This window comes from Patella vulgata, chromosome 5 (genome assembly GCF_932274485.2).
Source record: "Patella vulgata chromosome 5, xgPatVulg1.2, whole genome shotgun sequence".
In the NCBI taxonomy this organism is placed as follows: Eukaryota; Metazoa; Mollusca; class Gastropoda; family Patellidae; genus Patella; species Patella vulgata.
In genome coordinates, this window is record NC_065883.2 from 73578238 (window position 1) to 73722416 (window position 144179).

At 36.3% G+C, this 144179-nt stretch overlaps 2 protein-coding genes across 3 annotated transcripts; both read left to right on the forward strand.

The window, feature by feature from the left end:
• The first annotated feature begins 545 nt into the window (after nucleotides 1-545).
• On the forward strand, nucleotides 546-69014 carry LOC126822340 (myb-like protein D). 2 transcript variants are annotated; one of them, XR_007680770.2, is made up of 7 exons: nucleotides 546-822; nucleotides 41554-41817; nucleotides 44063-44235; nucleotides 48374-48545; nucleotides 57834-58748; nucleotides 60984-67774; nucleotides 68240-69014. XR_007680770.2 is itself a non-coding variant. In XM_050551181.2 (6 exons), exons 1-6 carry the CDS (start codon nucleotides 642-644, stop codon nucleotides 61877-61879), a joined length of 2601 nt encoding a protein of 866 aa, XP_050407138.1. In that variant the 5' UTR covers nucleotides 546-641; the 3' UTR covers nucleotides 61880-69014. The 2 variants fall into 2 exon arrangements, 1 of the variants encoding a protein (XP_050407138.1); XM_050551181.2 differs by having other exon boundaries at nucleotides 60984-69014.
• Nucleotides 69015-70755: 1741 nt separating this feature from the next.
• On the forward strand, nucleotides 70756-118476 carry LOC126822347 (calcium permeable stress-gated cation channel 1). Its single transcript, XM_056101065.1, has 13 exons — nucleotides 70756-70800; nucleotides 92395-92627; nucleotides 95179-95261; nucleotides 97017-97052; nucleotides 104956-105084; nucleotides 105778-105917; nucleotides 111677-111728; nucleotides 112849-112957; nucleotides 114627-114700; nucleotides 115869-115949; nucleotides 116332-116455; nucleotides 118126-118259; nucleotides 118401-118476. Exons 2-13 carry the CDS (start codon nucleotides 92478-92480, stop codon nucleotides 118474-118476), a joined length of 1188 nt encoding a protein of 395 aa, XP_055957040.1. The 5' UTR covers nucleotides 70756-70800; nucleotides 92395-92477.
• Nucleotides 118477-144179: the final 25703 nt, after the last annotated feature.

A 144179-nucleotide genomic window follows, 5' to 3' on the forward strand; every position in this document is an offset into this window, starting at 1 on the left:
CCTCATTTCATTTCATTTCATTTAATTTACCACATGATATAATAATTTGTATTCGTAGTCAAACATGACTTACGCCCAATTGAAAAGATGTTTATTTCAAGACATGGGTTTAACAATAAAATCTCCACACAGCTATACGTCTCATATTTGTGGCGTAAAATAAGATGTAAACAAGAAACGAATTCGTGTGAAAAGTTTCATAATTCGCGATATTATCTTGATGCCGAATAGAACAAACAAAAGAAAGTCTATAAAAATAGGTAAATAAACTAAACCGAGACCGTTGCTATTATTTCAGAATACAAAAGCCTGAAAACACTTTCTACCTACATTTTTAGGCCCATTATTATTATTTTTATGTAGGTAGGTAGGCTTATGGTCTGATAATAACCCCAAAACAAATGAAAGATAATTAGATGGATATTAACTCATAGTAAATAACTAGTCATCCACGTCATGCAACGTCGATAAAACTTGCCAACATTGCTCGTTTTGTTCGTTTAAATACAGCTATATACAGCCCACAACTGAAAAGGATTTATGACGAACGAAGAAGCCACGATAGCAGACGAACTTTCAGCTAAAATCGTTCAGAGCGACATCTAACGGTACACAGGGCAATCAGCGGTCGCCTGCTGAAAATGGCGGCGACCAAAGTTCTGCTATTTCTGTCTTTGTTTATGCTGCCGCTTTTACAATGTGAAAATAGTAACTCACCCCTAAAAAGGGTGATTTATTCTCTGGAGACATTAATAGGTTTTTACCGAGAGAATTACAGGGATTTAAATTTGGATGGACTTTTTGGCCTGCGAGCCCTAGAAGGTGAGTGAATTGCTTAAGATGTTGGGTTATGATGGGTTATACTCATAATGCACGAGAAGCGTAAAGCTGTTGCTGTGTTGCTAGTATAAATTTACACCCAAAAGCAATTTGGCAACCCATTCTAAATGGCAGTCGATCACAGAGGTTGCTTTTAACGCATAAATTGAGACATGGAGTGTCTAGATTTTAACTGTTATACGTACGCAATCGCCTTCGTTATTCACGTGCAGTAACAAGATCGAAAGGGAGAGAATCTTTCCAGACCCAAATAATTTTGGAGTTAGGATTTGGTATCTGATTTATATATATGTAAACAAATGTCAACATTGTTGTGGTTCTGTACTTGATATTAACATTGACCCGTGTTATACTGTTAGTGTGTTTTCTGTTGGTTACAGTCTAGTAACGTTAGTAACTGTGATATATCTAATATACCACAGTTGTATATGGTGCAGGAATATATAGAGGATATTTGTCGTTTTAGAGTGAATAACATATTTTATTTCATCGAGAAGCGAGAAGACTTATATTTTCACGAATGCATAGCATGAGTGAAAATATAAACGTTTTCTTGCTTAGAGATGAAATAAAATATGTTATTCACGACAAAACGACAAATGTTCTATTTATTTTATGATTTTACAATCATTTTAGGTAAAAACAACTAGCCAGTGGAATAACACTTTTATTTCACTGATAAAACGCGGTATTCTACGACTGATCATAAAATAAACATTTATACAAACTGAATATACAATACAATGTCATTGGTTTCAAATATCATACACCATGCTATCATACACCATGCATCCAAATGTAATTAATTGTTAGCTGAATTAGGGCTTTATCGGGTGGAAGGGTATTTTTTAAGGGAGAGGTGGGGGCGAGAGGCACTAGTCCCCTTGAAAAAATGTTGAAATTTGGATCCATTAAGTTAACTCCAATGAATTTAATACCAATATTGTGAGGATCATCTTGACACTGTCAGTGACCCCCCCCCCCCCCCCCCGACTCTTAAAACCTTTAGCCAAATCAAAATTTTATTAGCCAATTCAGAAACTTGTAGCCAAATATTATATTTCTATTCATGTGTTTGTTAATTAAAAATACATATTTAATATGTACTTATTTAATGCACAAGAGTTTATTTTATTCCTTGAACTGTCCGAAAGTTCTCATTTGCGTGATCCTGTGTTCGATCAGGTTTTGGGGTGAGAAAGTTTACCAGCATGGTTCCACCTTGTCAGTGGTGCACGACGAAGTGTCCAGCAAGGGACAATGTGTAGTCATTTGGATGGGACAAACAAAAAGGTCCTGTGTACACATAGATGTGTCCGTAATAGATCCCTTCACAGTTGGAATTTGAAATTAGAGTAGGGCCGCCCAGGGCGTAGCACTCTGCAAGGCATATGCTCGTCTTTATTTGCCCGGTTATTGCAGATAAATAGGGCATTAAACCCTGAATATCGGGCTGTTTACAATCTAAATTTGATGTGTAACTAACGAACAGTACAAAATATATGTTAGCTGTGTATACAATGTACGCAAAGGTAAGTCTGGACTGAAGACCCCTGTCACAGAAAGTAGTAATAGTAGTAGTATAACCTAGAAACCGGAAGCAGTAGTCTAACACCACCAAGCCTATATAACTCCCTGGCCCGAGCTACCCCTATTCACCAAATTTCAGCCCTGGGACAGCCCTAGTGTAGCCATCAACCCTGAACAGACAGACAGACAGACAGACAAACAAACAACCACCAGTCACAAATATTGAAATGAAATGAAATGGGGTTTAATGTCCTACTATTCTGCTCCCACTGATCTACTGAACCCGGGTATACAGTGTGATATGAGGGAAATTTTGCCCGGACAGCGGCACTACGGCCTACTCTTATATCGAATTAAGGACCTCAGTTTTTCGTACCATCCAAACATCTAGACAGCTGTTCTTGTCAGGCCCTCTGTCCTGCATCACTGACAAGGGGAAACCACGCGGGAAAATCACAAATAGATAAGAAATGTGATGCATGATTTGTACTGGACAAAGTATAGACAAAGTACAAAGTGACAATAGGTAACAGATGGATTTAATGTTTCACACAAATAAAATTATACAATAGATAAGAAGTGTGGTGCATGATTAGTACTGGACAAAGAAAAGATGAAGTACAAAGTGAGAATATGTAACAGATGGATTTACTGTTTCACACAAGTAAAAGTATACAACACTTGATAACAAAGATATTAATTATATATTCAATTAAATTATCAACATGAATATCTATATATTAGTGTGGTATACACATAAGTTGTGAAAATAATTAAATATCTGAAAAATGCCTAATTGAGATTGGCACCTATAAAAAGGATCTGTTTTAGTGTAAATCAAGCTGTGGACAAAATCAGTTAGTGTCTGATAAATGGCTGATTGGGATTGACACCTGATAAAGTGAGTCACTCAGATCTGAATTAAACATACATTATACAAGAGTTAAATCTGCCTATTGCAGGTCTTTCTTTGGGCCTGAAATGTTTTCTAAATTATTAATTAGACATTAATTAACCTATCCAGACCATAATCAACTCTCGATGTCATCGCTAGCCTGCGATATTTACTGGATTAGGATCCGATCTGTTTCTCAATGCTCATTCATGATTAAATAAAAAAATGTTTTTTATCGTACTTACTACTGACTTTAGTAATGATGATAGAGGCTGGGTCCAAAATTCAATCACTAAATTCTCGGTTCAGAGTTGATCAATTTGACTGAAATTTTGAGCAAATTCCCCTTTACATTATCTAGTTTCTAACTATTGTAGTAAGAACTACCAGCTCTTTATCTCATCTCACATAATCAGTCGTTAATCAAGAAATTGAAAAAATCGCTCCCCTAAAAAAACTCTCCCAGTTTCGATAAGAAGAATGACTTAGAAATGAAGGAGAGTGATCTGATATTAAGGAGAGTGATTAGTTGTGTGTATGGGAAATGGTTCTGAAGATCAATAACTGCATGTTAGGGTGGTGATTGCTGGTTTCATAAATGATAATACCCCCCCCCCCCCCCAATGACTTTGTAAAGGAGAGCGATTTTCAATTTTAAGGGGAGGGAGAAAAACCTCCCCACGATTGACATTCAGGTGAGTGGCAGGTGCTCGCCTTAAAAAACAATGACTGCATAATGTATCTTTAAATGTTTAATTAGATTATCTTAAAGTTGCAATTTCATATTTTTACGTTATATTTTTAAAATTTATTAAAATAAAGCCTTAAAATAGATGGTGGTCCTACCTTGTTAAAGAATAATCCTATTAATCCTATAATTCACTATTGCCAGTTGAGAAATTGGCAAAAAAATATCATTTTCCTCTTCAAATTCAAACGTTTGAAGACCGCTACTCCATGGTTGAGAATAGAAAACAAGGGAGGTAATTGTGTTATTATTTCCGGTGTAAATGAGTTTTAAATGTGAGAATGACACCTATGATCGTGAGTTGACAACCTACATGTATTGAGCAAAAGACATAGAAATAATTATGTTTTGACTTTCTTAGAAAATATGAAATTGTAACTTTAATTACATGTACATGTACTAATGTTTAATTAGATTATCAATATGGATCTATTTTAGTGTAGATAAAGGTGTGAACAAAATTAGATACAGGTATTATCTGAAAAATGCCTGATTAGAATTGACACCGAAGTCTGTCACCCAAAATACAGATTTGAATTAAATGTTAAAATAAGTTATCAATAACTGAATAATTTAGTGTGGATTGAGCTGGGAAAAAAATGAAATATTATCTGAGAAATGTACGATTTGGTTTGGCACCTCTGGTAAAAGTGGATCTTAATTACATAATCAACACAAGTACAGAGAGAGAGAGAAATGGGGTTTAACGTCCACTCGACACAAACTAGGTCATTTCGGGACTAACGTACAACCGGGGAATCGAAGCCACGTCGGTCTTCTGGACAGAGCAAACCTGGTTGAAATAAAATTGAACCATATGTTAGTCACGAAATGACCTAGTTTGTGTCAAGTGGACGTTAAATCACATCTCTCTCTCCTTCCCCTCAATAAACAAGTTTGTATGGAATTGGACATTAAACCCCATTTCACTCTCTATGAATCCAAACAACAACAACAATATGTCCTGCACATATTTTCTATCATTAACATGTACCCAATGACTTGTCTGACATCACTGACATTACTTTTCATATTTCACATTTTCCCTCGCATGTTATGGTGTAGTATTGGTATTTTGTGCCAAGTCTATGACATTTAGTTTAATGTTCATGTAGTGCATATGATTAGTAACCTACAAATGTAGGTGTCAATCACATCGTCAGACGAAAACAAAATCATGTCATTCACATTAACCATATAGGACCCGGACCCCCCACCACCAGTCGTTGTTGTTTGTATGTAAGAGGAGAGCCGAAAAAAGCTCGCCTTTATTTGCAAATTAAAAAAATTGCTCCTCTAAAAAAGCTCTCCCAGTTTCGGTAAGAAGAATGATTTAGAAATTAAGGAGAGTGAATTGATATTAAGGAGAGTGATTAGTTGTATATGTGGGAAATTGTTCTGAAGTTCAATAACTGTATGTAAGAGGGTCATTTCTAGTTTCATAAAAGATAATAACCCCCCCCCCCCCCCCCATGACTTTGTAAAGAAGAGTGATTTTCAGTAGTATAGCTAGGGAGAAAATCCTCCCCACGGTCGAAATTCTGGTGCTCGGCAGGCACTTGAGGGCAATCGCTCACTGTAAAAAAACAATGACTGTCACCAGAGAGAGAGAGTTGGGGTTTAACATCCACTCGACACAAACTAGGTCATTCTGGACTAAGAAATGGGTTAATTTTATTTCAATAATTTGCTTGCGTGTAGGGATCTTTAGCAGTGGGAGGAAACCGGAGAACCTGGAGAAAACCCACGAGGTTGGACAGGCGACCCTACTCCTTGTCACGTACAACCCGGGTCATCTTGTCCCTATGAAGTCCACGATCTGGTACGTGCAGATACGTTCCGATATATTTCGATACTATCAACACGATTGTTACAACTGACCTCAATATATGATAAGACCTGATAGGATCACCACGATTAAAACCATGATTTTAATTGTAGCACGAATCATGATAGTCGGAACGTAGCATTAGCAGTTGAAATTTGAAGAAAACTTGGCTAAAACTGCGGTCTTTTTTTTTTTTCCCACAATTAATAGTAAGAGAGATTCATGTTATTTTTTCTGGAAATATGATACAGCACTCAGCCGTTTCTGTTCTATAATGCCAGCTAAAGATGACCTGGCCCAAATTGCTTCTGTATGCTTTAAATTCACATGTACGTGAAACTGTATCGTCCGTTAGGGGATTGGGGGAGTGAAAGTATATATTATATATACATTTGGCCAATTACCTACTTTTATAGAAAACAGATAGAAATTGGTCGAAAGTGCAACTACCTTTTCTGTTCTAATGCCAGCTAAAGTTCGAATGGCAAATGGCAAAAGTGACCTGGCCTAGATTACTTCTGTATACTACTCCTACGGAGAAGTAATTGTTTATTTATATTTACCTGATACTGTATGATTAGTCCCCTGAGGAAGTATATAGAGCCAATTACCCTATATGTACAGACAATAGATAATGATTGATCGAGTTACATGTATGTATAAATATAAATTGTATCCATTTACTCGTTTTATTGGGATATAAATAGCGATTACCTTAAAGCTATGTGTACATGTAATAATGACATTATTGATCACGGAACACTTTCAGTGAAAAATCAAATGAAATGAAATGGGGTTTAACGTCCTACTGTTCTTCTCCGAACTGGGCTAACGAAGACAGGCATACGCCATACAGTGTGCTATGAGAGAAATTTTGCCTGGGCACGGCACTATTGCCTACTCTTATATCGAATTCCAACTGCCAAGGGATCTTTTATGTGCACACCAATGTATACATGGGACCTCGGTTTTTCGTCCCATCCAAACGACTAGACGGCTGTCCTTGTCAGGTCCTCTGTTCTGCACCACTGACAATCATTGTCGGAAAATCACGATGAACTTCCTCGGCCAATGCATGTATTGAACACACAGCATCTTACCAACTTAGCCACCGTGGCTCCCCTCTTTCGTTCACTTCATGGTCAAGTATAAACATTAAATATCCCAGGCCAGTTTGGAACAGGGGCTAAGTGAGAGGGACGCAATGACCAGCTTTGCGTCATGGTTTAGAGTTCGTGCGCCCCCTTGCAAATGGCAAAAAATCACGTGGTTTCAATGTGGTTTTCAACATTATAATCATAATGGTCAGTCAGTTTCAAACATATACTGTGGGTCAGATATGCTACAGAACGACTCAAGCATGTTCCACACAGTCCAATATTACCCGGTGGCACTGGGAGGGACTGCCACCCCACCTCCTCCCCTGCACACACATAAAAATATTGTTTTTTGGGGGTCCGGACGGGATCTTGTTCCTCGTGCAAAAGCATGGGTCACCACGCCCCTGGTTTGGAATCTCGGGTAAAATGTCACTATAGTTCACTTATGGCATTTGTCCATCTTGATTCAGAAAATTAGGACGTTGACATCCATTTCATTTCATATATTTGAAGATTATTACTTGACGTTTGAAAACAGTAGGAATTTTCGGATTACAGTTTTATTGCCTTGATTCTTCTTTAGGCTGGTGCAGAAAAGTCAGACTTTAAACCCCATTTCATTTTGACGTTTGAAAACATCAGGAATTTGCGGATTACAGCAGGCTCACTTACAAAGTAAATAAAGAGAAATTGCTAGAAAAATGTGGTAATACGTCTGATCTTATGACAGATATTAGAGAGTCGGTAAAAGTATGCCCCGAGGCGTTTCTCTGTGTATACTGACCTGACATTTAGGGAAATATGTGGAGTTGTGAATTCAAACTGAGAAATGGGCTTTCAGAGCTTACAGATTATATATATCTGTATTTCTGTCTTCATTAGATGGATTATATATCACAATTTATCTTCCAATATAAATCATTATCTTTAGTTATTTATTTATTGTACGTACAGGTACAGTATAGGGTGGGTGGGTGGGGGAGGCATTATCTTTTTTTATTTATTGTATTTCCAGGTATAGGGTGGGGTTGGTGGGGGGGGGGGGGCATTATCTTTTTTTATTTATAGTACTTCCAGGTATAGGGTTGGGGGGGGGGGGGCATTATCCTTATTTAATTATTGTACTTCCAGGTATGGTGGGGGGGGCATTATCTTTAGTTATTTATTGTACTTCCAGGTATAGGGTGTGGGGACGGGAATTATCTTTATTTATTGTACTTCAAGGTATAGGGTGGGATGGGAATTATCTTTAGTTCTTTATTGTACACCCAGGTATAGGGTGGGGGGGAGGGCATTACCTTTAGTTATTTATTGTACCTACCTACAGGTATAGGGGATTACATGTAGGGGGAGTGGTCTAAGACATTCACTTCAGATCATATTACATAAGGTCTGTCATTGAGTCAATTGGCATGACAAGGAGGAGGGTCGCAGGCTCAACCTCAGGGATTTTCTCCAAGACCTCAGGTTTCCTCCTACTGCTAAAGCAAATAATTACGATAAAATTGAACCATATGTTAGTCCCGATATGACCTTGTTTGTGTCAAGTGGATTCTAAAACCTGTTTCTCATTATCTTTTTATTTTTATTCACTTCCCAGTCTTTATTTTATACATTAGTTGTTTTATTTTAAAATTCATTTCCTGGTCTACATGAAAATATATGTAATTATTGTAATACATGTACTATTAGAAGCATGGATTGGCTTGGTTGGGTTTTACCAGATACACACAAATATCAGCTGGCACACAGGGGGGTTGGATGGCCGAATGGTTAGCATGTGTGTGCTGTATCAAAAAGTCTGTCATTGAGTCAACTGACATGGTCTTGAATCCTTGGTTGCACTGACAAGGAGTAGGGTTGCCTGTCCAACCCCGTGGATTTTCTCAGGGTTCTCTGGTTCCTTCCCACCGCTAAAGACCCCTATGCGCAAGCAAATTATTCAAATAAAATTAACCATATGTTAGTCCCGAAATTACCTAGTTTGTGTCTAGTGGATCTTAAACTCTCAGCCTGCACACTGCCCTGTACTTGAGAGAATGTTTAAGGGTATTATTTAAATAAAAGCGAATTATTGAAATAAAATTAACCATGTTAGTCTCGAAATGACCTAGTTTGTGTCGAAGTGGATCTTAAACTCTCTCTCTCTCTCTCTCTCTCTCTCTCTCTCAGCTGGCACACTGCCCTGTACTTGAGAGAATGTTTAAGGGTATTGGGATGGTATTGGTTGATATTTAGTACATGTACATGTATGTTGGATATAAACAAAGACATATTGTATAACTCCAGGTTTTGATAAATCAATACCATTAAGATTTACTGTTAAGATAAATTTTGTAATCCTTGTGGTCCAAACAGCATGTACGTGTTTATCGTGTTTATCGGTATTATTAATTGTTAAAGCAGCTGAGCGTCACATGAGGGATTTTGATATTTTGATTCTTTTGCAAACTCCCCGCATTTTAACACTAGAAATACTAACTGTAACTTTGACATGTAAGCATCCGATGATAAATAACATTTTTTTCGTTAATGCAGCGAAATAAATACAGTAAATGCATAGGGAATAGAGAGAGAGAGAGAGGAATGGGGTTTATTGTCCACTCGACACATACTAGGTCATTTTGGGATTAACACATGGTTCAATTTTATTTCAATATCAGTGGGAGTAAACCAGAGGACCCAGAGAAAACGCACAAGGTTGTACAGGCGACCCTACTCCTTGTCATGTACAACTGGGGAATCTAAATCACGCCAGTTGACTCAATGACAGACCTTATGATACAGCGCAAACGCGTGCTAACCATTCGGCGATCCAACCACCCATTTGTCAAAGTTACACCACTTTACCTTATATACAGGGAATAAATGAAAATGAAATGAAATGGGGTTTAACGTCCTACTGTTCTGCTCCTAAACTGGGCTTTATGAAGATGGGCATACGCCATACAGTGTGCTATGAGCGAAATTTTGCCCGGGCAGCGGCACTACGGGCTACTCTTATATCGAATTCCAACTGCCAAGGGATCTTTTACGTGCACGCCAATGTGTACACAGGTCCTCGGTTTTTCGTCCCATCCGAACGACTAGACAGCTGTCCTTGTGAGGCCCTCCGTCCTGCATCACTGACAAGGGGAAACCATGCTGGCAAATCTGAATGAACTTTCTCGGCCAATGCAGGGATCGAACACCCGACCTCCAGACTAGCGAGCCAGCGTCTTACCCATTTAGCCACGTGGGAATAGAGTATGACACGTGACATTATGACAAATCTACACAATAGTGAGTGCATTTGCTCTGACATAAAATAGATTCCCATAGAATTTGATCTTAACGATAAGTATTATGGGCAAATTTATCATAAATATTTATTGGTTTTAACATAAATAATCAAAAAACACAGATTTAAACTGGTTGATTAGACACCTGGATGTAATAACCTCGAGGCTTGTTATGATGAAGTGAAATTGACTTTATGTCAGGTGTGGGATAATATAACATTTTTCTACCTGTACATGTACATGGTTCACTGATCACACTACATGTATATACCTAGATACATAATACACAGGTAGGTATCATATCAAGTTGATATATACTATTCAAAAAAAGTAGGGGATATTTGATTTTGGGGGCATAATACTAAAATATGCAAATGACTACGAAAAAAGTCACTATAGAACCTAACAGAAGAAACATTTCCAGTTACATGTGACGCCCAAACGCACCAATAGCTACCGCATGGAATGCAGGTGATGCTTGGGATCATCATGGGGGTCCAACCCAAGATTTGCACGACTCTGACTTTGAATGTTACAGTCATTGTGGCATTGAATTCCAGGGTGGAAACATAAGTTTAATTGTTTTAGTGACCAGAAAACAAATTTTGATATGCGTCGGCTTACCCAAAATGAAAGGTTACGTGCCCTTGGCATGCTACAGATCGGCACAACACAGGCGGTTGTGGCGCGGACGATGAATGTTTCTCAGTCTGTCATAAGCAGGCTATGGTCCAGATACCGTGATACACAATCTGTACAGGACAGACCACGCTCAGGTCGACCAAGGGCGACAACTCAAGCCCAGGATCGATTTATCCGTACCTTGGCCTTGAGAAATCGTGTCATCACAGCAAATCAGATCAGCGCTCGTCTTCAAACAGACACTGGTGTGAGAGTGAGTGGCCAGACGATTCGGAATCGACTGCATAGGGGTCACCTTCGCGCCCGACGTCCTCGCGTGATCCCTTGTTTGAGAGATCATCACATTCAGGCAAGACGTCGTTGGTGTAGGGATCGTCAACACTGGGATAATCGACTCTGGAGCAATGTGATGTTTTCAGATGAGTCAAGGTTCACTGTTGATTTTTTGGACAGACGTAGGAGGGTGTGGCGTCGTCAAAACGAGCGCTTCCAAGACGTTAACGTCATCAGACATGATCGATTTGGGGGTGGTTCTGTTATGGTGTGGGGAGGCATCACTGTTGCTGGAAGAACGGCTTTACACGTTGTTGCAGGGCGTGTTACAGGCCAGTACTACCGGGACAACATCTTGGCAGTCCATGTTGTGCCGTTCGCACGACGTCATGGCCGCCGTTTCATCTTCCAGGATGACAACGCAAGATGTCACAGGGCCAGGATCGTTACAGGTTACCTCCAACAACAGAACATCACCACATTACCTTGGCCAGCACTGAGTCCCGACCTCTCCCTCATCGAGCATGTCTGGGACATGCTTGGACAGAGGTTACGTCAACGTCAACAACGTCCTGCCAATGTCCAAGAACTTGCTGCTGCGTTGCAACAGGAATGGGACAATCTGGACCAAAATGACCTTAGATGTCTCATTAGGAGTATGCCACGTCGGATCAATGCTTATTTGGCAAACAGAGGAGGATTTACCCGTTACTGACTTGGTTGTGATGCTGTGGTAACTTTGCTGTTTGACCCCGGGTATCATTTTACCCTTATAATGGTCAGTCTGTGCCTTACCTAGTCTAACGATCATTTGGAATAAATCGATGAATGTGAACTTCATTTCATTTTGTCATTTGTTTCTTCGTCAGTTTCATTAGGTGACTTTAATAACACTTAAAAATCAAATATCCCCTACTTTTTTTGAATAGTATACTATCAACACAATGGACAGTTGTCATGTTCATTTATTGTCACTCAGGTAAAGTTAACTGTATCTTAATGATACAAAAAGCCCACTGTCACTCAGGTAAAGTTACATGTGAGATAATGATACAAAAAGCCCATTCATGCACCATTTATTGTCGCTCAGGTAAAGTTAAATGTATCTTAATGATATAAAATGCCCACTGATGCACCATTTATTGTTGCTCAGGTAAAGTTAAATATGTTTTAATGCTACAAAAAGCCCACTCAAATTCCTGATGCACCAGGAGAAAGCCCTGACATCATATGTGGGTTAGGGTTAGGGAAAGGGTTATTAGGACCTGCAGATTTCGTCAAAGTCTTGAGATGTAAACAGAGCTAGCCCTAACCCGAACCTGAACCCTGGACCAAGCATAACCCTTGCCCTTACCCTTACCCTAACCATAACACACAATGCACATACATGTATGACATATGTACAGGACCGTCTCCAATCTATCGGAATATCAATTCAAAAATGGTTCAATTCTGTTAAGTATTTACAAAGTATTTTGAACTGAAATTTCATCTATCTTCTGCTGTTCACTGTGCAATACATGTAAGCACGACGCCATCTGGTTGTCCACGAAAATTTAATGGTATACCTTATTAAAAATAGTGGGGCATTGACCTCCCAGTGGAGTATGTTACAAGGAGTAGGGTCGCCTGTCCAACCTCGTGGTGTTTTTTCCGGGTCCTCCAGTTTCCTCCCACTACTAAAGACCCCTACATGTATGGGTAATCGAATTATTGAAATAAAATTGAACCATATGTTAGTCCGGAAAAGACCTAGTTTGTGTCATAAAATGCCATTTCTCTGTCCCACTCGCTTGCCATATGCCTGTCTTCAATAACCTAGTTCATGCAGGTACAGAAAAGTAGGACGTTAATTCCCATGTCGTTGTGTAACACAGGAGTTGAACTGTTTACTGCTTCTAGTTTTGTTTTTAACGCGAACAGTAGACAGATAAAAAAAATAGTTGTTTTTTAAACGTAAACATTAAGTAAATCTACAAACATCTCTTCAGTTAAAAGGGTATTACGCATTCCAATTCTTCAACCTAATCCAACAGATTCTGTCTATCTTAGTTTCAAAGTACACGTTAGTATTGATGTTACAGAGAATACACATTTACATTGAGAGTCAATCAGTGATTACATCACAACACTTAGGCAGGTGTATATATATATATACACTGCTAGATCAATACATATTTATAACATGCTAGTTTTTACCAGACCAGGGTCTGGTTTCACAAAACATTCTTCGACTTAAAGGAGCTAAATCAATAATATTTGGAACCTAGAAATTGACATAAATGGGTCGTAACACATATAATAATATAATATGAATGTATATAAACTGATTTACATTCAATCGTTTCTGTTTTTACTGTCATTTCTCATCTGTTATGTTCGGCGAAATACGTCTGAAGTCTTAATCGAATGGCAATCTCTGGCGTCTGGTTATTCCAATGTACACCGATAATATTTATTGCGCATGCTCTCCAGATAAGAATATGGCGTCTCTGTTTAACATGACTTGTGAAATACATGTATGTCTAGCCTTGTTATTCGAGTCCCTTGTTACAAATGACGCTGAATCGCATTATGGTACACGATTCAAGGTACCAATGGTAAAATGTTTATTTTGTCTTAAATATTGGATATCAGAAGCCCATTTTTTCCCGGTTCATAGTGGATCAATTTGAATGAAATTTTCAACAAATTGCATTTACATTATCTAGTTTTTAACTATTATAGTGAGAAATGCCAACTCGTTATCGAATCTCCCATAATGTATCTTTAAGAATTTACTCAACTTCAAGCACTGTTTATGAGAAAATTGTTCGCAAATTTTAACTAAAATATAGCTCTTCATAAAATTTTGTTGTTTTAATGCATCAAATACATTCTTAGATTTAAGTTAAGTTTCAAGCAATGTTTATGAAAAAATTGTCGCCTTATTCTAACTAAAATATAGCCCTTTATAAAACTTTTGTTGTTTTAATGTATCAAATACATCAATTAGAAACCATGTGGAAAGTTTTGTGTTTCTGGATCAAAGACGTTTCTCATAAACAACACTTGAAAGTTTAATAAATTTTTAACTGAAGTCTGACACGGTTACATATACGTACATGCATAACATGCTAGACCAGATCTGCATTTAAAGATACATTGTTCGTGAGCTAAATCTGCTCGAGTTGAATGAGATTAGTTTTCCGCAACGAGAGATGGTTGTAGTTTTGTGATATTTAGTTTTGAACACAAAATCATTTTAATGGATTTAAAGAGCTAAATCTTTCGATTGCAGGTCTTTTTTTCTAGATTCAAATCTTATACAGTATTTATGAATTCGAATCCCCTGTTGTACCTGACAAGGAGTAAGGTCGTCTGTCCAACCTTGTGGGTTTTCTCCGGGTCCTCCGGTTTCCTCCCACTGCTAAAGACCCCTACGCGCAAGCAAATTATAGAAATAAAATTGAACCATGTGTTAGTCCCAAAATGACCGGGTTTATTTATTCACATGGTTTGCCCATATTCAACTCTCTAGATCATTGGTCGGCTTAGATATTGAACAGATTAGTTCAGAGTTAATATGAACGTCACTCAATTAAGGACTGACATTCAGACTTTGTTTATATCATGGCATTCGTACCTACTTGACAATTAGCTATTTCTTGTCATAACTTCATGCACTTCTATTTAATATTTTGTATATATTGTATGTTGTCCTCAAGGGAGGTCCTGATACAATACTGTTGTTTCATGTTGTAATAATTGTCATATTGTTATAATTTTATGTACACGTTTATATTGTATGCTGTCCTAAATGGATGCAATAAAATCTTACTTACTTACTTAAACACTCAGAATAAATTAATTTGACTGAAATTTTTATTATCTTATTTTAACTATTAAAGCAACAACAGCTATCTGTTTATCTAAGGTGGTTGGGTTAACGTGTGCATGTTGCATCATAAAGGCTGTCATTGAGTCAAGTGGCATGGTTTCGATTCCCCGGTTGTACGTGACAAGGAGTACCTTTAGGGTGGCCTGTCCAACCTCGTGGGTTTTCTCCAGGTCCTCCGGATTCCTCCCACCGCTAAAAGACCACTAAGAGCAAGGGAATTAATGAAATAAAATTGAACCATATTATGTTAATCCCAAAATGACCTAGTTTGTGGTTAAACCCCATCTCTCTCTCTCTCTCTCTCTAAATCTTACTACAGGTAATGCATTTTTAAACAGGTGTACATACATGTATGTATATGTATGTTAGACCAGACCTGTGTTTAATACACCCACATTAAACCAGGTGTGTAAAACTGTAAATATAGACTGTCAAAACATTCAGGTTTCAGGTTACAAGTATTACATATCCTTGTCTGCGATCTATAGGTTACATTCATGATATATCCTTGTTTGATGTCATTTTTATTGCGGGCGCCACAGTGGCCCATTGTCTGGGGTCTTTGCATTACATTTATTGTATATCCTTGTCTGTAGTCCTTATTACGCAAGCCAGCTCGTTTCTGGTGTTTGTCGAAAAAGTTCATTGTTTGATGTCTTTAGGTTACATTCGTTACATATCCTTGTAGGGTATCTATAGGTTACATTCATTACGTCTGTGTTTGATGTCATCTTTATTACGAGAGCCACAGTGGCTCAGTGAGTATGGCACTCGCTTGATAATCAGATCGTCTTGGGTTCGCTCATGGTGTTGGTCAAGAAAGTTCCTCTCAGGACTTTCCGACTTTGTTTGTTTCCCCGTGTCAGTTATGCAGGATGGAGGGCCTGACAAGAAATAGTTTCTAATAATTCGGATTGGGCAAAAAAACAGGTCCTGTGCACACATTGACAGCTAAAATTCGAAATAAGAGAAGACTGTTGCTCCGCTATCTGGACAAAATTTCCCTCATAGCACTTGAATCCCCGGTTGTACGTGACAAGGAGTAGGGTCGCCTGTCCAGCCTCGTGGGTTTTCTCCGGGTCCTCTGGTTTCCTCCCACTGCTAAAGACTCCAATGCGCAAGCGAATTATTGAAATAAAATCCATGTGTTAGTCTCGAAATGACCTCTCTCTCTCTCTCTTTCTCATAGCACATTGTATGGTGTATTATGTATGTTGGTCTTCATTAGCCCAGTTGGAGCAAAAAGGTAGGCCAATAAACCCTTTTTCATTTCATTACATCTAATATACAATGTAGGTGAGTATTTCTCTGCTTGAAGTTTTAATGTTGAAATATGTTTTTGTTGTCAGTTTCTAGGCTGATGGGGGGTTGATGGCCGAATGGTTAGCATGTGTGCGCTGTATCATAATGCCTGTCATTGACTCAACTGCCATGGTTTCGAATCCCCGGTTGTACGTGACAAGGATTAGGGTCGTCTGTCCAATCTCGTGGATTTTCTCTGGGTCCTCCAGTTTCCTCCCACTGCTAAAGACCCCTACAAGCGAATTATTGAAATACAATTAAACCATATGTTAGTCCCGAAATGATCTAGTTTGTTTCGAGTGGATGTTAAAACCCCGATTTCTCACCCTCTCTAAGCTGATCTTGTCATGAAGCTATTTGAGGACATATAAATTGAGAAATTATTATTATTATTATTATTCATCTTCTATAGCGCTTCATTATATCTGGTGATATTTCTGAGCGTTTAACAAATGTCACATCACAGTTTGTAATAATATTTAAACAAGTGTGTTTTTAACTCTGATTTAAATTTAAGAAAAGTTGAACTTTCTCTAATTGTTCTTGGTCTGCAAACTGTAGATCTGACATTATCATTTTGAGTTTAATCATAATAAAAAATTGTTTTAATGTCAAGTCAAGCTAAGTAGATCATTTTGGAACTGATTGAAATTGAAAAAAAAAAAAATCACTTATCAGAGTTATATTTTAAGTGTTTTTCAAATACATTTAGTTTATTTAGCTTAATGGGCCCTGCTGTAAAACAAATCTAGGACATACCCTGACACTCGAACAATCCAGAACATACCCTGACATACCTAAGAACATGTTATTATTCTAAGTAAACGTGAGTCTTGCATTTTAAGTTATTATGATGATGAGTCAATTGTTATTTTAAGTTATTACCGTGAGTCAATAACAAATTGTTATTTTAGGTTATTACAATGAGTCAATTGTGATTTTAAGTTATTACGATGAGTCAATTGATATTTTAGGTTATTGCAGTGAGTCATTTGTTATTTTAGGTTATTACTATGAGTAAATTCTTGGGTCAATTGTTACATGTATTTTAGGTTATTACAATGAGTCAGTTGTTATTTAAGGTAATTAGGATATTGTAGGTACTTAGAGTACAGTAGTCTATGATTATTTCCAATGATATTATTTAAAATATTAACGACAAATGTTTTGGCGAGAGTGATAATTGAGTGATAATTAAGTGATATTTAAACCTGTGAAACCAATTAAGACTGTTATATAGTCTACTGTTATATGCATGTATCACTTTATTAGAATTCCATCCATTTATTGTCTAATTACTTATACAGATAACTTGGTGAATCATCTCTCTTACTCTCTCTCTCTCTTCTGCGAAACATCCCTATACTCTAGCAAATTATTGAAATAAAATTGAACCATATGTTAGTCCCGAAACAGTGTAACACTTAATTTATTGTCTAATTACCTATACAGTTAGGCCCTACTTTGGTGAATCATCTCTCTCTCTCTCTCTCTCTCTCTCTCTCTCTCATATTCCTATGTCTTTATTATCGCTCTCACTACTATATATCCCTACACCCTAGCAAATAAAATTGAAATATAATTGAACCATATGTTAATCCTGAATCAGCATAACACTTAATTAAAAAGTTATAAAAAGTTATGAAAATGTTGACACTTTCATTGATTTAGATTTTATGTAATCTTTGACTTCCTGTGTCCATTAATGGCACACTTAATTAAAAAGTCATAAAACATTATGAAAACATTGACACTTGTCATAAAGGGTAATGTATAGGACTTGAATCTCAATGATAGAGATAAATACATAATGACTGTTTAATGATAGATTCTGTACATAAAGTTGATGACAATATGGAATCGTCAATACTTGTTAATGAGTAATCTAAATATGAGACAATGACACAATTTCACATAGCATATAGATATATAGATAATGGCAATGGAATTAATATATGAAGTTGTTCTAGTGCTTATTGGGTTGGGGGTGGGGGTGGGGGGATAGCTAAATTGTCAGCACGTGCGCGCTGTATCATAAAGTCTGTCATTGAGTCAGCTGGCGTGGTTTCGATTTCCCGGTTGTATGTGACAAGGAGTAGGGTCGCCTGCCAAACCTCGTGGGATTTCTCTGGGTCCTCCGGTTTCCTCCCACTGCTAAAGACCCTGACGCGCAAGCGAATTATGGAAATAGAATTGAACCATATGTTAGCCCCGAAATGACCTAGTTTGTGTCAAGTTGACGTTAAACCCCATTTCTCTCTCTGGTGCTTATTGTATGCCATGGTTTCTGTTTGTCAGTGGTGCAGGATGGAGGGTCTGACAGCTGTCTAGTCATTCGGATGGGACGGAAAACCGAGGTCCTGTGTACAAATTGGTGTGCACGTAAAAGATCCCATGATAGATGGAATTCGATATAAGAGTAAGCCGTAGTGCTGCTGTTCCTCATAGCACACTGTATGGCGTATGTCCGTCTTCATTAGCCAAGTTCGGAGCAGAACGGTAGGATGTTAAACCCCATTTCATTTCATTTATTGTATGTATTTTTATGGGCTCATCATTTGGTTTTCCTTAGGAGCTCATTTGGACAGTTTATATGTTAAGTACTGCCAGTTCCAACTGAATGTACATGTATTTTATCAATTGTTATGTTAATTGCTAGTTTAATTGTCATTTTACTAATTCACCTTCCAGACACAAATGATTGTATTATTTATTTACCTGTACAGATTAGATGTTTCATTGAGGTGTATTTACCTGAGATAAAACTGTCGGATCTTATCTTATATGTAGGTAAATTGATGTGTTTTTACCTGTGTCGGATCTTATCTTCGTTAATTTATTGTACAGTAAAGATGTTTATTAATAAATTACTTTGAATTTACATTTATGAATTTAAAGAGGCTTATTAATAGCTTTTAAACCTTTGCGGGTTGGGTGGGGTGATGGCCGAATGGTTTAACATGTGTGCGCTGTATCGTAAGGTCTGTCATTAAGTCAACTGACAGGGTTTCGATTCGCCCGCTGTACGTGACAAGGAGTAGGGTTGCCTGTCCAACCTCAAGGGTTTTTTTCCGGGTCCTCTGGTTTCCTCCCACTGATAAAAGACTCTTACTTGCAAGCGATTTAATGAAATAAGATTGAACCATATGTTAATCCCAAAATGACCTAGTTTGTGTTGAGTGGCTGTTAAACCCCATTTCTCTCTCTCTCTATTCAAGATTTAACCTTGCTTCTCCATTTTTGAAATAATTCATTAAATGCCTGAAGCGTTTTAATCTACTGACCCAGAGAGTTGATTATGGGCTTATCATGTTAATAAATGTTCAAATAATAGTTTATAGAACATCTGAAATCAAAATAAATATCTATGTAGGCAGATTTAGCTCTTGCATTATCTTTGATAAAATAAAAAAATGTTTCAGTGAGAGCCTGTAGTAATTGATGTCAGGGTTCGTTGTGATTCAAACCACTTGTAAATTAAAGAGTCAGATCTCAGTGGTTTCTGGTTTCAGGTTGATATCAAACACATCTAATCCACTTGAGGTAATTGAGATTAATATTTCATGATCAAATTTGATCCACAGTATTTCATTTTTCGTTCAGAGATTGTGATCTTGTTTAAGTATCCGAGTATGTGTAGGTGGGTGAAGGATGTGGCTGTCATTTTTTTTTCAAAGATTGTGATAAGGTTTATAATAAATCTTTACGCACTACACTACACTGAATGATTTGAGGGTGGGAGTGGCCGAATTGTTAGCGCGTGCGTATTATATTATAAGGTCATTGAGTCAACTGGCATGGTTTCGATTCCCCGGTTGTACGTGACAAGGAGTAGGGTCGCCTGTCCAATCTCGTGGGTTTTCTCTGGGTGCTCCAGTTTCCATCCATGGCTAAAAACCCCTACCCGCCAGCGAATTATGGAAATAAAAATTGAACCAAAGGTTAGTCCCGAAATGACCTAGGTTGTGTCGAGTGGACGTTAAACACAATTTCTAAAAAAAAACAACCCCGCAAATCACTGAACGATTCACTTACACTAGTATTAGTTTTAGGTTTTATTTTGTCCTATTAAATGGGCATTGTTTCATAAGCTGTTTCAATGGCATTTAGTAATTGAACTAGAGTATACAGGTCACAATTCTATGGAATACAATTACTGCTTTTTACTGAGCGACGTTTCGACTAGGCTTCTCTAGTCATTATCAAGCTATGATAAAAAATGAAAATATGACAGGACAATATATACATGTACACCACAATGCTAAGTTAATGATGACAAACCAGGGATGTAACTTAATTACGTGTACCTAATGGTAATCTGATTTAATTGTACGCTAATAAGTAATAATACCAATTAACCTAAAAAATTGACTAATTGATTAATGGATAAGTTGTTGTGGAGTATACACAATGATTAGTGGGTTTTAATAATACAAACGTTGCAAGAAAATGAAAATTGATGAAATGTTATCAACGACCCCTTTCACTGAAATAAATACAAATGGTAAAAGGATAGATTGTTGTGGAGTATTTACAACGATTTGATGAGGTTTTGATAATGACAACATCCCACGAAGATGAGATTTGATTTGTGTTATGACCAAAATAATTGATATGTGGATGTTGATGCGAGTGATTACACTGATATACGAAAAACCCTTAGAACAATGACTGCACAAATGATCAATAGTCCCCTGAAGGCTGACAATTTAAAATATTGAGTGGTACTTCACTGGATGTTATGGTGATGTAGAAAAGCAGGGTTAGAAATATTGAGTGCATTAAATTACAATAACCGCAGGCCTGAAAAGCAGAAATGCCTGAAAAGCAAAAATAAAAATAGTTGGGAATTATTAGTTGTCATTTTTGCATATTATGATGGTTATTACAAACTTAAAGTTGTTACTGGAATATTTTAAATTGTCAGCCTTCAGGGGACTATTGATCATTTGTGCAGTCATTGTTCTAAGGGTTTTTCGTATATCAGTGTAATCACTCGCATCAACATCCACATATCAATTATTTTGGTCATAACACAAATCAAATCTCATCTTCGTGGGATGTTGTCATTATCAAAACCTCATCAAATCGTTGTAAATACTCCACAACAATCTATCCTTTTACCATTTGTATTTATTTCAGTGAAAGGGGTCGTTGATAACATTTCATCAATTTTCATTTTCTTGCAACGTTTGTATTATTAAAACCCACTAATCATTGTGTATACTCCACAACAACTTATCCATTAATCAATTAGTCAATTTTTTAGGTTAATTGGTATTATTACTTATTAGCGTACAATTAAATCAGATTACCATTAGGTACACGTAATTAAGTTACATCCCTGGTTTGTCATCATTAACTTAGCATTGTGGTGTACATGTATATATTGTCCTGTCATATTTTCATTTTTTATCATAGCTTGATAATGACTAGAGAAGCCTAGTCGAAATGTCGCTCAGTAAAAAGCAGTAATTGTATTCCATAGAATTGTGACCTGTATATTGTTTCATAAGGTCTGTCAAGTGGTGTGGTTTCGATCCAACCCTTGTACATGACATACAGGTCGCATTTCTGTATTTTCTCCGGATCCTCCGATTTCCTCATACTGCTTAACACCTGTAATTGAAACAGACTTGTACCATATGTTAGTCTCAATAAGACCCAGTTTATGTTGGATGAATGTTACAGTCCTCTCTCTCTCTCACTTTAAGTATTGGAGGAGTTTGTTGATGGGTGTGGCTGTTTGTAAAGTGAATAGAATGTCAAATTGTTTGTTGCTAGGTTTTTACTGTATGAGAGATTATTGTATATTGAGAGTGAATTGTCACCATTCAAAAATTGAAATTGAGTTTAGTGTCATACTGTTCCTTTCTTCATTGTTTACTCCGTGTTGACTGAGAAAGTGTATCGGGATATTCTCCGTCATGCTTCCCCCTTGTCAATAGTGCAGCTGTGTAGGACGGAGGGCCTGGCCAGTGATGATGTATAGTCTTTCGGATGGAATGAAAACCGAGGTCCCATGTACACATGACTTCCATGTAAAAGAACCCTTGACAGTTGGAATGCAATATAAGAGTAGGCCGTACAAAATTTCCCTCATACATGTAGCAGGGGGGTTGGATGGCCGAATGGTTTGCACGGGCACGTTATATCATAAGGTCTGTCATTGAGTCAACCAGCGTGGTTTCGATTCCCGTGTACGCGACAAGGAGTAGGGTCGTCTATCCAACTTTGTGGGTTTTGTCCGGGTCTTCTGGTTTCCTCCCACTGCTAAAGACCACTACACGCAATTTTGAAAGAAAAGAACCATATGTTAGTCCCGAAATGACCTTGTTTTTGTATAGTGGGTGTTAAACCCCATCTCTCTCTCTCTCTCTCTCTCTCTCTCTCTCATACATGTACATGTAGCACTAGCTAGAGGTGACCGACCAGCTAAGGCTAGTAACACGACACTCTAGAACACTAGGCTATCCAAACGGCCCTAGTATTTTATTTAAAACTTTACTAGTCACAACACTCTAGACGAATATGTCATCTGAAATACTAGGTGTATTTAACTAAATCGCTCTCTCATGGATTTGTTGAGGAGACTTAATCCCCCACTAACTTACCAAATAAAGTACCTTCATGGTTAATTACCCCAGGAGAATGGTATACGGGTATGTGTAATGTTCCCTGATGTTCTGGTTTTTATGCGTACATGTAGAAATATACATTAACTGGTAATAAATTAAAAGATATAATGATAGTTTCATATTTGATGTTTTTTGTACCTGGTAATATATATTACCTGGTAATATACAACACAATTATAAATTCATATTTCATGTTTCATGGTTGATATGGTCATTGAGTATGCACAACATGATACACTGCAGGGGAATGACTTACGAAATCTGAACAGGCCTTTTCGACGGAATGCTTGTCTATGATATCACCCTAGCTGGAAGGGGACATTAACCTTAATGCCACCCGCATAGAATGATGGATATTTGGTTCCTTAGAAAAGTCTCCAAAAGGAACCAAATGCGAAAAAATATGGGTTGTCAAAGGGAAATCGAATCTAAGACGGTGCGAGAGCAATAAATAGAACTCAAAATGGCAAAGTACATGTAATTCATATAAAATGAAATGAAATGGGGTTTAACATCCTACTGGGCTAATGAATACATTGATGTTTTTGTCTGTTTTGACCAAATTATGGCCGTTATGACCAACTCATGGTCATTATGACCAAAGTTAATTCTGGCCTTTATTGTTAAAGGAAGTTATGAAGGAAATGGCTTTTAACGTCCTACTGTTCTGCTCTAACGAAGAGGAGCATACCCCATACTGTTTGCAATGACAAGAAATCTACCACAAGGGAATGCTTTCATTAGTACATGATCAACAAGAGTGTCACCTTAAAGACAGGGCAAAAAAAAAAGAATGATGGAATGACTTGACGAAACTCTGCTAGCGTCATTTTGGGACTTAAAAAAGATTGATGACTCAACGGAACTCTACTAGCGTCCTTTTGAGACTAAAAAAAGATTGATGACTCGCCGAAACACTACTGCGGTCATTTTGTATTTCTATGGCTGAGGATTTCGCTCAGACAGTGGCTTCTCCACAATTCAAATTATAATCCTAAAATGTAATAGAACAAGCCAAGAGTGAGGCTGATGTCCCCCCACCAAAATCCCAAAATAAATAGATGACACATATTAATTTATCAAAAATGTATTTTTTTCAATGTATCAAGCAATCAAACTGATTATCAACTATACACTAAGTTTCATCACTCTCTATCAGATAGAATCAAATTTAATCTTGTCCTAAAGCATTGACCAATGTAATTGCTTAGCTTTAGTTCGAAATGTTTATCATTGAACTCAGTCAAGTCATTCATCTAATGAACATCTACATCAAGTTTAAACATTCTACCTCAATTAAAAGCAGTCTAGTTATGTTCCAAAGTCTTGTTCAGTTTTTTCGTCAATTAATTGATACAAAGAAATTGAACATGTATGGAGGACATTGACGGCGAATTAATTGAAACAATTTAATTGAATCAACTAATTGACGTATCAAAATTCCTTTGATATTTATTGACGGCTCGTCAATTAAATATACCGTGTGTGCTAGTGGCAGAGATGTTTTCATCTCGAAGTTTTCGATCAGAATGAAAATTGTCGCTAAAACATTGATCGTGTGTGGGCAAGGTCAATTTCGCCAATTAATTTATATCAGTTAATTGCCACCAATTAATTGACGAAAAAATTGAACATGTATTGGCCGCTTCAGCCTAAGCAGAAAATTCTCATCATGGTAATGATGTAATGAATCTATACTCGGAGTTTCATCACTCTGTGGGGGGTTGGATGGTCGAATGGTTAGCATGCGCTCACTGTATCATACGGTAAGTCATTGAGTCAACTGGCGGGGTTTCGATTCCCCAGTTGTACGTGACAAGGAGTAGGGTCGCCTGTCCAACCTCATGGGTTTTCTCTGGGTCCTCCGGTTTCCTCCCACTGCTAAAAGACCCCTACGCGCAAGCGAATTATTGAAATAAAATTGAACCATGTGTTAGTCCCGAAATGACCTAGTTTGTGTGGAGTGGGCATTAAACCCCATTTCTCTCTCTCTCTCTCTCATCACTCTGTCTTCATTAGCCCGCTAGGTGCAGAAAAAATCCATTCCATTTCATTTCACTTCTTTTATTTCATGTGTAAATATTTAATATTGTGTACCAAATATAAAGTTTAGGTCTTTTTTAATCATTGAATTTATCAGAGCCATCGGTAAAACTATTGATGTCGGGTACAGTAAACATGGATGGTCGTTAATAATTAATTATATCCTTGTCACATTAATGCACTCATCTTATTGTATTTATATTTAGATACCGCTATATAAAAGGGTTTGGACGTGGTTCCCCCTTGTCAGTGGTGCAGGATGGAGGGCCTGACAAGAACAGCTGTCTAGTAGTTCGGAAGGTACGGAAAACTGAGGTCCTGTGTACATATTGGCGTGCACGTAAAAGATCCATTGACAGTTGGAATTCGATATAAGAGTAGGCCATAGTGCCGCTGTCAAGGCAAAATTTCACTCCTAGCACACTGTATGGCGTATGCCCGTCTTCATTAGCCCAGTCGGAGCAGAACAGTAGGACATTAAACCTCATTTCATTTCATTTCATCTTATAAAAGGGTTTGAAAGATATAAGGGAGAAGGAGATAGAGACAGAAATGGGGTTTAACGTCTACACGACACAAATTCATGACGTACATGGTATAATTTTGTGGGGCTGACAGTTGCACTTTTGTATAACTCAAAATGTCCATTGTGAACCTCGTACATGCTTTTGAGCAAGCCGCCGCTACCTGTTAATCCTACGGTTCAACTCAACAAATAAAAACCCAAATGAGGAAATATAATACGAGTGGACGAGTGGACGTTAAACCCCAAGTTAAACCCCACCTCCCTCTCTCTCTCTCTCTCTTTCTCTCTCTCTCTCTCTCTCTCTCTCTATCTCTCTCATTTTCTCTTTCAATATGTGAAATCTGTAATCTTCAGTGAGGAAAATGATACGAATTCTCTTTCAATATGTGAAATCTGTTATCTTCAGTGAGGAAAATGATACAAATTCTCTTTTATATTTAGACAACTAGAAGGAATGTTTTTACTACAAATCTGTTCAATAATCTTTATTGATTAGTGTCAGGAATGTTTATGAACTTGCGATTCCCTCGGAGCGAAAACATCGCTCATTTACACTTCATTGTTTAATAATTCATGTGGATGTGATAGAATCTTGGGAAAATTGAATATACTATGTGTGTTATTAAAGATTAAGTGGAAATTATTTCCTCCAGCAAAGTAAATGAAACCCATGCTGTACGTTCTGCGTGGATTTGAATAATTGAATATCATTTAGAAAAAAAAACAGATTTCTTTTTTTTTATGTTGTAAAATATGAAAAGATTTTTTTCTATAAGAATGTTTCATGCAGGATTTTATTTGCTTGGTAAATATTAGGGTTATGGCTTTGAGCTATGTGTATTCAATGATAGAAACTTCATGAAACATAATCATGAATTGAGTTTATTTATAAAATTTGAATGAAACAGATATCACGCAAATATGTTTGAAGTAAAATTGAAGTTAAGTTAAACAAACAAACAATGGTCCATACAGCAGTACAAGGACCTGTGTACCGTGTATGTAGGTTATTGCTAGTATAGTAGCTACATGTAGGTACCTATGTACACAATAATTGTGACTGACAGTTTCAGCCTATTCATGAAAATGAAAATGAAATGAAATGGGGTTTAACGCCCTACTGTTCTGTTCCTATGCTGGGCTAATGAAGACGGGCATAGGCTACACCATACAGTGTGCTATGAGGGAAATTTTGCCCGGGCAGCGGCACTATTGCCTACTCTTATATCTAATTCCAACTGCCAAGGGATCTTTTACGTGCATTCTAATGTATACACAGGACCTCAGTTTTTTGTTTCATCCAAAGGACTAGACAGCTGTCCTTGTCAGGCCCTCCGTCCTGCATCACTGACAAGGGGGAACCACGCCGGAAAATCTGGATGAACTTTCTCGGCCAAAGCAGGGATCGAACACCCGACCTCAAGGCTAGCGAGCCAGCGTCTTACCCACTTAGCTACGTGATCCCCTGCCTATTCAGGCTGAATGAATAGGACATTATGCCGCTGATTAAGTTCTGCACAGCCCCGGGCGTGTGCCATTGTTTCCATTCCCTGGTTGTACGTGATAAGGAATAGGGTCGCCTGTCCAATCTTGGTGTGTTTTCTCCGTGTCCTCCGGTTTCCTCCCACTGCTAAAGACCCAAGCGAATTATTGAAATAAAATTGAACCATGTGTTAGTCCCGAAATGACCTAGTTTGTGTCGAGTGAACGTTAAACCCCATTTCTCTCTCTCTCCCACCGGGCCTGTGAAGATACAGGCTTCACTCAAAATGAAAAAAAAATATCAGAGTAAAACAGAGAATAACTTAGCAATGGATACCAGAGAGAGAGAGAGAGAGAGTGTGAGAGAAATGGTGTTTAATGTCCACTCGACACAAACTAGGTCATTTCAGGACCAACATATGGTTCAATTTTATTTTAATAATTTGCTTGCGTGCAGTGGAAGGAAATCCACGAGGTTGAACAGGCGACCCAACTCTTTGTCAGTACAACCGGAAATCGAAACCACGCCAGTTGACTCAATGACAGACCTTATGATACAAGGCGCACACAATAACCATTCGGGCAGCCTTTCCCCCAGGTCCATAATGATACAGGCTTCAAACAAAATGATAAGCAATTTCACAGTGAAAAACTTAGCAATGAAAACAAGAAAGACGCAAGATTTGTCTCAAGCCCATAATGATACAATTTCACTACAAGATATTAAGATGCAAGGCTTGTCCCAGGCCCATAATGATATAGTTTTCACTCAAAATGAGAAAAACTTAGTAATGGATACAACAAGACCCAAGCCTTGTCCCAAGCCCATAATGATACAATTTCACTACAAGAAATTAAGATGCAAGGCTTGTCCCAGGCCCATAATGATATAGTTTTCACTCAAAATGAGAAAAACTTAGCAATAGATACAACAAGACCCAAGACTTGTCTTAAGACCATAATTATACGAGAAAGACGCAAGCTCATAATGATACAATCTCACTATAACAGTGGCTACAAGAAAGGCGGCAGAATTGTCGAGCTTGTGTAGAAGATTAAGTTGGCCTTAAGCATGTAATCAAATAATGATTGATAGCAGACGGCTTATCTTCGTCCAGTAATTATCAGTGCTATACTATATAAAGATGTTACAACTATAACCTAGTAACACCTTCAGATGCTTGTCTTTTTTGCTGTCGAGAGATCGGCAACCTCATTTATTATAAGTAAATGAGAAATGAACAAAAATTAAGATGTTAGGACCATAACCTGTTAACACCTTCAGATGATTGTCTCTTTTCTGTCGAGAGATCGGCAACCTCATTATTATTCATTACATAAGAAATGAATAAGAAAATTAGTGTGAATCTAAGAATATTTGAAGGGAGGGTGAGTTAATCAGTAAAAGGAGCACTTAAATTTAGGGGAATGGGGGAACTCAGAATTGGCACTTCTCTGTAGATTATAATTAATATTAACTTGAATTTATTTTATGGGGGGGGGGAGAACTTTACACCCTGTACCCCAACCCTTGCTGTCCGGGTAAAGTTTCCGTCATAGCACACTGTATGGCGTACAGCTGTATGCCTATCTTCATTAGCCGAGTTGGAGCAGAACAGTAGGACGTTTTAAACCTCATTTCATTTCGTTTTTGTTTCATTTCTATTTCATTTCTACCATACAGAGATCAACAATTGATTGTATCCAAAACAAACATGTGCAGACAAAATATCAGCCGTCATAGCACACTGTATGGCGTATGCCCATCTTCATAAACCCAGTCGGAGCAGAACCGTAGGACGTTAAACCCCATTTCATTTCATTTCACGTCAACCATACAGAGATCAACAACTCATAATATCCAAAGTAAACATGTCCCCGTCATAGCACACTGTACAGTATGTCTTTGTTAACCCAGTCATTTCATATCAACCATACAGAGATCAACAACTGATTATATCAAAATAATCGTTACAATTATATCTTATAAATTACCTTGAAAATTTCTCTTATACTATCACAACACTTACACCATTCAGCTTCTCGTATTCCTCATGAATAAATCTACACACCATTTACAGCCATTGTAGGCCATTTAGATGAAGAACTGATATATGAAGATGTTTCAAAAGCTTGTTCTGATAAACTTTTTCGTTTAAATTACATTATTATTTGATAAAAAAAATACATTATAATCGCTTGTTTTCTGTTCATGTGAGACATAAAAAAATGTTGAATAAAGACTTGAAAGAAAATTTTGAAATCAGAAAAAATGGAAATAAATAGTTGAAAAATAATTTGAAACAAGGTCCGCGTTGTTATTTTGTAATATTGATATCTGTAAAATCAGAAATAAAGTAAGAAAAATGTGGAATAAGAAAACAAAATGTTTTATGTCATTATTTTGTTAGGTTTGATATCTGTTATATCAGGAATGAATGACATCATGAAATATATGTACCGGTATGTGTAGCCTACATTAAAGATACATTATGGAAGATTAGATAAAGAGCTGACAGTTCTCACTATAATAGTTAAAGATACATTATGGGAGATTAGATAAAGAGTTGACTGTTCCTACAATAATAGTTAAAGATACATTATGGGAGATTAGATAAAGAGCTGGCAGTTCTCACTATAATAGTTAAAGATACATTATGGAAGATTAGATAAAGAGCTGACAGTTCTCACTATAATAGTTAAAGATACATTATGGGAGATTAGATAAAGAGCTGACAGTTCTCACTATAATAGTTAAAGATACATTATGGGAGATTAGATAAAGAGCTGACAGTTCTCACTATAATAGTTAAAGATACATTATGGGAGATTAGATAAAGAGCTGGCAGTTCTCACTCTAATAGTTAAAAACTAAATAATGTAAAGGGAATTTGCTGAAAATTTCAGTCAAATTGCTCCACTCTGAACTAAGATATTAGCGTTTGAATTTTGGGCCTAGTGTTGATCATCATTACTAAAGTCGGTACGATGATGAAAAATATAGTTTTGATTATCCAATTTTGGATTTAATCATCAATGAGCGGGGAACAGCAGATCGAATTCAAATGCAGTGAAAATCTGACATATAATTAAGATGGCATCGAGAGTTGATAAAGGTCTTTTCGTGTTAATAAATGTCAAATTAATAGTTTATATAACATTTCTGACTTAAAGATAGAGAGAGATAAATGAGGTTTAACGTCAACTCGACACAAACTAGGTCATTTTGGGACTAACATATGGTTCAGTTTTATTTCATTAATTCATTGGAGTGGAAGGAAACCAGAGGAACCGCAGAAAATCCACCAGGTTGGACAGGCCAGTTCACTCAATGACAGACCTTATGATACAGCGCGCACATGCTAGCCATTCGACCATCAACCCCCCTGGCCTAAAGGAAGAATTGCAATAGGCAGATTTAGCTCTGGCATAATGTATGTTTAAAGGCACAAGTTTTTGGTCATTATGAGATTCACATAGCTTGATTTGTTTCCTCTATATAAAGGTTAGGTGAATTATATTCAAACTGCACGCACAATGGATAATTCCCAAGATGTTGGAAGAATACTCTTTGAAACATCTGGAAAATCAATTATTAATTGTTCTTCCATAAATATGTGTTATAGTTTATCACAGCAGCACTAAAACTCGGGTATCATTTAGTTGTGTTGTTTTAGCAGGAGTTTTTGTATTTAATGTTTAGTTTCAAACCATTGTTGGAAAACTCTTCAATTCTGTTGAGAATCATGTTGTTTTACATGTAGCAGGAGTTTCTGTATTTAAAGGAGCTAAATCGCCAATATTTGGGACCTAGAAATTGACCCAAATGGGTCGAACTGCATATAATAATGTAATCTGATTGTATATAAACTGATTTACTTTCAATTTTTTCCGTTTTGACTCTAATTTCAAATCAGTTATGTCCAGCGAAATACGGCATGTGTCTCAACCCTATAGCAATTTCTAGCGTCTGGTTATTCCAGTCTATTAAGCAGGCTCTCCAGTTGAATATGTCTAGCCTCGTTCTTTCTGGTCACGCATGATTCGTGTACCAATGGTAAAATGTTTATTTTGTCTTAAAATATTGGATATCAGAAGCCTGCCTTTTCCTGGTAAGATCACAACATCAATGTTGATTTGAATTGACAAATAATTCGTATTTTCAATGTGTGAGACTTTGGATGATATTGAGTTAGAAACGTAGCTACTTTAATGTTTAGTTTCAAACCATTGTTGGAAAACTGTTCAAATCTGTTGAGAATCATAGAGAACCATTGGATTTCAACTATCACATACTTGTAGTATAAAATGGTATGTCCAGATTAGATAATGAGTGTTGGGTTTTCTATAATTCTCAATGAATTTCAACAGTTTCCCAAAAGAGGTTTGAAACTAAACATTAAAGATACATTATGTAAGATTTAGATAAAGAACTAGCCATTCTTGGCATAATAGTTCGAAAGAAGATGATGTAAAATGAATAATTTGAAAATTTCATTCAAATTACCCTATTGCAAGTCAAGATATTAGCCTTTGAAGGTTTGACAGACATGTGCAATAATTTCAACCACCGTACTGGTTGATCGAAGCTAAGTCTCGGTCCTCCATATTTGATTAAATCAAAGTATCGCTGAACCATTCTAATCTATTTAATATCAGAGAAATCTGATGCCATCGAGAGTTGATTAAGGCCTGGATCAGTTGATTAATGTCTAATTAATACTTTAGAAAACATTTCAGGCCTAAAGAAAGACCTGCAATAGGCAGATTTAGCTCTTGCATAATGTATGTTTAAGTACAGCACTACCTGGGGTTTAGGGTTTCTACTGTTGTGTAGTTTAAAGGATTTTGATAAAGAGTGAACAAACGGGCAATATTTTCATCATAGCAAATTTCATGGTGTATGGCGCTTTTTATCAGTTCAGAAAAGTAGGACATTAAAAATTTGTTAAAAAGTCAAGCACGATTGAACTTGTTTATTATCGTGATCAATCTGTTTAAAATACAGGGCCCTAATTCACGAAAACTTAAATTAAGATACAATCGAAATTTTAAGAAATACTGCAATTTGATTGGGAGGAAACTGGAGGACCCGGAGAAAACCCACGAGGTTGTATAATAAATGTACATGTATATCTAACTTCTATGACCAGGTACATTTAGTATTTAATACTCAATATTAATTAATGGATAGACATGTATATACACGTTAACTTGGCATCAAAGATGGATTATCTTTAATAAGTAAACAATGTAGAGACCCCTACACGCAACCGAATTATTGAAATAAAATAGAACCATGTGTTAGTCCCAAAATGACCTAGTTTGTGTCGAGTGGACATTAAAGCCTATGCCTCTCTCTCTCTCTCTCTCTCTCTCTCTCTAAATGTTGACTTGACATTCTTCATTAGTTCAGTAAGGTACATGTAGGGCATTGAAGAAATGAAATTAAAAGTCAAGCACGACTGATTGTTGTAATTTATCGTGATGGGTGGATGTGTTACATGTATAATAGATAATACATGTTTTCTATCAGACTGTATATCACGCTCGATTTGATGATAATATAGAATTATATATCACGCTTGGTTCCAATATAGAATTATTTTACTATTATGCTCCGCGTATATATATCTGTATAGGGAGCGGTCCCGATTTTGACTGAGAAAGTTTTGCGTGGTGTCCCCTTGTTCGTAGTGCAGGAGGGAATGCCCGGCAAGGACATTGTCTAGCCATTCCAATAGGACAAAAATCCAAAGTCCTGTGCTCACGTTGGCGTGCATGTAAAAGAACTCTTGCAGTTGGAATTTGAAATAACAGGCTGTAGCATTGCTGCCAGGGCAAAATCTCACCCTCATAGCACACACTATTAAACTCTGTTGGTGCAAAACACTAGAATTATCAGATAATTGTAACATTATGGACTCTTTGTGGTTATATAAATTATTAGGAGCTTAAGAATATTAAAAAAAAATGTTTTCGGTCTAGCTATAGAAATGTCATGGATTTCACTCAAAACATTCTTGTTTCAAAACCCTGCTCTGTAAATAATCAGTGAATATAACAACCAACAGTGCCTTAGAAACTGTTCTTCAGTATTAAGATGACGATAAATGACGATATTATTATACATATAGAAGTCAGTGTCAAGATAAGTACTAGACTGAGTTGGTATAATATACGACTTGTTTACTGGCCATGGTGATGGTTTTTTTTTTATGAATTGAATGAAAACAGAGATTAAATGTACCATACAACCTGTGTTACACATTTTGTATGAAGTTGACCTTTGACCCTTGTATTATATAGCAAATAACCTAGTGCAAGAAACGACTTGTAATCTAAACCACCTGTTCTTAGTAGGGTGTAGTACTTATATAGTAATAAACACAAAAACCAAATATGGAACACAATTACTACAGTATTTCACTTTAAAGTGATGTTTTATTAAGGAGAGAGAGAGAGAGAAATGGGGTTTAACGTCCACTCGACACAAACTAGGTCATTTCGGGACTAACATATGGTTTAATTTTATTTACTTAATTCGCTTGCGCGTAGGGGTCTTTAGCAGTGGGAGGAAACCGGAGGACCCGGAGAAAACCCACGAGGTTGTTTTATTAAGGAATCTCTCAACGTTGTCAAGGTGGGAGGATTGTAAGCTTTGGGAGGATGGTAAAACATGTCGGAGGATAGTGACCTTGGGAGGATGGTTAAACATTTGGGAGGATGGTTTAACATTTGGGAGGCTGGTATAACCTTTGGGAGGATGGCAAAACATATTGGAGGATGGTGACCTTGAGAGGATGGTTAAACATTTGGGATAATGGTTTAACATTTGTGAGGCTGGTATAACCTTTGGGAGGATGGCAAAACATATTGGAGGATGGTGACCTTGAGAGGATGGTTAAACATTTGGGAGAATGGTTTAACCTTTGGGATGATGGTTAAACATTGTAACATCCACTCGACACAAACTAGGTCATTTCGGGACTAACATATGGTTTAATTTTATTTCAATAATTCGCTTGCGCGTAGGGGTCTTTAGCAGTGGGAGGAAACCGGAGGACCCGGAGAAAACCCACGAGGTTGGACAGGCGACCCTACTCCTTGTCACGTACAACCAGGGATTTGAAACCACGCCAGTCGACTCAATGACAGACTTTATGATACAGCGCACGCACGCTAACCATTCAGCCATCCAAACCCCCGAGGATGGTATAACCCTTGGGTGACCTTGGGGGGATGGTTAAACATTTGGGAGGATGGTGACCTTTGGGAGAATGGTAACCTTTGGGAGGATGGTAACATTTGGGAGGATAGTAATTTTGGGAGGATGGTAACATTTGGAAGGATAGTAATGATGGTAACATTTGGGAGGATAGTAATTTTGGGAGGGTGGTAAAATTTGGGAGGATGGTAACCATTAAGGGTATGGTAACCTTTGGGAGGATGGTAGCCTTTCGGTGGTGGACAGTGGTAACCTTTTGACAGGATAGTAACCATTGGGAAGATGGTAACCAGGTAATCTTTGTGGAAGGGGAAAATATTATTTGATTCTGCGTTTTACGTGATAACAGAGGATGGTAACATTCTGGAGGATAGTAATTTTGGGAGGATAGTAATTTTGGGAGGGTGGTAACATTTGGGAGGATGGTAAACTGTCTCTTTGTTTGGATGGGAAGAAAAACTGAGGTCTCGTGTACACATTGGCTTGCACGTAAATGATCCCTTGACATTTGGAATTCTATAAAAGAGTAGGCCGTAGTGCCACTGTCCGGCCAAAATTTTCTTTATAGCACACTGTATGGCGTATGCTTGTCTTCATTAGCCCAGGTTAGGAGCAGAACAGTAGGACGTTAAACCCCACCCCCTCTAGTGGTGTGGTTTAGATTGCAAGTCTACTAGATAAAGAATATGGTCAACTGCCTTTCCTCTGGTTTACTTCCACTTATAATTAAAGGCCCATTTAGTTTATTTAATCAGTGTGAAATAATGTTTGGTTACATGTTAAAACAATAGGTCTGTCAAAAAATATTGCTATATCGACTGATACACAGGCCTATAAATAACGGATTTAGATGTTCCTGACAAAATGTCAGGCACTAATGAAATAGTACCCGACATTTTCAACTTAGTGCCTGACATGTATTAATAATATCAATAAAAATGATAAATCAGTGTCGGACAAAATGACAGGCACCAGAGGTTTTGTGTCTGACAAAGTCTCAATGGGTGTCTGACATTGTCTGTGACAGGTGCCTTATTTCCACTCTTGCCGATATACTGTATCGATACATTGCAGTTAGTTGAGGCCGAAGCTGTTGCTGCCAGTGCTAAATTTCCCTCATTGTACACGACGTGACATACATGTATATTCGTCTTCATACTTAGCCTGGTTTTTTCAGAAAAGATAGACGTTATATTTCATTTTTGCGTTACCGGTAGTTGTCGTATTAAGTTATTTATGAAACCTTCTCCCTAATCCCCTCTTTTTTATTAAAAGTTATTTATGGATAAAAGTTAGAGATTATAAAAATTTTTATGTGTGAATTTCTTTAGTGTTGATTTTATCTTTAGTGTTATATTTCATTTTTGCGTTACCGGTAGTTGTCGTATTAAGTTATTTATGAAACCTTCTCCCTAATCCCCTCTTTTTTATTAAAACTTATTTATGGATAAAAGTTAGAGATTATAAAAATTTCTATGCGTGAATTTCTTTAGTGTTGATTTTATCTTGAAAAATAACATACCACTTTTGAACCGCATAGTATAGAAACACCGACTTATTCAATTAATGGATTTGGTATTTGCAACGCTCCAATGCCTTTAAAAGTATTAATGGATGAGACAAATGCCTTTGATAGTGAGGATAGGTAAATAGTTTCATTCCATACATCAAACACTAGCATATAAATGCCCCTTGTAATTACGTCGATTACTGGTAATTTTATAATGTATTGATGTTAAATTAAAGTTACACATATAGTTAATGTGTTAACTAAACATTTTGCATTGGCCACGAAATTTCATCAGGATTTTTTGACATGGTTTCCCTTTGTCAGCTGTCTAGTCTTTCTGATGGGATAAAAAAACTTAGGTCCCATGTATACATTGGCATGCACGTAAAAGATTTCTTGGCAGTTGGAATTCGATATAAGAGTAGGCCGTAAGCATACTGTATTTCGTATGCCCGTCTTCATTAGCCCAGTCCAGTAGGACGTTAAATCTCATTTCATTTCATTGAACTAAAAATTATTTTCAATAATACAAATTATCTTAGATTTAGTTGTGTAAAAGTGAGATATTGCTAGATTTCACATGTACAGGGGGGTTGGATGGCCGAATGGTTTGCACGCGTGCTGTATCATTGAGTTAACTGGCAGGGTATCGATTCCCCGGTTGTACGTGACAAGGAGTAGGGTCGCCTGTCCAACCTTGTGGGTTTTCTCTGGGTCCTTCCACTGCTAGTTTGTGTCGAGTGGACGTTAAACCCCATTTCTCTCTCTTTTTTTTGCATGTGCAGCTATAAGAACAAATTAAATGGTTCTTTTTTTTTTACCAACTGGGTGCTATGATGGAAATCTTGCTTAGGCAGTAGCATTTCTGCTGACTCTTAGTTCAATAACAACTGTCACAGTTTCTTTTTCATCCCATCCACACAACTATGCACTGTTCCACTTCAACAGGCGTTCTGTCCTGCTCTTTTGACACTGTAAAACCATGCAGGTTAAAGTTGCAATTTCATATTTTTAAGTTATATTTTTAAAATTTATTAAAATAAAGCCTTAAAATAGATGATATCTATAAACAGTCCTAGCTTGTTAAAGAATAATCCTATTAATCCTATAATTCCCTATTGCCAGTTGAGAAATTGGCAAAAATATCATTTTCATCTTCAAATTCCAACGTTTGAAGATAACTACTCCATGGTGGAGAATAGAAAACAAGGGAAGTAATTGGGAGGTAATTGTGTTATTATTTCCGGTGTAAATGAGTTTTAAGTGTGAGAATGACACCTATGATCGTATAATAGTGAGTTGACAACCTATTGAGCAAAAGACATAGAAATAATTATGTTTTGACTTTCTTAGAAAATATGAAATTGTAACTTTAATGCGGGGTAATTTTCTCGGCCAACACCTGGATTAAACCCAACAGACCTCCAGGTTCGAGAGCCAGTGTCTCTATTATGAAATATGGGGTTAGATGGCCGAATGGTTAGCACGTGTGCGCTGTATCATAAGGTCTGCCATTGAGTTAACCCTTAACCGGTCATTGTCGACTATAGTCACCACAACATTATACAGCTAAGTGGTCACGGCCACAGCAAGAACCTTTTTTATAAGCCACGTTTGAGTATTTAGTTTCGTATTTAATTGATAATGGCCATGCATGCGTGTCAGACAGGAACATGTCTTGTCAAGGGCATTGAGAAAAACATGTCTTTGGTCAACATTTTTTGACGAAAAACGTAATTTAACGATGTCGGGAACGTTAAAGACGCTCAAAGTGGTTGAAATACTTATGAATTATTCCGAATTGGATTATATCGATGACACCGATTCTGAAGACGATATTTCTGATGAAAAGGATTTAGAATGATTTGCAAATTCTAGATCAACTTATCCCTAGAAACTTTTTTATTGGTGTCAAGAGTCTATCACTTAAAATTATTCGGCAGTAGTCGATTGAAATAGGCATACAAAATATTTCACGTCACCCTTTATTTAGCCTGACCACTTGATGTCATAACGTCAAAATGACGTCAACCGGTTAAGGGTTAACTGGCATGGTTTTGATTTCCCGGTTGTACGTGACAAGGAGTAGGGTCGCCTGTCCAACCTCGTGGATTTTCTCAGGGTATTCCGGTTTCCTCCCACTGCTAAAGACCCCTACGCTCAAGCGAATTATTGAAATAAAATTGAACCATGTGTTAGTCCCAAAATGACCTAGTTTGTGTCGAGTGGACGTTAAACCCCATTTCTCTCTCTCTCTCTCTCTATTATGAAATTGGGTTTAATATCCTACTCAGTACTGTTCTGCTCCGACTGGGCAGTTGGAATTTGATACAAGAGTATGCTAAAGCGCCACTGTCCAGGCAAAACTTCTCTATAACCCACTGTATGGCTATGTCTTCATTAGTCCAGTTGGAGCAGAACAGTTGGTAGCTAAACCCCATTTTATTTTATTTCTAATCTGCTTCACAGCGTCATCAAATGTTGAAAATACCTTGGGTGTGTACGTAACATCTGGATACATTACAAACATGTAATTAAATATTAAAAAATTTCTTTTATAACATCTTTCAATAGACAGGGTTAAAATTTGGGTCTCAAGGGGTTAATGTTATCCAATAAGAGGGATATAGATAACAAAACATTGAAAGAGTCCATTCATTGGAAAGTTTGTGAGAGTTTGATAATATTTCTGATGTAAACAAAACATAATACTATCGCTTCACTTCTAATTCATAGCAAAGTTTTTTTATAAGTTTAATTAATTTGATGGAATGTGTTGTGTCAGGCTGACCTTAAAAATATCTTTGTTTCACCAAACCCGACCCACAATCGAGGAGAAGGGTCGGTAGGTCGTTTTTTTTTTTCAGATTTTTTTTTAAGAGCTAATTTGACAGCTTGATAATTTTCCGGGTGCAAACATTCATCTTCTTTTATTGGCAAACAAATCAATCACATCGGGATTTTTCGTGATGCACGACTCGCACACGAATTGCCACAAACTGACGTTTGAAACTCCCTCAACACGTTTTATAACGATCGTGCGGGTTGTGCTTTCATTTTTCTCGAAAACGGATATTTTCAATATCATTTCGTGGGAATGGACGTGCTTTCGTCTGCAACCATTTTGTTGAGAAGCGACACCTATGATGCTTTCGTCTTGATCAACCAGTTTTAATAATGAATCAAACCATAGCCATAGTAAAGGGAAATAACTCTCGTGATATATTTCAGGTTGACACACAAAATAAAATAAAAAGGTCACGGAAAAGTGCAATAAAATAATTTAAGTCGGGGGTGGTTTTAGTTAGTCGGTCGCGTTAGGCGAAACAAAGATATTTTTAAGGTCAGCCTCATACTTTGAGAGAGAGAGAGAGAGAGAGAGAGAGAGAGAGAGAGCGCATAGGGGGTGTTTAGTAGTGGGAGGAAATCAAAGGACCCAGAGAAAACCCACGAGGTTGGACAGACGACCCTACTCCTTGTCATGTACAACCGGGAAATCAAAACAACACCACTTGACTCAATGACAGACCTTATGATCTAATGTACATGCGTTGAACCATTCAGGCACCCAACTCCCTGGTATAGGTAGGCCTATGCATGTTGTCCATCTGTAGTGCCTGGATTCTGTTATTCTTCATACCTGTACATCAATCTGGTTAAAACACAGATTCTATTTCGTTTCGTTTTTTTATAGTTCAAAATTTCGTATTGCTTGTCTTTACTACACTCGGATCTGGAAGAGTTGTTATCATTGACGTGTTCTGAATGGTGTGAGGTATTAGCCAATAAAACGATCTGTTACAGCGAGCTTTAGACGTGTTTTGCACGGAACTATGGGTAATCCACTAGTAACACTAGTGCTGATTGGTTAATCAAATGTCTGACGCAATAGGGTCAAAAGCTGCTCATATGACCTCTGATGTGACCTATCGCATCAACCGGTCAGATCTTCATGTAGTGTAGGCCATCGAAAGTATAAAAAAACGAAACGAAATATAGATCTGTATTTTGATCAGATTGGCCTGTACATGTAGCTAATTGATTGTATTGGTTTCGGGGAGCCTCAGTGGCTCAGTGGGTAAGACATCGGCTCGCTAGTCTGGAGGTCCGGAATTCGTTCCCCCTTTGGCTGAGAAAGTTCATTTGAATTTGCCGACGTGGTTCCTCCATGTCAGTGGTACAGGACTGAGGGCCTGACAAGAGACAACGTATAGTCGTTTGGATGCTACGAAAACGGAGGTCCCGTGTATACATTGGTGTGCAGGTAAAAGTTCCGTTGGCAGTTGGAATTCGATATAACAGTAGGCCATAATGCTGCTGTCCAGGCCAAACTTTCTTCATAGCACACTGTATGACATATGTCGTCTTCATTAACCCGGGGGGTTGGATGGCCGCATGGTTAGCACGCGTGTGCTGTATCATAAGGCCTGTCATTGTGTCAACTGGCGTGGTTAAGAATCCCCGGTTGTACGTGACAAGGAGTAAGGTTGCCTGTCCAACCTCGTGTGTTTTCTTCGGGTCCTCCAGTTTCCTCCCACTGCTAAAGACCCCTACGCGCAAGCGAATTATTGAAATAAAATTAAACCATATGTTAGTCCCGAAATGACCTAGTTTGTGTCGAGTGGACGTTAAACCCCATTTCTCTCTCTTCATTAACCCAGTCGGATCAGAACAGTAGGATTTTAAACCCCATTTCATGTCATTTTGTAGCTACACTGTAGTTACAATAATTGATGGCATTTGTTCCAGTTCTGAGTTGAATAATTGATAACAGTAATCACAGTAACTATAACAGACAATTAGTTTATTACACGGTATATAAGTAATAAACTATAACATATTCTTCGAATCTCATGGGAGAACAATTACTATTGATTTTGGCGATGCTTCAAAGAGAATTCTTTAAAAAAGTTGAAAGAATACTCTTTGAATCCAAAGAATATTTTCTCAATGTCATGCTTGAAAACGTTGAAAGAATACTCTTCGAAGCATGGCCAAAATAAATTAGCAATAATGCAGCACTGAACCATTAGACTACAATATGGGGACCATACCAAAAAATGATCCGATACTAAACTATTACATTGCAAAATGTGGGTCACACCAAGAAATGATCCGATACTAAACCATTACACCACAGTATGTGGGCCTACCTAAGAAATGATCCGATACTAAACCATTACACTATATGGGGGTCATACCAAGAAATGATCCAACAATATGCGGTCCATACCAAGAAATGATCAGATACTAAACCATTACACTACAATATGCGGGCCATACCAAGAAATGATCCAACAATATGCGGGATAAACCAAGAAATGATACGATAAAGAACCATTACACTGCAATATGCGGGCCATGCCAAGAGATGATCTGATACTGAATCTTTACTATAATAAAATATGTGGGTCGCAACAAGAAATGATCCGATAATAAATCCTTTAAAAAAGCTCTTTATATCCTGGACTAATATTGCAGCACACCCGGTGGTCCCCCCTTGTCAGTGATGCAGGACGGAGGGCCTGACAAGGACAGCTGTCTAGTCCTTCGGATGAGACGGAAAACCGAGGTCCCGTGTATATATTGGAATGCACGTAAAAGATCCCCTGGCAGTTGGAATTCGATATAAGAGTAGGCGATAGTGCCGCTGCCCTGGCAAAATTTCCCTCATAGCACACTGTATGGCGTATGCCCGTCTTCATTAGCCCAGTATAGGAGCAGAACAGTAGTACGTTAAACCCCATTTCATTTCATTTCATTTCATTTCATTGCAGCATACCTATCTTTTATCTTTTATTTTCCAGGTCATTTACAGTTAATACTTGCCGAACATCAGAATGGGAGTCACACTCATTTATCATCGGACATTCTGTCACGCCTGCGGACCATGGCATCTGTCAGTACTCTCATCAGTAATCAAGCGATCGAGTTTGTTAGGAAAGATGATGAGGGCTATTACAATAGTATGAGCTATGTGATTGGCCAGCCATGGAATATTTTACACAAACATCGAAAACTAGATCAAGCATTACGTTGGACGCCTAAAATTTACAAGTCAACTAAACAATGTAAGTAAAGATGAGAAATTTGATAAATGAAATAGGGTTGAACTTTTCTCCACACACCAGCCCCCGAGTTCACAAAGCATTTTCAGACTTTAAGTTAAGAATTTACTCAACTTTCAATCACTGTTTATGAGAAAAAATCTTTGACCCAGAAGCACAAAAATTAAGTTTCTTATTGATGTATTTTATACATTAAAACAACGAAGGTTTTATAAAGGGCTATATACTTTAGTTAAAATAAGGCGAACAATTTTGAGTAAATTCTTAACTTAAAGGGGAAGACCAACGATTTTCAATAAGGTTTCCATAAATAATAAATATATATTTAGAAATAATCCCTCCTATAACATATGCAAAAAATAATTTGCAAGCGAGAAATTAATTTTTATTAATACCGGAAGTGACGTAGTTGGTTCGACACGCTCACTGGTCACTATAGTAAACATACAAATTTGGAGCAAGTTTAGCGCTGTATTTTGTGATCGTCTCGCCGTTTGGCAGAAAATCTGATGAAAGGTAATCTTTATTAGGATATTAAGAACAAGAACTTACGGTGTTTTGAAGGTATAATATACAACGCGTTTGTGTAAATTAAGTTTCTAAACTGGACACTGTGACACAATTTAAGCCACATGGCTAATTGTTTACATCAGGTGATAGCTGAAACGTGACAGATATTAACCGAACACAAATTGGCGACCTATTCGGCTAGCGACCTATTCGACCGATCCAGCTGGCAACCTGTTCGTTTTTTGAACTCGGTGCCAGGCTTATATATAGATCCTGTTCCTTTCAGCCGTGCAGGAAGCCACTGTGGCTCAGTGAGTAGGATGTTGGCTTGCTAACCTGGAGGTCTTGTCTTCGATCCCTGCATTGGCCGAAAAAGTTCATCAGGATTTTCCGGCATGGTTCCAGTGGTGTAGGACGGAGGGCCTGACATGGACAGATGTCTAGTCGTTCGGATGGCACAAAAAACCAAGCTCCCATGTACACATTGGTATGCATGTAAAAGATCCCTTGGAATTTGATATAGGAGTTGGCTGAAGCGGCACTCTCGTGGCAAATTTCCCTCATAGCTCACTGTATGGCATATGCTTGTCTTCATTAGCCCAGTTTGAGCAGAACAGTAGGACTTTAAACCCCATTTCATTTAGTTATTTCCGTTCTGTGCCACAGACTAGGGGAAACCAGAAGAAAAGTGAACTTTCTTAGCCAATCTCAAGACCAAACCTGGGCCATCCTGGTGAGTGAGCTAGCACCATAATCACTGAGCCACCACGACTCAGTCATTTGATAGAGGATTAAAAGTGTAAGGACCAACAAGTGACAGAAACCTCTGTCTAGGCAAAATTCTCTTTCCATCGTCTTCTGGTTTATCCTGCAATGAAAAAAGTAAAGGAAAGGATATGAGCTCCGTTTTCCTGTGTTTGCGTCTGGAGAATATCTCGTAAACTGTTCAACCTTGTACACCTACAGTTCCTCCCAAATTTTGGGGAACGAAATCGCGGGGACGCAGTGAAAAAAAACCACTCTGAATTCTCTTACGATTCCGCGATGAAATTTCGCTTGATTCCACGGCGATTTTTCTCTAAGATTCCACCGTGTTTCGCTAGGAATTCACCGTGTTTCTCTAGGAATTCATCTTGTTTTGCTAAGCATACATCGTGATATTTGGCTAGCTGGCATTCCGCTAGCGATTCTCCCAGATTCCGCCGCGGAACAGGGAGTTTTTCCGCCGTGTTCTGCGATTCTAGTCCCAAACTCCAGCAGCGTAGTGTATTATACATGTATATTAAATAATTTTTTCTCTTTCCATGGAACCAAAAGTTCACTGTATTTTTGGTACAGAAGGGTACACAACCATGATGACAATAGTCTTCTTTGCCATTGTTCTGTAGCCATGATTTTCTTTATCAAAATAAAAAATGGCTGTTATGGTATAATTTTGATATTACTGCCGGCAGATTATTTTTAGAGCTGATTAACAGATTCCTACGGAAGATATATAAGATGACTATCCGTCTCCCGGAAAGTGAATAAATATTTGACCAAGCTTCTAGAAATTAGTAGCTCTTGTATGTTGTTTGTAGTCGGATTGAAAGTAGCATATTTTCCCTGGTGATCAATACAAAATGTCAGATCTATTGAGTTTACCAATATGTCAAATTGTCGCTGATTGATTGCAGATATTTCAAACTCCCGTTTTATTAGCGATTCCACTTAAACCTGACATGTCTTTTGTTCACAGTTAAAATTGATGAAGCGACGAGTGATAAATGTATGGCCGAGCTAACAGGGAGTAATCGCAGTGATAAAAAGACTTGTTATATTGGCAAGGAATGTCTGGATACGATGACAATGAAGGGTTTAACAGAATACGGAATCACTCATCAGATATTGTGGACCATGCTGGCAGAAAAGGTAATATTTGATCAACCAGTATTGATATTTGCTAATTGCGGAAGCAGTTGCTATTGAAAGCGTAGATGCCTTTTATATGCTCGCATGGAAGGGTGAGAAACATCCAATAAATAGAGGGGTGGTGGATGGCTGAAAAGTTAACACGTGCGCGCTGTATCATAAGGTCTGTCATTGAGTCAACTGGCGGGGTTTTGATTCCCCGGTTGTACGTGACAAGGAGTAGGGTCGCCTGTCCAACCTCGTGGGTTTTCTCTGGGTCCTCCGGTTTCCTCCCACTGCTAAAGACCCCTACGCGCAAGCGAATTATGGAAATAAAATTGAACCATATGTTAGTCCCGAAATGATCTAGTTTGTGTCGAGTGGAAGTTAAACTCCATTTTTCTCTCTCTCTCTCTCTCTCTCTCTCTCTCTCTCCCACATAGACTATGTGAAAATGATGCATTTGATATTAGAATAAATTGATAATAATAAATAGCATACAATATCCAAAAAATCATCGTTTTATCCAACGTTTTCAGGGATGATGAATTAAATTCATTTTGTATTCTATTTATTATTGTATATCACATGGAAATATGGTCGAATACTGTCGTCACATCATCTGTCAGTCCGTTGTCCACATTTATCATCCAAACTTTTTCAAAATGCCTGATATTATTATTGTATATCACATGGAAATATGGTTGTATATTGTTGTCACCTTCACTGTCTGTCCGTCGTCCACATCTATCATCCAAGCTTTTTCAAAATGATACATGTTGTTAACACGAGAAAGTGATTAGATTACACTGTCTAAATATTTGGCCTTATGGGCTGCTGGACAATGGTGAGAGAGAGAGAGAGAGTTCAACACCCACTCGACACAAACTAGGTCATTTCGGGACTAACATATGATTCAATTTCAATAATTTGCTTGGAAGGAAACCGGAGGACCCGGAGAACATGCGACCCTACACCTTGTCACATACAACCGGGGAATCAAAACCACGCCAGTTGACTCAATGACAGACCTTATGATACTGAGTGTGGGTGCTAACCATTCGACCATCCATCCCCCCACAATGGTGTTCAACCTATTTATATCTTCTGTCTTATTATAAATCAGATGTGAATTATGTTTCGTTATATTTTATAAGTTGTTTTATATGGATCGAAAGTCTCTGATCGCCATTCGGAGCCACGGTGGCTCAGTGAGTAAGATGACCCGAAAAATACGGTAATTGGGGGGAATTTGAAACAGGTATCGATTGACAGTAGTCGTCACACTTTCATTCTATGGTATTACGATGTCATGTAATTTTGTAAGAATATTATTGACATAAATTTTAATACCGTACGGGAATTAAGCATGAAAAATAACGAGGTGAAGATATTTTTTTATTACGTATAAATTTGAATATTTTGTTGACACGTGATTCTTAATTGTGGTTTGAAAACGTCTGCTTAAAAAAGAGTTATGCCCCTTTATTTTTGGGAAAAAAATGTCCGACAAGAAAAATTTTGAAATCCCATCACTGGTTTCCTCCCACTGCTAAAGACCCCTATGCGCAAGCGAATTATTGAAATAAAATTAAACCATATGTTGGTCCCAAAATGACCTAGTTTGTGTCGAGTGGATGTTAAACCCCATTTCTCTCTCTCTCTCTCTCTCATTGGCAATTTCCGGCGTGGTTCCCCCTTGTCGGTGCTGTAGGACGGAGGACCTGGCAAAGTATAGCATATAGTCGTTTGGATGGGACGAAAAAAACCCAGGTTCTGTGTACCCTTAACATGGACCTACTATTCACGACCATAGGCTACATTTTATTTGAAGAAAACATTTTCACAGGAATCTTCAAGAATAAATATTTAGTTTTTTCCTGTCATAATTTAGAGACATACTACATTTTAAACAAAAAATTCTCGTTTTAAACAAAAAATTCTCGTTTTAAACAAAAAATTCTCGAAAATATCTTCACAAATAGATATATATTTGTTCTTGTGATATTTTTGAGACTGTTTAAGACATAAACTGTCTATCAATACATACAGGAAGTCATATAATATGTAGTTAATCCCTTTGGGTAGCTTAAACAACATTTAAACATTTTTATTACTGCTAGAAGTAAAAGAAAAGCTTTATTTTATCTTTCACACCTTTGCATCTTAAACAGGCAATTACCAACCATTAATTTCTTGCAAAATAGGCACTTCACTAGATATTAATTTCTCCCAGAACAGCATGTCTCCAGTATGAATGTTGTTTTTATCACAACCAGCACGAAATGTACATCTTCAAAGCATTTGCTTTAAAACATTAGTTTATTGACAATACCTAGAGAAAGGTGTGAAAGAGAAGAGAATTTATATGATGCCACTTTGATAAAAAAATATCCATAATGATGATTTCTTTCATATACCAGCAATAAATAGGAAAACACAAGACCATGGCTGCTATGTATGTGCAACAACTGAAGTCACTGCATGTAGGCTTTTGGTACATCAATTCTCCTAGACGACCAGGGGGGGTTGGATGGCTGAATGGTTAGCGTGCGCGCGCTGTATCATAAAGTCTGTCATTGAGTCGACTGGCGTGGTTTCGAATCCCCGGTTGTAAGTGACAAGGAGTAGGGTCGCCTGTCCAACCTCATGGATTTTCTCCATTTTCCTCCCCCTGCTAAAGACCCCTACACGCAAGCGAATTATGTAAATAAAATAAAACCATATGCTAGTCCCGAAATGACCTAGTTTGTGTCGAGTGGACGTTAAACCCCATTTCTCTCTTTCTCTCTCTCCTAGACGACCAGGTCCAACTGTACAGTGGAACACAAAACAAAACACATTATATAGAAGAAATATTGTAAATGAAATGAATTGGGGTTTAACATCCTACTGTTCTGCTCCTATACTGGGCTAATGAAGACGGGCATATGTCATACAGTGTGCTATGAGGGAAATTTTGCCCGGACAGCGACACAAGACTGAAGTAATTAATTGGTAAGAGCACTGGAATCTCGAGCAGAGAAGAACTTTCAGGTTATTTTAAGTCTAGTGTGTTGCTTGTCAGATGTGATAAAAAAAAACCCCAATGTACAGCATGACAAGAGGAAGCCTCAATGGAAAATTCCAGGGAAATTCTCAGCCAACACCGGGATAAAACTCCATACATCTGGTTTAGAGAGCTAGAGTCTTACCTACTGATATTTCAAACCCAGTGTGGTACTAGTTGTTTGGTTTGGATAAAAAAAACAACAAAGTATGTCAATGTACAGGTGACAAGAGGGGAAATTTCTCGTCTCGGAAAACACCGAGATCAAACCTTAAATCTCCTGGTTAGTGTGTCAGCGTCTTACTCACTACGTGCGCGCGCTGTATCATAAAGTTTGTCATTGGGTCGACTGGCGTGGTTTCGAATCCCCGGTTGTACGTGACAAGGAGTAGAGTCGCCTGTCCAACCTCGTGGGTTTTCTCTGGGTCCTCCGGTTTCCTCCCACTGCTAAAGACCCCTACGCGCAAGCGAATAATTGAAATAAAATTAAACCATATGTTAGTCCCGAAATGACCTAGTTTGTGTCGAGTGGACGTTAAACCCCATTTCTCTCTCTCTCTTACTCACTGAGTTACTGTATCTCCTGGCTGGGCCATGTATGAATTAAACAATGGTATATACCATCTTGTACTATAATCTGAAATGTGCATTGATTAGAATTCCAGACATCACATATGGAAATGTTATAACTGCACTTCGTCTCATAATAACATGTGTTTTATCTTTCAGCCATCTTATCAACCCAGTTGGTTCAGAACAGTTAGGATGTTGAACCCCATGTCCTTTTATTTTCTTTTCTTTTCATTTCATTTCATTTCATTTCATTTCATTTCATTTTCATTTCATTTTCATTTTCATTTCCAATCTCAGTCCATTTCCAATTCCATTCTCATTTCCATTCCATTCTCATTTCCATTCCATTCCATTCTCATTTCCATTCCATTTCCAATCTCAGTCCATTTCCAATTCCATTCTCATTTCCATTCCATTCTCATTTCCATTCCATTCCATTCTCATTTCCATTCCATTCCATTCCATTCCATTCCATCCCATTCCATTCCATTATATCATTTTCATGTATGTCTCATTACATGTGTTTTCTCGTTTCAGACAAATTGTTTACAGGAATTGAATAGTCTGCTTGGATCGTCAAAAGGAACGAGTACCAGCGCTATGCAACAGGAATTCTGTACCAATAATTTTTTTGAAATGGCTGCAGTGGTTCATGTTTACATGAAAGGAAAAATCAAACAGGATTATCAGGATTTATTTCTCGAACAGCGTAAGTTTTAATATATATACATAAAGAAAAAAAGTTGTTGCCAGGGTAACCCTTTTTTTTTGCAAAAAAGTATGAAAAACGTAGGTACACCTTATCTCTGGCACTAATAAAGATAAATGTCTCATTTTAGGACTGCATTCAAATTGCTTTGTCTGATTTCTGTGGTAGATATAGGTAATCTCCTACCAGTTTTTTTTGATATCAAAAAATATCAACACAAGTTGATAAAGTAACAAAAAACGTTTTTCATAATTTTTTCCCAAAAAATGTGTTACCCTGGCAACAACTTGTTTTCCTTGTTCATTACATTTCCTAACTACCTGTACTATTTTCAATTCAATAGCTTTAACATTTCAGAATAAAAAATCTCGGATAGACTCACACCTTAAGTATACGAACAATTATTTATATATTTATGTATTTATTTATTTAACCTCAGGGTCACGGTGGCTAAGTGGGTAAGACGCTGGCTCGCTAGCCTGGGGGTCCGGTGTTCGATCCCTACATTGATATAGTTTGACAATTGTACAATTTATATACATGTGTATGTATACCTTGTTAAAGATACATTATGGGAGATAAGATAAAGAGCTGACCGTTCTCACTATAATAGTTAAAAACTAGATAATGTAAAGGCAATTGCTGAAACTTTCAGTCAAATTGATCCACTATGAACCAAGAATTAAGCAATTGAAATTTTGGCCTAGCCTCGATCATCATTACTAAATTATGTACGATAAAAAACATAGTCCTGATCATCCATTTCATGATTAAATTATGAATTGAAGTCATGCAGCAAATGGGATCATAATCCAGTAAATATCGCAGGCTAGTGATGCCATCGAGAGTTGATTATGATCTGGATAAGTTAATTAATAATTTAGATAACATTTCAGGCCCAAAGAAAGACCTGAAATTGGCAGATTTAGCTCTTGCATAATGTATGTTTAATCTAAAAAAGCATGAAGAAATAAATGGGTCAAATTTTGAACATGTGTGCCTTAGATCATAAAGTCTGTCATTGAGTCTAGTAGCCTGGTTATGATCCAACACTTGTACATGAAATGATATAAGGTCACCTGCCTAACCTTGTGGGTTTTCTCCGGGTACTCAGGTTTCCTCCCACTGCTAAAGACCCCTATGTGCAAGCACATTATTTAAATATAAATTGTACTGTATGTTAGTCCCAAAATGACCTAGTTTGTATTGAGTGGACCTTAAACCTCTCTCTCTCTCTCTCTCTCTCTCTCTCTCTGACTAGCAATAAGCAAATTATTCAAATGTAAATTGTCCCATATGTTAGTCCCGAAAGTAGCTAGTTTGTATTGAGTGGATGTTAAACCCTCACTCTTTCTCTCTTTCTCTCTCTCTCTCTCTCTCTCTCTCACTTGGTGGCCGAGTTTTCTGGTTTCCACCCACTGCTAAAGACCCCTACGGGCAAGTGAATTATTGAAATAAAATTGAACCATATGTTAGTCCCAAAATGACCTAGTTAGTGTGGAGTGGAGTGGAGTGGATGATAATCTCTCTATCTCTGTCTCTGTGATATTGCTACAAGTTAAAAACAAGCCAGTAACCAACTGATGTATATGTTATATAATGCTGTATTAAAATAACCACACCCTGTCTTGTTAAAGTATTTAATTGAGTGTCATGGCTTGGGTTTCAAGTTCTTCACCTACATGTTTTATCTGTTATCTGCATTACATCTATAAGGATCAGATATCGTTTTAAAAAGCCAGTCAATAGTAATAAAATATGGCATTGTCGACTCAAGGCTCACATTGGATTTAAATTTTTTTATTATGCTAAGATAGATCACAATTGTCATATGAATAATTGTCTGCAAAAAGTTTTTATTAATATCAGGTTTTGGTTTTTTTTTTTAAAAGAATTAATTAACTTTAAATTTAGAAAATAGAAATAGCGAAAATAATAGATCTAGAAATTCAATGAAAATTGTTTTAATACGATGTAGCACAAGTGTTGGAAACAAATTTCATATTGCGGGAGTGGGGAGGGGGTGCACTGGAGCTGAGCATAGCATGTCAAACTGGGGTGCTGAGGACTTGTCCACAGGGTTTCCACCCTCTACCCTAGATATAGAGGTCCACCCCTTCTCTCTCTCCAGTAGTATATCACACTTGGAACAGTTCTAGAGGACCCCCACCCCACCCCCTCTCTCCTCCCTAATATATTACACTTGGTACTGTTCTAGAGGACCCCACCCTCCTCTCCTCCCTAATATATCACACTTGGTACTGTTCTAGAGGACCCCACCCCCCTCTCCCCCCTAATATATTACACTTGGTACTGTTCTAGAGGCCCCCCCTCTCTACCCTAATATATTACACTTGGTACTGTTCTAGAGGACCCCACCCCCTCTCCCCCCTAATATATTACACTTGGTACTGTTCTAGAGTACCCCCTCCCCCCTCTCTACCCTACCCTAATATATTACATACACTTGGTACTGTTCTCGACGACCCCTCCCCTCTCTCTACCCTACCCTAATATATTACATACACTTGGTACTGTTCTAGATATAAAGGTCCTCCCTCTATCCCCTAATATATTACACTTGGTATTGTTCTAGACATAGAGCCCCCCCCCTCCACACACACACACACACACACACACACACACACCGCCCTTTACACTTGATATTGTTCTAGCTATAGAGGTCCCCCCCCCCCCCTCGGATAGACTCACACCTTAAGTATACGAACAATTATTTATATATTTATGTATTTATTTATTTAACCTCAGGGTCACGGTGGCTATGTGGGTAAGATGCTGGCTCGCTAGCCTGGGGGTCCGGTGTTCGACCCCTGCATTGACCGAGAAAGTTCATCCAGATTTTTCGCGTTTTTGCCCCTTGTCAGTGACGCAGGACGAAAAACCAAGGTCCCGTTTACACATTGCCGTGCGCGTAACAGATCCCTTGAAGTTGGAATTCGATATAAGAATAGGTTGTAGTGCAGTTGTCCGGGCAAAATTGCCCTCATAGCACACTGTATGGCATATGCCCGTCTTCATTAGCCCAGTTCGGAGTAGGACATTAAACCCCATTTCATTTCATTTCATTTATTTAACCAGAGAGAGAGAGAAATTTGTTTTAATTGCCTCTTGACACAAACTAAGTCAATTTGGGACTAGCACATTGTTCAATATTGTTAAAAAAAACCAATCTTTAAGTGGCATTTAGTGATTGGGGTACACAATAACAGAACACAATTTTTATGGGAAACAATCACTGGTTTTATTCTAATAGCACGACGTTTCGACAAGTATCCTCTTATCGTTGTGCTTGATAACGATAAGAGGATACTTGTCGAAACGTCGTGCTATTAGAATAAAACCAGTGATTGTTTCCCATAAAAATTGTGTTCTGTTAAAAAAACCCAACCCAAAACATATCTTTAGATTATTTATTCTCTTAAAGGCTCAATACCACTTGTTGTAACTGAATAGTATGTCACCTTAAAGGCTCAATACCACTTGTTGTAACTGAATAGTATGTCACCTTAAAGGCTCAATACCACTTGTTGTAACTGAATAGTATGTCACAATCTTTATTCTGGTCAACAAATTATACTATTTTACAATAATCCAATTTATTGATGATACAAATTTCATTTAAAAAAATGGAAAAATTCAACTAAATGATTTGAAAAGCCTAACGTAAACCTTTTCAAATGTGACTTGGATTTAAAAATATTTTTGAACCCTCTGGACAAGTAAAATAGGATTTAATGGATAATTTACACAACAGGTAGGACACTAACACATCTAGTACTTAGAATAAGGCTATTTTTTATTTTCTGGAGCTGTCAAGCCAGCAAGAGTGTTATTGTCCCTTTAAAGTACATGTATGTGTATGTGTAACTGAAAGATTTGAACTCTTATTATAGAACGCCTTCAAAATTGCTTATTCTTGTCAATAAATTCTTATCTACATTATCTAGCCCTCAATAAAATTTATAATAAGGGTGGTATGTTCTTCGAAGTGATACACGTCTTTTAGGTCATACATATAGGTTATAATCTATTAATAAAAATTGACCCTTTTATTTGTATTATATAAAAATATGTTATAGCCCCTTCTTACACATATAGTGTTCAGGGCTGCTTTTGTATGGTATGAATACACAAAGTCTATACTAATATTTGTGACTGTCGCTTGTTTGTTTGTCTGTCTGTCTGTCTGTCTGTCTGTTCAGGGTTGGTGGCTACACTACGGTTGTCCCGAGGCTGAAATTCGGTTTATAGGAGTAGCTCGGTCAGGAGAGAAACATGGGTTTTGTGGCGATGGACTAACACTTCAAGTTTCAAATTTATGTTACTTTCGGTTCATTGCTATGCCCTTACTACACACAAGATGAGTACCAGTATAAATTGCAATATATATGTATATGCCCTTGCTACACACAAGATGAGTACCAGTATAAATTGCAATATATATGTAAATGCATAAATAATTAAAAAAATATGTCCAGGTAAACCGTTCTCCACTTCACATCATTCTGACATACATTGAATCATACACATGTATAAGCTAGCTGTCTGCCTTCTATGGGCGTCTTCAGATATTAATAATGTATACAAAATATTGGATTTACCATATTGAATAATAGATATCCATAGTAGTGGATTATAGATAATATTAGGTAACTTACAACAAAGGGTTATAAAGTATATAATACGTATAACATGACATTGATCTTCCTGATATAGTTTGACAATTGTACAATTTATATACATGTGTATGTATACCTTGTTAAAGATACATTATGGGAGATAAGATAAAGAGCTGACCGTTCTCACTATAATAGTTAAAAACTAGATAATGTAAAGGCAATTGCTGGAACTTTCAGTCAAATTGATCCACTATGAACCAAGAATTAAGCAATTGAAATTTCGGCCTAGCCTCGATCATCATTACTAAATTCTGTACGATAAAAAACATAGTCCTGATCATCCATTTCATGATTAAATTATGAATTGAAGTCATGCAGCAAATGCGATCATAATCCAGTAAATATCGCAGGCTAGTGATGCCATCGAGAGTTGATTATGATCTGGATAAGTTAATTAATAATTTAGATAACATTTCAGGCCCAAAGAAAGACCTGAAATTGGCAGATTTAGCTCTTGCATAATGTATGTTTAATCTAAAAAAGCATGAAGAAATAAATGGGTCAAATTTTGAACATGCGTGCCTTAGATCATAAAGTCTGTCATTGAGTCTAGTAGCCTGGTTATGATCCAACACTTGTACATGAAATGATATAAGGTCACCTGCCTAACCTTGTGGGTTTTCTCCGGGTACTCAGGTTTCCTCCCACTGCTAAAGACCCCTATGTGCAAGCACATTATTTAAATATAAATTGTACTGTATGTTAGTCCCAAAATGACCTAGTTTGTATTGAGTGGGACTTAAACCTCTCTCTCTCTCTCTCTCTCTCTCTCTCTCTGACTAGCAATAAGCAAATTATTCAAATGTAAATTGTACCATATGTTAGTCCCGAAAGTAGCTAGTTTGTATTGAGTAGATGTTAAACTCTCTCTCTCTCTCTCTCCCTCTCTTTCTCTCTCTCTCTCTCTCTCTCTTTTGGTGGCTGAGTTTTCTGGTTTCCACCCACTGCTAAAGACCCCTTCGGGCAAGTGAATTATTGAAATAAAATTGAACCATATGTTAGTCCCAAAATGACCTAGTTTGTGTGGAGTGGAGTAGAGTGGATGATAATCTCTCTCTCATTCTCTCTCTCTCTCTCTCTCTCTGTGATATTGCTACAAGTTAAAAACCAGCCAGTAACCAACTGATAGCTGTTATATAATGCTGTATTAAAATAACCACACCCTGTCTTGTTAAAGTATTTTATTGAGTGTAATATGTCATGGCTTGGGTTTCAAGTTCTTTACCTACATGTTATATCTGTTATCAGCATTACATCTATAAGGATCATATATCGTTTTAAAAAGCCAATCAACAGTAATAAAATATGGCATTGTCGACTCAAGGCTCACATTGGATTTAAATATTTTTATAGATTACAATTGTCATATGAATAATTGTCTGCAAAAAGTTTTTATTAATATCAGGTTTTTGGGTTTTTTTTTTAAAGAATTAATTAACTTTAAATTTAGAAAATAGAAATAGCGAAAATAACAGATCTAGAAATTCAATGAAAATTGTTTTAATACGATGTAGCACAAGTGTTGGAAACAAATTTCATATTGCGGGAGTGGGGAGGGGGCACACTGGGGTGCTGAGGACTTGTCCACAGGTTTTCCACTCTCTCCCTAGATATAGAGGTTTCACCCTCTCTACCCAAGATATAGAGGCCACCACCTCCTCTCTCTCCCCTAATATATTACACTTGGAACAGTTCTAGAGGACCCCACCCCCTCTCCCCAAATATATTACACTTGGTACTGTTCTAGAGGACCCCACCCCCTCTCCCCTAATATATTACACTTGGTACTGTTCTAGAGGACCCCCTCCCCCCTCTCTATCCTACCCTAATATATTACATACACTTGGTACTGTTCTAGAGGACCCCCTCCCCCTCTCTACCCTACCCTAATATATTACATACACTTGGTACTGTTCTAGAGGACCCCCTCCCCCTCTCTATCCTACCCTAATATATTACATACACTTGGTACTGTTCTAGACGACCCCCTCCCCCCTCTCTATCCTACCCTAATATATTACATACACTTGGTACTGTTCTAGACGACCCCCTCCCCCCTCTCTACCCTACCCTAATATATTACATACACTTGGTACTGTTCTAGAGGACCCCCTCCCCCTCTCTATCCTACCCTAATATATTACATACACTTGGTACTGTTCTAGACGACCCCCTCCCCACTCTCTATCCTACCCTAATATATTACATACACTTGGTACTGTTCTAGACGACCCCCTCCCCCCTCTCTATCCTACCCTAATATATTACATACACTTGGTACTGTTCTAGAGGACCCCTCCCCCCTCTCTATCCTACCCTAATATATTACATACACTTGGTACTGTTCTAGACGACCCCCTCCCCCCTCTCTATCCTACCCTAATATATTACATACACTTGGTACTGTTCTAGATATAAAGATCCTCCCTCTATCCCTTAATATATTACACTTGGTATTGTTCTAGACATAGAACCCTCCCCCCCCCCCACACACACACACACACACCGCCCTTTACCCTAATATATTACACTTGATATTGTTCTAGCTATAGAGGTCCCCCCCCCCACACCACACTCTACACTAATAGATTACACTTGATATAGTTCTAGATACAGAGGTTCTCACTCTCTCTGCCTTAATAGATTACACTTGCACGCTTTTGCAACATATGTCATGTTATTTAAATAAAACTCAATCCATACCCAAAAAAATAATCCAAACGTGAAATAATTTCTTAAACAGTTTTATTAAGTTCTATATATAGTTTTGACTTTTTACCAAGACATGATTTACTTTTATTTCCTGAGAGTGTGGGAAATTCATTGGTGCCGGTCTGGTAAACTCTTTGTTCTCTTCCAAATCACCCCACCCTATCCCCTAAATCTTGTCGTAAGATTAAATAGCGCAGTGTTAAGCCATCTGTACACGTATTTATATGTAATTTTCTACAAAAAAAGAATTTCTTTTGTACCTGTATAAAATCTGTACATGACGGTGCATAACAAATGGTTTGTATATTAAGCACACGTTTTTTGAGGGCCATTAGCTTTTAGTGAAGAATTAACTTGGGAGTATATGCAAAGGGATGAAATGGGGTTTAACGCTCCGACTGAGCTAATGAAATGAAATGGGGTTTAACGTCCTACTGTTCTGCTGCGACAGGTTTAATGAAAATGGGCATACGCCTACAGCCTACTCTAACATCGAATTCCAACTGCCAAAGGTTCTTTTACGTGCACACCAATATGTACATTTGACCATTGTTTTTTGTCCTATCTGAACGACTATTCATTATCCGTTGCCAGACCCTCTAAAGATACAACTTGGGAGTATAAGCAAAGGGATATGTGTTCTGATCACCTATTATAAATTTGCTCTTTTCAAAACCTGTAATATTCATAAAATCGCTTAGAATAAAGCAGTTTGATTGAAATTTACAATATATTCACTTTTCATTATCTATATTCGACCTTTCATAGCAAGAAAGACAAAATCTTTATCTAAATCATAGATTAATGCATCTTTAATATAAGATCCAAATCTTACATAATGTATCTTAAATATAACTATTATAGCAAGATCCAAATCTTACATAATTTATCTTAAATATAACTATTATAGCAAGATCCAAATCTTACATAATGTATCTTAAATATAACTATTATAGCAAGATCCAAATCTTACATAATGTATCTTAAATATAACTATTATAGCAAGATCCAAATCTTACATAATGTATCTTTAATATAACTATTATAGCAAGATCCAAGTCTTACATAATGTATCTTAAATATAACTATTATAGCAAGATCCAAATCTTACATAATTTATCTTTAATATAACTATTATAGCAAGATCCAAATCTTACATAATGTATCTTAAATATAACTATTATAGCAAGATCCAAATCTTACATAATGTATCTTAAATATAACTATTATAGCAAGATCCAAATCTTACATAATGTATCTTAAATATAACTATTATATCTTGAATTTCGACTCCCTTCATTCTTGCCTCCTGACTCCTCTATTTAAAGCTTGTATAAGATTGTTGAATAAATAAATTGAGTTTATATAAGTATTATTATATATTCATATGCTAAGTGATTGAAAATATTAATTTTTTTTGTTGTTTTTCTAAGTAGACTATACAAATATTTACAAATATAAGTGGCTTAAAAGTGTCAGACCTTACATACATCTGTATATCGTAATAGTAATCCTTTCATTTCTGGAAGGTGGGTGGCCAAGTTCTCCCGCTGCTGGGGGAGCATGTATCATGAGGCCTGTCATTGAGTCAACTGGCGTGGTTTCGAATCCCTGGTTGTACGTGACTGTCCAACCTCGTGGGTTTTCTATGGGTCCTCCGGTTTCCTCCCACTGCTAAAGACCCCTACATGCAAGTAATTATTGAAATAAAATTGAACCATGTATTAGTCCCGAAATGAACTAATTTGTGTAAAGTGGATGATAAACTCTCTCTCTCTCTCTCTCTCTCCCTCTCCCTCACACAAAAGTATTCCACATGCTAGAATTCCAGTTATTCATTGCGATATATAATATATGATTATAATTATTATTTCAGAGTTTGTGTGTCCAAGCTTAGGATTTTATGAATTTTTAAAGAAGGAATATTTGGATCAAGTGTTGTCGTGGCAGTTTCCATCCGGATGTTTTGGAGATCCGAAAGGTAATGTTGCAACATCAAGTTCGGAAATTCGAAAGAAACCTGAAATGCAAAATATGGATGGTCCTTTAGACATGCTACCACAGAATATCAACTACGGTCAGCAGCAGCAACAACAACTACAACAACAGAATTCGAAAAATATTCAAAGTTTACAAAATAATAACATGGACACTCTACCTCATAATCGTGGTCAAAATATCCAATCATCTAATATTTTGAAATCTCAGTTTGATCAACGTGTAGATACAAACTCTGTTTATAGTAAAAATTTGAACAATCAGAATTCAAATCTAGTAAATAGACTAGCAGCAAATTTTAATAATCCGATACCAGGTTTAAATAATGGTGCAAATAACCTCCAAGCACCTGTTGGCCAGCAGAACTATAACCCCAATGGTGCAAATAACCTGCAAGCACCTATTGGACAACAGAACTATAACCCCAATGGTGTAAATAACCTCCAAGCACCTGTTGGCCAGCAAAATAATAATCCAGATGGTGTGCATCTGAACACCCTGGCACCATTTCTTCAGCAGAACATTGTGAATATAAATAACAACAATGATGTTAATAATCCCATGCAACGAAGAGGACAAAATTCTGTATTCCCTCTACCACCAAGTGATACTAATAATTTAAAAAATTCAAAATTATATCAGGGCTTACAGCCAATGGGTGCTAATGTGATAAAATTAAATGACAATATAAAACCTAATGTGATAGGGCAAGGGCAACAACGACAGCTGATGAGTGCCAATGAAAATACTGCTTACGTTGGAAGGAAATTATTAGCAGAAAAAGAGATGAAAGGTTGGTATATAGCACTATAACTCAGGTATCATTTAGTTGTGTTGTTTTAGCAGAAGTTGTTGTATTTAATGTTTAGTTTCAAACCATTGTTTGAATACTGTTTAAATCTGTTGAGAACCATAGAAAACTATTGGGTTTCTGCTATTGTGTAGTTTAAAGCGATAATTTCATATTTTCTAAGAAAGTCAAATCATAATTATTTCTATGTCTTTTGCTCAATAGGTTGTCAACTCACTATTAGGTTAGGTTAGTGTTAGGTTTATAACTGATTAGTTTCTCAAAATTAATTACTCAATTAATTAATTACTCAACACAGCTAGAAACAAAACATTAAATACAACAACCCCTGCTGAAACAACACAACTAAATGATACCTGAGTTATAGTGTAAGTAGTTGAGGTTTTCCCCATGGAAATATGTTTACCATAGTCCAATTTTCAAAAAAAAACCTGCACGTGTGCTATGTATCCTTGACTACGCTGTCGTCCTCTCCATCATAGATGCTGTTTCACCTGTATATGCCAGTCATGTTCTGCACTATTTTCTAAACGTTTGACCAGGAATATGGCCAATTGGACATCAAGATATGGTGAATAATATTCAAATTTATTTGACTACTGGGTATACAACTATTATTCATCCCGATTAACGTTGATAATATGCTGGATTGAGTAGGTAATTAAGTGACACAGATCCAGGTCAGTTCCACTGGAAATAAGTTAGGATTTCCCATGGAAATAATTTAGGATTTCCCATGGAAATAATTTAGGATTTCCCATGGAAATGTATTTACTACAGTCCCAAGTTTCCATTCTCCGGTTGTATGTGACAAGGAGTAGGTTCATCTGTCCAACCTTGTGGGTTTTCACTGGGTCCTCAGTTTTTCTCACATTACTAAAGACCCCTATGCCAAGCAAATAATTGAAATAAAATTAAACCATATGTTAGTCCCGAAATGACATTATTTGTGGACGTTAAACTCTATCTCTCTCTCACTCTCTCTTTCTCTCTCTCTCTCTCTCTCTCTCTCTCTCTCAAATCGTCTGCAGAAGGACTAGTAAACCCCTGCTGGTGTTTTGTGCATCTTCAACGCTCCTCCGCGGACTATTTAGTTACATTGTGGTGACTCTCCAGTAATTCAAATGTCCATCCGACGCTGCTAGAGGTCACTGCTAGAGGTCACTTTCACCACACCGTTGTCGATCTTCTTTAACTAGAAGATTCCACAATTTTCCCACAAGTTTTTGAATCTGGAGTGTTGGTCATAAGAGTCTATCCATAAAGCCCTCATCCAGTTCCAACCAAAAAGTTAATGATTTTAACTTCATCTGAAGTACTGTTATCTCATCATGTGCCACCCTATGGCCGGCCGTCAGCTTGTCTGACAGTTGGGTCAATCATTGCATCAACAATTGGCTTGTGAATGCGATCGAGACTACAGGTTTTGCCAGATTTTTTAATACTTGTAGTCATGAGAGATTTTTTAATACTTGTAGTAATGAGAGATTTTTTAATACTTGTAGTAATGAGAGATTTTTTAATACTTGTAGTCATGAGAGATTTTTTAATACTTGTAGTAATGAGAGATTTTTTAATACTTGTAGTAATGAGAGATTTTTTAATACTTGTAGTCATGAGAGATTTTTTAATACTTGTAGTCATGAGAGATTTTTTAATACTTGTAGTCATGAGAGATTTTTTAATACTTGTAGTCATGAGAGATTTTTGAATACTTGTAGTCATGAGAGATTTTTGAATACTTGTAGTCATGAGAGAACAAACCATATCGATATTCATCATTTGAAATGTGATAGAGCAGGGGTGGTTAAACATCTGGCCCTTGGAACAAATTTCAACAAACTGACGTTGATAATTCTTAGAAACTAGCGGTGGAAATCATTTATTATTGTTTTCCAGTTCACAGTAAAACTCTGACTTCTGTGCCGTATGTCATAGATATCTAAGTTGTATGTAATACAAGAGAATGTTGTGTTCAGTATTATATCTTGGCAATTTGGAAACTAGTCTAAAAAATCACCTCGTTCAAGGACGTTTGGCTTTGTTTTTAGAATTTTTTTTATATCTCCTGCCCATGTGATGTAAAATTTTAGTTCATGTGGCCCGTGAATCAAAATGAGTTTGACACCCCTGTGTCAAATTTTAATTGGTTTAACCTAAACTAACATTGGCAGTCAATTTTGGCTCATAATAACATTATTTTTTTTCCTCTTTCAGATGGTTGTATGGCCCACACTACTGCTGTTGCTACAGGAGCCCTTGTCATGTATTTACGATATCTCATAGATCCTGGTCCCCTGGATCTTTATAGTTCACATCATATACTACAAGAAACATCGCGTTCCTTGTTGGGTCAAGGGTTGGATCAGTCCCCCGTCATCGGAGGCGATTCTCGGAAAGTCAAACAAGAAGGGTTAATACCGGTGAAAGATCCTAGTATTAATTTGAACCCTGATCCTGCCGAAGACGGCCTCAACCCAAACGAGGTTGTTGAAGATGACGAAGAGGAAGATGAAGAGGAAGACGAATATGAGGATGGGGAGGAAGATGCGGAGGAGGACGACGACGACCCTGATTACAATAACGATGCTAAAAACGATGACGAATTTTATCCAGATGGTGACAATACCGCGGACAGTAAGAAACATCCAGAGAAAAAAGTAGTTCACTTTGGGTTAAGACCGAAAGAAATTGAAATAAAGAAAAATTTATACGAGGGTGGTGAAGGGGATTATAAAGAAAATGGAAAGAAAAATAATCCCGAGGATGCCGATTATACATATTACGAGGAAGACAATCACGCAAAAAATAGTCCTAAAAAGGTCGTTAACGCGAATCCTATAGAAAATAACAACATAGACAATAACGATATTGATAATAATAATAATAATATTGACATAGAAAGCGATAAAGACGCTCGTGTAAATTTAATTAATCCAAATATAGATAGCGAAATAGTGAAGGAACCTGTGACACCAACGCCACCTTCCATGAAAACGGTTTTTGTGTTTTTTTCGGTGTGTTCTATGGTAATTCTGTTTTTTATGTTTCGTTTTATCAAGAAACGACGAATACATATTCGATATCATCCACGTGATTTTTTGAGGTTATGATTTAGGTTAACTTTGTGTTGTGTTTGTTAATGGAAGGCGATCTGTGTTTTTCTTTGATATTTATATTTTTTAATTTTATCGAGCGCTGTGGCAAGAATATTTTGTGTTAACATATCGGGCTTCAGATCCCTGTAACCCGGGTATCATTTAATCTTGGGTATTAAGCATTAATCTCTTTCACATTCATTCAATAAAAAGCATTTAATTTGTACTTGTGTCGAGTTTAAAGCTGACCATTCAATTTTGATAATGAGTGTCCAATTTATAAGCGTTTAATTTCTCGATCACTGTTTAAAAATAAACAACCCAATTCATTATTGATGTATATATAATGTACAGTGGTCAGGAAATTAAGCACTTGGACACTCATTATCAAAATTTAAACTGGACACAAGTACAAATTAGATGATTTGGGGTGATTTTAAACGATTTTTTAAACAAAGATTTGATATTAAACTATTGTGAAAGAATTTAGTGCTAGATACACAAGATTAAATTGATACCCCATCTTCACTGGCCAAGAGTTATGATTCGCTTCACTTTCTTTAAGAAAGATAAGCGAATCATAACCCTTGGCCAGTGAAGATGATGATACCTGGGTTACAGTGAGTTTTATGCATGGTTTATTGACCAATAGGGCTTTCCTATAGCTTCACAACTAGAGGTATAGAATCAGTTCTCCTGGTTCTGTAAACCTCATTTATTTTGTAGTCGGCACCAGCAGCCTTACAAATCAAAATTTTCAGAACTTCTGAAAGTGACTCACATATTACCCAAGTATGATCTTCAGAATTTTCCATCCTCGTTTCCCCTTGTCAGTGGTGCTGGAAGGAAATGAAATGGGGTTAAACGTCCTACTGTTCTGCTCCTACTGGGCTAATGAGGACGGGCATGGTATGAGGGACATTTTGCCTGAACAGCAGTGTTGCGACCTACTCTTTATTTCAAATTCCAACTGTCAAGGGTTCTTTTACATGCACGCCAATGTGTACACGGGACCTCGTTTTTTTGTCCCATCCTTACGAGTATACGTTGTCCCTTAACAGGCCCTGACAAGGGGGAACCACCCTGGAAAATCCTAATAAACTTTTTTTAGCCAATGCAGGGATCGATGGGACCTCTAGGTTAGCGAGCTAATGTTCTACTCCCTGAGCCACCGTGGCTTCCAATACTAACTGGAACAATGTTTAGTTGTTCAGATGGGATGAAAAACCAAGTTGGAATTTGGGGCAAAGTTTCCCTCATAGCTCATTGCATGGCACATGCAGAAAAGTGGGATGAAAAGCACATTTCATTTCTTTTTGACAATGCACAGAAATTTGTGACTTGTTTGGGAAAATGGCTAAGAGACTAGCATCAGACAGAATTCGATCTGAAAAAAGAGGTTATAGAAATACGTGAAGTCAGGTTTTAGAAAAATAATTTAAAAATTTTGATTTGTAAATCAGCCGGTACAGACATTACACATGTAAATAAATGGAGCCGTGATATATGTTGTAAGTAGGTGATTTCCATTGGTTAACCAGTGGGGATACTGATTTCCATTAGTTAACGAAATGGGGATACTGATTTCCATTGGTTAACGAAATGGGGATACTGATTTCCATTAGTTAACAAAATGGGGATACTGATTTCCATTGGTTAACAAAATGGGGATACTGATTTCCATTAGTTAACAAATTGGGGATACCGATTTCCATTGGTAAACCATGAAATGGGGATACTGATTTCCATTGGTTAATCAAGTGGTGATACCGATTTCCATTGGTTAACCAAGAGTGGATACTTATTTCCATTGGTTAACCAAGTGGGGATACCGATTTCCGCTAAAAATTGTCCATGGTGTAAAATCTGTAATAATTGAGATTACCATCGTATTGAAGACTAATACAAAGGAAAGGGTGGAGGTGTGTGTGTGTGTTTCTAGAACAAATCGTTAATATTAGAGATCATGTGATCTAACAGTTGCCACCATATATGGCTATGTATAGAAAAGATTTTTTAGCTTGCACTATCTAGGCCAGGGGTGGCCAACCCATGGCACAAGTTCCACATTGGACTATTCCAAGTGACATCACTGCACCGAATCAAAAGTCTCATTAAGGTAAACAATGTTGCTATTTCTGTTAACATCTCTGGACCATGAACCGTGCCACAATTTGTTGTTTTGCATCTTGGGGGATGACCCCCTTCGAACAGTACAAACGACATGAAACTTGGAATGCTTGGTCCTTGATGTGACGTATTTGTAGCATTGCACGCCTGGAGTTGTTCAGATAATTAATAATGTTTCTATCTCTGTTAACATTTGTCAAAAAGTCTTCGGGAAGCTTTCTATATGGTTCATCTGAAGTTGTAGGTATTATATTCGGCGCATGGAATGTAAAAGTTTGGCCACCCCTGATGTAGGCCCTACTATATGACAAAAGGCCTTTCACTAAAAGTCCCATATAAGGCCAAATAAGAAAAATATTCTGGTTGTCAGATAGGCCTACTCTTTTGTCACTTAAAAAAAGAGATGCATGACCTTCTCATAATAACAGTCTCATTCATTATTGTATGTTAATTTTTTCTGTGGGGTACAGGTTATAAGTCTATAGAAACGATTCTAATGAAACCGCAAATGTACTGTATGGCTCAATTATTACACATGACGTAGTGGAATTTTGTTTACATCTCAAAATAATTTTTGTCCCCAATTTTTTTAATGTTGCAAAAGAAATGAAAGTTGTTTGAGGGGCTATAATTTGTACTTATATCATGCGTAAACTTGGGATATTTAATATTAAATTTGGATGTCACATTGACAAGAAATTATTTTGAGATGTAACTGTAACAAAAATTCCTGGACATCAAATTCTTGATCATATCCAACTCTCATAAACATTATTGACAATCATAATGGTACTGGATAATCATGCATTCAACAACTTGATGAGATAAATGGTACTGGATAATCATGCATTCAGCAACATGATGAGATAAATGATACTGGATAATCATGCATTCAACAACATGATGAGATAAATGATACTGGATAATCATGCATTCAACAACTTAATGAGATAAATGTAGTGCCTTGAAACGTGATGTTAGCCCAGTAGTCATCCTAGGATCAAAAATATATAGAGAGAAAAATGGGGTTTAACGTCCACTCGCCACGAACTAAGTCATTTCGGGACTAACACATGGTTCAATTTTATTTCAATATTTTGCTTGTGTGTAGGGGTCTTTAGCAGTGGGAGGAAACCGGAGGACCCGGAGAAAACCCTCCCGCATCAGATTTTTAGGAAGGATTGTCTAGGAATCAGAATATTTTTTTTGCATGGCCTAACAAGATATAAATACATAGTATTGAGGATATCCATTTTTATACGCCCACATGGAAATGTTGTCGTATATTGCTGTCGCACTCGTCCATCAGTCATCCACACTTTTTTTTTTTTTTATAAGCAATATTTTATTCAGATTTGTATCTGAATAGGGATTAGGGAATAGGCATAGCCTATATTAAACCCCTCTCCCTCACACTTTTTTGTGAACTACATTTATCATTTGATTGTTTTCAAATTGATATAAGGTATTGACACTACTGTCAATTTCCCTTAATTTCTTCTGGAGTTATGGCCCTTGTTTCACTTTATTGCACCTTGTGAACGCTCTTAATGACAAAAGTTATCACCCGGTATGTATGAAATTTATATGCATTATTTATATTAGTAAGATCTATGTGAAATGGTCTTGTAAATGCCCCTCATTACCTACAAATGGATAAATATGTGACAACCCTTGTGGATCGCTCAGACGATTTAGCAGCTGTGGGCGTATGTTTTATTGCCTGGCAACCTATTTTATGTACTTGTTATATCTCTGAAACTGTGTGTATACTTGTCTATAATGTATTTAGTATATAAAGTGTAAATTTATTATATTGTAAAATTATTCAATTATATTTATAGGGGTAGAGTAGTTTGGTCCTTTTGTTAATGGAATTTTTTTAACATATTAAACCTATGTTTTACCAATCTGATTAAAACACAGATCCTATTTTATTTCGTTTTTTATAGTTCAAAATTTCGTTTTACTTGTCTTTACTACACTAGGATCTGGAAGAGTTGTTATATAATAGGCGTTCTTATTGATGTGAGGGATTAGTCAATGAAACATGCCATGCACCGAACTGTGGGTAAACCACTAGAAACGTCAACGCTGATTGATTAATCAATGTCTGATGTCATAGGGTCAAAAGCCGCTCGTACGACCCTTGACACGACCTTTCAGTACAACTCGTCAGATCTTCATGTAGTGTAGGCCATCGAAGGTAACGGGTATATATAAAAAAAAAAAAAACGAAAAATAGATCTGTACTTTAATCAGATTGATGTTTTTCAAGATTGAAGAATATCATAATAGCCTACCATGTAATATACATGTCACAAGAAGCAAGTCTTCTGCGGCCAGGTCACGCCAATCTAAAGAATTGTTTTTTTTTTAAAAAAAATTTAAATTGTTTCACCTGATAAAAACATCCCGACGAGCAGCTCCAGATTTCACAGGGTATATGTTGAATTAAGTTCAAACTTCTGTACATAGGCCTATAAATATCAGAAAGGTGAAGCACCGGATTACTTGTCCTCAATGCTTGTTTCTGAAGTCCGCCAACTATAGACTTAGGTCATTCGGTCATAGAATAGATGCTTCTCATACACTGTACCAAACCTATGGAATTCATTACCTTGACCATAAAGAATTCATAATCTCTTAGCTGTTTTAATAAGGAGCTTTTAAAGACTCATCTTTTTTTCTACTGCTTATTAAAATTAACTGTGTTTTTATCTAGTGTGTAGTATTTTTAGAACTCAATAAATGCCCTTCTTTGTGTAGCCCTATTAGTACCCCTTAAATGGGCTTAAGTGTAGCCCTATTAGTACTCAATAAATGATCATCTCTGTGTAGCTCTATCAGTACTCAATAAATGATCATATATATGTAGCCCTATTAGTACTCAATAAATAATCTTATATGTAGCCCTATCAGTACTCAATAAATGATTTTCTTTGTGTAACCTTATTAGTTCTCAATATGGTCTGTTTTGTATAGCCTATTAGTACCCAAGAAATGATCATTTTGTATCCTTTCTCGTACCCATTTATGATCTTCTCTGTGTAGCCCTATTCAATTAAATGATCTCCTTTGTGTAGCCCTATTCAACTAAATGATCTTCTTTGTGTAGCCCTATTCAACTAAATGATCTTCTTTGTGTAGGCCTATTCAACTAAATGATCTTCTTTGTGTAGCCCTATTCAACTAAATGATCTTATTAATGTAGCCCTATTCAATTAAATGATCTCCTTTGCGTAGCCCTATTCAACTAAATGATCTTCTTTGTGTAGCCCTATTCAACTAAATGATCTTCTTTGTGTAGGCCTATTCAACTAAATGATCTTCTTTGTGTAGCCCTATTCAACTAAATGATCTTATTTATGTAGCCCTATTCAACTAAATGATCTTCTTTGTGTAGCCTTATTCAATTAAATGATCTTCTTTGTGTAGCCCTATTCAATTAAATGATCTTTGTGTAGCCCTACTAATAGTACTCAATAAATGCTCTCTGTGTATTTACCCAATTATCAAAGTAATAATTCAAATAATCAAACAGGAAATACATGTATAACAGGAAAAAAGGTATAATATATCCCTAGTGGTATCATTTAGACTAATGATTATTGTTTTTTTAAATAAATCAAATTAAGAAATCAATTATTTTTTCGTTCTCATAAATCAAATATAAAGAGCAGAATTAAAAATAAAATGAATTCTCTCCTTAACAGGCTTGGAAATAAGGCACCGGTCACAGACAATGTCAGGCACAGCTGGTGCTTTTCATTATGTCAGGTACTGTTGGTCTGATTTTAGTGTTTTTATTAATAAATTTTAATACAAGTCAGGTACTAATTTAAAATTATCACATAGAATAGAACTTCAATAATGCCTGACATTTTGTGGTATATAACCAAATATGTTATTTCCAGGTCTACTCATAAATCAAAACATTTACAGTCAATAATGTTTAAACATACATTATACAAGAGCTAAATCTGCCTATTTAAGGTCTTCTTTCTTAAGACCTGAAATGTTATATAAATTATTAATTAGACATTAATTAACTTATCCAGACCCTAATCAACTCAGGATGGCATCAGATGTTCCTGATTTTAACTAGATTAGAACAGTTCGCCATTTAAAAATTTTAATTTAAAAATGAGAAAGCTAGGCTTAATCTCAAATATATCAGTGCCCTGGTTACCACTAGTATGCACACATCTTGTCATAACTACAAATGGTGATAACTTGTCTCAGAATGAAGTAATTTGAATGAAATTTTCATTTTACATTATCTATTTTTGAGCTATTATAGCAAGAATGGTCAGTTCTTTATCTAAATCTTACATAATGTATATTTAATAAACTATGTCATTTAGAAAATGGCCATATAAGGCTGCTGTTTATAATACAAATTCTTATTACTGGTATGAATTTGCATTTCAGTTGAGAAATTTAAAGACTTTTTAATTGTTTTTTTTTTTTTTAAAAGCTTAAAGGCTCAATACCACTCTTGTTGTAACTGAATAATATGTCCCAATCTTTACTCTGGTCAACAAATTGTACTATTTTAGAATATTTCAATATATAAATTTCATCTAAACACACTTTATTTAAAAATTTTGAAAAATTCAACATAATGGTTTGAAACATCTAACGTAAACCTTTTCAAATGAAACTTTGATTTAAAAATATTTTCGAACCCTCTGGACGAGTAAAATAGGATGTAATGGATAATTTTACACAACAGGTAGGACACTTAAACATCTAGTACTTAGATAGAGATATTATTTATTTTCTGGAGCTTTCAAGCCAGCAAGAGTGTTATTGTCCCTTTAAGAGAATGACCTTTTTTTTTGTTGAGAATGTGTTTTTAATGTTGCTTTAAATTATTTAATTCAGGTGAAAATGATTGTTTTTGTCATGTATTGAATGCATTATTTTAGGAATGACCAATAATTTATATAAATTTGGGCTTTTTGAAATATGATCAGACAACAGCTTATCAATAAAATATTAACTTATTTATCAATTCTGTTTTAAGTTTCTTTTGTGAAATGAAATGAAATGGGGTTTAACGTCCTATTGTTCTGCTCCTAACCTGGGAATACGCCATACAGTGTGCTATGAAGGAAATTTTGCCCCGGCAGTGGCGAACACTCGACCTCCAGGCTAGCCGAATGGTTAACGAGTGCACGCTGTATCATACGGTCTGTCATTGAGTCAACTGGCGGGGTTTCGATTCCCCGGTTCTACGTGGCAAGGAGTAGGGTTGCCTGTTCAACCTTGTGGGTTTTCTCCGGGTCCTCCGGTTTATTGAAATAAAATTGAACCATGTGTTAGTCCCGAAATGACCTAGTTTGTGTCGAGTGGACGTTAAACCCCATTTCATTTCATTTCCATTGTACATCTATCATACACATTATGATGGGGCATATTTTTACAAGTAACTAATCTACAATCCTATATGAAAATGAAGTAGTGGCCTAGTAGTTCGGGTAGTACGAAAAATGTTTTAATTCAATTTTCACCTATTAATGCGTTGGCATGCACGGAAAAAAGCCCTTAGTATTTGGAATTTGAAAAAGTGTTGACGGAAAGTTCTCCAACTCGCATTAGGCCTACACACAATGTAACCATAGAAATATGATAATTTCCATGTGTTAGTGTCAAACCATGTTGACAAGACCTAAAACTCCTACATATTCCAATCCAATCCAATCCATTCATTAAATATGCTTCCTAGTGACTTGGTCATAGGGAATTCACTTTGGTTCACTTAGTAGAGGTGTAGACCTATGGATTCCATGTGTAAAGTTCTGTCCCAAAAATTAGTCCTGAAATGACCTAGTTTGTGTTGAGTGGAAACTAAATCCATCTCTCTCTCTCTCTCTCTCCAGACCAAATTATTACCACAGACCCTGAAAATTTGAAAGCCATCCTTCAAAAAGTATAGGTGGGCAAATATTCGTTGACTTTGAACACTTTTGTATTTATTGGTTTATACCCGCTTCAAAATTTCTTAATTTAATTTCATAAAAACAGACATAACACAGGTAAAGGGAAGTAACTCCGTTTTTAGAACTGGAGGCAGACCACCATTAAATTTCACCATCTGGGTACCCATAGCAATTCTCTCTGTCTCTTTTCTCCCCTTTTGCATGCCCATTTTTGTTGATTTTTTTGGTCTAGAATGGACGAAGAAGGTTTGAATTAATATTTTCTGCCAGGTTTTGGTAAATATTCATGATTTTAAGGCGGAAGGATAACCGGGTTATCAGGGTGGCTACGGTGATATGTAGGCCTATGGCTGAACTAGTACTAGTTACATGTTTTTAGTATGCTTCTTCAAATTTGTGTATCACAAAATTTTGGTGGTCAACCTCATACAAATTTTAGTGCAAAGACATGACCATTTGTTCCTCTGTCTGTGGTGAAAAGCATTAAGCCCAACGAAAATTTTGGGGAAAGTTGGAGGTGCGCAAAGTGACAAGAATTAACATTGAAGTCAATCATTCAATGGGGAAATTAAATGGTGTCTAGATACGGGCCCGGGTTAGCCGTCCGTATTGTGTCCACATAGAACTTCCTACTTTCTATGTTAGGGTTAGGGTCGGATATTTAAGATTAAAACATATAACACAAAAATGGGAGTCACAAACAAACATAAATGCCCATTACATTTATCTTTAAAACTCATTATTAACTTCTAGGTAATGTATTTGTTTACACCGGAAGTGAACTAGGTAAGGGGAAGCAATTTTATCACGTGATTTTTACTGACACCTTGACCATCGCTTGACAGAATAAGACATCAGGTAAACAAGATTAAGGTGTAATAATGCAAAATATTGTTTAAAAACACCGGAAATGATATATATAGTTTTATTGTGATTAGTATTACACATTTCACAATATATTTGATGCATCTTAACTAGTTTCCAGCTGTGACAATCCGTTAGTTACATTTATTTTGACATTCTTTTGCAAATTCAAGAAATTGCATGTGTTCCATTTTGCCATAGGTTTTGGGTGTCTATTGGCAGTGATATTGCTACTGTTTTTGACTTTTCTACAGTTTAGCCTGTGCCTTTCATGTCAGATATTCATAGACCAATCAATATACATGCTTACCAATTACGTTGAGGGGGCCGGGGGATTGCATTCATATCATAAGGTCTGTCGTTGAGTCAACTGGCGTTGTTTCGATTCCCCGGTTGTACATGACAAGGAATAGGGTCGCCTGTCCAACCTCATTGGTCCACTGTATATGATCCCTACGCGCAAGCGAATTGTTGAAATAGAATTAAACCATATGTTAGTCCCGATATGACCTGGTTTGTGTTGAGTGGATGTTAAACTCCATTTTTCTCTCCCTCTCTCAATGATATTGCTACTGTTAATGACACTTTTACAATTTAGCCTGTGCCTTTCAGGGGGGGGGGGGGTAGATGGCCGAATGGTTAGCACATGCACGCTGTATCATAAGGTCTGTCATTGAGTCAACTGGCATGGTTTTGATTCCCCGGTTGTACGTGACAAGGAGTAGGGTCCCCTGTCCAACCTCGGGGTTTTTTCTCCGGGTCCTCCGGTTTCCTCCCATTGTTAAAAACCCCTACGTTCATGCAAATTATTGAAATAAAATTGAACCATGTTTTAGTCCAATTAATAAGCATGCTTACCAATTATTTGTTATGATTTTCAGCCTTGGTTATATAATTAGTTAAAATAAATTTCAGTCGTCACCTTTTTCATTTGTCGAATTACCTGACTTGAAATCGAAATAAGATAAGTGGGGTAATGCGTTGACCGAGAAAGTTCATCAGTATTTTCTGGCGGGGTTCCCCCTTGTCAGTGGTGCAGGATGGAGAGCCTGGCAATTGACAATCGACATGTAGGCAAAATGTATCCTACATAGCACACTGTTTATTAAATGTCATTGTGCTTGATAACGATAAGAGGATACTTGTCGAAATGTTGTGTTTTTAGAATAAAACCAGCGATTGTATCCCATAAAAACTGTGTTCTGTTAATCTGTTTACCGATCACTAAATGCCACTCAAAGATTATCATTACACTGTATAGGACGTTAAACCCCATTTCATTTCATGTTGATATGGTTTCTAAGATTTGAAATAAAATGAGCAATCCATTCAATCTGATTAAAACACAGATCCTATTTCGTTTCGTTTTTTATAGTTCAAAATTTCGTTTTACTTGTCTTGACTACGCTAGGTTCTGGAAGAGTTGTTATCATTGACGTGTTCTGGAAGGTGTGAGGTATTAGCCAATGAAATTACCTTTTACGGCGAGCTTTAGGCGTGTTTTGCACGGAACTGTGGGTAATCTACTATTAACATCAATGCTGATTGGTTAATCAAATGTCTGACATCATAGGTCAAAAGTCTGTCGTATGACCTCTGACGCGACAAATCGCTATAACCAGTCAGATCTTCATGTAGGAACATTTTCTTAATAAAGCCCCAACATGCAATAGAATTTATCGTAATAAACCCCAAAACCAGAAAGGAATGTATCTTTAAAAGAAAAAACATTTGTTACATCAAAGGAATATATCTTTAATAAATTTCAAAACATTGGAGGAATATATCTTTTATAAACCTCCGAAAACAGGATTTATCTTAAATAAACCCCAAAACCTGAAAGGAATGTATCTTTAAAAGAAAAACATTTGTTTCATCAAAGGAATATATCTTTAATAAATTTTGAAAACGTTGGAGGAATATAACTTTAATAAACCTCCGAAAAGAGGATCTATCTGAAATAAACCCCAAAATCTGAAAGGAATGTATCTTTAAAAGAAAAACATTTGTTACATCAAAGGAATATATCTTTAATAAATTTTCGAAACATTGGAGGAATAGGCTAGTATATCTTAGATAAACCTCCGAAAACAGGATTTATCTTAAATAAACCCTAAAACCTGAAAGGAATGTATCTTTAAAAGAAAAACATTTGTTACATCAAAGGAATATCTTTAATAAATTTCAAAACATTGGAGGAATATATCTTTAATAAACCCCGGATAAACAGGATTTATCTTAAACCCCAAAACCTGAAAGGAGTGTATCGGTAAAAGAAAAACATTTGTTACATCAAAGGAATATATCTTTAATAAATTTCGAAAACATTGGAGGAATATATCTTTAATAAACCCCCGAAAACAGGATTTATCTTAAATAAACCCCAAAACCTGGAAGGAATGTATCTTTAAAAAAAAAAAAATTGGTTAGATTTGAATTGTGCTTACTATTAATATTGACTAAATGATTTGATATAGTTGTATAGAGTTAAAATATTCATGAGCTGGCTATAATAACATGTGATTTGTGCAGACTAGAGAGAGAGACACAGAGAGTGGGAATCAATACTCCACATGTACTTGAGGCAGCGGTACACGGACAACCAAGCTTCTATAGTGTTAGCCATGACGACAAGCTAACAGTTTCATCGATGCTCCTGTTCATACTTAACTTGTATATGACCAACAGGAATTTATTCAGGATTCTTTTTTTAGGATTATGAGAAGGTAAAGTGCTGCATGTGTTTAGTTGTATAAGATTTTTGGGTTTGACAGCGCAATCTTAATGGCTGTGTTTTTAAAGAGAATGTCTTCTAATGGATTATTGTAGCTCTAGGCTTACATATGGTTCATCTAAAAAATGGGATATGACATTTATTGTGGACTTTAATTGGATTCAATGCCATATTTAGCCTTTGTTTAGGACCTAAGCTATATAAGGCTTGGTGGTACATGTATGTATAAAACTACACTAAACTGGGGGTCCCGTGTTCGATCCCGTTTTTCAACGTGGTTCCCCCTTGTCAGTGGTGTGGGACTGGGACAGAGGGCCTGGAAAGTGACAACGTATTGTCGTTTGGATGGGACGAAAAACCGAGGTTCCATGTACACACTGGCATGCACGTAGTCTGTAGCACTGCTGTCCTGGCAAAATTTCCCTCATAGCACACTACATGGTGCATGCCCATCTTCATTAGCCAGTAGGAGCAGAACAGTAGGACATTAAACACCATTTCATTTCATTTTGAAGGCCCTTCGTAAGACAATTAAACCAAAAGGTCTCACAAAGGTGTGTACCAGAATAGGACATTGACCCAACACAACAAAATATAAATGAAATTTTTTGAGGCACCTGTGATTTATGACGCCCCAGGGGCTAATGTGTAGCTTTTGATATTAGGATCAATTCGATTTCTGACCCATCCAATATGTGACTTATGTGACATATTTTATATGATCAAATGAATATTGAATAGGATTCTGAAGATTATCTTGAATATGGAGTGCATCTAGGATGTTAGTTTATTTGTCGTTTTAGCGTTTAGTGTCTAGTCATTCGGATGAGACAAGAAAAAAAGAGGTCCCCTGTACATATTGATGTGCACGTAAATGAACCATTGACAGTCAGAAATTGATTATCTTGAATATGGAGTACATCTAGGATGTTAGTTTATTTGTTGTTTTAGTGTCTAGTCCTTCTGATGAGACAAAAAAGCGGTCCCCTGTACGTATTGATGTTCACGTGAAAAGAACCACTGACAGTCAGAAATTAATATACATGTAAGAGTAAGTCATAGTGCCACTGTCCATTCATAATTTCCCTCATAACATACTATATGATATGATGTATGCCCATCTTCATTAGGGGGGTTGGATGGCTGAATGGTTAGCATGTGCGCGCTGTATCATAAAGTCTGTCATTGAGTCAACTGGCGGGGTTTCGATTCCCCGGTTGTACGTGACAAGGAGTAGGGTCGTCTGTCCAACCTCGTGGGTTTTCTCCAGGTCCTCCGGTTTCCTCCTACTGTTAAAGACCCCTATGCGCAAGCGAATTATGGAAATAAAATTGAACCATATGTTAGTCCCGAAATGACCTAGTATGTGTCGAGTGGACATTAAACTCTCTCTCTCTCCCATCTTCATTAGCCCAGTTGGTGCAGAAAAGTAGGTTGTTGAAGCCCATTTCAATTCATTAGACAAGTACTGTAGCTGACAACTTCGATTCACTACGGTAAATCCGGGTATTCGCAGCTTCTGCACTCAGATTCATTCTAACATTCTTTTTTTTAAAAAAAAAAATCATTATTCACTAGATGAGTTTGTCTTGATGGTTTTCATACATAGTAGCTGACAGCTTCCATTAACTACATTCCAATTTATATTGGTATTTGCAGCTTCTTCACTGAAGAAATTCTATGTAAAAGTGCAGTTTGGCATTATTGTCTATTAGTGTGAAAATCTAATACTGTTTGTCTAATATGGTTAGCCATTAAAGATCTCTATGTAGTCTTGTGCAGTTTGACGGCATTGCCTATTAGTGTGAAAATCTTCTAATGCTGATTGTCGTTGATACGTCTAATACGGTTATCCACTAGTGATCACAAACTTTACGTCTGTACTGGAAAATCTTACACGAGAATGTGACCTGGGGTCGTATAGATCTGCCATTAAACTTTTATCTTGTTATCTTAGTAATTACGACAAATCTCGACAGGCCAGATAGTTGTCATTGATACGTAGTTGTATATTGTCGTCGCCCCTGTCCGTCGGACCAGCGTCCACAATTGTTTGTGGACGCTCTTAGGGGCTAAATTTTATATCCGATTAAATTTATACACAGAGTTTACATCCATCCTATTGATTTTCAGCAATTTCCGATAATTACTGCCAGAGTTATGGCCCATGATCACTTTGAACAATTTGTGAATGCTCTAGATGCTACTGTACTCGTCATGTGTTTCGGAAATCATCTGTCAACACGGCATCAACCATTTTTCTTATGCTGACGATACACAACTAATGTCATCTTTCTTAACAAATCAGATTACTAATGCCATAAATACCATAACCCTGTGCTCTCAAGACATAAAATCTTGGATGTCCTCAAATAAATTAAAATTCAACGATGATAAGACTGAAGCGATCATTTTTGGAACAAAAAAGCAACTACATGTACATGATTTATCGGAAATTAGTATAACCATTGGAGATTCCAGCATCCTAGTTTCTGATGATGTTAAAAATCTTGGCGTAGTTGTAGATTCATCTCTTACTTTAGAAGGACAGGTCGATCATCTCTGCAGATCATGCTACTTCCAATTGAGACGTTTAAGCGGAATATGAAACATCATCATTGAGTCAGCTAGCATGGTTTCGATTCTCCAGTTGTATGTGACAAGAAGTAAGGTCGCCTGTCCAACCTCGTGGGTTTTCTCCAGGTCCTCCAGTTTCCCCCCACTGCTAAAGACCCCTACGCGCAAGTGAATTATTGAAATAAAATTGAACCATATGTTAGTCTCGAAATGACCTAGTTTGTATCAAGTGGAGGTTAAATCTCTCTCTCTCTCTCTGATATCCAATATTTAAGACAAAATAAACGTTTTACTATTGGCACACGAATCCTGTACCATAATGCGTTTCAGCGCCATTTGTAACAAGGGACTCGAAGAACAAGGTTAGACATATTCCACAAGTCATATCAAAAAATGGCGCCATATTCTTATCTGGAAAGTATGCGCAATAAATTCTTTCTGTGTAGACTGGAACAACCAGGCACTAGAGATTGCCATTCGATTGAAACTTCTGGCGTATTTCGCCAAACATAACTAATTTAAAATTAGAGTAAAAACGGAAACGATTGAATGTAAATCAGTTTATTTACATTCATATTACATTATTATATGCGTTGCGACCCGTTTGTGTCCATTTCTGTGCCCCAAATATTAGCGATTTAGCTCCTTTAATTATGCTATGAAATTAATTGCTGCAGATCTCGATGGCCAGATATTTGTATTGATTTTGTCAATAATATCCGTATATTAGTTGCTTTTTGACTACATTAGTCTTTTATACTCGATTTTAATAATGTCACGACATTGATTGCCATCTATCTTGATGGTCAGATATTTATTTTATCAATGATACCTGCAATATTTTTGCTACCTTGTAACAGCTATAAGCTTGACGTATGAAAATTTCTGTATTTGATATATTTCTGACTTGATATTAACATAAATTCATATTGTTCTGATTAGAAGATTGGTGCAGTGTCACACCAAGTTTGAGTCTGCGCTCATCTCTTCAACGTTGAAAACTTATATTTTATGAAGTTCAGATTTGATTAAGTTCAAAGTTTATGAAATTCATTTTTTATGAAATTCATATTTTATGAAATTTATATTTTATGAAATTCATATTTTATGAAATACACAAGTCGTGATTGTCCGTTAAAAAATCGCTGATGATTTTCAATTGGTGCGATCAGGCAAAAAATACGTTAGTCTGACCTGGACTTTATATCTTTGTAAATTAAACCATATTTAAACCGAAAATCCGTGTGGAGGGTGGGGAGGGGGGATGGCTGAATGGTTAGCATGTGCGCGCTGTATCATTGAGTCAGTTGGTGTGGTTTCGATTCCCCTGTTGTATGTGACAAGGAGTAGGGTCGCCTGTCCAACCTCGTGGGTTTTCTCCTTACTCCTCCGGTTTCCTCCCACTGCTAAAGACCATCATGCGCAAGTGAATTATTGAAATAAAAATTTAACCATATGTTAGTCCCGAAATGACCTAGTTTGTGTTGCATGGACAAGTAAACTTTCTATCTCGGAACTGATATTCCTATGAGAGATTCATTCATCTTTCATAATATTTAAGTTTGCGAGAGATTCAAAACCCCTCCAATCGAGGATCAGGGGCTGTACAGTATATGTGATGATAATGATTCATGAAATCATTGTATGTGTTAAACAGTGAATTAGTTAATGTAATGTATGATTCATTGAACAACTGATAACTTATCATGTTAATATAGAGTTAATGTGACATTATGATTCACCCACACAGAGTTATCTTGACAGAATGTAAAACCAATCACTTCTAGCTACTGTAACCCAGGTATCATTTAAACATACATTATACAAGAGCTAAATCTGTCTATTGCAAGTCTTCCTTTAGGCCTGAAATGTTATCTTAATTATTACTTAGACATTTATTAACCTATCGAGACTATGCTGTTTATCGTACTGACTTTAGTAATGATGATCGAGGCTAGGCGGAAATTTCAATCGCTTAGTTCTCGGTTCATAGTGGATCAATTTGAATGAAATACTGAACAGAATTGGCATATTCTTAACAGGAAAAACGTTGTTCTGAACATACATGTAACAGAAATGGCCAACAAAGTCAGTCTGCTGGAATACTGGAATAAAATAATCGTTGGTCTGAAGAAATACTGAGAGGAAAAACGTCGTTTTGAACGTAACAGAAGTCCGATTTAATGAAAACTGTAATCTAGTAAATTGCGTCCGTGTTACATGAATGTTTTCTGTCATGATCGGGGGATTTAAATGAGCAAGTAAATCAAAGAAAGAATTGGCGTTTTATCTGAGATGTCGTAATAGATTTAGATGGCTATAATGAGCAGGTTGGTGTTATATATCATGTTATAACGACCAGAAAACGTTATACAAAATAGAAATCTGTAGATTGAGCAGTATGGAGATAATGTGATAGTGGAACATTACTGTAATTATATGAGGCGCCCAGGTTTTGCGTAATAAATCGTATTCCTGCGTATTGAACGGTGACATGGAAATGGATTGCGCAATTTTCGAAGACAGTAAGAACATGTTGTTTATTATGAATCTGTCAATGAAGTTGTTCAGCTTCCAAAGTATTGAAGGTTATGGAATTTATACTTCGTTGCCAATAAGAAATGTCAGTGTTGGTTGTAGCAGGGTCGTTCTAAAACAGCATATTATAACATCTGAAAATGAAATTAGTAAAAGTGTAGCTTGTAATCAAGTTTCATCGCGTTGTATCATAAGGTCTGTTATTGAGTCAACTGGCATGGTTTCGATTCCCCGGTTCTCTGTGTCCTCCGGTTTCCTCCCACTGCTAAAGACCCCTATGCGCAAGCAAATTATTGTTATAAAATTGAACCATGTGTTAGTCTCGAAATGCCCTAGTTTGTGTCAAATGTGTTAAACTCTCTCTCTCTCTCTCTCTCTCTCTCTCTCTCTCTCTCTCTCTCTCTGTCAGTGTTGGTTGTGAGGTATGAAAATTGTAGCAGATTGTAATAACTCAAATTGACCTTAGTAAAAGTGTAGATTTTAATCAAGTTTTCATTACAGTACATTAATATAAGAGTCACAATTATGGGTTAGCGCCATCACAGGAACATCAAAGTCTTTAGAAAAAGAACCTTCAGATACTACTATAAAAGTCTTATCAATGTCTGTGTTAATAACGCTGTTTAATAAGATAGTAAAAGAACAGTAAAGAGAGAATATTGAATTTCAGGATAAAGTGGCTCCTCTATGTATTTTAGTCTTCCAAGAAATCCAAATTATATAATTGAGAATGAGAATGAGAAGCGTGTTCTATTAAAGATGGGTTCCCGCATACAAACTGGGTGATTTAATGGTATATATGGACTAAAAACATATTCAAACTAATTAATTTGTCATAACTTTGCTTCAAATCCTTTTCAAACATTGTAATTGCAAGGGAATGTCCTGCTACAAAAATTTGATCAAACCAGGTCATGTTTATGTCACATGACTTACCTCTCTTGCAAGTCAGAGGAGAATTCATTGCATACATAAGACGATGTTGTCTTTAATTGCTTACTATTTATTACAATCCTAATTAAATTCTCGGATTCTCCACTACCCGCGTCTTTTTCCGTCATTTTTATCTCAGAAAGTGTTGTACGTCTAACTCTTCATAAAGTTTATCAACTTGTTCATCAAGCGCTCAATGTTCGCGTGTGACCTTTGACATCACGCGTGCAGAAATTCCTAATGGTCGGGCTGTTGTTAAGGGGAACCATTACAGTGTTTTTCGGGGAATCCAGTATTTTTCTAGTAAGATTGGATATCTCTACTTTCCATATAATATACCAAAATTACCATACTTTTATTGGAAATAACCACTCGATAAATACTTTTCTGGGAACCCATCTTTAAGGTCAATCCTAAACAAATATTGGAATTTTTTATCTGTAACCTTATATAAGGGAAATGTCTGGATCCAGACATTTGTTTGCTAAAGACCAGACAGAGATGGTATATTTGATAAAAAAATGTTTTATCTACTCCAGAATTCGTTTGTCTGGTACTGTTGATAAAATGGTTATTTAAAATTGACCAGTGATAGTGACAGAAATCTGATTATTATAACATCAATCTAATTAAAATACTGATCTATATTTCGTTTCGTTTTTTTTATACTTTCAATGGCCTACACTACATGAAGATCTGTCTGGTTGTACTGAAAGGTCGCATAAGGGGTCGTATGAGCAGCTTTTGACCCTATGATGTTAGATGTTTCTAGGGGTTTACCCACAGTTCCATTCATTAAACGTCAAGAATTCGCTGTAACAGACCGTTTCGTTGGCTAATCTCTCACTTCAACTAGAACGCCGGTAATGATAACAACTCTTCCAGATCCTAGTGTAGTAAAGACAAGTAAAACAAAATTTTGAATGATAAAAAAAGAAACGAAATAGGATCTGTGTTTTAATCAGATGTAGTGACAAAATTAAAATGTTTATTTAAAACATCAGTTCTTAACGTTTTCGACTAAAACCGTGGATTTCGGACTTAAAATATTCTAAACTCAGTCTACACTATTCCTTCCTTCCTGGTTTGGATGTCCTCAACTGACCCCTCTTGTTAAGTTTGAAATTCTTCCCCAGGAGCCAAGTTCTCCTGTCAAAAATTCTGGGCAGGGCCCTCACAAGCTAAGTGGCGCCCCAGGGCAAAAGTTTCAGTGACGTCCCCTTCCACCTCCACCTCCACCTCAGCTAACTAACTATTTGTTAAATAAACTTACATGTATATGTAAATTTTTATGTTTATTTCCCCTACAACCATCCATTTGATGGAAAAACCCTATATCTTGGAAAAATCATAATTCTACTCTTTCTATTTGCTGAAATATGAACTGGTTTACATAGGTTTAGGGTAAGCGAAGGCCGGTGATTTGCTAGCTCAGCCTCCAAGGGGCATCCAGTGAATATTTCTTGTATGCACTTAGATAATTGCCGCCCCCAAATAAGTGTCGCCCCCGGGCATATGCCCTCCTCAGCCTCCCCCTATATGAGGGCCCTGATTCTGGGTTTTCAAGTCTGGTTTCAACTTGTCTGTTGAAAGTAATCATTATCTGCCTTGCACACATAAACATAGTAAATCGACAATAATCTTTGAGAGGCATTTATAGATAACTGGATATAGCAAAAAACTATAACACATACTTATAGAAAAACAGCTACTAATATATTTGGGCGACATTTCGAAGAGTAATCTCTCAACGTTATTAAGAGAATACTTTTCGAAACATCGCCCAAATAAGTAAGTAGCTGTTTTTCCATAAGTATGTGTTATAGTTTATTACAGTAAATCGAGTTAAGTTCATGAATAATTAAGTGACATTCTATTCCCATTTGTTTGTCTTTTGAATTTTCGATTATTGAAGAGTTTAAATCCATTATATTGATGTTTAAATGAAGTTAACTGGTTTGGTTTACAATTTACATGTTTTTGAGGTAATTTTATGTATTACTAGCAGGTTACCCAATTTCGCCCAGGGACCACGATTTGCCAGGGGCACGAATTTGATGACCTAAAACATTCATGGGGTCATCCTGGTTAATTGGATACCACATGTTTTGGGGGTGGACCGTAGTGACGATTCTTGATTCGCCTGGGGGCCAGCCCCAATTCACTTGGGCCCCAAATTTGATGACCTGAAACATTCATGGGGTCATCCTGGTTAATTGGATACCACATGTGTGGGGGTGGAGTGTAGTGACGATTCTTGATTCGCCCGGGGGCCAGACCCAATTCGCTCGGGGTCCAAATTCGATGACCTAAAACATTTACGGGGTCATTCTGTTTAATTTGTTTCTGTTTGTGTATGTAGTTGATTGTTGTGTTTAGTTTATGGAGGCAGATTGTTATCTGTACGTTATCACTATAAACCTGGGGCTTGCTTCTCAGATAGAAATTGCAAAATAGTGATATTTTGTTACCATGGCAATTTCATAAATTGTTTTATGGACTTTATTAATGACCAGTAATTTAATAAAATAACTTATTATTTAGCTAAAGTGGTGTTATGTATCTGTAATGGTGTAACAAATGCTCTTGAGACCTTCTCTACTAAGCCTGTTTTGGGTCTGGATGATCTTGTACAATAGTGTAGACCCTGACATCCAGATATTCATATGATACATGATAGGAACACTAGAGAACAGGGCTGTGATACTCTGAGTAAAAGGATGAACTGACTTTGATCAAATCATTGACATATTTGGTAGCTGTGATATATAGACATTTCTTTTGCTTTGTGATGACTTAAACATACATTATGCAAGAGCTAAATCTGCCTATTGCAGGTCTTTCTTCAGGCCTGAAATGTTATCTGAATTATTAATTAGACATTAATTAACTGATCCAGGCCATAATCAAGTCTTGATTGCACCTAATTTCTCCAATTTTAAATAAATTAGACTGGTTCAGCCATATTTTGATTTAATTTAAAAATGGAGGAGCAAGACATAGCTTCGAACAACCATACGGTGGATGCAATTATTGTGCATGTCTTGTCAAACCTTCAAAGGCTAATATCTTCGCTCGTAATAGAGTAATTTGAATGAAATTTTCAAATTATTCATTTTACATTATCTATTTTCGAACTATTATAGCAAGAATGACTAGCTCTTTATCTAAATCTTACATAATGTATCTTTAATTGAATCTATCCCACCTATCTAAAACAATGCACTACTTCTTTCCATCGTCTGATAAATTTGTCTTAAAAGTTTCGGGGTTGTTCAGATGGATTAATTTTATCTGAAGCACGAAGTTCTTATTCTTATGTTGAGTGATATGGCCAATGTGGTCATAGAATAAATTCCATACAGTGTTATTGCATGTGTTTACATCAAAGCACATGTACTGGCATCTTCACGTAATACCCTGCATATTGCGGCACTAATTTCGATTGGGTACAAGCCCAACTTGTGATCCTATCAAATTCCTCGATCGTCGCGAATACCAAGTCGTCTCGCGCTTTCAAGCTAAAATGTCTACCTGTGATAATCGAGTTGCAAATGTCAAGATCCATTTATTCATTGTCAAGGTTTCCGTGGAGGTCGCGATGTCACATCCTCTGATTAGACGCTACTGCTCACATAGATAATGTAGCTATAAGTTTGGGAATTGTGAAGTAAACAAGCAACGGCCAAGCAACGGCCAGATGTTGTCAAACTTGCAGTCGTTGCTTCAGGAACATGATGTATTGGTAGAATATGTACCATAAGTTGTATCGGAAAATCTAATATGAAATTTCGGTCTCTGTGTTTTCTAGCCTGGTTTTCCCTTACCAGAGGGTTAGATCTATTTGACAAGGCCAACTGCATATATCCTCAAGGTTTTAGGAGCTTTTCGAAAGAATTTATGCATTATTTAGATCAAATTGACAAGGCCAACTGCATATTTCCTCAAGTATTTTTGAGTTTCTTGAAAGAAGAAATGCATTTTATTGCCATTTTAGATCTAATTGACAAGGCCAACTGCATATTTCCTCAAGTATTTTTGAGTTCCTTGAAAGAACTTATGCATTATTGCCATTTTAGATCTAATTGACAAAACCAACTGCATATTTTCTCAAGTACATGTATTTTTGAGTTTCTTGAAAAAATTTATGCATTATTGCCATTTTAGATCTAATTGACAAGACCAACTGCATATTTCCTCAAGTTTTTTAAAAGAATTTATGCATTATTGCCATTTTAGATCTAATTGACAAGACCACTTGCATATTTACTCAAGTATTTTTGAGTTTCTTGAAAGAATTTATGCAGTATTGCCATTTTAGATCTAATTGACAAAGCTAACTGCATATTTTCTAAAGTATTTTTGACTTCCTTGAAAGAAATTATGCATTATTGCCATTTTAGATCTAATTGACAAAACCAACTGCATATTTTCTCAAGTTTTTTGGAGTTTTTTTAAAAGAATTTATACATTATTGCCATTTTAGATCTAATTAACAAGACCAACTGCATATTTCCTCCAGTTTTATGAAGTTTCTTGATAGAATTTATGCATTATTGCCATTTTATTATCCTCCTGTGTTTTTCTGCTGACTGGCCATGTTTTTATGTCCTGTGTTAATGTGGTATTCTGGTTTAGGTCTTGTATAATTGACAGTTCATTAATTTACAATGGTGAAATCAATAGATATTGACTGGTCTATCTCCTTAGGCCAAATCAGGATCTTGATTAAAGGTACATTATGGGAGATAAGATAAAGAGATGGCAGTTCTCGCTATAATAGTTAAAAACTAGATAGTGTAAAGGTAATTTGCTGAAAATTTCAGTCAGATTGATCCACTATGAGCCGAGAAAGAAGCGGGTGAAATTTTTGCATAGTCTCGATCATCATTACTAAAATCATTAATATAAACAACATAGTCTTGATTATCCACTTTTTTTAATTTAATTATCAATGGCTGTTAGCGGCATATAGGAATCTAATCCAGCCAACATCGAAGGCTAGCCTTGACATCGAGAGTTTATTATGGTCTGAATAAGTTAATTAATGTCTAATTGATAATTTAGATAACATTTTCAGGCCTAAAGAAAGACTTGTAATAAGCAGATTTTGCTCTTGAATAGTGCATGATTAATAAATAGTCACTTGAATCACATGAAAGATGTTTTATTTAAAATTACAAAACTTAAAAATTTGAACTGAAAGATTTTGAGAAGGGCAATCATTTTTTCCCCCTTAAGAAATAGGAAACAAACTAGGTCATTTCGGGGCTAACATATGGTTCAATTTTATTTTAATAATTTGCTTGCACATAGGGGTCTATTTAGCACTGGGAGGAAAACGGAGGACCCAGAAAAACCCCATGAGATTGGACAGGCGAACCTACTCTTTGATTTTCTGTTCTTCGGAAACGCCTGTTAATAATTCTGCCTCTGGGGGGTTGGATGGCTGAATGGTTAGCATGTGCACACTGTATCATAAGGTCTGTCATTGAGTCAACTGGCGTGGTTTCGATTCCCCGGTTGTACGTGACAAGGAGTAGGGTCGTCTGTCCAACCTCTTGGGTTTTCACGGGGTCCTCAAGTTTCCTCCCACTGCTAAAGACCCCTATGTACAAGTGAATTATTGAAATAAACTTGAACCATATGTTAGTCTTGAAATGACCTAGGTTGTGTCGAGTGGACGTTAAACCTCATTTTTCTCTCTCTCTCTCTTTAAGAAAAGAACTACTAATATTAAAGCAAAAAGGCACTTAGTTGCTTGTCTCAAAAGCTTTTAGTTCCAAAAATTAAAATTCTGAGATTTAACAAAATATCGCACACAAGAACTGAGTGGATTATGTATTGATCAAATTCCTGAAGAACTAACACTTCAATTTGTTTGGCCTTATGAACATCGTTTATTACTTTTACTAATTCAGTCTTGTTATTCTAGTACTCAACCACAGTCAATAGAAACCCTAATCACATGGTATTTCACTGTTTACATTTAATTTAGTCCTGAGAGTTTATTAATTACACTGTTTATGAGTAGCCAATTGATGTTTTTTTTAAAGTAAGCAAGAGCTAAATAAGATTGTGGATTATAACATGTTTAAACATACATTATTCAAGATCTAAATCGGCCTATTGCAGGTCTTTCTTTAGGCCTGAAATGTTATCTTAATTATTAATTAGACATTATTCAAGATCTAAATCGGCCTATTGCAGGTCTTTCTTTGGGCCTGAAATGTTATATAAACTATTTAACATACATTATGCAAGAGCTAAATCTGTCTATTGCAGGTCTTTCTTTAGGCCTGAATGTTATCTAAATTATTAATTAGACATTTATTAACTTACCCAGACCATAATCAACTCTCGATGTCATCATTAGCCTGCAATATTTACTGGATTTGAATATAATTTGTGATATTTAATTTAACGTAAAAGTGGATAATCTAGACTGTTTTTATTGTACCGACTTTAGTAATAATGATCGATGCTAGCCTAAAATTCAAAAGTTAATATATCGGTTATGAGTGTTGCAATTTGACTGAAATATTCAGCATATTCTATTTATGTTATCTATTTTTTTTAACTATTACAACGAGAACTGTCAACTCTTTATCTAATCTCCCATAATGCCCCTTAATGTATTTTAAAAAAGGCTAATTATTTGCATATAGCACAATCGGGGGGGAGGGGGCACGATGGATCATTGAGTTTTGTGCTGGCTCACCAACCAACTTGCCCGGGAGGTCCCGGATTCTATCTCGATTTTATCCGAGGAGGTCCCTTGGGGTTTTGGGGGATAGGTGGGGGGGGGGGGCTGAATAGCTAACATGTGTGCGTTGGATCAGAAGGTCTGTCATTGCGTCAAGTGAAGAGCTTTCGCTTCATCGCTTGTAAGTGACAAGGTGCGGGGTTACAAAATAACAAAGTATTGTGCTATTGAGATGTTCAACTCCCTTTCCTTACCATCCCTTTGGCAAATTCAATCATTGATGGAAGTTTTTTTGTGGTTGTATTTTTTATTTTTTTATTAACAATATTTTTATTCAGGATGTCTGAATGGGATTTAAACCCCTCTCCTGGACGTGTTCCCTTGTCAATCCTATGTAGGTGCATGCATTGGATACAGAGTAGGACAAGCCGCCAAATGTTAAAACCCAACTCTCTCTCTCTCTTAGTAATCATAAAAACCACGAGACATTCTTCTCAGTGACACCATATTTAACGCTATTTATTAAATACACGTATTACACTGAAACTGTCTGAGAATATAAATTGTTATTCTATGTGATTAAGTGGAAGAGAAGTTTGTTTCTTTTAGTTAGTTACAATCAATAAAACTATTACAGAGAACAATCAACATCGACCATCCCACCTGTTTTACAACTCATGTCATATTGTTCTCAGTTCATATTGTAACCAATTCCCAGTCGGGTTTTTGTCTGGTATTGTTCTCTGTACATTATTGTAACCAATTCCCAGTCGGGTTTTTGTCTGGTATTGTTCTCTGTACATTATTGTAACCAATTGCCAGTCAGTTTTTGTCTGGTATTGTTCTCTGTACATTATTGTAACCAATTCCCAGTCGGGTTTTTGTCTGGTATTGTTCTCTGTACATTATTGTAACCAATTCCCAATCAGTTTTTGTCTGGTATTGTTCTCTGTACATTATTGTAACCAATTCCCAGTCAAGTTTTTGTCTGGTATTGTTCTCTGTACATTATTGTAACCAATTCCCAGTCGAGTTTTTGTCTTGAATTCTCAGTTTTGTTTTAATCTGTGTTTAAATTTGTGGGAAATTAGGCCAAACCAAAAGTACTTTCTTTTTTGGATTATTTTATATTTTTCTCTCCAGAAAAATCAAAATAGGTGTCTCGTAAGAACAAAAACTCATACCGGTACTAGGATCAATTGTGATACATGTATAACTAGCGATCGATTCGGCGAGGTGCGGTGCCTATATGGAACCCTGAACCGGAAGTAGTATAGGTGGCCCCAAGCCTGGAAATAAGACACCTGTCACATACAATTTCAGGCACAGATTCAGGTATTGTCAGGCACTTAACCTCTGGTGCCTGTCATTTTGTCCAGCACTGATTTGTCTTTTTTATTGATATTATTAATACATGTCCGACACCAAGTTGAAAATGTCAGGTACATCTAAAACCGTTATTTCCAGGCATGTAGGTGGCACAGAATGTATCATCTGCAAAGGATCCTACTAAACTTAGACTGTCTACAGACTAGTTGGCTTAGAGAGAGAGAGAGAGAGAGAGAGAGAGAGAGTACCTCGACACAAACTAGCTCATTTCGGGACTAAAATATGGTTCAATTTTATTTCAATAATTTGCTTGCGCGTAGGGGTCTTTAGCAGTGGCTTGAAACTGGAGGACCCGGAGAATACCCACGAGGCTGGACAGGCGACCCTACTCTTTGTCACGTACAAGCGGGGATTCGAACCCCCTACTTTGCTTGAGAACAGACACTAAACATGTATTACAGTGAACCTGTCTGAGAACAAACATTTATAGATTCATTTATAAAAGTTATTTATTGCTTAGTCAACGATATCAATATTATCAACATTACAGTGTACCTTGACTTGGTGATACACTGTGACATAAATATAGAGTGACCTTTAAGAGGCCGAGAGGCGGGGTTTCGATTCCCTGGTTGTACGTGGCAAGGAGTATGGTCGCCTGTCCAACCTCGTTGGTTTTCTCCCGGTCCTCCGGTTTCCTCCCACTGCAAAAGACCCCTACGCGCAAGCGAATTATTGAAATAAAATTGAACCATGTGTTAGTTACGAAATGCCTTAGTTTGTGTCGAGTGGACGTTAAACCCCATCTCTCTCTCTCTCTCTTAAGAGACCAAGAAATAAAGTGACCATATGGTTCCCACTTTATCTGGCATTTTATCGGACACTTCTCAGATGTGAACAACACTTCTTTCTGTTAAATATAGCATCACATCCCTCCTTCCTTGTTCTTGTCAATATAGTACATGTCGAGTATACTTCTATCACTGACATCTTGTACAACTACAAGGAGACAGTCTTTCAGATAAATATTGTCTTCGAGGACCGCTCGTACAAGATGTGTATCTCAGACTTTCTAATTACAACAGAGATAAGAATAGCTAGCAATACATTTCTACATTTCCTGTCCAGACATACCAATTGGGTTTTGATTGAAATGAGTAATGCCAGTTATTTTTTTGCTCAGCCTGAAGCATTGTTGTACTTTTGTTTTTTAAAATGACTGTAATTAAACAGATTCACTGGCTGGGTACAAATCTCTTTTTGTTATTTTACATTATTTTATTTGCATAGCGTTTTTTTGCTCTGTGCTGTAACACATTGTAAATTTGACAAGCAGTTTGAATATAGGTTAGCAATTTGAATACAAATTAGCAGTTTTGTCTTTAAGATAATGCTACCATACATGTATTTCAGCTCTCTATATTAAGATGCTGTTTCAATCATTTTGAAGGTGGGGGGGGAATAGCCGAATGGTTAGCGCATGTGCGTTGTATCATAAGGTCTGTTTTTGATTCCCCGGTTGTACGTGACACTGCTAAACCCCTTACGAGCAAGCAAATTTTTTGAGTAAAATTGAACCATGTGTTAGTCCCAAAATGACTTAGTTTGTGTCGAGTGGACGTTAAACCCCATTTCTCTATCTCTCTTTTCAACCATTTTGAAATATGATGTCATTTCAATCATCGAATATAGATGAGGAATTTGAACATGGGTTAGCAATTCTAGCATTTTCAACTATTTTCTTTAAAGATGCATTATGTAAGATTTAGACAAAGAGCTGACCATTCGTGCCACAATAGGTTCATAAATAGATAATGTCAAATGAATATATTTAAAATGTCATTCAAATTTCTTTATTCTGAGCAAAGTTATCAATGTTTGAAGATGTAGCGCAGATCGTTCAGTATCGTAGCAACAGTACTGGACAAACAAGACTAAGTCTCTATTATCCATTTTACCGTTAAAATTTTAAATCTCGCGAGCCTTCAAATCCATTTAAATCTCTGCCATCCGATGTATAGAGAGTACATTATGGGCGTGTCATGTTAAAGAGCGTAATATGCCTATTGCAGGTCTTTCTTTAGGCCTTAAATGTTACATAAACTATTATTTAGACATTTATTAACATGATAAAACTATAATCAGCTCCGATTTCAAGTAGATTGGAACGGTTTGGCTATTTAATTATTTAATTTAAAAACGAAGAAGTGAGGCTAAGCCTCAAATAACCAGCACCATGATTACAATAATAAACAATCAATGTACACGTCTTGTCAAAAGTACAAACATTGAATTGATAACATTGCTCAGAATAAAGTAATTTGAATGAAATTTTCAATATATTCATTTTGCATTATCTATTTTTGAACTATTATAGCAAGAAAGACCAGTTCTTTATCTAAATCTTACATAATGTATCTTTAATAAATGTCTAAATAATAGTTTAAAGTAGGTAAGTCTCTAAGTCAATATCACCTGAAGTCTTATACGTTGAAAATACAAATTATTTGTCAATTCAAATTAACATTGATGTTGTGATTTTACCAGGAAAAGGTAGGCTTCTGATATCCAATATTTTAGACAAAATAAACATTTTACCATTGGTACACGAATCGTTTACCATAGTGCGTTTCAGCATCAGTCATTTGTAACAAGTGGTCAGAAAGAACGAAGCTAGATATATTCCACAACTCATGTCAAATGGTGACGCTATATCTTACATGTATCTGGAGAGCCTCAGCAATAGACTGGAATAACCAGACGCTTGAAATTGCTATTTGGTTGAGACTCATGCCGTATTTTGCTGGGCATAACTGATTTGAAATTAGAGTCAAAACGGAAATGATTGAATGTAAATCAGTTTATATACAATCAGATTACATTATTATATGTGTTTCGACCCATTTTGGTCAGTTTCTAGGTCCCAAATATTAGCGATTTAGCTCCTTTAAATAACATTTGAAGCCAAATAAAGACCTGCAACAGGTAGATTTATTTTATGTGTCTTTAAGATATTCTATTTTTACTAGACCTATATAAAAAATGTTAGATTTACATATGTTTTATGTATATACCTGTATAAAAACTTAATGTGGTTACATTCATTGTGTAGCACACCTTGAAGATGATAGATTGATGTAGATTTTATGCATACAAATGTTTAAAATAAAAAAAAATATACAAAACAATTATAGTGTGGTCATATACCATGTACAAGTTCTTGCTACAAGTATATTAGAATGGATGTATCACAACCTGTAAATTGTAATTTTTAAATATTGATCGCAATTCTCTGGAATGCAATTACTGTTTATAACACGTTTTGACTAGGATTGTTAAATACAATACACTGGACTCAATTCTATGGAATATAATCACTGATCAACTAGGATTTTCTCATAGAATATAAAATGTGGTTGGACAAAACAGGTTTAACAAACTTTTATGGAGCCTTTAAACTGTAATGGGGGTTGGATGGCCGAATTGTTAGCACATGCGCGCTGTACCATAAAGCCTGTCATTGAGTCAACAGGTGTGGTTTCGAATTCCCGGTTGTACGTGACAAGGAGTAGGGTCGCCTGTCCAACCTAGTGTGTTTTCTCCGGGTCCTCCGGTTTCCTCCCACTGCTTAAGACCCCTACTCGCAAGCGAATTATTGAAATAAAATTAAAACCATATGTTAGTCCCGAAGTGACCTAGTTTGTGTCGAGTGGACGTTAAAACCCATTTCGCTCTCTCTCTTTAAACTTTAATGATAGAACGAAACTGTATATGATTTCAACTCATCTATCTATTGTTTTACCAACTTGTGATTGGACAATATATTTATACGTAAAACATACTTAATTAATGATGACCAATCAGAGACATCCCACTGATACGCCAACATCTCGGCATCAGGTTAAATAAGAAAGCAAGATTGTAATTTTCCCTCTAATTTGCATATTTGATTGAAACATGGACCAGTAATAAATTAGTGTAAAGCACAAATGTCACAGTGTACCCTCTAATTTGCATATTTGATTGAAAGGTCGTCCAGTAATAAAGTAGTGTAAAGCAAAAATGTCACAGTGTACATGATAATCAAGGCTATGTCATACACAGGTCACATTCATTCTAAGGAATACAATCAGTGCTTATTACTGGGCGATGTATCATTGATTGATAATAACTAGAGAAACCTAGTCCAAACATTGCTCAGTAATAAGCAGTAATTGTATTCTATAGAATTGTGACTTGTATATATCTAGTTCAATAATTACTAAATGAGAGAAAGAGAGAGATAGAGATAGAGAGAGAAACTAGGTCATTTCGGGACTAACATATGGTTCTATTTTATTTCAATAATTTGCTTGCGCGTAGGGGTCTTTACCAGTGGGAAGAAACCGGAGGACTCGGAGAAAACTCATGAGGTTGGACAGGCAACCCTATTCCTTGTCACGTACAACCGGGGAATCGAAACCCCATTAAGGAGTTCTCATTAGTTCCCTGAATGATCGACTACCCCACTAAGGATTTCTCATTAGTTCCCTGAATGATCGACTACCCCATCAAGGGGCTCTCATTAAGAGCTATAAGTATCCTTCGTTCTGTCTAGTTTCCATTTTCTTTCAATAACGTTATTTTGCTGTGAGCAACTCTATTTTGCTTTGAGAAACTGTATTTTGCTCTGAGCAACTTTATTTTGCTTTGAGCAACTTCAGTTTGTATTCATCATATGTACTCAAGACACTATGTCGCTTTAAATACTCCTCAATTTGACTAATTTCAGATGATTGAGACAGCATGGTGAATCTTTAAATATATGAAAAGTTAGAAGAAGAATACCAACGACGTTTGAACAACACAGACAAGATGAGTGGAATATTTCCGACTGTTGGTCCTGCTAGTGATTTGGATGTGTGTAACACTCGCATCAACAACAACCAAACAGAAACGTTGGTTATGTTTCCAAAGTATGCTGGAATACCGTTTAATTTGGTTGTGAATGTAGTTGTATTTCTGGTAAGTAAACATCTTCAATAGAAGATTTGATTTTGCTTTAATTACGTACATCTTATCAAGCCCTTCACGTAATACCCTGCATATTTCGGCACTAATTTCGATTGGGTACAAGTCCAACTTGTGAGCCTATCAGATTCCTTGATCGTTGCGAATACCAAGTCTCGCGCTTACAAGCTAAAATGTCTACCTGTGATAATCGAGTTGCAAAGTTCAAGGTTCATTTGATGTCAAGTTTTCTGTGTAGGTCGCGATGTCACAACCTCTGATTTGACTCTACTGCTCACGTTTCTGTAGATAACATAGCTATAAGTTCGGGAATTGTGAAGTAAACAAGCAACGTCCAGATGTTTTAAAACTCGCAGTCGTTGCTTCAGGAACATGGTAAATAAATGACACTGTCTGTCTGAAATGGACAGAGCAGGAGCCCGTGAGCATGACAGGCTCGGGGGCCCCATAAGAAGTTAATGTTCTCCCCTTGTGTGGGGTCCTTTTCTAGTTTAGGGACCCTTTTTGTCTTGGGCGTTGTTTTGGAATAATACCGGTAAGTAAGAGTGCAAAGCGCTAAATTTTTGCATAAGGTAGTAACATCAAGGTATACAATAGAAAGCACCAAACAGAAACATTGGTTTTGTTTCTGAACTATGCTGGAATACCGTTTAACTTGGTTATGAATGGAATTGTATTTCTTGTAATGTGGTCAATCAAAAAAGAGATTGTTTTTATTTTATTTTTTTGGAATAAAAATAGGTCATGTAATCTTGTTTATCTGAGAATCAGAATATTTTTTATATGTTCGACTGATCCTGATATTAATGTTCAACGGATTTATCCGAGTAAAATTGAATGGAGTATTGAATTTCACATGTAATAAGCCATAAAACCAGACAATTTATTGAGAATTATTCATTGAATCAGATCCCTAGCAACGTGCTGTCATGGTGAAAATAATCTTGATCAAATTAAACTATTTCCTGAATTTGGTTAAATTCATGCGAGAGAGAGAGAGAGAAATGGGGTTTAACGTCCACTCGACACAAACTAGGTCATTTCGGGAATAACATATGGTTTAATTTTATTTCAATAATTCGCTTGCGCATAGGGGTCTTTAGCAGTGGGAGGAAATTCGAAACCACGCCAGTCGACTCAATGACAGACTTTATGATACAGCGCGCGCACGTTAACCATTCAGCCATCCAACCCATCTTTAAATTCATGCATATTTAGCATTGAATTAAAGATACTGAGGCTAATAAAATATTTTTGATGGTATCACTGTAATCCAGCTATCATTTAATATTGTGTATTTAGCACAAGCTTCTGTCACATTCATTCAATATCAAATCCTTGTTTAAAAAATTTGTAAATATCGTTTAAAATCACCAAAAATCATCTAACTTGTACTCAGTACTCAGGCCCGTAGCCAGCTTGCTAGCTTCGGAGGGGCAGTGAAGAGGGAGGGGGGGCAAAACATTTTTTCGGGGCCTGCTTGTACTTGTGTCCAGAAGTTGGCCTTATGAAATAGATCTAGCAGTAATTGTATTCCATAGACTTGTAACCTGTGTATTCCAGTTTAATTACTAAATCTTGGGGGTCACGGTGGCTAAGTGGGTAAGATGCTGGCTTCCTAACCTGGAGGTCAGGGCCCTTATTCACGAAAACTTAAACTAAGATACAATTGAAATTTTAAGAAATACTGCAATTCGATTGGCTGACCAGTAAAATCAATTTGCATATATCCAATGAAGTTTCAGTATTTCTTAAAATTTCGGTTGAAACTTAGTTTAAGTTTTCGTGAATAAGGGCCCGGGTGTTCAATCCCTGCATTAGCTGAGAAAGTTTATCCAGATTTTCCGACGTTGTTCCCACTTGTCAGTGATGCAGGACAGAGGGCCTGAGAAGAACAGCTGTCTAGTCGTTCGGATGGCACGAAAAACCAAGGTCCTGTGTACACATTGGCGTGCACAGGAAAGGTCCCTTGACAGTTGGAATTCGATATAAGAGTAAGTCATAGTGCTGCTGTCCGAGCAAAATTTCTCTCATAGCACACTGTATGGCGTATGCCCGTCTTCATTAGCCCAGTATACACTGTAGGAGCAGAACAGTAGGACGTTAAACCCCATTTCATTTTATTTCATTTCAATTACATGTACTAAAGATACATTATGTAAGATTTAGATAAAGAAATAGTTGGAAAGTAGATGATGTAAAATGAATAATTTGAAAATTTCATTCAAATTACTCTATTGCAAGCGAAGATATTAGCCTTTGAAGGTTTGGCAGACGTGTGCAGTAATTTCAACCACCATACTGGTTGATCGAAGCTAAGTCTCGGTCCTCTATATTTGATCGCTGAACCATTCTAATCTATTTAAAATCAGAGAAATCTGATGCCATCGAGAGTTGATTAAGGCCTGGATCAGTTGATTAATGTCTAATTAATACTTTAGAAAACATTTCAGGCTTAAAGAAAGACCTGCAACAGGCAGATTTAGCTCTTGCATAATGTATGATTAAATGCCATTGAGACAATTTATGCATCTTTAATTTTCAGATTCTATTGATATTGTTTACTATCCTCCGGAGATTGGCCTGGGATTATGGCAGATTAGCGCTGGTCAGTCGTGCTGAAGAGAAGTAAGTTGTGTTTGTTTAATTTCTGTTGTAACCTAAGATTTTTTATCACTATATTTGTCGTTTTCATATTAGAAGTAAATCTATGTTGATATCTATATTTAGCATTAGTAAGCCGGATCTCTTTGATATTTAATTTTTAATATTGATTTGTTCAATTTAACTAATATCCTAAAATAAACAGTGAAATGAGAGAGAAATGGGTTTAATGTCCGCTCGACATAAACTAGGTCAATTTTATTTCATTAATTTGATTGAACGTATGGGTCTTTAGCAGTAGGATGAAACAGGAGAACCCGGTAAACATGTTCGTCTGTCTTTGATTCAAGTGAGATACGTTTTTGAATCTCCTCTTGTACGTGGCAAGGAGTAGTGTCGTTTGTACAACCTTGTGTGTGGGTTTTTTCCAGGTCCTCCGGTTTCCTCCCACTACTAAAGACTCCTATGTGCAAGCAAATTATTGAATTAAAATTTGAACCATATGTTAGCCCCGAAATGACCTAGTTTGTATCGAGTGGACGTTAAACCCCATTTCTCTCTCTCTCTCTCTCTTTTCATTGAATGTCAACTGCCAGGTCTCTTTTGCCTCATCTGAAAAGATATATTTTGATTTGAAAGATTTATAGATTTTTGAAATATTGAAATGCACCAAAATTGCTCTAAAGTTGATCGTTTAAACTGAATGAATATTTTAATATCATTCGACTTGTAAATTAGCTTTCGGTGTGACCGCTATTTTACCCATAGATCAAAGAGATCCAGCTCTTCTATTCCTGTAATAATTTAATGTATATTTATCAATTCTCTTGCTTGATTAGAAAAATAAAAAAAAACGATTTATTTAAAAGTTGTTGTAATATGTTCTTTTATTTAATGAATATAAATATAGTGGATTATTTTAGTGCTTTTTTAAAAGATACATTAGTTAAGAGTTTAAAGATACATTCTGTAAGATTTAGATAAAGAGCTGACTATTTTCGCTATAATACCTCAAAAGTAGATAATTTAAAATGAAAATATTGAAAATTTCATTCAAATTCCTTCATTCTGAGCCAAGTTATCACTGTTTTGACAAGTTGTGTGCCTCGCTTTCCCATTTTTAAATTAAATTTTTAAATGTCGAACCGTTCTAATCTAATTAAAATCTTGAGTATCCGATGCCATCAAGAGTTGATTATGGTTTTGTTTTGTTAATAGATGTCTAATTAACAGTTTATGTAACATTTCAGGTCTAAAGAAAGACTAGCAATAGGTAGATTTAGCTCTTGCATAATGTATGTTTAAGAAAGAGTTGGCCATTCTAGCTATAATAATTCAACAATAGATGTTTAAAAAAAAAAAATATTGAAAATTTCAGTCAAATTACTTTATTCGGAACATAGTTGTCACTATTGGAAGTTTGGACTAGAAATAGGCATCAACTGTGTCCGCACCGTCTCTGAGAATTGCCCATCATTTGATTGACAGGCGATAACTCCACCCACATATTCTCGATTTTCAAGTTGATTTTGAACTTGTCATATAAATAAAGGTCTAATTAATAATTTCTATAACATCCGAAGCCTACAGAAAGACTAGCAATAGGCAGATTTAGCTCTTAACTAATGTATCTTTAAACATCAGCTTTTTTATTTTAATTTAAAACAACACGTCCACACATTTATTATTATTAAGCAGTTTAATTTAATTTTAATTGTTGAATTTTATTTTTATTTGCTTAATTTTTTATTTTTTATTTAATGATGTTGTTTTTCACAGTGCTCCTGTAACTGGGTCCGAGAATCAGTATAATGTGTAGGGCACCATCTTATATTTTTATTATTTTATACCACCATTGTCTTGTATATAGTATTCTTAGTTTTTAGCAATGTTTCTCAACTGTTGATTGTGGAAGCCACAGTGGCTAAGTGAGTAAGACGCTGGCTCGCTAGTCTGTGTGTCGCGGGTTCGCTTCAGGTGTTGGCCGAGAAAGTTCATCAGGATTTTCTAGGTTGTTTTCCCCTTGTCAGCGGTGCAGAAGAAGGCCTAACAGGGAGAACTGTCGGATAATATGAAAAAGGAGAACCTGTGTACATACTGGCGTGCACGTAAAAGATCCCTTGGCAGTTGGAATTCGATAATATAAGAATAGGCTGTAGCGCCGCTATTGAGGCAAAATTTCCCTAATAGCACACTGTCCTGGGTAGTCGACATACGGTCCGTCATTGAGTCAAGTGGCATGATTTTGATCCCAAGTAAATTTGATAAGAAGATTTAATTCCTCTCTTAAATCAAAAAATTATTAATTTTTTTTTAAGAATTGAAGAAATTTGATTATATATTTATTTTATTGTTTATTTCGTATAAGGGAGCTTGAATGGCAGAATAGTTAGCGCGCACACGCTGTATTATAAGGTCTTTCATTGAGTCAACTGGCATGGTTTCGATTCCCTTGATGTACGTGACAAGGAGTAGGGTCGCCTGTCGAACCTCCTTGGTTTTCTCCGGGTCCTCCGGTTTCCTTCCACTGCTAAAGACCCCTACACGCAAGCGAATTATTGAAATAAAATTGAACCATGTGTTAGTCCCGAAATGACCTAGTTTGTGTCAAGTGGACGTTAAACCCCATTTCTCTCTCTCTGTTTTTTATAAAAAAAATGTCAGTAAACATTAGTTATATTGTGTATAAGAAAAGTGTCAAGAGTTCAGAAACATTGTTTCAGCTGTAGTTGTCTTTTAACCTTAGTTGTTTGGGGTTTGTAGGGTGTCTCGTCTTCTTTCCTTATATATATATTATATTCTGTATATTGGTTTTGTTTCGTCTTTCCTTTCATGTATGCTTCCTGTATCCTATCCTTTCCTAAAAAAACCAGATGTGACGTCATCCATTGATGTTGATGTACCATTATTTCAAATAATGGTATGTGCAATGTGTCAAGCGTACATTATTTATACTAGTTGCAATATTGGACACAAGGAACAATTTCATAGTGTCAGTATTCTATGTTGTTTAATAATCTTGAGCCAGGCATTGCATAATATCTTGATATAACACTCAGACTGATGTCCTCGTGCTGTATCAATATATTAATTACTGTCTCGCTGTCAACCATTAAACCAGGTGAACTATTAATAAAATTGACACCTAATGCCTTGAATCTCAGTCCTCTATATCTGCCTTTGGTACAAGCTATTCTCATGGATTGTTTCTAGTAGAATCTACTGGTACTTGGTGAATTTTTAACCTTGTTTTTAGTCATTTTGTGACAGCAGATGTTACTTTTGAAGAAAATGACCCAATGTCAATGTATGTTTCATATCAAAGAACAGACTTGTAAGATTTTTGCATAGTTGGTTAACGGAGCCATGGTGGCTAAGTGAGTAAGACGTGCACGTAAAAGATCCCTTGGCAGTTGGAATTCGATATATGAGTAGGTTGTAGTGCCACTGCCCGGGCAATATTTCCCTCATAGGACACTGTATGGCATATGCCCGTCTTCATTAGCCAAGTCGGTGCAGAACTGTAAGTGTTAAACCCCATTTCTTTTCATATTGTATTGTATTCTTTATTAAATTTTGAATAAGCAATTTGAGTACATTTTACAATGGATTAAGCTATTGAAAATTTAATATGTTTTCCGAAAAATACAAATGATGCAGACACTTTAATAATAATTGTGTTTCTATGGAAACAAATTTGACTTAGTTTTTGGTATACAAGGGTGCAGAATATCGATGACTTGCGTCTTCGAGTTAATAATTTTATTTTATTCAAGAAACATGCATCGTATCTCACAGCCATTTATTTTTGTTCTAACTTCGTTATAAATGTATTCCTTACAGATTTGCCACTTAAAATAGAAATTTATTTTTTTCAAACTTAGTTGTGGGAAAATTAGCAACATGTAATTGTAAAATCAATTCTCATCTGAGGTAAATTACATGAAAACCTCTCCACGATACTTGGCTTAAGACACAGTAAGCTTAAAGCCAAATACAAATTCTATAAAAAGAAAATGTCCATTTGAATAAGTTTGGTATGACCCGACAGACAAGTTAAAGTCTTCATAAATTAGATAACTTTAAACAAATTTATCAAAAACTTTAAACATACATTATGCAAGAGCTAAATCTGCCAATTGCAGGTCTTTCTTTAGGCCTGAAATGTTATCTAAATTATTAATTAGACATTAATTAACTTATACAGGCCATAATCAACTCTCGATGGCATCACTAGCCTGCGATATTTATTGGATTAGAAACCGATCTGCTGCTGCTGATTAAATCAAAAAATGGATATAATCGAGACTATGTTTTTTATTGTACCAACTTTAGTAACGATGATCGAGGCTAGGTTCAAAATTCAAAAGCTAAATTCTCAGTTCAGAGTGGATCAATTTTCAGCAAATTCCCTTTACATTATCTAGTTTCTAACTATTATTGTCAGAACTGCCAGCTCTTTATCTAATCCCCTATAATGTATCTTCAAGTAATCCAGGTACAAGGCAAGACATTCAGATATTGCTAACCCTTGGGTATCTATCGGAAAAATCTGAAGCTTTTAGTTAGAAAATAAAGTAATCCACCAATTTTAATCTAGTCACCATATTGTGTAGTTACAACAAATGATGAATTTGATGTTTAAATATTCAATTCAGTTGAAATTGTTAATTCTTTGAATCCTTTTTGATGCATCTATAAGCAAGACGGTAATTCAGAGGACAGTGTACTATGTGCATGAATTATATGTAGCACAGCCACTGCATCAGATAGTATTCAATTATATAATTATATTTTGATGATATCATTATATTTTTGACATTTTTGACATTTAATTTGAGTTCAAACAGCCTAAAATATCTCCAAGAATTCTGCCAAGAGTAAATCGTGAGAAAACCTTGAATCCAAGGATAATTTGAAAGAGAACTGAGATCAATGGGTTTATTTTTTAAATGAATGGCAGTGAAAATATTCATCAAGAATCTTGGTGTTAATAACATTTTGAGATCCTCACAAATTCCAAGGCTTTTGCTAATAAGACTTCCTAGGCCTTGGACTTTATTCTGGACCTTAGGCGTTACTCTGGGCATTGGGCTTTATTCTGGACCTTGGGCTTTACTCTGGGCATTGGGCTTTATTCTGGTGTTGGTTACTGTATAATAGGTTTCATATCTTATCAATGATTATTTTATTCTAAAAGATGTAATCTGTTCAGCTTTCAATCTAAACGTTATAATATGTAAGTATGTATATAGTATAATATTTGGTAGTCAGGTACTTATCCAACCTACTTCACTCTTAGAAACTCTTGTTTCCTGTTGAAATATCATCAGTAAACCACCCTACTATAACTTCTTTTAGGCCAACTGTAATATCATCAATGTACCTTACTATAAATAAAATAAAACCAAGTACAAACAATCCAAACCATAAGACAGAATTCGAAGTCCTAAAAAACGTTATAGGCAAAATAGTGTATTCAAGCAAAATAGTGTAATCAGCAAATGGACTGCTCCTCGTGTACAAAATACACGAGAAACAGTGGTAACAGGACTATATAACTTCTGTTTCCTATTGAAATATCCTCATCAAAACTCCCTACTAGAAATATCAACGAACCCCTCTCGCCCCTCCCCCTCCCCCCACTATAGAAACTTCTCTTAGATCAATTGAAATATAATCAACGAACCCGACTACTAGAAACTACATTTAGGCCAACTGAAATATTATCAACAACAACCCCCCCCCCCCCCCCACTAGAAACTACATTTAGCATATCATTGACACTTTGGCACTTGGACCGTCTCAAAGCATCCAAAAGTGGTGGTTCTTAGACCGCCTACTAAACTGCCCATGAATAGCTGTATTTGGTGGCCCCGAAGAACTAATATACAGTCCTACGGTATGGAAACAGGATTGGTTGGCCCAATGGTTGTATCATAAGGTCTGTCATTGAGTGATCAACTGGCGTGGTTTTGATTCCCTGGTTGTACGTGACAAGGAGTAGGGTCGCCTGTCCAACCTTGTGGGTTTTCTCTGGGTCATCCGGTTTCCTCCCACTGCTAAAGACAGACCCCTACACGAAAGCAAATTAATGAAATAAAATTAAAACATATGTTAATCCCAAAATAACCTAGTTTGTGTCGAGTGGACGTTAAACCCCATTTCTCTCTCTCTCTCTCTCTCTCTGCCCACTGTGTACATTTAGCAGTAAATCCATCTGCAAACATTTCCTATCGTGATAGAACAATCTAATTTATCATGTAGATTAGTGTTTCATGGTATTTATAGATGGTGAAGGTTAAGGAAAGGAATATATTATTAATGAACTTTGTATATAATTGTAGCAAGGACCGGAAATCTTCCATTGTTCTGTTCGTTAAATAAGAAGATTATTTTCGCTCAAGTACATTAATTGGAGTCTTACCCATGCAATAACTAGACATTTTCATTACTACTGCACGTACGCTTGCTGGTTTATGCCAGTTTTAGTAGAGTGGGTTTTCTGTGCAGTAATAACAAGCATGTTGAGCAGGTGTCAGTGATACGAGTCATTTATGACACACTTCATTGGTTAACAGGTTTAACATCTCAGCCTGACGACATGAGTGGTGTTTTTATAGACAGTCAAACTTTATATATAATTGTGACATGGACAGGAAATTGTTTTTCCTCTAGGAGATTGGCTGGAGCTTAAATGTAATTGCACACTTTTGCTGGTTTAGACTAGTTTTAGTAGAAATCATATAGAGAAGTGGGGTGGGTTTTCTGTGCAATAACAACAAGCATGTTGAGCAGGTGTCAGTTAATGTTACAAGTCATTTATAGCATGGCTTCTTTCATTAACAGGTTTAACACCTCGGCCTACGGCCTCTGGTTAAACCTGTTAACTCATGAAAGCTGTGATATAAGAATGTACAACCTGTAGAAATCACCATTTGATTCTATTATACTCTTGTTTTGGGTTAACACTGAGAAGTTTCTTGTCGTCGGACTTCCCCATCATCAATTTTTTTTGTTATTTTCTTTGAACCTGTAAACTTTAAAGCCACCAGTTTAAAAAAAACTGCTGGTGGGCATAGAATTAGTTAATGCCAGAAAATACCAAATTACAGACTCTGATTTTAAATACTGGGCCTGAATTAAATATGAAAAATAGCAAGGTGAACCTAATTTTTTTGTAGTCAGAACAAGCTACATTACATAAAAGTATTTGTAGTTGATGTCTATTAAAGAGAATGGAAGGTTATTAACGCTATTTCCTGAAGCTGTTAAACACTTCTGGTGACCTAATTCTGTCTTTCATTTACCCCAGCAAAAAAAATGTCAGACTAACAAAATTTTGAAATAGCATCCCAATTACAGAAAATCTCTAAAAAATGTTACCAGATTAAGTGAATGAATGTGGTAACTAGGTGACTGGGTTGCTTGCCTAACTTGCTTGTGGAGGTTATGAAAAGTCTAAATTTTAGAATGAATAATCTTTTTATTTACTATTTTGGATATGGTGTACTAATTTTTTTTTATTATAAATTTCAAGTGTGAGGTAATTGCTTGCCTAATAACAATGAATGATGTTTAATTATACCCACCATCAGACCTGGGTAGCGTCCTTACTGTGCTCCTGTGACCATACGACAAATGTTCCCAAAAATTACAAACTTGAAAAAAGACACACTCGCACAGCTTTCCAGGTCAGATCGCAGAAATTTGGCGTACACTCCGTGACTCGGCGACCATTGAGACCACAGCACGATATCTGGCATTTCCGCCACGCCTTTGGTGATCTTGATGCGCTCTGGGACCATTTTCCGTCACTGTAGTAGTGCAATAAGGACGCCACCCCAGTCTGACTGGAGTATTAGAAATACTCTGTAATGATATTGGCATTTAATTCTGTTATGATATTTATGATGGTGTGTTGCTAAAACGTGAAACAGAGTGCGGAACAAAACAGAACTATTGAGAAAAACTCTTAATTGCTTTATACATTGTTTCTATAATTTGTCACAATATTGTGTGTTATGTTTCAGAGACAAGGTTATTTAGTCTATCAGTCACTGTATGGATTTACTGTAAACTCTTTATTTTAAAGACACAGTACAAGCTTATAGAATATTAATTAAGAACACAACATTGCACAGTAATAAACCCAGTAATGTATATCAATAAAATTGTACCTTGTGTTAATATGTTCAATTACTATCAAAGAAGATATTAATAACACATGGTATTCTATTTTATACTGGTACCAATAATACTATTGGTATAGACATTCTGTCTAATAACATTAGTATTGTGGATTTTGTTTGAAAATTGCTAAATCTTTTTGCTATAATTGTATTCTACAAAATGTAAAAGCGACAGTGAGACTGGTCGAGAGCAGTACAATGATGAAGTTCAGGCTTTCTATAGATTTAGGATAACATGTCCAGTTTGGCTTGGTTTTTCTCTAGTTTTAGTACAAAAAAGAAATTACCGTGCAGTCGTTGTTTTTTTACAATGTGCTTTCGGTTTGGTACAGTTTTCATTTAATTCTTTTCCATTTATTTTATATTAAATTGTTTCAATGGCATTTAGTAATTGAACTGGAATATACAGGTGACAATTCTATGGAATACAATTACTGCTTTTTACTGAGTGACGTTTCGACTAGGCTTCTCTAGTCATTATCAAGCAATGATAAAATATGAAAATATAACAAGACAATATATACATGTACACAAAAATACTTGGTTAATTTGACCAACCAGAGACACCTTTGTAATTACTTTCAGGCTTCACTGTGCCTGAACTGACCCCTCCCCCCATAAAAACAATCATTTAACTGATAAAGAGTGAAAGTAGAATTATTGTCCCTGTTGTTGTTTAATACAATGAACATAAAAACCTGTCTGTTGTAACACCTGCTTCATTCTAGATATTTCGCATAATTAGAATATTTAATCAATTTATATAAACATAGTTATCAGAGATAAACTGTCATTCATAATTTAAAAACATTTAGTAAACCTGACTTGGATAATTATGACTATATAGATCAAGACTCTCTGTAATCCAGGTATCATTTAATATTGTGTATTTAGCACTAATTTCTTTCACATTCATTTAATATCAAATCTTTGTTTAAAAATTTCATAAAAATCACCCAAAATCATCTAATTTGTACTTTTGTCCAGTTTAAAGCTGACTGATTAATTTTAATAATCTGACCACTGTTAAAAAATTAATCAGTATACACGAATAATTAATTTGGTTGTTTATTTTTGAACAGTGGTCAGGAAATTAAACACTTGTAAATTGGACACTCATTATCAAAATTTAACAGTCAGCTTTAACTGGACACAATGATTTTAACAGTGATCGAGAAATTAAACGCTTGTAAATTAGACACTTATTATCAAAATTGAATGGTCAGCTTTAAACTGGACACAAGTGAAGGGCCCCTCGCTTCCATTTCAGGGAGGAGGAGGGGGTATCCAATCGGAATAAGTGAAGGGGCTGGCACTTCCATTTCAGGCGTGGGGCTGGGGCTGGCGCTTCCATTTCAGGCAGGGGGTTGGGGCATCCAATCAGGGGTTGTAATTAAAATTAAAGTTTTTAGAAATCCGAAAATAAAAATTTGCCCCCCCCCTCTCTCTCTTTCTCTCTCTTTCTCTCTCTCTCTCTCTCTTTCATGTTTCAGCAATAAAATGGGTTATTTTTGGTATATTTATAGGTGGACATCTTTATTTTATGGAGATAATGATAAAAGAAACCTTCATGGATCTCAAGAATCCTTTGACACGTCATTACATAAACAAGATAAGAACTTGTTGTCATGGATACCAGCATTTTACCGAGTAAGGTGAGTAACGAAGCAAATAAAATCAAGTGGAATATCGTGTGTGGACATTTGACTCATTTACTTCATCACCTGGATAACGTTGTGTAAATTATTCATTTGCATACGATATCCAAAGATAGAGATGACGGCAAGTTTCTAATTCTGTTTGGCCGTGCTACACCTGTCTTGTTAGTCACCAGATAAAGTAAGTGAAGAGCGAATGAGACATATGATATCCAAGGACAGTAAGATAGTGATGGAAGACAAGTGTCTATCCCGGGAATGATGGACGTATCTTGTTAAGTCACTAGATATCCTAAGTTAATGGAACATTTAATTTAATGTGGGGTGGGGGAGATTGAATGGCTGAATGGTTAGAGCGTGTATGCTGCATCATAAGGTCCTTCATAGAGCCAACTGGCTTGGTTTCAATTCCCCGGTTGTACGTCCAAACCTTGTGGGTTTTCGCCGGGTCCTCCGGTTTCCTCCTACTGCTAAAGACCCCTAAGCACAAGCGAATTATTGAAATAAAATTGAACCATGTGTTAGTCCCAAAATGACCTAGTTTTTGTCGAGTGGACATTAAAACCCATTTCTCTCTTTCTCTCTCCCTCTCGTTTCCTCCTGCTACTCCAAGCTAATTGTGGATAAAACTGAACCATATGTTAGTCCTGAAATGTCCTGATTGGTGTTTTTTTGTCTTTTTTTTCCTAGGGATTCTGATATTCTACATAAATGTGGTCGTGATGCTATACAGTATTTATCATTCCAGAGATATTTAATTATATACGTAGCTATTATATGTGTTCTATCTATCTGTGTTATACTACCAGTCAATTTCCAAGGAGATGTCTGTAAGTACCCACACCTCATTAATTTTTATTTTCTTTTATATGTAGCCAATAAATATAGATAACAAAATATCTATAGTTTTCTCAAAATGATGAAATATCTTAAATACCCATGTCTGATTTATTTTCTGTTTTCTTGTATGTGTAACCATTGCAATCTGTTACACTTTTGGGGTCTTTAAGTCAGGTTCTTGATGACAACACTGGTCTAAATTTCATATAATACTTTTATTCCTCTTTAACCATATCATGTACAAAACTTAAGACTCGGTAATTAGCTTGTGTTGAGGGAGCCGTGGTCCTAGTTTGGCTTGACACCCTTGGGTGCCAACTCCCAACTAACTTACAGGGCCGCTCTTTGGTCTTAATTCAGACGCTCCCACCTTGACTCAATAACCTCAGTTAGATTTCTGCTTATGATGCCTTTCTAGACAAAGAACAACGGAAGAGATTATGCAGTTGGCTATTTATTGCATCATAACTCAGGCCAGGGGTAGTAACTAATGACTTCTACAGGGCCGTTGACCTTGTCAGACCAGTGCCAGTGTCGACCATCTGTGGGTCATAATCTGATACGGTGTTAAGTGACATGTTCCCGAATAATGTCAATTGTGTAACAAATCCCTGCATTAGCTCCCAATTCAGCAAAGAATTAAGTTCAAAGTAACCCCTGTGTGTCTTCAAACCTTTAAGCACCCAAGCTCAATCTTATATAAAAAGTCTTGTCGAGCCCTCTACTACCAACAGAAATCTCTGTTCTCAGGATTATTTTCTAAAATCTTCAACTATTAACTTACAAATTTGTTGGCAGCTTGTTTCACTCAAGCTGCATAGATTGAATAAATTTCAATTTATCATAACTTTAAATAAAAACTGTACGGAATTGAAAACATTTTTGGACTAGTTTAAGTAAGTGCATTAGCATATGCATTAGCTAGAAGAACGTAGCTAAAAACGTTGAGATATACTGATGTGCTTGTTTTTAGCTACCATTGGGTGCCTTTAGTTTCACGTGGCAAAGTTGATTTTATACTGTTAGAACTAATTACACTATATACGCTGCCCAATCTACTGAAACAACAGTCATCTATCAGCAAATATTGACAATAAAGTAAATCAAGCGTTATTTTTTTTATCAAAATTGATACGGACATTCATAATTACGGTATATTACTCCTGTGCAACTCGGATCAAGTTAGTAGTACTTTGATTGGCTATTGTACATGTTGCCGCCCCTTTATGTGCTAAAGATGTCAAATTTAAAATGTCCAAGAAAGCAATCTATTATCACTTTGATTTAAAAAAAAGGGGATTTGTACCCTTGTCAGGTGGGATTTTCTGCTTAATTATCCCGCGCCGAACGAAGTTAGGGAGGGATATTGAAACGGGGTCCGTCCGTCCGTCCGATTTCGTTTCCGGAGCATATCTCATAAACCGTTCAAGATATCTTTATGAAACTTTGCACACAAATCAACCTATTACAGTAGTTGTGCCTTTTGCTATTTAGGAATTTCTGGGATTTATATTTTTTGGGTTTCCATGGAAAACAAATTTGACTTAGTTTTTGGTGTACAATTTTATTTCCGGAGCATATCTCATAAACCGTTCAAGATATCTTTCTGAAACTTTGCACTCACATCAACCTATTACAGTAGTTGTGCCATTTGCTATTTAGGAATTTCTGGGATTTATATTTTTTTGTGTTTCCATGGAAACAAATTTGACTTAGTTTTTGGTGTATAATTTTGTTTCCGGAGCATATCTCATAAACCGTTCAAGATATCTTTTTGAAACTTTGTACAGACATCTACTCATTACAGTAGTTGTGCCTTTTGCTATTTAGGAATTTCTGGGATTGATATTTTTTTGTGTTTCCATGGAAACAAATTTGACTTAGTTTTTGGTGTACAATTTTGTTTCCGGAGCATATCTCATAAACCGTTCAAGATATCTTCTTGGCACTTATTTTGAATTTCTCAGATTTGATAATTTTATGTGTTTCCATGGAAACACATTTGACTGTTCAAGATACCTTTAAAATAATTTTACCCATTATTTTATTTTCTGAAATCCAGCCTTCCGTCCTGATTTTGTTTCTAGAGCATATTTTATTATCTGTTCGAGAAATCTTTTTGAAACTTATTATAGTATTTTATTTTCTGATGTATAAGTTTATTGTTTAACATACAGCAGCTGATTGAGGTAGGCAAAGGTTGTCGTGCAAACCTTACAGGGAGTAGCGACCCTGCCTTGCCGAGCTACTGTGACCAGAGTATGAAATTCTGTGAATTGATATTCCATGTGTCGGAATTTGAGATTTGTCTAAAGAATTAGGCGTGCAACTGATGGTGCAACCCCAACATGCTGAACTACTGTGCTCAGAATATATAAATATTCTTACTAGTTGAAACTTTGAACACACATCATCCTATTACAGTAGTTGTGCCTTTTGCTAATTAGAAATTTGTCGGATTTAATAATTTTTGTGTTGCCATGGAAAAAAATTATCTGTTGAATGATTTTTACTACACATTTGAATTATTTTTTGGTATATAATTATTATTCTGGAGCATATCCCAGAAACTGTTCAAGATACCTTTATAACACTTTTACATTCATCAACCTATTATTTTATTTTTTGATGACCTTCCTTCTGTCCCGATTTCATGTGTAGAGCATATTTCATTATCTGTTCAGAGAAATCTTTTTAAAACTTTATACAAACATCAAACTATTAAAGTATTTTATTTTCTGATGTATAAGCTTAATGCTTAACATACAGCAGCTGATTGAGGTAGGCAAAGGTTGTTGTGCAATCCTTACAGGGAGTAGGGACTGTGCCGAGCTACTATGATCAGAATATGAATCTTCTGACTAGTCCCATTGATATTCCAAGAAGTTGTTTTTCCTTATGCCTTCAAAACAAGTTCAAGGGCGCGGGATGGTGATGACTAGTCATCTTGTTGTAATTGTATGCAGTAGAAATATTATAAGTAACAATAATCAATCATTGTTTTGATGAAAAAATTGTTGAATTTGCTTATTTGAAGCCAGATGTGATTAGTGTTAAATTGGAGGTTTGCCAGTTGAAACTATATAGCACCATCTCTTATCTCGAAACCATGGAGGGTTGAGAGATGAGGTTTCTTATCTGCATATCGTCGGTGAAGTGTCAAAAGGGTGTATCTCGGGAAATTAGTCAAATACACTTTTTTGCATTTTAAAATCTCCCAATTAATATGCACATTTCTGTCTAAGCTGTGTATCTCTATGCCGATTAGAACTGTTCTGGGTATTATGTGTCCAAATGTTGTATCTTGATTTGTGGAAATTTTGAAATGCAAAAGGTTCTATGTCTTAATATTTAGAAATTCTTAGATACACCCTTTTGACACTTTACTGACTATATGCATTAGTTTAGAATTCTGGTCTTTAAAATTGCAAAACCAAATTTGTTAACACATGATGAAGTGTTTAGAAGAAAGCTCTGACATATACCCGGTCCCTAGGGACAAGATATTGGGTGATAGCCAGGCAGTTTGCAGAAATATTATCTTGAACAAATTGTCTAACACCCACTCTCTTGCACTGGTAATGAAATTGCATATGTTATGACCAAAGGGAGCAGTTTATCGTGAAGTTATTCATTGAATATTGTGCTTGCGATTGTTGATGGATAAAGTTTCATCTTAAACTGAATTGTATCGTGGGACTATTGATCAGACCATCAAACGGTACAAAACATGCCTGTAATTATTCCATATATTGGCCATATTAACTGATAAAGGCACCAGGGACTATATAAGGCTACACCAATTTAAATAATTGAAGAGTCAAGGGGAAGAAAGATCTAAGTCACATTTTTGTCTTTTCAAAAGAGTTGTCTAGTCTTTTGAATGGGATGAAAAACCGAGGTAAAAGATCCCTTGGCAGTTGGAATTTAGTATAAGAGTAGACCGTAGTGCCGCTGTTTGGGCAAAATTTCCCTCATATATGACGTATGCCCATCTTCATTAGCCCAGTCGAAGTAGAGCAGTAGGATGTTAAACCCTATGGCGTATGCCTATATTCATAAGACCATCTGGAGCAGAACAGTAGGGCCTTAAACCCGATTTCATTTCATTTATTAATAAGAGAGAGAGAAATGGGGTTTAACGTCCACTCAACACAAACTAGGTCATTTCGGGACTAACATATGGTTTAATTTTATTTCAATAATTCGCTTGCGCATAGGGGTCTTTAGCAGTGGGAGGAAACCGGAGGACCCGGAGAAAACCCACGAGGTTGGACAGGCGACCCTACTCCTTGTCACGTACAACCGGGGATTCGAAACCACACCAGTCGACTCAATGACAGACTTTATGAAACAGCGCGCGCACGCTAACCATTCAGCCATCCAACCCCCCTTTATTAATAAGAATTAAATTGATAAGGCCTTAGTATTGATTATCTTCACAGGTCTCTATGTAGAGAGTAATTATAGACAACAAACAGGGAACCTGTGATGTATGACTTAATTCCGATGATTAACAAACAATCCTGACAATAGATACGATTAAAACTAATTAATAATCAATGATTATATAATGTATATATAGATGTTATTTATAGATTAATAATGGTTATAAGGGGAATAAGTCTATGCAATCCAGACTGATTTGTTGCCGTTAAACAGGGTTACTCCTACTAATTGTTGAATATGTATATTAAACATGCATTATGCAAGAGCTAAATCTGCCTATTGCAGGTCTTTCTTTAGGCCTGAAATGTTTTCTAAAGTATTAATTAGACATTAATTAACTGATCCAGGCCTTAATCAACTCTCGATGGCATCAGATTTCTCCGATATTAAATAGATACTTTGATTTAATCAAATATGGAGGAACGAGACTTAGCTTCGATCAACCAGTACGGTGGTTGAAATTATTGCACACGTCTGTCAAACCTTCAAAGGCTAATATCTTCGCTTGCAATAGAGTAATTTGAATGAAATTTTCAAATTATTCATTTTACATCATCTAGTTTCGAACTATTATAGCAAGAATGGCTAGCTCTTTATCTAAATCTTACATAATGTATCTTTAATTTATAAATTCTAACAGTTTATCAATCCGATGAAAACACAGATCCTATTTCTGGGGGTGGATGTCCAAATGTGGGTTGCATCATAAGGTCTGTCATTAAGTCAACTGGCGTGGTTTTGATTCCCCGGTTGTACGTGATAAGGGTTAGGGTCGTCTGTCCAACCTCATTGGTTTCCTTTGGGTCATCCAGTTTCCTCCCACTGCTAAAGACCCCTATATGCAAGCAAATTATTTAAATAAAATTGAACTATGTGTTAGTCCCAAAATGACCTAGTTTGTGTTGAGTGGACATTAAACTCTCTCTGTCTCTCTCTCTCTCTCTCTCTCTCTCTCTCTCTCTTGTCAAATTCCTTCATTGATGCGCATGAAGTGTCATGGTGTCGACCCCACATAGTTTTTATGTTCCTAATACAGTGTAGTGCCAAATCTTTCTCTCCATGGTTGTGTTTATAAATGTATAACAATATGGCAGCTAGCTGTGTCCAGACCAACTTTCTGTAGAGTTCATGGATCACCCTAACAGTGTAGGGCCAAATCTCTCTCTCTCTCTCTCTCTCTCTCTCTCTCCATGGTTGTTGTTTATAAATGAATAACAATATGGCAGCTTTTAACCAATATTCACGCTTTGTAACGTTATTTATCCATAATGATCTTAATCAATATTTATTTTTATTCTAGTGGGAAACGCTACAGAGTTCAGTCATACAACTATTGGCAATGTACCAACCAAGTAGGTCATTTATCATTATAATATCAATAATTATGAATTAATTCATCCAGAACTATGTAGTTAATTTGAAAGAATAATGTAACAATATTTCATGAAAGTCGTTTGATTGTAATGTAATTAATGTCAAACTTATAACTTCATACCCCTCTTGTCAGTGTATAGGATGGAGGGCCTGGAAAGTGATAAAGTAGCCGATGTCTTGTGTACAGTTGGAATTCGATATAAGAGTAAGCCGTAGTGCTTCTATCCAGGCAAAATGTCCCTCATAGCACACTTTATGGCGTATTCCCGTCTTCATTAGCCCAGTTTGGAGCAGAACAGTAGGGTGTTAAACCCCATTACATTTCATTTATTATGCAGATCAAAGATGTACTGCCATTTGTTTTTTATGATGCTCACATCCCTAATACTTGTGGATTGAACGGTAGGATATCCTGCTTTACCACTCATACAGTCCGGTGCACAGAAGCAAATTATTGAAATCTATATAGTCTAGTGGACATTACCCCCCCCCCCCATTTGTCAATACTAAACAGGTTGTGGAACATCAAATCATATTTTATGAATCGGGATCCGACCATGACATCATAGCAGCCATTGAATTCTGTAAATCGATGCACATTTGTCCAAAGAACCAGCATGCTCAGCTTCATTTCGATCATACTGGAATTGGCGGAGCCCCTAGAACAAAAAAATCAACCAGTTCTTGTTACTACGACAATATTTTATGTATGGTTTAATGGTGGAGAGCAAGACATTAAGTAATAATATTGATAATGCACAGGAACGTTAGCCGGAGTTTTGTTTCAATATATTACGGAATGTCCTAAGCTCGAGACCATTAAACAACTTAAAATCCAGATACTCCGCACATATTTTTCAATGAAATATATCACTTGAGTCCAATTTTTCATCTAGTATAAATAATAAACGATTGACACATTGCCTGTACATTATTTGAAATAACGATACAACATCAAAGGATGATGTCACATCTGTATTTTAAAACAATATAATTTTGATTGTATATTTTCAGTTCACCTCTACAATGGGTACATGCTGTGTTTTCTGTTATTTACCTGTATTTTAAAACAATATAATTTTGATTGTATATTTTCAGTTCACCTCTACAATGGGTACATGCCGTGTTTTCCGTTATTTACCTGTTAATTGTCGTTTTTATTGTTCGTCATTTTCACGTTAATTTAGAGTTTGAAGAGGATGAACAAGTAAGTGAAATAAATTATTTTTCATTTCTTAATGACCACCAGAGTTATGGCTCTTGATAGTTGTCATCCTATTGACTTTAAATTTAGACACACTGTTTAACCCATTTTTGACAATAGCGAAACAACTCGCACCAAGTGACTCACGGTAGCGAATCAACTCGCGGACCCATCATTCTTGGCAACGGCATTAGCGAACAAAAGCGCCAGATCAATCAACAGATTTCTATTGTGTTTATTTCATAAATTAATGGTAATTGAGTAATAAAAATAAACCACCCAATGGCAAGGAATGTTATATTCGCCAATTATTGAATAAAAAACATACCTTTCAACAAAGGATCTTCCAGTATTTACGTAATAGGTCAGAGATGAAAATTCACACCGTGTCAATGACTTTGGCAGTATTCCAATATTTTCACGTTGTCAATTACGGCTAATAATTTTATTATATAAAGAGTGAAATGGAATCAGATTTTTTATGATTTACTGCCGTTATGATGCGAAGAATACGGATACTCGAGCCGAGATCCAGCTTGTCGCCGCCATCTTGGATACGGTACGCTTTCAAACAGACGATAACACAAAACTTACGGCTAATAATTCTAAATTGGAAAACTAAATTGAATCAAAACTTTTGGGATTTAATACAAGCTACATAGAGATTGTCGAAGATTTCAACTATATATTTTTATTTTTGACGCAATAAAGCAAAGAAGACGACCATATATCCAAAGAAAGGCAGAAATGTTGAAATGCCGATAGCGATGAAGTGACCGTCACTTGGGGTGATATTTCTTTTTAAAAGTTATATTTACATTTACTTTGAACACTGCTGCCACCGTGAGGGACTATATTTGTGTTCTATTTTTAAAAAAAAATTATTAGGGGATACTTGTTCACGTTATTTTACCATTATGACAGAAAAGTCATAATTTTAGTGGAACTGACTTTTCAATGTTATTTATAGTAATATAATTTCTACTTTGTAAAATTGAATTTTATATCATTGGAAAGAAACGACAATCTGTACATTTTTGTAACAGAGTATTTCTATGTATAGAAAATATATTTTTAGTTATTTGCAATTTTGTAGAGGGTATTAGGGTTAACAATAATCCACTAGCTAATCTTTTAATTGGATCAGGGTCAAATGGGTTAAGAGCATGGATTGTCTACGATTTCTGATAATTTGATTGAACAGCTAAATTCATGATAGTAAATGTTTTATATACCAAACATTAGCATGTGGCAGAATTTGAAGACTGAAACATACATTATGCAAAAGCAAAATCTGCCTATTGCAGGTCTTTCTTTAGGCCTGAAATGTTATTTAAATTATTAATTAGGCATTGATTAACTTATCCAGACCATAATCAACTCTCAATGTCATCGCTAGCCTGCAATATTTACAGGATTAGGATCCGATTTGCTACTCAACTTTCATTCATGATTTAATCATGAAATGGATAATCGAGACAATGTTTTTTTATTGTACCGACTTTAGTAATGATGATTGAGTAGATCAATTTGACTGAAATTTTCAGCAAATTCCCTTTACATTATCTAGTTTTTAACTATTATAGTGAGAACTGCCAACTCTTTATCTAATCTCCCATTATATATCTTTAATTATATTTTTATTATGAAATTTATTCTTATATTTCATCAGGTATCAAGAACATTATTCATCTCTAATATACCTAAAAATAGATGCTTCCAGAACCAACTTAAAGAACACTTCCAGTAAGATATTTATATATTCCTATTAAAGCTAAATAATCTCTATTACATATGGGTACGGGACAATTCGTCCCCTGACAACTTGTTCCCGGACTATTCGTCCCCAGACAATTTGTCCCCGGATAATTAGTCCGCAAATTATGATCAACAGATAATTCTAAAGAAATTGTCACATGGAAAACAAGTCACATTTGAAAATGAACAATCTGTATTTTTGTCAGTCTTTTAAAATATGCTGGGGGTGCGGGGCATGGCTGTTGGGTAGTCGAGTGATTCAACATGTGCGCTTTAGATCATAAGATATGTCATTGAGGCTTGGTTTTGATCCCTAAAAATTTGTTGCAAAAAAGATTGAGTTGCCTATCTAGCCTAGACCCCTACACACAAGCGAATTATTGGAATAAAATTGTATGATATGTTAGTCCTGAATGACCTAGTTCATGTCTAGTGGATGTTAAACCCCATGTCTATCTAATATTGTGGCGTGGTTTCGAATCCCTGGTTGTATGTGGGTCGTCTGTCCAACCTCGTGGGTTTTCTCCGGATCCTCCGTTTTCCTCCCCCGCAAGCGAGTTATTGAAATAAAAAATTAAAACCATATGTTAGTCCCGAAATGACCTAGTTTGTGTCGAGTGGATGTTAAACCCCATTTCTCTCTCTCTGGAGGTCTGCCATCTGGATTTAAAGTGAAAAGAATGGACCACTCTAATGTGGGCACTACAATGTCACTTTTTTGGTGTATCTCTGATATCCTACCTTGTGATTCCTGCAATATCAAGAGTTGTTGACTGAACATAAATAAGTAAAGGAGCTACAATGTCAAAGCCGGAAAAACTGGACACTCATTTCAAGTAAAGGCTTCTTGTATTGTGGCACTGCAATGTCACAGCCTGAAAAACGGACACTGATATTGTGGCACTACAATGTCAGCCTGAAAAACTGACACTGATATTGTGGCACTACAATGTCATAGCCTGAAAAATGGACACTGATATTGTGGCACTACAATGTCATAGCCTGAAAAATGGACACTGATATTGTGGTACTACAATGCCAGGACTGAAAATCCTGCTGTTCAGGTAAAAACTAGAATATGAATCGATACATTTATAAAAAATTTACTGATGAAGTGAGTGAGCTGATGTAAAATTATTATTTTTTTATATTACAGTGAAGCTTACCCTGAAGTATCTGTTGATGATATACAATTTGCCTATAATATAACTAAACTTGTTCAGTTGGACAAAAAAAGGTGAGTACGGTTTTAAAATATCTCTCTCTCTCTCTCTCTCTCTCTCTCATTTCACAAGGGAGCCATGGTGACTGGTAGAAAATGGTGCTTACTCACTAACCAGGAAGTCGTAGTTGAATCCACATTATTTTCCAGTCCAGATTTACGGTGGTGCAGGACAAAAGGCCTGGCAAGAAAAAACGTCAGTTGAGATCATGTGTATTCCATTCAAAGCATGTTAATAATCCCCTGGCAGTTGGAATTCGATATAAGAGTACGTCGTAGCGCCACTGTCCAGGCAAAATTTCCCACACAGCACACTGTATGACATTTACCCGTTTCATTAGCCCAGTTTGTGCAGAACAGTAGGATGTTAAACCTCATTTCATTTCTTTTTATCCAGAGAAAGAGCAGCAGAGGCTAAACTTCATTCTACTAATGAACTATCAACAAGTGGTACTAGACCGTTAATGAGACCCTACCCATGTGGTCATCTATGTGGTTGTGATTGCTGTGGTTGTAAACAGGTTAGTGGAACTGCTTTGGGTTTTATCATTTTCGGTGATTCAGTGCGAAGGCGCTGGCTCGCTAACCTGGATGTAGAAGGTTTGATCCAGAAGTTGGCTGTGAATATTTTCTTGATTTTCCCGCATAGTTTCCCCTTATCAGTGGTGTAGGGCGAGGGCCTGGCAAAGACCAGTGTCGAGTCGTTAGGATGGGACAAAAATCCCACTGCTATATTGTTGTTCGCAAACATATCAAATCTGATTGAATTCAAACTGGGAGATTATTTAGTGTTGGTATTTTTTATACGCCCACATTTTCATGTGGATGTATTTTGCTGTCGCCCCTGTTTGTCCGTCCGTCCACAATTTAGCTTGTGGACACTATAGAGGTCACAATTTGATCCGAATTTGATGAAACTTGAAATATGTCTTTATAACCCAAAGATCTTGGTTCCTTTCGATATTCGCACATATATCGGATTGTAACTTCCTGAATTATGTCCCTTGATTGTTCGAAAAATTACTTTTTTTGTTTATCTTGTTCTCTATCCATCTATTGCAAAATGTGGGCGTATCCTGCCTGGCAGCCGCTGGTTAAATTAAATTGTAAATAACCAATCTGGGTACATATATTAGTGTGGATTAAGCCGTGAGAAATTTAATATTTTATTGGGAAATGCAAATTGTACAATGGGACTTTAAGTGAGGAATATTCAAATAGCCTCTGTTCATCCCATAAACCAATATGATTAAAATACAGATCTATATTTTGTTTCGTTTTTTTTTATACTTTCAATGTTATACTACATAAAGATCTGACTGGTTGTAGTGATAGGTCGCTTCAGAGGTCATATGAGCGGCTTTTGACCCTATGATGTCAGACATTCGATTAACTAATCAGCATTGATGTTACTAGTGGATTTCCTACAGTTCTGTGTAAAACACGTCTAAAGCCCGCCGTAACAGACCGTTTCATTGGCTAATCCCTCACACCATTCAGAATACGTCAACGATAACAACTCATCCAGATCTTAGTGTAGCTAAGACAAGTAAAACAAAATTTTGAACAATAAAAACGAAACGAAATAGGATCTGTGTTTTAATCAGATTGCTCATAAACCATTCAAGATATCTTTATGAAACTTTATACAAACATCGACCTGTTATAATAGTTTTGCCATCGGGTAATACGGACCTTTCGCATCGGTACGAAAACCTCATCGATTTGTGTGTACTTGTGACGTCAATCAGTAATGAGTGTTTGGCCAGTGAAAAACGTTACGCGTATGGAGCTGGATTTAAGTTGGTATGCAAACGAATATATTTCTTGTCTCATATATTGAATTTTCCACCATTTTTCGAGCCTTTGTGTATATTGTTGATTTTGTAGAGTTTGTAGAATGTGCTCAAAAGCAATATTCTGCTTGATTTGTTGTACACTTGATTGAAAACTTTGATTTGACATAGAAGTTCATGGAGTGGAAATTAACGCCATCTAGCTATTATCGTACGTCGGATCGCGAAACTGTGTGTTAGACAATACGAAAACGTAAACGAAGCTATGTTCGTTTTCGTACTGATGCGAAAGATCCCTAATAAGAAATTTCTCAGATTTAATCAATCTTGTGTTTCCGTAGTATACAAGGGTACAGGATATTGATGACTGAATATTCTTGTTGATTATGTTATAGGTTGATGCTATGGATTATTATACAGAGAAAGAAGAAAGATTAACTAAACAATGTGAAAAAGAGAAAGTAAATGCCTATCAAGATCCTATTGGCATTGCTTTCGTCACTTTTCAGTCAGAAGGGATGGCCGAAAAGTAAGTTTTTATTATTTGCTATCCCATGTCGTACCGAAGAAATGGGCGTTTTAGATTGTTCTGGGTTTGTAAAGCGCTACAGAGCAGTCAAACTTACGGAATGTTCACCGTTATAGAAAATTATTATTATTTTATTTTTAGGGTTCGAACTGACTTCCAAAGTAATGTTCAGCGCTATAGAAAATTATTGTTGTTTTATTTTCAGGGTTCGAACTGACTTCCGAGCTAACTGTAAGGGTACACACAATCCTCAAACTTCTGGAAAGTATTTAGAATTGGCTGTTCAAGACTGGGAAGTGAAGTTTGCTCCAGCACCAGATAATGTATACTGGTGAGTTTTAAAATCTATAAGTTTAATAAATCAACATTCCAACAAAACAGATATAAAATAATGATCATCGGTGAAAACCAAAGGAATGATAGTTCTCCATAAAATCTCTTGGGTCAGGTCCGTCAGTCCTGGCGTTCTAACGTCCACTTCCACCAGGAGTGATATCGTATCAAGGTTGGGTCAGAGGCAAAATCTGTAATTCTACGACAATAAAGCCATATTGTTAACAATCACAAATTTTGTTAAAGCGGGGGGACACACTAGCCGAATGATTCGGCTGAATCAATCGGTGTCGAAATTCGCCTTGTGTGTCCACTGTCATTCGGACAAATTTCTATTCGGTCTAATGATTCTACCGAATCAAACATGTTTGATATATTCGACGGAATTATATTCGCCTGGTGTGTCCGCTTTGTCAAAGCATTCGTCCGATTGTAGAATTCATTAGCCAATCACCACTCATTATCCACTCATATTGAAAAGTCATGTGATTGTTTGAAGACATGGATGCCGCCATGTTCAATCATGTGACATGATTCGCCTGGTGTGTCCACCCATTTGGCCGAATAATATTTGGTGCCGATTGATTTAGCTAATGTGTCCACCGCTTTACAATCAAGCAATGTGTATTCCAGTTAGATAATGACCAGAGAAGCCTAGTCGAAATGTTGCTCAGTAATAATCAGTAATTGTATTCCATAGAAATTATGACCTGTATATACAGATCAATTACTAAATGCCATTGAAACAATTTATGGTAGTGTTGAAGGAACTTTATAAATTTTGAGAATCAGATCCTTTCAGCAGTGTTTATGGACTTGTTGTATTGTATTGGAGAATCTGGCGACACCAGCAGTATTAAAGGGCTTGATGTATTGTTATTTTCAGGGAGAATCTAGCGACACCTGCGTGGAAATGGTGGTTAAAGGCGATTATAATTAACAGTTTGTTATTTATATTATTATTTTTTCTAACAACACCAGTCATGTTGATGAATGTAATGGACTCCTTTGATTACACAAGTAAACTGGATGAACTACACGTAAGTCTATATTAATGTATCCTTTGATTACACAAGTTAATTGGATTACATGAGTAAATTGGATGAACTACACATAAGTCTATTTTAATATGTCCATTGGACTTTTAAAGAAATGGGGTTGAACTTTTCTACACCAGTGAAGAGGTGCAAATGCCAAGCATTGTGCTAATGAGGGATATATTTTCATATCTACGTTTCATTGGTTTCAAACTATCAAGGGTTCTTTAATGCGTTCATCAGACTTTTAAAGTAAATTGGGGTCACTGTTGCTAAGTGGGTAAGATGCTGGCTTGCTAGCCTGGAGGTTGGGTGTGAGAGAAATTTTGTCTGGGTAGCAGCACTATGGCCTACTCTTATATTGAATTCTAACTGCCAAGGGATCTTTTACGTGCACACCAATGTATACACGGGACTTCGGAAAATCCTGATGAACTTTCTTGGGCAATTCAGGCCAGCATCTTACCTACTTAGCCACCTTGGCTCCCGACACATGTACACAGAAATGAAATGGGGTTTAACGTCCTACTTTTCTGCTCCGACTGGGCTAAAAAAGGTGGATACATGTAGAAAATACAATTGACAAGGTTAACACTATGTTTATTTTATATTTCAGAGTCCGCTACTGGTCCAGTTTCTACCTACTATATTACTGTGGACGTTCTCAGCCCTTCTACCAAATATAGTCTATTATTCTGATCAGTATATTGGCCATTGGACCAAGTATGTTCTTATTTTACTGTTTCTAACTCTATCAGGACTGTGCTTGAAAACGACAAGAGAATCATTGTAGAAATGTAACTCTGATTAAGATACGGCCTACTCTTTTTTTGATTTCCAACTGTCAATGCGGGGGGGGGGGGGGGTGGATGGCCGCTTGGTTAGCGTGTGTGCGCGTTGTATCATAATCTCTGTCATTGAGTCAACTGGCGTGGTTTCGATTCCCTGGTTGTATATGACCACGAATAGGGTCACCTGTCCAACCTCATGTTTTTTCTCCGGGTCCTCCGGTTTCCTCCCACTGCTAAAATCTCTGTCTCTCTCTCCCACCCAAATGTCATTAGTTCTTTTACATGTACACCAATGTGTGCACAAGACCTCAGTTTCTGTCCTATCCGAAAGACTAGACATTGTTCCATGCCAGGTCCTCCGTGCTGCACCACTGACATGGGGAAATGTTGGTGGACTATATCTGGTAATAGTATAAATGTATGGTATAAATTGTTTATTTCAACAGGACTGGAGAACATCATGTTGTGATGAGGAAGACTTTCATATTTTTATTATTAATGGTGCTTATTCTACCTTCTCTAGGACTTACTAGGTGAGTTTATTATATGTGTGTGGGGGGGGGATGGACGGACGAATGGTTAACATGTGTGTGCTGTATCATATGATCTGTCATTGAGTCAACTGGCGGGGTTTCGAATCCCAGGATGTACATGACAAGGTATATTGTCGCCTGTGCTGTGTGAGGAAATTTTTCAGTGCAAATGACCTCATTTGACCTTTGACCCCAAATATCTCGGAAACGTCTCAACGGCGGACTGATTACCACTTGGCATCGTATTCTACTCAAAATTTTACTCTAGAAAAGTTGGGTCTGGTTTTGTGCCCATTTGATGGACACCGCTCCGCACAGACAACTGGACAGCAAGCTTTTTTTGCTATGCTTAATCGATTTTCAAACGTTCTTTTACGTTTACACCAATGTATACAAAGTGGATCTCCATATTTCATCCCAAACAAATAATAATAATAGTCATGACTTTATTTAAGAAGGGTTGAAAATTAGGCTATAATATCCATTCTAATATCCTGCTAGGCCTACAAGTAGGGGAGGAGTTTAAAGACAAAAGAGACTTTTAAATAGATTAGAACAGTTCAGCCATATTTTGATTTAAGCTAAAAATGGAGGAGCTAAAAACTCTATTTTAAAGTTTTCAAATTTGAATAATACATTGTTCACAAGGCTCAGAAGAACTAATGATTAAGTATAAATTTTATATATGAATTCTTATTATGTTGTATTTCATTGCTAAGGCCTTGTTTTAATATTGTCATGTTATATTTCAGTGCTAAGGCCTTGTTTTAATATTGTCATGTTATATTTCAGTGCTAAGGCCTTGTTTTAATATTGTCACGTTATATTTCAGTGCTAAGGCCTTGTTTTAATGTTTTCATGTTATATTTCAGTGCTAAGGCCTTGTTTTAATATTGTCATGTTATATTTCAGTGCTAAGGCCTTGTTTTAATATTGTCATGTTATATTTCAGTTCTAAGGCCTTGTTTTAATATTGTCATGTTATATTTCAGTGCTAAGGCCTTGTTTTAATATTGTCATGTTATATTTCAGTTTTAAGACCTTGTTTTAATATTGTCATGTTATATTTCAGTGCTAAGGCCTTGTTTTAATATTGTCACGTTATATTTCAGTGCTAAGGCCTTGTTTTAATATTGTCATGTTATATTTCAGTTCTAAGGCCTTGTTTTAATATTGTCATGTTATATTTCAGTGCTAAGGCCTTGTTTTAATATTGTCATGTTATATTTCAGTTCTAAGGCATTGTTTTAATATTGTCATGTTATATTTCATTGCTAAAGCCTTGTTTTAATACTGTCATGTTATATTTCAGTGCTAAGGCCTTGTTTTAATATTGTCATGTTATATTTCAGTGCTAAGGCCTTGTTTTAATATTGTCATGTTATATTTCAGTGCTAAGGCCTTGTTTTAATATTGTCATGTTATATTTCAGTGCTAAGGCCTTGTTTTAATATTGTCATGTTATATTTCAGTGCTAAGGCCTTGTTTGAATTGTTTGTTATAGAGAAAGGACATAGTATTCGCTGGCAGTAAGTACTATGTTTTCATGTTGTTAGTCGATCAAGAATTATCTGGAATTAAGTAGTGGATATTCTAGGTTTGGTGTACGTGGGGTTACTGATTTTCACTCCATCCAAACGTCAAACGAGACCAGTAATTCACATAATTATTTTTTCTATTAATATTAACAGAAATATTGATGAATCAATCTTACAGAAAGTCGTTATTTGGCCGTTTTCGGCGTAATTTAAAATCAACAACTGGTCATTTTGATTAAAGACACTTATATGGGTTTACTACTTCTGAATTTATTAACATGTTACGTTTCGATACACATACAGATATAGATATCAAGCAAATGTTTTCATCACTGACAAAAGAAAAAATATGGGGCATCCCTTGTTGACTCCTCAAACAACTTAGTTGCTGCGGCTGTATGTTTCTTTACCTGGCAACCTATCTTTATATGATTTCAGGTGTATGTTTTTAGCTGGTAATGGTGCTTTCTTCGTTAATTATGTCATCACCTCTGCTTTCATTGGTTCCGGCTTAGAATTAATACGATTCTCTGAATTATTCACCTATACCATACGCTTGATGTGGGCTAGATCGGCTGCTGAACGTAGCGCTGTTAGAAAGGTAAGCAGGCTTATCAAACTGATTAGGCTCTTATCAAACTGATTAGGCTCTTATCAAAACTGAATAGGCTCTTTTAAAACTGATTAGGCCCTTAAAACTGATTAGTCACTTTTAAAGCTGATTAGACCCTTTTAAAACTGCTTAGACCCTTTTAAAGCTGATTATGCCCTTTTAAAACTGATTAGACCCTTTTCAAACTAATTAGGCCCTTAAAACTGATTAGACCCTTTTAAAACTGATTAGACCCTTTTAAAACTAATTAGGCCCTTAAAACTGATTAGACCCTTTTAAAACTGATTAGACCCTTAAAACTGATTAGACCCTTTTAAAACTGATTAGACCCTTAAAACTGATTAGGCCCATTTAAAACTGATTAGGCCCTAAAACTGATTAGGCCCATTTAAAACTGATTAGACCCTTTTAAAACTGATTAAGCCCATTTAAAACTGATTAGGCCTGATTAGGCCCATTTAAAACTGATTAGGCCCATTTAAAATTGATTAGGCCCATATCATACTGATTAGACCCATTTAAAACTGATTTGGAATTTACTCACTTAATAACCTTTGTCTTGAATGGATTCGATGCTTGAGATAATGCTTGAAAGGTTTGAAAGATGTATGCTTGTTACCTGAGAAAGATGTGAAATAGAGGTTAACATTGTGTAATGTGGGGAGGTGGATGGCCGAATGGTTAGCACGTGCGCGCTGTATCATAAGGCCTGTCATTGAATCAGCTGGTGTGGTTTTGAATCCCCGGTTGTACGTGACAAGGAGTAGGGTCGTCTGTTCAACCTCGTGGGTTTTCTCCGGGTCCTCTGGTTTCCTCTCACTGCTAAAGACCCCTACACGCAAGCGAATTATTGAAATAAAAAATTTAAAAAAACATATGTTAGTCTTGAAATGACGTGGTTTATGTCGGGTGGACGTTAAACCCCATTTCTCTCTCCCTCTCTCTCTTTGTGTAATGTGCTATTAGAGAAATTTTGTCTGGAGAACTGCACTCATCCTACTCTTATTTCAATTTCCAACTGTCAGGGGATCTTAAACGTGCATGCCAATGGTATACATAAGACTTTACATTCTTTTTGTCCCATCTGAACAACTAGATGCTTTTCCATGCTGTACTGCACAAGGGGAAACAAGGCTGAAAAATTGTGAGGATCGAACCTGAGACCTACCTGTTAGTGAAGCATACTCACTGATCCACTGTGGCTCCCTTTGCAATAAATATATGAGCTTTAGGGGGGTTGGTAGGGGTGTGTTGCATCATTAGGTCAGTCATTGAGTCAAGTCAAGTGGCGTGGTTTAGATTCCTTGATTGTATGTGACAAGGACTAGGGTCGCCCTGTCCATCCTCGTAGTTTTTCTCTGGAAGCTCTGGTCTTCTTCAACTGCTAAAGACCCCTACCTGCAAGCAAATTATTGAAATGAAATTGAACCATATGTTTATCCTGAAATGACCTAGTTTGTGTTGAGTGGACATTAAACCTCATGTCTCTCTCTCTCTCTCTCTTTCTGTCAAGTTTAAAAAAAACATATGTCTTTGATATCTCCCTCAGTGAACATTAAACCACACAAACTACAACTATGACTGATAATCCTAGGAAGGTTGGATCAGATCTATACTAATATATTTGATTGTCATATCAACACATGCCAATATATATTTATGTTTCAGTCTGTATTGTGGGATTTTCAATATGGATGTCAGTATGCGTGGATGTTGTGTGTATTTGCTATAACTGTATCATACAGTATACTCTGTCCTCTTATAGTTCCGTTTGGTAAGTTATGTATATAATATGGGTATATATAGTGGGGAGATCAATTATATGTAGTTGGGTATTGCCACATCAGGCACGATACAATACATATTGCGATTCAGGTCTACGATATTTCGTATCACGATTTATAACCAGGTCAATGTTTACCAAGAAAACAACAGGTTAAATGAGTAATTGATATTTATAGTCCTGCCGATGTTGAAGAAATAAAAAAAATTATATCAGGATATTGATGTTGATCAAAACAAAGTAAGAGTGTTTGTATACCTTTTGTGAAGCGACAAAAAAAAAAACCACAAAAAGAGAATCGTGATACTACAATTCAGCGTCTTGTGATTCAATACGCGAATTGGAGATGGTGAATCGCGATACATCGATTCAGGAAAAAATCGTGCCAGCACTACTAGACAAGTTTCATTGCCAGGCCCTCTGCACCAATGACAAAGGGAAACCACGCTGGGAAATCCTGAGAAAGTTTCCCAAACAACTGCAAAATCGAACCCAGGAAACCCCAGTTAGTGCACCATACTGTACAACGCAGTGGACGCTTACGGTTAGCCCCGGATCCATTCACCTTTTTTGAATTGTTTGTTTATTTGTGTTTTTCTGAGTATGATGTCTTGTCCATGTATGTAAATTACTAGTAACTTACTATTACTATTATATAGTGGGCATTGTAGTTATATACATAGGGTAGCTATAAACATCATTACTGTTGCTCAAACGTGGGCGTCTTTTGTCTTCCTCTAGCATTACTTTCCTTGATCAAGATGAGAGAATCCTCGTCGGAATGTCACTAGAAATAAACATCCAAGTATATCATATAATTATATCATGTTTTATTCCGACACTTGAGTGCGTTACTAAATGCCACTTTAAAATTTGTTGTTCAGATTGACCAACCACACAAACATGTACCTCCTGTTCCACCAAATTGTAGACTAGATTAATTACAGTTTTGAAACAGAAAAAGTAATGGCTATAATTTATCAGAACTGATGACACAATATATTATTGTAACTGTTATTCTCTGTATTAAAGATGCATTATGTAAGATTTAGTTATAGAGCTGACCGTTCTGGCTAAAATAGATTAAAAATAGATAATGAAAAATGAATATATTGAAAATTTAATTCAAATTACTTTATTCTTGGCTGTTTGAAGATGTAGCATAGATCCTTTATTAACTAAGTCTCGATTATCTATTTTATCGTTAAATTTTCAAATCACACATATGTTCTAATCCATTTAAATCTGTGTTTATTTTCAGGTCTAGTGTATATGATATTTAAACATATTGTCGATCGGTATAATATTTATTTTGCGTATAAAGCATCAAGAATCAACAAACATATACATGCGTCTGCTGTGAATTATGTGATTATTTCTGTGATACTGCTTCAGTTTACGATTGTATTCTTCACCGCTCTACGAGCAGGTATGGTATATTTTATAGTTATTTTATATCAATTGTTTTCTGTCCATCATTTGATTAGCAGTCAGGATTTGCCGACGTGGTTTCCTCCTTTGCAGTGGTGACAAATGGAGAGCCTGTCTAGTCTTTCAGATGGGATGCAAAAACTGAGGTCCTGTGTACACATTGGTGGCATGCACGTAAAAGATTCCTTGGCAGTTGGAATTCATTATAAGAATAGGCAACAGTGTCGCTGCCCGGGCAAAATTTCCCTCATAGCACACGTCTTCATTAGGCCAGTCGGAGCAGAACTGTAGGACGTAAAACCCTATTTCATTTTGGTTACCATTCCTTACAGACTGTGAGCAAGATTTGAGCGAGATAGGAATCCCTTGCAAACTACAATATTGTGAAAGTTGGATCTCTAATACTAATAGGAACATCAATCCAAAAATGGATTTGAAAATTTATTTTTCTTGTCCCCTCCCTCCCTAGAATATTTGATATCTTTTTTTTAGTATTCAATCTAGAATATTTGATATCATTTTTTTTTTTTTTAGTATTAAATCTAGAATATTTGATATTATATATTTCAGTATTAGATCTGTTGTTGTTCTTAGCGTTTAACGTCCGCTTACACCGAAGGTGATATCGCAGACAAGTTCATTTTAATGATCTTAGCGCACGCGCAGGGGTCTTTGCTGTGGGAGGAAACCGGAGTACCCGGAGTAAAGCCATGAGGTTGAGAAGGAGCCCCTATCTCCAAGCCACATACGCTCACACCTGGGATCGAAACCACAGCCGCAAGTCAGAGGTGACCGGCCAACTAGAGGTCGAAGCGTGACACTCTAGACCACTAGGCCATCCCAACCCCCCTGTATTAAATCTAGAATATTTGATATTATATATTTCAGTATTAGATCTAGAATATTTGATATCATTTTTTTTTTTTTAGTATTAAATCTAGAATATTTGATATTATATATTTCAGTATTAAATCTAGAATATTTGATATTATATATTTCAGTATTAGATCTAGAATATTTGATATTATATATTTCAGTATTAGATCTAGAATATTTGATATTATATATTTCAGTATTAGATCTAGAATATTTGATATTATATATTTCAGTATTAGATCTAGAATATTTGATATTATATATTTCAGTATTAGATCTAGAATATTTGATATTATATATTTCAGTATTAGATCTAGAATATTTGATATTATATATTTCAGGTAATGGAGTACGAGAACCTGTTGTGTTGTTTTCAAGCGTTGCCTTATTTGTAACGTTGATAGTACTAGTTGGTAGAATATGTTTTGGTTGGTTTAAACACTTGAGTCCGTCAACATACAAGGTAAAAAATTTCTTAATACGCTTTAACCTCACAATAGCGTGGTTTGCTTTTAAACTGGGTTTCTGTTCAAGGTTAGGGGTCGACTTGGCTTCCAACAGTTGTTTACAAAGTAAAATTTTATTGATATGGTCCCCCCGTAATATAGCATGGTTTGCTTTTAGGCAGGTTTCGGAATACAGTTCGGGACAATGTCTTCCAACAGTGTTAGAGAGAAGCACTTAAGTCTAATATCCAAAGTATAATTGTATTAATGTGTTCCGAACCTCAGAGGGGTGGGGGGGGGGGTGGCCGAATGGTTAACACGTGTGTGTTGGATCAGACAGTCTTATCATTGAGTCAGGTGACATGGTTTCGATTTCCCACTTGTATGTGACAAGGAGTAGGTTTTCTCCGGGTCCTCCGATTTCCTCCCACTGCTAAAGACCCATATGCGCAAGCAAATTATTGAAATAAAATTGAACAATATGTTAGTCCCAAAATGACCTAGTTTGTGTTGAATGGATGTTAAACCCCATCTCTCTCTCGCTCCGACCTCACTATGTTAAAATTTCAACAGGCCTTATTCATGATACCTGTATTTTCTATATACATGATGAGTCCAGGGGAAGAACGATCTAAGTCACATTATTGTCTTTTCGCATAAAAGGCAAAACAGACTTTTGGACGAAACAGAACAACGAGTGGGTTTAATTACAACTTTAAAATGATGTTTAATATGAATCATAATTACCAGTACAACAACTGACTTCCACTTCTCAGCCAAATCAAGGTCAAATAAATACGATGGACTTGTATTTGTCCGGGAGGCCATTTCAGAAGGGCCTTGGTTCGATGTGACTCTGATCGTTTTTACCTGAATTTGATTGTTCCACAGAAAGCTTATACAATTTGCTACCAGATAGCGCAATTAACTGGGGTTCGTTGAAAAAGTGACTTAGATCGTTCTTCCCCGGGGCTCACATGTAATTATTAAGATGGTTTATTCTATACAAATTATTTACATCATAAAAATATACTTATTAACGTTAAAATACAATTTATATAAAAAGAAAGTAGCAAATCTTTTTTTTACTGGTTTCTGGACATTTATAGAATATTATTTTACTATTTTAAAATTTTCTTGCCTGTTAAAACATTTTACAATTGAGATTTTAGGCGATTTAAAAAAAAATATTTGGGTTCTCAGATAATCCTGTGTCATTTAAAAAGGGCTGTAGTTCTGATATATTCCTGTGTCACTTAAAAAGGGCTGTATGATCTGTTTTCATTTAAAAAAATGTAAAAAATAAAAACAGTCTCATAAATTACTGATGAGATAAATGAAATGTTTATGAGAATCATTTAGCCCAGTTTTGCTCCTTTTACAAAATAAAAAGACAACAATAAAAACGTCACTCCCACATCAGATTTTTGGTAAGGATTGTCTATGAGGACCAGAATATTTGATTTTTATGGCCTTAAATTTGATTTTCATGACACTCTTATTTTACAAGATCAGCACTATTGTATACATGATATAGATTGCACATATATAGATGTAGAATATTTAGATGAGGCCAAAACAAAAATTACCTTTGTTTACAGTTACTCGACAGACCCTATTTTTTTTTTAGCCCAAATTGCCCCCCCACCCCCCGAACCCTTTTTTCTCTTAACCCAGGTCCAATAATGCGGTCTTCTGCAGAAATTTCATTATTATAACAGTCCGAATCAGCATTATTTTGTAGAATCTTACTCATTAATTAAGCTAGAAATATATAATAATCACTTTACGATATTTAAAATGACATCACAGAGACTATAGACTGCAAGGGAGCCACGGTGGTTAAGTGAGTAAGATGCTGGCTCACTAGTCTGGAGGTCGCGGGTTCGCTCCTGGTGTTGGCTGAGAAAGTTCATCAGTATTTTCCGGCATGATTTCCCCTTGCCAGTGGTGCAGAACGGAGGGCCTGACAAGGACAGCTGTCTAGTTGTTTGGGTGGGATGAAAAACCAAGGTCCTGTGTATTGGTGTGCACGTAAAAAATCCTTAGGCAGTTGGAATTTGATAAAAGAGTAGGCCTTAGCGCATCTGTCCGGGCAAAATATCCTTCATAGCACACTGTATGGCGTATGGCCGTCTTCGTTAGCCCAGTCAGAGCAGAACAGTAGGATGTTAAACTGCAAATATCAATGTAGTTTATTAAAAATTAATTTAGTTCTACCCAATCTTAACCCACACAATTTTTTTTTTTTTTTTTGAATTCTGACCGACGAACCCTGTATTTTGTGGCCAAGTAACTGTAAGCACAGATATTTTTTTTTTTGGCCTGATGTTGTCTGCATTTTGTATTCACATTGAACTGCATGATTTAAAACGGCTTCGTTTAAAGGGAGAATAACCCTTAGCTTAATATTATATCACTAATATTTGACATTAAAAACATGAATTAGAATTCAGTATTGGTCCATTTTAATCAATATTGGTGTTTTTGTCAAACCATGAAAATATGGGCGTCTGATATCCATTATTTACGATACAGTGGGAATTTTAAACAAGTTCTGTACGGTCTTGTAAGTCATTTGTGATCACGTGGCTAAGTGGGTAAGACGCTGGCTCGCTAACTTGGAGGTCGGGTGTTCGATCCCTGCATTGGTCGAGAAAGTTCATTCAGATTTTCAGGCGTGGTTTCCCTTTGTCAGTGATGCAGAATGGAGGGCCTGACAAGGACAGCTGTCTAGTCGTTCGAATGGGATGGAAAACCGAGGTCTTGTGTACAAATTGGCGTGCACGTAAAAGATCCCTTGACAGTTGGAATTGGATATAAGAGTAGGCCGTAGTGCCGCTGTCCGGGCAAAAATTCTCTCATAGCACACTGTATGGCGTATGCCCGTCTTCATTAGCCCAGTTCGGAGCAAAACAGTAGGACGTTAAACCCCATTTCATTTCATTTCATTTGTAATGAGAAGACTTGATAACCATTGCAAAACATATCTCACAAATCAATGCGAATATAATTAAAATGGCTGATTGAGAAACAACAGAAAAAAATAGAAAAACTTGTAGACTGGACTTACAATGTAAAATGACAACCAATCAATTTGGACTGGTCCTATATTTCACAGAGCTGAGTAGAAAATACAATTTTTACTTGGGCTGTGTGATAGTCTCAGAATAAACTTGGTACGATCAAAGGTAGTGACAGGATGTCAAACCCCATTCTATTTCCTGGTAAGGGTGAATCCTGTACAATTGGCTAACAATTAGCATTTATTCCAGAAGCTGAGGTCATTCCTCCCCCACCCTAAACAAAAAACAAAAATGGTAAATACAAGTAGATTGTACAGTCTTAATAGAACTCTGACACTATACATCTTTATTGTTCAATCTTTATTGTTCAATCTCTATTGTTCATCTCTATTGTTCAATCTCTATTGTTCAGTTTTTCAATTTACATCTTGATTTTTCAATTCTTCAATATACATCTTTATTGTTCAATATACATACAAGCTCATTGTTCAATATACAGCTTTATTGTTCAATCTTTATTGTTCAATATACATCTTTGTTCTTCAAACAACTGTATTGTTCAATATACATGTACATCATCATATTTGTTTGGTATACATCCTCATTGTTTGTTGTTCCGTATACATCAATCATCATTGCTCAATATACATTTTATTGTTCAAAAATCATCTCTGTTGTTCAATATACAGCTTAAATGTTCCATACAGCCTGAATGTTCAATATACAGCTTGAATGTTCAGTATACAGCTTTATTGTTCAGTATACCCGGTACATCATTGTTCAATATTTGGCTGAGTCGTTATTTTTATACATCTGCATGTGTATTATCATGTGAGAATATAGTATCGTCATCCACTAAAAACTTGTTTGTGATAGTTTGGTTTGATCATAAGGAGGAACCATATCAACATTTATAATCATGCATTGACTTTTCTACAGAGTTTTCACTCCAGTCAATAACAGTTTGTAAACACTCTGAAGAGTCCCCCCCCCCCTATTTAATTTGCAAATAACATGTGTTCATTAGTTTAAAAGTTCTCCCTGTGGACAAGCCTCAGAAACCCCATTTTGGCTTGCTATGAATGGGAGTGCACATTGTGGTGCTATTGTCTCTGTTTTCCCATTTCATGGATACTGCTGAAAATAGGGATGCTGCTGGGTGTATCTTATTGCCTGACAACCCATTGTTTATTTATAGTCCTTGCTCTATCTGATTGTAGTTTTATTTTCTTTGTGGTGATTAAACATTTAATGTAGGTGTAAGGTGGTGGTTGGGTTTAAATTCTGTTTAAGGATTTGTTATAATGGTTTCTATTTAGATATTGTATGATATCGTACAGTATCCAGTGTTGTTGTAATAGAGATTTCATTTTAAAGGGAATGGAACACATATAATCGTTTGTCTATTTAGATTTAATTTCATATTTTGGCTATGGTATTATATAAACTTATTGTTTACTAATACTAATATTTAAAATATGATTTGGTGTTGGTGTTAATAAACTTAGTTGCTGTTGCTATTGGTAACTGTGTTGCCGCTATTGGTAACTATGTTGTTACTATTGGTAACTATGGTGTTGCCATTGGTAACTACATTGTTGCTATTTGTAACGATGTTGTTGCTATTGGTAACTACGTTGTTGCTATTGGTAACTATTATGCTGTTGTAACGATGTTGTTGCTATTGGTAACTACGTTGTTGCTATTGGTAACTATTATGCTATTGGTAACTATTATGCTGTTGTTTTTGTGAATTTGTCCCATTGTGTAAGACTGTTAATGAGTACCTTATTGAAGTGTTCGATTGTATATATATCCACGATGTATTAAATCATTTTGCAGAGTGAATCCTTTAGGAAACATGGGACTCAGAACTAAATTAAATTCTTCATGTTTTTATTGCTCTGTTAAATTTGATTTATGGACATTTGAAAAAGATGGCCTATTGCATGCAAAATTGGTTCCAGTCGCTGATCGTCATCCAAAATAATTTTGATTGAATCTCTTACCGTCTGTAAAAGGAACATCAGTCCAAAATGGTTAAATTCTGTTCAGTATTTTCAAACATCTGATGAATTCAAAATTTCACAAACTTCAGCATCCTCTGCAGACGATATTAACAAAATAAACTCCCTCTATGAATGAAAAATCTTTAGATTAGCCTCTTTTTAATCTGTTTGAATTCAAGCCATGAGATTATCTACAATTGATATCATGGTTTTGTTTTCTTAATTAATTTTTAAATAATCAATTTGAGGACATTTTAGCATGGATTATGCCGTTAACAATTAGATATCAATATGCAAATTATGATATGCAAATTGGATATTGATATGCAAATTAGATATTGATATGTAAATTAGATATTGATATGCAAATTAGATATCGATATGGAAATGACGATCAGTGGCCTTAACTAGTTGAATGTAGTTGCAATTGAATATTATCTGCTTTTGAAAAGATGTGTCTTGGCCTTGTTGCATGGCTGTGTAGAAAGACAATATAAAGCTTAAAGGAAAGTGCCGGATTTAGATGAAGGGAGGCCCTAGGGTAAGCCACTTATCAAAGTGTGCTTTAAGCACAATTGAGTAAAGCTGAGGATGACAAATGCTTAAAGCTCACCAGAAAAGCTTCATAATTTTTTTAAATAATGCAAGTAATTATGTCAACATATCCTTTCCAAAACTATAACACGATCCTGAATGTCAATGTTCAATGTTAACCTGCCACAGGTAAATTTCAACATTAGCGATTTCTGTCGTTCTCCATGAGTAGTCGTAACTTTCCTCTAATAAACAAGCCATGATGTTGACATAATTACTTGCATTATTTAAAAAAAATATGAAGCTTTACCGGTGACCTTTAAGACTACAGTGCCTGTAAGAACAGCTTATGACATCTTTCAAAATATTATATACTGTTACCTTGGCCGGAGGCCCCGTAGTTCTATAGGTAAATCCGGCACTTGTATGTGTCCTATATATCCATACTAGGCTATTATCTGTGTTTGAGACTGAATCCTAGTTTATTTATGATTTATTTTTCTTGTGCCATCTTTCGGATGATCAGCTCGGTGGTGCTGAATATACATTAGGTCAGGTTGGTATAAAACATTTAAAAACAAAACTCTCTTGTTTATCTCAAAGACATTGACCGAGAAAGTTCATCCAGATTTGCTGCCGTGTTTCCCCCTTGTCAGTGATGTAGGATGGAGGGCCTGACAAGGACAGCTGTCTAGTCGTTGAGATGGGATGAAAATCGATGGTCCCGTGTACACATTGGCATGCGCATAAAAGATCCCTTGACAGTTGGAATTTGAAATAAAGAGTAGGTAGTAGTGCAGCTGTCCAGGCAAAATTACCCTCTTCGCACACTGTATGGCATCTATACGTCTTCATTAGCCCAGTTCGGAGCAGAATAGTAGGACATTTTATCTCAAAGAACAATATATGATACATAATCAGAATCATGTCTGTTGTGAGACTAGTTGTACTAAATTAAATCACCATACTGTTTTACAAATATTCAGGCCAAATTATTTCAAATAGTAAGAACCATGTTAACAAATCCTATTCTTGAAGGGGGGTTGGATGGGCGAATGGTTAGCACGCGCGCGCTGTATCATACGGTCTGTTATTGAGTCAACTGGCAGGGTTTCGATTCCCAGGTTGTATGTGACAAGGAGTAGGGTCGCCTGTCCAACCTCATGGGTTTCCTCCCACTGCTGAATACCCCTACGCGCAAGCAAATTATTGAAATAAAATCAAACCATATGTTAGTCCCGAAATGACCTAGTTTATGTTGAGTGGACGTTAAACCCCATTTCTCTCTATCTCTCCTATTCTTGAAATATCACAAGTAAGTAACATCATATAATTCATTACAGTTTGAAAGATATGGTACAAAAATAAGCTAAAAGCTAATATAAATTTGCTTCATATAAGGATAAAAAAAATTACATTGGTATGGCCTTAAGATTTATCCACGGCAAAGAAAGAATTTGTCAGTGTTGTGTAATGTATAGTAATATCGAAAATATCATTTATTTGCTTATCAAGTCCCCAAACAAAGAACTAAATAAAAAATAACATTGGTATGGCCTTAAGTTTTATCCACGGCAAAGAAAGAATTTGTCAGTGTTGCGTAATGTATAGTAATATCGAAAATATAATTTATTATCATATACAGTTTTAATTTAATCTGTCGTCTGTCGGGTGTATCATCACAAGAATTTGCAGGAATGATCCACTTTTACTTCGATTACCAAATGCACTACTAATTTTTCAAGTCTGTTGCCATGACACTAAAGTTAAGCATCTGTTGCTATGACACTTATGTTTAGTGTTTGTTGCTATGACACTAATGCTTAGCATCAGTTGCTATGACAATAATGTTTAGCACCTGTTGCTATGATACTAATGTTTATAGTCTGTTGCTATGATACTGATGCACTTTTGAATGATATTTCTCTTTTGTTTTCTTACTAACTCTTCACCTAAATTCTTCTGATTGTGCATCTTTTGTTTTTTTGTGTATTAAGACAGTACGAATTTGCTTGAGATTAAAATCTTGTATTTGCTTCTGCAGATTTATGCTATTAAATAAAGTTTTCTATAAGTTTTAAAGCATTTCTATTTTATTTTTTTTCCTACAGCAATTTGGAGATCGTGAAGACAGTGGTAATGTGGTGGAAACTGGACAAAAGGTAAGAATGGCCAAATATCATCCACCACCTCACCCTCCTGTGAGCTCAGTGAGTAATATTTCGGCTTGCTTCCTGGAGGTCCCGTGTTCGATTCCGACTATGGATGAGATAGTTCATCTGGATTGTCCAGTTCTCAGTAGTGCCTGGCAAAGGACACCATATAGTAGATTGTATGGGACGATAAAACAAGGTCCTGTGCATGTAAAAGAATCCTTGATAGTTAGAATTCGAAATAAAAGTAGGCCATAGTGCTGCTGTCCATGCACAAAATCCCTCCTAGCACACTGTATGCCTGTCTTCATTAGCCCAGTTTGGAGAAAAATAGTAGGACGTTGAACACCATTTTATTTTATTTCAGTAAAGCTCTCTCTCACTAACCGGGAGGGTTATGTCTAGTCGTTCCGATAGGAATTAAATCCAAGGTCCCATATACACCTTGACTTTGACGTAGGCACCCTCACAGAAGGAATTCCCACCAGGAGTCGCTAGTAAAATCTCGTTTCCACGTGTACTTAGTGATGGTAAGAGAACGGTATTTCGACGAATCGGTATTAAATTCCATGTCAACGCTAAAAACTAATGTTTGTCAACACATCCGAATGTTATAAATGTACAGGAAAACAATGATGAATGGTAAACAATGAGGTCACATGTGACCGTCTGCTCTATAAATTATGCCCCTTTATCTTTAGCAAGGACGCCCATTGCTATCCAGTTAAAATTTCTCTCAAAGTACACTGTATAATGTATACAGCACTCCCGTCAAAAGGCAAAACCTAGTAACTCACTTTTTTATCAAAATTGAGTTAGGACCAAATTTGTAGTTGCTTCCTGTTGTTGTACTAGATATTCCAATCTTTTGATTTTGTAAGCAGTTACACCCATGACACAACCTAGCAACTTCCTTCATTTGCCTAGTATACCACAGCAAAACCTAGTAACTCAATAGTCAAATCAATGGATGAGCTGGGGTTTAATATTCATTCTTTACGTTTTCCTTTGTTTTCTCAAAATAAGAAAAAAGTGAGTTACTAGGTTTTGCCTTTTGACGGGAGAGCAGACCTTTTGTCAGTAGCCCAATCAGTGCAGAAAACTTTTTAAAAAGATAAAATTCTAGAATAAAATTATTATTTTTATCTTTCAGCCATTCGTTGCTAATGTTTTATTGGATAAACCTGACCAGAATAACACCGCAGAAGAGTCGCGATCAGCATCGGCATCATATGGAGCTGTAGGTGTGTCAAATGCTAGTGCTAGTATAAATGACGACGAGGCTGTTAGTGATGAAAGTTAACTGAGATACCAGCTTTTACTGCAGTCAGTCAGTCATTCATCGTGGAAATCATAAAGACTTAAAATCATGATAAAGTCAAAATTGACTTCTGAGATATGAGATATGTTTGAAATAGTGTATATATTGAAATGTCGTAATTCAGAATACACCAGAAGTAACTCATCTGCCAAAGAACAGTAAGGATGTTCATTTGTGTCAGTCAGCTAAACTGCACCAAACAATTGTGTCAATCTGCTCAGCAATAATCGTGTTACACAATGATCCAGAGTATGCTGTGGTCGTGCGATAATGGTATTGGACTTGCAGTGATCATGTCTCATGTGGGTCCAGAGTGTTTGCGGGTTGTGATAGTCGATCGGTAATGGTATTGGACTTTCAGTTAGCATGTTCCTGGCTCGATTCCGAGAATAACCTACAGATTTATCAAGCTCAGTACTCGCTGCTGTGTTGCCTAGTTCCCACTTGTTGCTCCTGGGTTGCCTAGTTGTTCGGATGGGATGAAAAATCGAGGTTTACCTGTGTACGTCATGCAACCCTTGAAAATTGTAATTCAATGAAGAGTAAATAGAAATGCCACTATCGGGGCAAAATTCTTTTCCCTGACATTGTAAATGTGACCAAAGAAAAAATAACCATGTTAAACTCGATTCATATTCGATCCCAAAAGTATGAGTTAGGACCGTGTTCACATTTTTCCTAACGATGGTCACTGCAGTGTTGGGGTAGACAAGGGTCAGGCAGAACTACAGTAAATACTGCCCTGAAAGACTTTATGCCGCAAGGCAGTAATCACTGTATTGTACTAGAAGAGAACCATTAGACCCCATAAATCTGAACCTACAGTAAGTACAGCCCTAAAAGACTTTCCATAGAAAGGCAGTAATCACTGTGTTGGGGTAGACAAGGTCCAGTATGTGGGCCCAATACCTGGATCTACAGTAACTACAGCCTTGAAAGACTTTCCATAGCAAGGCAGTTGTCACTGTAATGTGCTAGAAGAGAACCAAGAGGCCGGCCTTATGCCTGGATCTACAGTAAATACAGGCTTGAAAGACATTATTCAGCAAGGCAGTAGTTATTGTGTTGGAGTAGACAATGTCCAAGAGACAGGCCCTATAAGCCTGGACCTACAGTAAATATGTATATTTAGCCCTGAGTAAGGGAGACTATTGCTGAGAAGATTGACCTATGTACTGGATGGTATATATTCATTTATTTAAATCAATTATAAATGTTTAAAAAAAAAAGAATTAAAGACACCAATGAAAATCATTTTGAATGTGTAGATTCATTCATGTTATTTTGATTAATAATCAGTCAAATTTATCTTAATTAATTTTTATTCAAAGGGAATTATATATACAGTAGAATCTGCATTAAGCAGCCACCCTGCTCATACAGATTCTACTGTATAAAATTTAATCATATGTTAGCCAAAAAATTCATTTATGTTGTTCAGTGTTTCATATCGTAGGAGAAATGTTAATATGGATGTGTTCAATCTCATTAAAACCCAGATCCTATTTCGTTTCATTTTTTATAGTTCAAATTTTGATTTAATTGGAAGTGTTGTTAAGTACCCTGCGTTCTGGGTGATGTGAGGGATTAGCCAATCAAATGATTTGTTGAGTCGAGTTCTTATCGTCTGGCACACGACAAAGCAAAAGTTATATTTCTGAATTGCCACTTGAAATACCAACACTGATTGGTTAACCAGATGTCTGATGTCATAGGTTCAAAAGTTGCTTTATGACCCCTGACACAGCCTCCCAATACAACCGGTTAGATTTTTATGTAGTGGAGGCCAACGAAAGTATAAAAAACGTAACAAAATATAGATTTGAATATTAATCAGATTGGAATATGTTGTTACTTATGCATAAAAACTGTATATTACCTCATTTGATTGATCTTTTTAATTTGGCTTTTATCGTTAATGCAAGAAACAATTTATACGACTATTAATAGTTAAAGATACATTATGTAAGATTTAGATAAAGAGCTAGCCATTCTTGCTATAATAGTTCGAAAATTGATAATGTAAAATGAATAAGTTGAAAATTGCATTCAAATTACTCTATTGAGAGCGAAGATATTAGCCTTTGAAGGTTTGACGACAAGACATGTGCAATAATTTCAGCCACCGTACTGGTGGTTCGAAGCTAAGTCTCGCTCCTCCATTTTTAGCTTAAATCAAAATATGGCTGAACTGTTCTAATCTATTTAATATCGGAGAAATCTGATGCCATCGAGAGTTGATTATGGTCTGGATAAGTTAATTAATGTCTAATTAATAATTTAGGAAACATTTCAGGCCTAAAGAAAGACCTGCAATAGGCAGATTTAGCTCTTGCATAATGTATGTTTAATATGATTAATACAATGACGTCATTATTAATGTGACGTCATAATGTATGTTTAATATGATTAATACAATGACGTCATTATTAATGTGACGTCATAATGTATGTTTAATTATCGTTAATCAGTTGATTAATTCATCTTTTGATTTAATATTTGATTGATCTTTTTAATACAGCGTTCATCGATCAGTATCACGAGATAACAATCTATATGGCTATGATAGTTAATTATTATTGATTCATTCAACTTTTTAATACAGTGTTCATCAGTATCGCGAGATAACAATTTATATGGCTATTAATAGTTAATTATCATTCTTTTTGATTAATTCAACTTTTAAATTAATATTATGGTATAGATAATATATATAGATGTAGGCCTGCTTACTTTAAATTGTTTCAGTGGCATTTAGTATGGGAGCCTCGCAAATTTTCAACTCTTGTATGGATAAAAAATGATAAATTATATGTTGGTTATTTAGTCACCTAGATCAATATTTTATTACTATGTCAGCGCGGATGGGCTGGTGGTTGGTTCGAGATGTCTCCTCGGGTTAATAGGCGCAAGTGTGGACATTTTGCGACCGTTCCGTTATTGAACTGGAAATACACAGAACATGTTTATTACTGAGCATTTATTAATTAAAGACAAGCAAAGCCTAGTTGGTAATTGTTGCTCAGTAATAAACTGTAATTCTTTTCCATAGAATTATGATGTGTGTATATTTATTTTAGGTGGCTAATTTATCTATTAATTAGCGTTTCTTTAAACCACACTTTGTGTAACTTGGCTATAAAGAGTGCAATAAATAGTATCGTACATTTGTAGATGGCGATGTACAATTTTTATTTAGTAGTTACGTACTGTGATTTGTTTTCAGATATAACCTAAGGACCGTATCCACCACACTTACGTTTAGCTAAAGTCGTATTTTATCAATTAAGCACCATGCTGGCGCTTCAGTTGCAATGTAAGAAGCATGACCAATTGACATCTTTTGGCAATTTTAAGTCTGATGGCGCATAAACCTTGATGAAAATAATGTGACCAAATCACATCATTTGACAATTTTCATCCAGACGTGAGACCACGATTACGCTGGGATTTCAAAAGCATCACCATTTGACATCTTTTGACAATTTTCATCCTAATGATTCTCGAAGCGTGATGTAAAAAAAATTTTACCAGTCTGGCCAGTTAAGGGTTTATGTATGCTCTATTTTGTCATTAACTGTGACTTTTTAATATTTCGGATTAAGTAATGTTGATGCTTACGGCCCTATATATTGTTTATGGCAAGTTTATGTAATACTTACAAAAATCTATGTTTAAGATTTTAAAAAAGACATAAATAACTATAAAAAAATTTCATCTAATTTAACTTTTCTTCGTTTTTTGTAACATTAAAAATTTATATGTTTTATTTTTATGTCATGCATTATTACGATAGATTTAATTCCTGTATTGTACTTTGAACTTTATGTCGGAATGTATTAATTATATAAAATTACAAACACAGAAAATATCTGTGACAGGTGCCCCGAGTTTCATCAATTCTTCTTTGGTCACAAATAGATATTCTGGTATGTATTATATAAGTAAAAATATAATATTAATTGTGGGATTAGTTTGTTTCTAAATACTATTTATATATTATTTGTTGAATTGGTTATTTTCATATATTTGTTACTTAAGTCATAATTTTGCCTACTTTTACTTTATAGTTTTAAGATTTAAAATCTGAGATTAATATCGCAAGATGTTTCCCGGGTCACGGATGACCCCTTCATACCATGGTCAGGGATTCATGGACTGCCATTTCTATGGTCGTTATCGTACATGTATGATTCACCTTAGCTGATGATCAACCCAAACACAAATATTTTGGCACTGTCATAAGATCAAGATGTATTACAATACTTATTTCTTGGGCAGAGAAGATCCTTCACGATTTTTCAAGCCAGGCACTCATGTGGCTGAAATCGAAAATATGGCTGGGAGTTTGGATGAAGGAAAAATATCTCTTTACAGTTTGAAATTTACGAGTAGGCAGAAACGCTGCTGCTCAGACAAATTTCCCATAAATTGCTTTGCACGTACTCATAGAAATAAAAAATTTAACATGTTTTAAAAAATTAATATGTTTGTATCAAAATGACTGAATTATTGGGTTGACAAGACCCCACTCCATTATATCCCTACTTCGTAGGGTTGGGTGGCCGAATGGTTAACGTGTGCACATTTGATCATAGTTCGGTCATTGAGTCAAGTAGCATGGTTTTGAATCCCCGCTTGTACATGACAAGGAGTAGGGTCGCCTGTCCTACCTCGTGGGTTTTCTCCAGGTTCTCCTGTTTCCTCCCACTGCTAAAAACCCTTACATGCTAGTGACTTTTTGAAATATGTTAGACCCAAAATGACTTAGTTTGTGTGAGTGGACCTTAAACCCCACCTTTCGCTTTCCCTCTCTGCCCTTGCTTGTTTCTTGCATATTAATCTCAGATAATTTACTTGTTATTCCTTTTATCTTGTTAATATTTTTGTAAATGTAATTTATTGTAAAAATAGAGTAGAATATTTATATAGTTGTTCCATTCAGCACTGTCTACTTTAATGTAAGAAATTAATACTTTTATTTTATTAATGCTAAAGATATCTATTATTCCACCTCCCATTCAATTTATGACATACATTTAAAATACGCTAGGAGGCGTTCATTTCAGGTCTTGTTTTTGTCTTGTGAGTTTTTCCTTGTTGAATGTAAGTGATAAACTTAAATAAAAACGATGACTTGCTAAACAACCTCTGTAGTCATTTGTGTACATTGCATTTATCTTATAGGCCATTCAGACGCTTAATGATTGTGAACTTTGTCATCTGAACGCAAGCGGTGGGCGAGGGCTTGCTAGTAAGAACCTGTCTACAAAAAAACCTTTTTCTAAGCTGGCTTATGCTAGGTTCCCATTGTCGTGCGATGCATTGTGATAGGATTGTCTCTATTGAGTCCATCATCAGGTATGTGCAGATACGTTCGGATACGTTTCGATACGATCAACACGATTGCTACGACTGACCTCAAGATATGAAAAGACCTGATAGAATCACAATGATTACTCCACGATTAAAACCATGATTTCAATCGCAGCATGAATTTTTATAGTGGGAACTTAGCATTATCGTTCCTGTCAGAACAGGTCAGCTTAAAAATTCCAATTTCAGGTAGCTTATTTAATTTGTTTAATTGGACCTGAGTAAGTGGGGGGTTGGATGGCCGAATGCTTAGCATGTACGTGCTTTATCACAAGGTCTGTCATTGAGTCAACTGGCGTGCTTTCTAATCCCCAGCTGTACGTGACAACTAGTAGGGTGGCCTGTCCAACTTCATAGGTTTTCTCCGGGTCCTCCGGTTTCCTCCGGTTTCCTCCCACTGCTAAAGACCCCTACGCACAACCGAATTATAGAAATAAAATTGATCCATGTGTTAGTCCTGAAATGACCTAGTTTGTGTCGAATGGACGTTAAACCCCATTTCTCTCTTTCTCTCACCTGAGTAAGTACCATATCTTCTTGATAAAAATGGCAGTATGTGACAATGTGTAGTTAGTTGACTCTAACCGCTAATTAAGTAGGATAAATACATAATTAACTATAAATGCTGACCGTGGCTGTCAGAAATTAAGCTGGCTTGGCGTATATGTATGAGCGCTCCACTCTCCTGGCTGATAAATCTTGCCGTTATTAAACTATGGCGTAAAAATTAGCGTCTGAACTATAGCGTAAATATTAGCGTCTGAACGGCATATTAGAGATTGTCATTATGATTTACATTTTCATCTGTTTCCTTTTGGACAAAGCTTTGGTGTAAAACTGATTTCTTGATAGACATTTAGTATTAATCCAATTACGGTACTCTTATTATTCTGTGACGAGGAACTGTCCCCAAGGCTATGCGAATGACCAGGAACTGTCGCCGAAGCACAACTCATCTTGTTCTTCTTGGGGTTGATGCTCTTTGAAAAAAGCCCAAGGCTATGCCAATTCAAGTACAATTGATATGAAATTTGGCATGCTTGTTCCTTGGACAATTGCATATCGATTGACAGGCTTTGATTTTTGATATGTCACATTTCCAAGACATTGGCAAGTGCTACTGATCTTGTTCTTCTTGGGGACGACGCTTAAAAAGCTCTGCCAATCCAAGTACAGTTAACATGTTCCTTGGACAATTGCCCATCGACTGACAAACTTTGATTTTATTTAGCAGTGGGAGGAAACTAGAGCACCCGAAAAAACCTGTGAGGTTAGGCAGGTGACCCTACTAATTGTCATGTACAATCTTGGTATCGAAACCATTACACTTGACTCAATGACAGAACTTATGATCTAAAACGTACACTTTAAGACCATTCGGCCATCCAACCCTCCAAAAAAATGTTAATTAACTAACATTTATTGTAAATGGAAAGTTTGGCTAATGCATTTTCCAATTGTGGCTTTTGATGGGATTTTCGTGTCATTATTTATTCACCAAATGCATAATGTGTGATGTTATATCACGATAGTCGCCAACTTCCAGGTAAAATCCATTTTAAACACTTAACTAAAAGACAAGGACTCACTGGGCTACCCTTCACACTCCCTATAACATTGTATGGTATATAAGAGAGAGAGAGAAATGGGGTTTAACGTCCACTGGACACCTAGGTCATTTCGGGACTAACACATGGTTCAATTTTATTTCAATAATTCGTGTAGAGGTCTTTTACAGTGGGAGGAAACCGGAGGACTTGGAGAAAACCCATGAGGTTGGACAGGCGACCCTACTGCTTGCCAGTACAACCAGGGAATTGAAACCACGCCAGTTGACTCTATGGCAGACCTTATTATAAAACGCGCACATGCTAACCATTCGGCCATCTACCCCCCCCCCCCCCCCATGGTAAATAAGAGGAAATAAAAGAAACTCCATGCATTGTTACGCAAAATACTCTACTACAAAACATATAGTCAGCCACCGTCATACTATTCTTAATATTAACAGATTGGTTGTGGAATAAAAAAAACATTGCAACAAATCTTGGGAACATAATAAATTTAATTTTTAATCAATAATATTTAATAATAACAAGAATAAGAATAATTCAACACAA

Bases quoted from the DNA above. Each gene is read 5' to 3' on its own strand.
- LOC126822347 (XM_056101065.1), top strand. From the start codon at position 92,478: ATGAGTGGAATATTTCCGACTGTTGGTCCTGCTAGTGATTTGGATGTG. The intron at 105,085-105,777 runs GTGAGTAACGAA...TTTTTTTCCTAG, and splicing joins CCAGCATTTTACCGAGTAAG to GGATTCTGATATTCTACATA. The intron at 116,456-118,125 runs GTTAGTGGAACT...ATTATGTTATAG, and splicing joins ATTGCTGTGGTTGTAAACAG to GTTGATGCTATGGATTATTA.
- LOC126822340 (XM_050551181.2), top strand. From the start codon at position 642: ATGGCGGCGACCAAAGTTCTGCTATTTCTGTCTTTGTTTATGCTGCCG. The intron at 823-41,553 runs GTGAGTGAATTG...TTTATTTTCCAG, and splicing joins TGGCCTGCGAGCCCTAGAAG to GTCATTTACAGTTAATACTT. The intron at 41,818-44,062 runs GTAAGTAAAGAT...TTTTGTTCACAG, and splicing joins TTACAAGTCAACTAAACAAT to TTAAAATTGATGAAGCGACG.